This window comes from Bos javanicus, chromosome 23 (assembly GCF_032452875.1).
Source record: "Bos javanicus breed banteng chromosome 23, ARS-OSU_banteng_1.0, whole genome shotgun sequence".
Classification (NCBI taxonomy): domain Eukaryota; kingdom Metazoa; phylum Chordata; class Mammalia; order Artiodactyla; family Bovidae; genus Bos; species Bos javanicus.
The window spans coordinates 8,194,602-8,333,844 of record NC_083890.1 but is presented as its reverse complement, the minus strand read 5'-3'; the positions used below and the strand labels follow the sequence as shown (position 1 = coordinate 8,333,844).

The 139,243-nt window shown below is 57.2% G+C and overlaps 1 protein-coding gene across 3 annotated transcripts; it reads left to right on the top strand.

Moving 5' to 3' along the window:
• The first annotated feature begins 17,652 nt into the window (after positions 1 to 17,652).
• On the top strand, positions 17,653 to 132,295 carry GRM4 (glutamate metabotropic receptor 4). 3 transcript variants are annotated; one of them, XM_061397956.1, is made up of 12 exons: positions 17,653 to 17,782; positions 27,960 to 28,853; positions 68,731 to 68,947; positions 94,387 to 94,522; positions 97,403 to 97,557; positions 99,672 to 99,812; positions 113,811 to 114,011; positions 114,217 to 114,353; positions 117,628 to 118,563; positions 125,217 to 125,249; positions 125,328 to 125,463; positions 131,365 to 132,295. In XM_061397956.1, the coding sequence occupies exons 2-12, from the start codon at positions 28,335 to 28,337 to the stop codon at positions 131,412 to 131,414; spliced, it is 2,661 nt and encodes an 886-aa protein (XP_061253940.1). In that variant the 5' UTR covers positions 17,653 to 17,782; positions 27,960 to 28,334; the 3' UTR covers positions 131,415 to 132,295. The 3 variants fall into 3 exon arrangements, with proteins under 3 accessions (XP_061253940.1, XP_061253941.1, XP_061253939.1); XM_061397957.1 differs by lacking the exon at positions 125,217 to 125,249; XM_061397955.1 differs by having other exon boundaries at positions 17,655 to 17,782; positions 125,217 to 125,463.
• The last annotated feature ends 6,948 nt before the right edge of the window (positions 132,296 to 139,243 follow it).

Sequence of the window (139,243 nt, the reverse complement as noted above, 5' to 3'; positions counted from 1 at the left end):
AAGGGGTGGGCCCATCACTGGTGGGCTGGACCCGTGAGATTCTCTCCTGGGGTTTGGACCTTGTGTGGAAATTCACAGGGAGGTGAGATGGCTGGGGCTCGGCTTCCACAGCAAGTCCCTGAAGACGAGGGCTGCTGAAGCTCTGCTTCCTGTCTTGTCCTCCCTAAGACCTGGCTAGTATTTAGTGTTAGTCTCTCAGTTGTGCCCGATACTTTGAGACCTGGTTAGTCATCTGTGTTTTTTCCCAGTTCCATAAGCTGGGCATCTCAAGTAAATAAATCCTGCCTCTCTCTGTTTTCCAACGCCCCCACCCCTCCATGTGCACACTGAAAAGTTTAGAAAGCGGCAAGGTTGGAAGAACAGTGCAGTGGAATTCTTATTCCCTTCACTTAGGTTCACATATTTTGCCATTTTGTTCACATATATCCTCAAACTTTTTTCTTTTTCTTTTTGTCTGCATTGTGCAGCCTGTGGGATCTTAGTTCTCTGACAAGGGGTGGAACCTGTGCCCCCTGCAGTGGAAGTGTGGACCCCTAACCACTGGACCGCCAGGGAATCACCAAGCCCCATTTCTTGATTGGTGGAGTGTCTAGGAGTTTGGGGGAATATTTTAAAAATTAACACACAAGCACACAAGCGACTTCCCTGGTTCTTTTCCTCTAGGTCTCCCTGGTGGTCCAGTGTTAAGAATTTGCCTTCCAGCATTAGGGATGCAGGTTTGAATCCTGGTGAGGGGGCTAAGATCCCACATGCCACAGGGCAACTAAGTCTGAGCGCCACAATTACTGAGCCCAAGTGCTCTAAAGTCCATGGGTCAAAACTGGAGAGAAGTCTGCATGCCCGACTAAGACCTGGCATCAGTTCAGCTCAGTTCAGTCACTCAGTCGTCTCCGACTCTTTGCAACCCCATGAATCGTAGCACACCAGGCCTCCCTGTCCATCACCAACTCCCGGAGTTCACTCAGACTCATGTCCATCGAGTTGGTGATACCATCCAGCCATCTCATCCTCTGTCATCCCCTTCTCCTCCTGCCCCCAATCCCTCCCAGCATCAGAGTCTTTTCCAATGAGTCAACTCTTCGCATGAGGTGGCCAAAGTACTGGAGTTTCAGCGTCAGCATCAGTCCTTCCAACGAACACCCAGGACTGATCTCCTTTAGGATGGACTGGTTGCATCTCCTTGCAGTCCAAGGGACTCTCAAGAGTCTTCTCCAACACCACAGTTCAAAAGCATCAATTCTTCGGCGCTCAGCTTTCTTCACAGTCCAACTCTCACATCCATACATGACCATTGGAAAAACCACAGCCCTGACTAGACAGACCTTTGTGGGCAAAGTAATGTCTCTGTTTTTGAATATGCTATCTAGGTTGGTCATAACTTTCCTTCCAAGGAGTGAGCGTCTTTTAATTTCATGGCTACAGTCACCATCTGCAGTGATTTTGGAGTCCAAAACAATAAAGTCTGACACTGTTTCCACTGTTTCCCCATCTATTTCCCATGAAGTGATGGGACCAGATGCCATGATCTTCGTTTTCTGAATGTTGAGCTTTAAGCCAACTTTTTCACTCTCCTCTAACCCCATGGAGAAGAAATGCAAAACAGGAAAATGGCTGTCTGGAGAGGCTTACAAATAGCTGTGAAAAGAAGAGAAGTGAAAAGCAAAGGAGAAAAGAAAAGATAAAAGCATCTGAATGCAGAGTTCCAAAGAATAGCAAGGAGAGATAAGAAAGCCTTTCTCAGCAATTAGTGCAAAGAAATAGAGGAAAATGACAGAATGGGAAAGACTAGAGATCTCCTCAAGAAAATTAGAGATACCAAGGGAACATTTCATGCAAAGATGGGCTCGATAAAGGACAGAAATGGTATGGACCTAACAGAAGCAGAAGATATTAAGAAGAGGTGGCAAGAATACACAGAAGAACTGTACAAAAAAGATCTTCACGACCCAGATAATCACGATGGTGTGATCACTCACCTAGAGCCAGACATCCTGGAATGTGAAGCCAAGTGTGCCTTAGAAAGCATTACTACAAACAAAGCTAGTGGAGGTGATGGAATTCCAGTTGAGCTATTTCAAATCCTGAAAGATGATGCTGTGAAAGTGCTGCACTCAATATGCCAGCAAATTTGGAACACTCAGCAGTGGCCACAGGACTGGAAAAGGTCAGTTTTCATTCCAATTCCAAAGAAAGACCTGGCATAGCCAAATAAATAAAATAATTAGTTAAAAAACAAAACAAACAGAAAAAGCTAACACACAACCCCATAAATTCAACACTGACACAGTGTTGTTTTCGCTCAGTTGTGTCCAACTCTTTGTGACCCCGTGGACTGCAGCACGCCAGGCTTCCCTGTCCATCACCAACTCCTGGAGCCTGCTCAAACTCATGTCCATCAGGTTGGTGATGCCATCCAACCATCTCATCCTCTGTCATCACCTTCTCCTCCAACCTTCAGTCCTTCCCAGCATCAGGGTCTTTTCTAATGAGTCGGTTCTTTGCATCAGATGGTCACAGTATTGGAGCTTCGGCTTCAGCATCAGTCCTTCCAATGAATATTCAGGATTGATTTCCTTTACGATTGACACAGACACAATAATATTATCTAAAACACAGTCAACACTTAAACTTGTCCCAATGATGCCCTTGATACCTATTTAAACAAATCCAGGATTCAATCCAAGTTATACACTGCATTTAATCGTCATGATTCTTTAGCATCTTAGAGCAACCCCCCTGTATGTTGTCTTTCAGGACATTGCCATCTCTAATGCAGTCCAGTTGTCTTGCAGAATATCCTACAATTCATATTTGCCTGGTTGTGTCTGCATGATTTGATTCAACATTTTTGGCAAGAACACTACTGAGATGGCATTGTATACTTTCTGCAGCACACTCGGGCCACATATCGTTAAATCAAAAGACATATAAACTCTCCCCAGAAAACACGCCATTCATTGATTTATTAAAAGCTTTACTGCTCCTCTAGCAATAGAACAGGGTGCTCTAGAACTAAGAACTCTAATAAGTAGTCACCCAAACCTCTCATCATATCCACAAACGCCTATGATTGCTGGTCAAGGGAAACAGAAGATAGTTCAAAATGAATGAAAAAAATCAGACAATGTACAGTCAAAGAAAAAAAAAAAGGAAGATGAGAATCAAAACATTTCAGCTGATGGAGATTCTCCTCCAGAAGAACACCACCAGGCAGAGGAAACATGGAACACAGCACTCCAAACTGCACTAAATATCCTTGAACAAGCTTTTGTAGATATGAAAAAAACCACTGTAAATCAGAAATTCTAAGATATCATACAGAAATGGACCTAAAAAATGAGAAACGGGAAATGAGAGTTAGCAAAAATCAAGAAAGAAATGGAAGAAAAAGTCAACATCATCTCACAAGCAAAGATTAAATTGCAATGTACTCAACTGAAAATATCATGAGAGGCATTCACATCGTAAAAGGAATGAAAAAAATCCAAGAGAACAAAAAATCAATCTCAAAGTAAAAATGCATCAGAGAGAAAGAGATGGTTAGAGATAAGCAAAGAGGGACTTCGCTGGTGGTCCAGGGGCTAACACTCTGCACTCCCAATGCAGGGGGCCTAGGTTCAATCCCTGGTCAGAGAGCTAGATTCCAGGAGCCGCAACTAAAGGTCTTGCACGCTGCAGTGAAGAGCAAAGACCTCACGTGCTGCACCTTAGACCCAACACAACCACATAAGCAAACATTTTTTAAAAAGATAAGCAACGATGATCCAACATACCCATATTGGAGTGTCCAAAGACCAAGAGAACAAAACAATAGAAAAGAAGGGAGATCACACAAAAGCGTAACTGCCCCCGGAAAAGACTTTCTAGGAAAAACAGTATAAACAGGAAAGGGCCTATCAGGTGCTTAGAAAAACTGTCCTGGAACGGCCAACTCTGAAAAGTGAAGGGTGTCCTGGTCATGCTGATGGTGGGAGTGGGGCGGGGGGCCATGGTAGTGCTATTTACTCTCCCCGTTGTTCTGAATGGCTTTGGGAGGATGTGTGGAGAGATTTGGATTTTGGCAGCTGCCGTTATCTTGAGGCAGCCTGGAACCCAGCTTGGGTCCTCTTGATGACCTAGCAGAGACCACTGGGAAGTTACACATGAATTGTCAATTCGGTTCCTGTTACTTTAAAAAATTTTTTGCTTAAGTTGGCCAGTCATCTTGTTGCTTGCAACCAAAGGTTCCCAGCTGTAACATCATGTGTCCTGCCTTCTGGATGAGCTGGGTGGCAGAAATTAGCAGATGTGAGCTGGAGAGAAAGGTGAAGGAGCTTTGGAGCCCTCATTTCAACCCATTCAGAATTCTGTACACAGAATTTATTGACATTTTTGCTGCAGAAAAACTGACTCTCACAGAAGGAACACAGCCATGTTGTTAGTGTCCAGATAAAAGGGGGAACATACAAACCTGAGAGGCCTCTCACACTCCCCCTCTCACACTTGAGGGGGTCACTGCCCCCTCAAGGGCAGCCAATATTGACTTCTCTCAATACAGGTTACTCTGACCTGTTCTTATACTTTGCGTGAGTGGAATCACAGAGTCACCCAATATGTAAATTTGGTCTGGTTTCTTTTGCTCAGTATGACATCTCTGCATTTCACCCATGTTGTTGTGGATTTAGGATCCATTTTGGAGGTGGAACAGACAGGACTTGTGGATTCATTTGTCCAGTGCCCTTGGACAAAGCATATTACCCCTTTGAACTCAGTCCTCTCATCTGTAAAATGGGACCGAAATGCTAATTCACAGCTGTTAGTGCTTTGCTTTCCTCACTGAGCTCCTTCAAAGGGTCTAGAATAGAGCAAAGGTCCCAGGAGCCTTCTCCCTCCTCTTGTCTGAAAGAGTGTAGCTGGGATGTCGGTGGGAAGGTAAGTTGGTGGAGCCACTGTGGAAAATAGTCTCATGATTCCTCAGAAAACTAAAAATAGAGTTACCATATGATCCAGCAATCTCACTCCTGCACATATATCCAGACAAAACTATAATTCAAAAAGATACACGCACCCCTCTGTTTATAGCATCACTACTCACAATAGCCAAAACATGGAAACAACCGAAATGCCCACGGACAGGAGTGGATAAAGCAGATGTGGCACATATATGCAATGGAATGCGACTCAGCCATAAAGGAAGGAAATGGTGCCATTCGCAGCAACATGGATGCAACTAGAGACGACCATACCAAGTATGTCAGAAAAACAAATACCATGCGATACCACTTATATGTGGAATCTCAAATATGACACAGATGAACTTGTCTACAAGACAGACACAGAATCAGGGCACAGAGACAGACTGGTGGTTTCCGAGGGGGAGGGATTTGGGGGAGGGCTGGGGCGGGGGCGTGGGCTAGCAGATGTAAGCTTTATATACAGAATGGATAAACAGCAAGTCCTACTGTATAGCACAAGGAACTATCCAGTATCCTGTGATAAACCACAATGGAAAAGAATGTGTATATAAAAAGAATGTATGTATATGTGCGTGTGTGTCAGTGTGTATAACTGAATCACTTCATTGTACAGCAGTAATTAACACAGCATTGTAAATCAACTATACTTCAATTAAGAAAAAAGTCTAGCTGTGGCTGCCAGCACTGAGGCTTGGTGGAGTTCCAGTGGGCACTGCCCTCCCCCTCCCCCTCCCCCCACTGCATTTTCCAATTTGGATAAAGCTCTTTCCCTGGGTCCCATCTCTCCGCTCTGTCCTCAGTCCCCAGCCCGAGGGAGGACCCGGCTGTACTCTCAGTAAACATGCCGGCCCAGTACCTATGCCTGTTGGGGCTTTCAGTTAAGGAAGCCTCAGTTTGCACAGGCTTGTCTAGGGGGCTGGATGCTTGTTCAGCTCCAGGAGTCTCTGTGATGAGCAGGCGGTCTCTGGACCTCTCAGGGCTGTGGTGGGGGTGACAGGGCGACCCGGGACACAGCCCGCTGGCCCCGCGCCTGTCAGGCCGGCCCCGCGGGATCTGACGCAGCTGCCAGGTGCATCCCGGGGTGACCGCACCTGGCGGCCCCACAGATTCTAGTTTGACTAGTTTGAGGTGCTGACGCACATCGGGAGTTTTGAAAGCTCCCCAGGTGACTCTAATGCGCTATGAAGTTGGTGACCAGGGCCAGGCGCACAGTGGGAGCACAGAAATGTTGACCTGGTGAGAGAGGTCAGAGCTGGCTGGGAAGGCTGGAGGGGCGGCTTCAGCTGCAGGCGCCTCCTCGCTGCTGTACCGCCCTCACCCCCACCCGCTCCGCCCCACTCTGCCTTTCTTGAGCCCAGGAATCTAGGACAGCCCTAACCCGATGCCTTCCTGGCCCTCTGCACCTGGGGGGAGTGCCTCCCCCACCGCTCTCTGCCTTCAGCGCAGGTGAGCCCCGCCGCCGCAGGAATCCGAATCCGGGGAGGCAGTGGCCCAGCCAGGAGGGAGCCCCGAAATAGACCCTATCCCCCGCCGCCCCCGCTGCCTCCTCCTAGGATCTGCTCCAGTGAAAAACAGCCCTCTCAATCCGAGTGTTTATCCAGGTGTCGGAGCGGGGAGGGCTCTGAGTCCTGGGGCAGCGTAGACCCGGGACGGGTCCGGCTCAGACTCGCGGACCCTCCCGGGCCGGGCCGGCGTGCAGTGCGGGCGCTCGGGCACCCGGCGGCGCTGCTGGCCTGCGATGCGAGCCGCGTGGCGGCGGAGGTTCCGCGCGCGCTGGTTCGGAAGGAGGCCCCTCAAGACCCTTCGCGGGGAGGAGGCGTCGGGGCTCCTCATCCCGAGGAGGTCTGGGCAGGGTTGCTGGTGCTCTGGGCAGGGTTGCTGGTGTTCTGCCGGAGACTGCCGGGACAGAAACCCGGCCACCATCTCCATCTCCGCATTCTTTTTTTTTTTTTTTTTGGTCTCACATTTCCCACGTGCTTCCTGAGGACTGAACTTTGGGAGGACGGGCCCAGGGAGGTCAGGACCGTCAATCCATCTAACCAGTCGTTCGTCTCTGTGTCCCTCTAGCTGTCTACCCCCAGGCTCTAAACCAGCTTGTTGTTCAGTTGCTCAGTCGTGCCCGACTCTTTGCGACCCCATGCGCGGCAGCACGCCAGGCTTCCCTGTCTTTCACCATCTCCGGGAGTTTGCTCAAACTCATGTCCATTCAACCATCTCATCCTCTGTCGTCCCCCTTTCTTCCTGTCTTCAATCTTTCTCAGCATCAGGGTCTTTTCCAATGATTGGCTCTTCGCATTAGGTGGCCAAAGTATTGGAGCTTCAGCATAATTCCTTCCAATGAATATTCAGAGTTGATTTCCTTTAGGGTTGACTGGTTTGATCTCCTTGCAGTCCAAGGGATTCTCAAGAGTCTTCTCCAACACCACAGACTGAAGAAATGGGAGCTGTGTAGAAGACCGACACCCACCCTGCCCCAAGTCTGGGGAACTGCGTGTCCTGGAATTCTGGACCCGGGTGACAGTCAGCTGGGCCTTGAAGGTCAAGGAGGGGTTTCTGGGAGACAAGAGCACCTGATTCAGCCACAGAGCTGAGAAGGACCTTGGAGGACGTGTATGCAGCTCCTGGCTCCCTCCAGCCAGAGACCCTGAGTCCTCCAAGGTCCGCAGGGTCTCTGGCTGGAGGGAGCCAGGCCATCCACTGGGACCACCCTGGTGGGTCACCCTGGTGGGGGGTCTCCTCCTGATTGGTGAGGAAATGAGGCTGCAGAGGTCAAGGGGTCAACCGTGGCCCCTCTGGTGGTGAGTGTTCAGTTGGGGATGAATGCAGGCGTATTAGGCTCAAGTGGAGAAAGAACTGGACTTGAACCACAGAGCATATTGACCAGGTGTACAGGCTGGGGTCGGGCTTCCCAGGTGGTGTCAGTGGTGAAGAACTCTACTACCAATGCAGGAGACGCAAGAAATGCAGGTTGGATCCCTGGGTCGGGGAGATCCCCTGGGGGAGGACACGGCAACCCACTCCAGTATTCTTGCCTGGAGAATCCCATGGACAGAGGAGCCTGGAGGGCTATGGTCATAGGGTCCCAAAGAATTGGACATGACTGAAGGGAGTTAGCACGCACGCACACACGCACAGGCAGGTCAGCTCTGGTCCTGAACACCCAGACATAGCCTCCTGGGAACACAGGGGGCCTCTCCTGCTCCCAGCTTCCACTCTGTGCCCCGGAGGTTTCACCTGCTGTGCTCTCCTCCCTACTCACCTCCTGCTCTTGGAGGGGTCTGTCTGCCATCAGCTGTGGCCTCTGCAGTTGTGGGCCAAGTCTTTGCCCCTGGGAAGGCATTCAGGCTCTGCCAGCAGGTTGGGGACGTGGGGTGGGGTGGAGCCAGTGCTTCAGGAGCCCTGCTCCTCCTATGACTACCGTGCGCTGGGGTCAGAGAAGCCGTGGGCCGAGCGGCTGTGGGCTCGGAGCTGGGCCGTGCAGAACGGAGCCAGGGCTGGGGTCAGACTGAACGCTGAAGTGATGGTGCTGTGCAACCCTGGCCCATGGCTCCCCCTCTCTGGGCCTCAGTTCCTCATCTGTACCCTCAAGGGCTGGTACAGGTCTCTGAGGTAGGGAGGGCGGTGGGGAGGGGGCCCAGGGCGGGTGGAGTGGGGTGGGAGGCCTGGGTCCTCTGGGCAGGGTGGGGCCCATCCTCCACCTGGCCCTCTCCCACCTGCCTCCTGCTGGTCTCCCAATGTCTCCTGTTGTGGGGGGCCTCAGACCCCACTCCAGCGGGTTGGAGTTCTATTAATATTTCAGTTGGATGAATTAAAGATTCTCCCCTCCTCCTTCTGACATCCCAGGAGGGAATTAAAAGCACATCCAATCCAATCAAATGCCATTAAAATGCAGCCCACGGGGGTAGGAGATGGTGGGTGGGTGAGGGCTTTTCTTTCTTGGCACTGCTTTGTCCCCCTTGGGGGTCTAGGTGATGTTTGGTCTTCGTGGGTACAGGAGGCAAGGACAAGCTGAGGTGGAGGAAGGCGAGGGGTGGTCAACTGCTGCTGCCTTAGAGGAAGCAGAGCCCCCGAGTGTATGGCTCAGCTTTCCTGGATAAATGAGGTTGTGGGGATGGGCAAGGCAGTGACCTGACCATGACTCCCCCCTGCCATGCGGTATTTCTTCGTGGGGGGTGCTGCCGGCTGTGAGGATGAAAGCCTTGGAGACAGCAGGGGCTTGGGGATCTACCCTCTTTCAGGCGCCACTAACAAGAGGCAGGCCTGGGAGTCCTTTTAGCTTTATGTCCTGCCCGCTGTCTGACTCCACCTTAGGGAGAAAATGCTGGGGCTTCCTTACCCACTGTCCAGGGGGTCCCTGAGGAGGGCAGAGGCTGGGGTGTGTGTGTAGGGGGGTGATGGAGGGGCCTGCCAGGGATCCCCAGCCCTGCTGTCAGTCAGCCAGCTGGGCTTTGTGGCCTTTGCCCCAACCAAAGGACCTGGGGCCTGTTTGGAGGACAAGCTAAAGCTTTGATCATAGGGCTCCCTTAGATCTAAAAAGCTCTTCTCAGCCCCATCCTTTCCTTTGAGTGGCTTCAGAATCATGGTTTGTATTTGCTGGAGGAGGGAGCGGAGGCTCAGAGGACAGCGTCATGGGACACATGCCCTCTAGCACAGGTGCTGGGGACAGTGTTTGAGGCGGGGCTGCTCTGCAAGTGTGTGATGATCAAGGAGGTGCAGTGGGTGAGAGGGAAGGGATTGGGAGGATGTGGAGAAGGCAGGGCAGGGGGGCGGTGCAGCCAGAAGGAGAGGCGTCCCCATTCCAGGCTGTCTGCCCCCGCCACCCCGTTCCCTCCCCCGCCTCCTGCCAGGCCCGATGGGTGGCAGCCCCTCCTGCCCTGGCCCCGGCTGCTCTCCTGATGCCCAGAGCCCTGCCGTTGGCGGGAGGAGCAGGCCAGCCAAGAGGCCCAGGGCGGGGCGGGAGGGGCTTTTCAACGTTAATTGTATTTTGACATCGTGGCTGTGACATTCATCCTAATGACACTGGGCTCACAGCTGACAGCCCCCCGGAGGACGTGTGGAAGGAGAGGGATGATAAGTAGTTTTAAATTACAGCGTGGCAAAGAGGCCGGAAAATCCAGAGTCTTAAGAAAAAGGAGGCAGAGGGAGGAGGAGGAGACACTGAAAATCAAGGAGGAGGGAGCTTCCCCGGTGGTCCAGTGGCTGAGGCTCCACGCTCCCTAAGCAGGGGGTTTGGTCCCTGGTCAGGAAGCTAGATTTCGCATGCCACAGCCAAGAGTGAAGATCCTGCGTGCCACATCTAAGACCCGGCGTGGCCAAATAAATAAAAAAATAGATATTAAAACATCTAGGAGGAGGAAGCGTCCTTCTCTTTGGGGCAGGAATCAATCATTCATTTAACAAGTGAACATTTACTGGGCACCCACTTCATGCTTGGCACAGGCTCCGCCCGTGGAGGGTCAGGTGCCCAGTCAGGCTGTGTACCCCACTCCTCCACAACCTGGGTGCTCAGCCCTTCCAAAGCCTAATCCTCTTTCAGGGTCTAAGAGATGCTTCCTCTGGGGGCCCTGACCCCCAGGCTTCCCTTCCCTGGCACTGAAGATGTTGGGGTGGCCGCAGAGTGCCCCCTGTGCTTCCTCTTCCACGTCCCCTCTCTCTAGCAATCTGGGGCTGACTGTCCCCTCAATCCTTACCCACCTGTTCCAGCTTCTGCCAGGTCAGGTCCCCAGCGCTGGGGTTTAGTAGAACCGTGTTCAGGACCCGCTCTCTGCTCCCTCTGGTCTCTTTCCTCTTCCCATATGACGGGGGTGGGGGTGGTGGGTGGGAGGGTGTAGACAGAGCTGTGCTGCGGACCTTGGAGACTCTTTGGTCCAAATGGGATGATTCCAGGTGCATAGGCTTTGGGGGGCCGAGTGGTTTTGGAATTGAGAGAGATAATATGGCACAAATATGATGTAGTGTGCAACATCCCCGGGGGCCTGGGGGTAGGACCCCAAAAACAAATATGCTGGCCCAGGTTCCTGAGGTAAAAGAGACTTCTCCCACTGAGGGAGCAAGACAGGGACAATGACTCGATTTCACATCAGGTTTTGCAGCTAAATGAGTATGCCGAAAATTTATGGACAAACTGCTTTACAGAGCCTGTGGGATTTTGGAATTGTGGAAAGGTTTAGCTTTAGCCAGCTTATTAGTCCAAGTCAAAGACCCGAGAAAGTTCCAGGCGGTGTGGGAAGATTCCTGAGGTTGGAGCCATCCCAGCCTCCAAGGGGTGGTCACTCCTTGGCCTGTCCAAGAGCCCGGCCTGGAGGAATTTCCAGGTACCCATGCCCTTGAGACGTAGTATCTCTGTGGGGCAGAGGGGGAGGGCTGGGCTGGTCTGGGAGGCACAGCAGGGATGACTTACCCCAAGATGTTTGACCCAGGGCCTCACCTCTGACCCCAGCTGTCCTCAACCCCGCTGAGCCTGCAGGGTGACTCAGGATTCTCTGCAGAGCCTGGGGCTGGGCCTTTTCTTGTAGTCAGCTCTTCATCCCGCAAATGACCTGCCAGGGCACAGGGATTGTTTAAACAACCCACCCCCCACCCCAGCAGAGACATCTCCATGTCATGGCCTGGTTGAGGGGAAACCAAAATTGAAACCCATCAGACCCCATGCAAAGGAGAAAAGGAAAGATATAAGCATCTGAATGCAGAGTTCCAAAGAACAGCAGAGAGATAAGAAAGCCTTCCTCAGCGATCAATGCAAAGAAATAGAAGAAAACAACAGAATGGGAAAGACTAGAGATCTCTTCAAGAAAGTAAGAGATACCAAGGGAACATTTCATACAAAGATGGGCTCGATAAAGGAGAGAAATGGTATGGACCTAACAGAAGCAGAAGACATTAAGAAGAGGTGGCAAGAATACACAGAAGAACTGTACAAAAAAGATCTTCACGACCCAGATAATCACGATGGTGTGATCACTCACCTAGAACCAGACATCCTGGAATGTGAAGCCAAGTGTGCCTTAGAAAGCATCACTATGAACAAAGCTAGTGGAGGTGATGGAATTCCAGTTGAGTTATTTCAAATCCTGAAAGATGATGCTGTGAAAGTGCTACACTCAATATGCCAGCAAATTTGGAAAACTCAGCAGTGGCCACAGGACTGGAAAAGGTCAGTTTTCATTCCAATCCCAAAGAAAGGCAATGCCAAAGAATGCTCAAACTACCGCACAGTTGCACTCATCTCACACGCTAGTAAAGTAATGCTCAAAATTCTCCAAGCCAGGCTTCAGCAATACGTGAACTGTGAACTTTCAGATGTTCGAGCTGGTTTTAGAAAAGGCAGAGGAACCAGAGATCAAATTGCCAACAGCCGCTGGATCATTGAAAAACCAAGAGAGTTCCAGAAAAATATCTACTTCTGCTTTATTGACTATGCCAAAGCCTTTGACTGTGTGGATCACAATCAACTGTGGAAAATTCTGAAAGAGATGGGAATACCAGACCACCTGACCTGCCTCTTGAGAAACCTGTATGCAGGTCAGGAAGCAACAGTTAGAACTGGACATGGAACAACAGACTGGTTCCAAATAGGAAAAGGAGTACGTCAAGGCTGTATACTGTCATCTTGCTTATTTAACTTAAATGCAGAGTACATCATGAGAAACGCTGGGCTGGAAGAAGCACAAGCTGGAATCAAGATTGCCGGGAGAAATATCAATAACCTCAGATATGCAGATGACACCACCCTTATGCCAGAAAGTGAAGAGGAACTCAAAAGCCTCTTGAGGAAAGTGAAAGTGGAGAGTGAAAAAGTTGGCTTAAAGCTCAACATTCAGAAAACGAAGATCATGGCATCTGGTCCCATCACTTCATGGGAAATAGATGGGGAAACAGTGGAAACAGTGTCAGACTTTATTTTTTTGGGCTCCAAAATCACTGCAGATGGTGACTGTAGCCATGAAATTAAAAGATGCTCACTCCTTGGAAGGAAAGTTATGACCAACCTAGATAGCATATTCAAAAGCAGAGACATTACTTTGCCAACAAAGGTCCGTCTAGTCAAGGCTATGGTTTTTCCTGTGGTCATGTATGGATGTGAGAGTTGGACTGTGAAGAAAGCTGAGCGCCAAAGAATTGATGTTTTTGAACTGTGGTGTTGGAGAAGACTCTTGAGAGTCCCTTGGATAACTGCAAGGAGATCCAACCAGTCCATTGTGAAGGAGATCAGCCCTGGGATTTCTTTGGAAGGAATGATGCTAAAGCTGAAACTCCAGTACTTTGGCCACCTCATGCGAAGAGTTGACTCACTGGAAAAGACCCTGATGCTGGGAGGGATTGGGGGCAGGAGGAGAAGGGGACAACAGAGGATGAGATGGCTGGATGGCATCACCTACTCTGTGGACATGAGTTTGGGTGAACTCCAGGAGTTGGTGATGGACAGGGAGGCCTGGTGTGCTACGATTCATGGGGTTGCAAAGAGTCGGACATGACTGAGCGACTGAACTGAACTGATCTGAGACCCAGTGGGTGAGGCGGTGGCTCAGCCCACTCCACGTGGCGATCATTTCTCATGTGTTCCGGGCCTGCCAGTCTCTCCACAAGCCCCTGCACCCTCAAGCTCACTTTGATCTATTTCAACAAAATCTAAACTTCAGGATTTTCCAAGATAACTGTTGTCTTAAAATTTTTTTGGGGGGGACATTCTATACAGCATGTGGGAATCTTAGTTGCCTGATCAGGGATCAAATGTGCACTCCCTTCATTGACAGGCAGAATCTTAACCACCGATCACCGGGGAAGTCCCAAGATTCTTCTGAAATGGAGAGGTCGTAGGGCAGCTTGGCAAGTTTGAGTTGCCAACCCAGTGGGTGGGAAAAGGATGTCAAGGTGTTTTCCCTTGCTAGGGAGACCAGAGTGAGAGCAGGAAGAACAAGTCTGGTGTGGCAGAAGGGAGTGAGGTCAGACCTCGGGAAGAGCTTCCAGGTCACACCATGCAGAACTTAGTGTGATTGTTTCCTCTAGGACTACCTGCCCCTAGGGAGGCCTGTGTATGCAGGACTGGTGGATTAAAATGCCCCCCTCCCAACCGAGGACCCCACCAGTATCAGTCAGGTCAGCCTCCTTTAAAGGTTTCAGAATAAGACCCAACACCAAAACCCAGCATCTTAGAGAGACTGTAGCCCAGCGTGTCATGTCACTGATGGGGAAACCAATGCTCAGAGAGGTTGGGCAGCTCCCCCAGGTCATACAGCCTTAGCACTGAGAACGTGGCCTCCTGCCTTTAGCCCTGTGCCCCTCTCCCCGTCAGAGCACAGCTCTGAGGAGTGGGACGACTTGCTGAAGAGCAGTTTGGAATTCAGGTCCTCGTGGCTGGCCCAGGCCAGGGCCTTGCTACGCAATTCCTTGAGGTCACTTGTCCTCACCCTTCTCCAGGCTCTGTAGTTCCCTTTTCTACAGGAAAGGAGACCCCAGATGACATTCCTAGAGGTATGCATGAGGGTTTCTGCATGTGTGTCTGAGGGTCTGTGTGTGTGTGTGTCTGTGAATGTGTATCTGAATGTGTTACTTTGTCTGTGGCAGGGGTGTGTCTGTGTATGTGTGTATGTCTGTGTGTCTCTGTGTGTCTGTTGTTATAAGTCAAGTCAGCCATGAGTCAGCCTGAAGGAGGTGTGCCTGCTGGACCAGGCTGGGGGTCCCAGGTGAGGGCTGGGTGGCTGACCACACACAGTGAGGCTGGAGACCTGGAAGCCTGGGGTGGGCCAGGACGGCTGCCCAGAAGCACTGGGCCTCAGGCTGGGAAACTTCAAACTGGACGAGTCCACAAACTCAGCCATCTGCCAGCCAACAGTGTTTCTTTTTTTAACCCCTGAAAAATATAGCCTGCCCAGCCTTCTGCGACACAGCTGGTGGGGGGTTGGGGGTGGGATAATTATGACCAGAGTGCAGGCAACGCTGAGGGCCAGGGGGTGGGGAGAGCGACTGAGTTCCTTTGGTTCTCAATAAACCACGGCCCACTTATGTTCAGTTTCATTCATTCATTCATTCCACAAAAGGATATTGAGGACTATATTCTATGTTAACAATGGCAGTGGCTTCCATTTCTGGGCACCTAAATACAGGACCGGGTGCCCTGCATCTATTGTTTTATTCCTTCTTCGTGACGGCCTTGCCAGTAGGGCCTGGTGCTGGCCTCTGTGGACCTTGAAAGGAATCAGAAAAGACTCCCATCTTTTCAGCAGACTTAGGCTCAAGACAGGATATGTCGTGTGTCAAGCCCAAAGCAGGTTGAACTTGAACCTCCAGCACCCCTCCCTGGGTGCATGGCATGCCAGTGGTTCCGCTGTGAGGCCAGTGTCATGGTCCTTGGGCAGGTAGGAAACTGAGGGGCCCTGGGCAGGGGACCCAGCTATGCCTGGGGCTTGGCTGGAACCCATGTAGGCTGTTCCCACTCTCCTGGGGTGACTTGAGTTTTCCTCCAAGCCCAGAGCAGTGTACACTTGGCTGGGCAGAGCTGCTGGACAGCACAAGCTGTGGTGGCCTTAGCTCATCCATGCCTCTCTGAACTGTGTCGGGCTGAGGTGCACGTGGCCCTGGGTGCAGGCTTCAAGGGCAGGTTGCAGCGCTGCTCTCTGTGTATTTCTGGGACTGGGAATGAGGCGGGAGCTCGGTCAGTGCTGATTGCATTAAAAAAAAAAAAAAGGCATGAATGAGTCCATGATCTCGGCCCTTCCATCAGAGACTTCAGTCTAACTGGGTAAATGAGACATGTATTTGGGGCTATCACATGCGAGCTTTACAAAGACAGTTCATGCTTTGCCAACATGTATTTATTCACCAGACATTCACTGAGCTTTCGCTACGGGCCAGGCACAGTGCCAGGCCCTGGATGAACCGTGGTGAACAAGATGTGGTTCTGGCCGGGCGGTGTCTGGAATTCTGGAGGAGGGGGTGTCTGAGTGGGTCTTTGGGAAGACACAGGGTATTGGATGGGGAACAGGGAGGGAGAAAGGGCAGACTCGTAGGGCAGGGTCAGGCCCTGCTATTCCCAGGCCCTTCCAAACATTCCCCTGATCTAGAAGAAATCATCTGTGGAAATGAGGGGTGGGGTTGTGGGGGCACTGAGTCCCCCAGGCCTGGGCACACTGGAGCCCAGTGGCACTCTGCAGGTCAGCCGGGATGACTGATATGGGGGAGGGAGGAGGCTAGTCAGCTGCTCCCCCCTCTGCACTGCCCCCCACCCCCAGCTCCCTGGCACTGTGCTTAGCACCCTCCCTGGGACAAGGACAGTCACACACGTCACAGCTCTAATTGAAGACGCTTCTGCAGTCTGGGACGAGATGCTCTTGCAATCCTAAGAGGCTGTAAGGCTCCCTCCCGCTCTTCCTCCCCTGCCTGTCTCTAAGGCCAGCCTTCTCTGGGGGATTTTCTTGGGGGATTTTTCACAGCATCCCCCCACCTCCACCCGGGGGGGGGGGCGTAGGGTGGGGGGGGAGGAGAACCAAGGCTCCAGCTTCTCCCTGCCTGAGGGAGGCTCCCTCCTACCTGCTGGCCGGGCCACCTGTTACACTTTGCAGACCAATGCTGGACAGAGACCAGTGGGCTGTGGGCCATTGGGTGGGGGTTCTCCCAGGCTGGTGGAGATCTGGGGCGGGGCCGGCCTCAGTAGGAAGGCGCCCCTGAAGGCTGTGTGACCAGGGTCAGATGGAATCCCCGCCCCATCCCGTCCTGTGTCATTTGCTCAAACCAGGAGCAGTGAGGTGGGCGAATGAACATGCCACTTGGGGGCACATGCCACGTGTGTGGCGCAGATGCGTGAGAAGCTGGCCCAAGGTGGGGGTTCTCAGTGATGCTCCGGGAAGGTGGGAGTGCCGAGTAGTGTGACCCCATGGCATCACTGTGTTTGTGGTACTTCTCCGGGAGTGCTTCAGGAGGCTCTGTTCCTTGATCCTCGACCTTTAGGGTCAGGAGGGGTCCCTGCCAGCTCCTCCGGTCGAGGTACAGACATCCGCCCCCGGGAGGAGGCGGGAGAAGGGGGCTTCCAGGAGAGGGCGCCGGTGGGGCGTGGTGGGAGAGGGAGCAGAAGGCGGGGCGGGTGCGGAGGGGCGGCGGGGCGCGGGGTGAGCCCCAGCCTTGTAGCGGAGAGGTGCGGGGTCGGGGGTGGGCCCCAGGCAGCTCCCTCTTTAAAAGGCCTGCGGAAGCCGCGCGCTGGGCCCCACTGCCGCACAAACTTGGCGGGCCGGGCCCGCGCCTTCCCGAGCGCGGCCGCGGCCGTGGGCGCGGGGCTGAGCCGCCGCGGCTCCCTCGGCCCTCGTGGTCCCGGAGCCCGCCCCTCTCGCGTCTTCACTGCTCTCCGGTCTCCCGCTCCCTCTCTCGCTCGCTCGCTCTCCAGCGCGCTCTCTCGCTCGCTCTCCTTTTTCTCCTGCTGCCGTGCGGCTGCCGCGGCGCCGCCGGGCGCCCGCATCTCAGCCGGCGGCGCTCGCGGCTCGGCTCCCGCTCCACTGCCTTCCCAGCGCGGAGCCCTCGGCCGGACGCCGCTCCCGGAGCCGCTCCCACTCTCCCTCGCGCTCGGACGCCGAGCTCCGCGGCGGACGGAACCGAGCCTCCCGCCGCTCCCTAGCTCGCCGGCTCGCTCTCGGAGCAGCAGCCGCCCGCCGCGCGCTCGGAGGCAGCCCGGGCCGGGCGGCCGCCAGCTCCTTCCCGCTGCGTCCGGGACTCCGGGCGGCTCCTCGCCGGGATCGGTCCGCAGCGTCAGAGCCGCCCGCCGCGGCCCGGGCTCCGGCCACCGCGAGCCGCCAGCCTCCGGCCGCCGCCTCCCTGCGCCCCCGAGCGCTCGCCGGCGCGCGGTGAGTTGTGGCCCGCGGGTACGGGCGGAGGGGACGGCGCCCTCCGGCCTCGGGGGCGCGAGCTGCGGCGGGGACTCTGGGGTTCCGAGAGGTGGCCTCTGGCTGGCTCCCGCGCTCGGCGCTGCCCAGAGGAGGGCCGGTGGACCGGAGCTCTCGGGGCTGGAGGACATGGGACCCGGGGTAGAGGGTCTCTCCTCGGGGCTGGGACCGGGAGTGGGGCGGCGGGTCTTCTGCGGGTCCGGGGGAAAGTGTTCCTGTGCCTGGGGTTGTGTCGGGTTTCCCCGGCTGCGGGGTCGAGCCCGCGCTCAGGTGGGGACGGTGGCGTCAGTGCGCCCCCTCTGCGGAGAGGCAGGGCCGGCGGGGGCGCGGGCGGTTCTGTGTCCCGGTCCCCGCGGGTCTCTGGGCGGGAGGGCAGCGCCAGCCGTGCGAGCTCCTTCCCGCGGGCCGGCCCCGCGTCCCGCTCCCGTGGCGCCCCAGCGTCGCATTGGTCTCCGGCCGGCTCCGGCGCCCGCTGGCGCTCGGCGGAGGCGGGATGGGACGGCACCCCAGGGTCTGGGGTCTCCCCAGGGCCCTGGGACTTCGGGGTCAGGTGCTTCTCAGACACTCGGGACCGACCCTCTCTCGGACCCTGATGAACCTTTGCTTCTACGCGAACGCCCGGCGGGCAGCCGGCTGAGTTGTGTGTGTGTGTGTGGGGGGCGGTTTGGGGGGGGTCCCCTCCGGGGTCGGGCCGAGTGTGTATGTGTGTGTTGGGGGTTCCCCTCCGGGGTCGCGCCGAGTGTGTGTGTGTGTATGTGTTGGGGGTTCCCCTCCGGGGTCGGGCCGAGTGTGTGTGTGTGTGTGTTGGGGGGGTCCCCTCCGGGGTCGGGCTTCCCAGTCGCCCTGGAGCTGGAGGCGTCCCCTCCCTGAGCGGGGGCGGGGCTGGAGGTGGAGGCCCGACTGCGCGAAGCGCCCCCGCACCGGGGCGGTCTGAGGCTGTTTGTGCTGAAATGGGGCGGCAGTGGCGGCGCAGGGAGTCCTGAGGCCCAGCCTGGGAGCGCCCCTCCCCCAGGCCTCGAGCGACACCCCCGCCTTCAGACTTTCGGCCCTTGTTGGAGGAGGGTCCTTGTTTCTCCAGCCGCCACCGCCTCCCCACCCCCGCCCCCGTCCTGCTCACCCTCCTCGCCCTGGTGCGGGAGAAAGCTGCTCTGCGGGACTGCGCCGGGCTCGCCTAATGGGGTGCCCCGAGCCACGTGTCTCTTGGAGCTTTGGTGAGTCTGTCTGCTCCTCTGTCAGTCTGGCAGAAAGCCCGATGATGGTGGAGGGAGGATCGTGTGTGTTTGTGATCCTCATATTCCTCCCCACTCCATTCTGGGGTGAGGGTGGAGGCTGTGGGCTGCCGGTGGGGGGGCAGCTCTGTAAGAGTCTCCATATGGGGCACCCTGTCCCCACAGCCTCCCTTCGCTGGGCCAGCTCATGCTGGAAGTGAAGAATGTTCTAGTCCCCACTTCCCCTTCCCCAGGAGACTCCCTGGCCCCCACTTTCTCCCCGGCTCCGCTTGGGGTCCTGGGCCTCATGCACTGGATGGGTGCCTCTGCTCTGCGAAGGCTCAGAGCCTGAGGTGGTGGGAGAACTTCCATGAGAAGGTGAGGATTTGCAGGAGCTTTTCTAGGGCCTCTCCTGATGTTGCAGAGAAGTCCCACAGAACAGTCTGGAGGCCCCTGGGTGTGGTCACCCAGTGGTCAGGGCAGGGGTCTTATTTCCTCTCCTGGGCAGGCCCTGGGGCTAGTGGCAAGGAGGCTACAGTGGGGAGTAGGGATCGGAGTCCCTGCCCCTCCCTGGGGCCCACGGAGGACCACTTTCCAGAGGGCCTTCCCAGCACCTACAGTCCTGTCCTTGGGGCGGGTGGAACCTTTGGTGATGGTGCCTCTGAGCCTCTGCCCACCCACCTGTGAATTTGGTGACCGCGGTCTTCATCTCCCCCCAACTTCTGTCATTCTAGCCCTCAATCTCCCCTTAGCTGTCAACATCTTCACCCCTGTCAGGGACAAAAATATCAAAAAGTTCTTTTCTGAGGTCTGAATCACTTATAGGGCTCCCCTCCCAGGGGCATTTGGTTTCAAGAGTTGGAGAGGAGGAAGGCAGTGCTTAACCCAGTGGAGTGCTCTACTGGTGGTGGATTTCCAGGAGAGCAGTGAATGGGATATTTGGGGGGGCATGCAGTACATCCCGTAAAACAGGGCCTGAGCTGGCCGAGGGCGAGGAGGGCGCATGCCAGGGTTTGCACTAGCCTCTTGGCCTCTCCTTCCACCTGCCCCCTCCCCTTGCCTTCCTCTGTGTGGCTTCCTCCTCTCCAAGGCTGGGTGCCTCCCGGAGGCAGGCAGGCGGCTGAGGTCGGCAAGGGAGCCTTGGCAAGCAAGCCTGTGAGAGAGCAGTGTGCTGGCCGGGAGGGTCAGGGGGCAGCCCCCACCTGCTTCCTGAGGGGTCCTCTGCCCAGCTTCCTGCATGCTCAGACACACCCAAACCCGCCCTGCTGCAGGGGGACAGCTGGCACGAGATGGTGGGACCAGGACCAGCCTTTATAAAGACTTCTGAGCTTTATAATTACAGCCCCTAGACATATCCTCTCCCCCAGATCAGCGTGGAGCCGGCAGCCCCTAATTACCACCCGCCCCAAGACATCTGCCCACCCCGGCTGTCCTCCTCTGCTCAGCCTAGCACCCCATTTTCCAGTGGGCAGGCCCCACTGAGAGCCTGGGCAGCTGGGCCCGCCAGCCGCCGGCTGGAAGGTTATCTCACTCCTGCAGAGTGCGGCTGCCTGTGCCACCCGGAGGAGGCATGGGGGCGCTGGCATCTGGGCGCTGGCCCGGCTCGCTGGGGCTGGCAGAGCTGCCGACAGCCCAGGCTGACCTGAGGGAGGAGGCCGGGGGGGCTTCCCCCGGTGGGCAGTGGGCCCGAGCGGAGGGCACCAGCTTCTGGTGCCTCCTGCCTCTGCCCCCCTCCACCCCCCCAGCCTGGTGCTGGCTCCTGAAAAGAGCAGGGAGGGCTTGTGTCTCGGTCCACTCTGCCCTAGTTAGCAGGGGACTATCAAAAATTAATTTCGAGATCTCACTGCCTTTGGCCCTTGCCGGCATGCAGACTGCCTTGGCTCCTGGGCGCTCTAGTTCTTTCCCTGCTGTGCAGCTTCTGGCTTCCCTCAGTTCTCTGCCCAACCCCAGGCTGCAGCTCTGCCTTCCCAACGCACTTCCTTCTCCCTTCCAGGCCTGGAGTCAGGCTCTGGGCATCTGCCTCACACCCTCCCTTCTCTTTTCCTGCCGGAGCCTGGCTCCTGAAAGGGAGGCTTAGGAACTTAGGGACTTGCTCAGGGAAGGATGCAGCCTGCCCCCCCAGCCTCCAGCCCACAGGCCTGTCCAAGTTTTTGTTGGCTCCTTGGGAAAACCGAGCACCACAAGGATAGTGAAAATCACCCCTTAAATTAAAGTTCCTGTCGAAATGTTTTATTATCAGCCTCACCATTGAGCAATCTCATGGCAGCAGCGAGGCATAAATATATGTGTACACAAGTATATTAAATAAACTGGGGAATGTGGTGCATAATGACATTATCTGGACCCCATTCAATTAAGGCAGATATTATCTGTGGTAATTGGGAAATGCCAGCCTGTGATGACAGTTGGGCCGTTCTGGGCCGAGCCTGGCTGATGGGCAGGCTGCGGTGTCCCCCTGAGCCTCCCTCTTCTGGAGAAAGCCCCAGCCATCTGGGGGCTCTGATGACACTCCCAGAGAACTCAGCTGGCTGCTTGTCCCAGGCTGGGCCACCCGCATAGGGATCAGGAGGTTTGGGTCCTGCCCCATCCTCCACCTTCAACCCGCCCAGCCACCACCCTGTCCCTCAGGGGGGCAGAAACTAGCCTGTGGACCTGCGTCCTGGCTGGGCCGTGACTTCTAGTAAACATACCGCAGCGCTACAGGGTTATTTTTAGATTTGGATATAGAAGTAAAGGCTGGGGACTTGACCTGGATTCTGAAGTTTCTGGTGGGTGATCACTGCTCAGATGTCACAGCGCCTTCTTCATGCCCAACCTCAGGGTGGCTTAGGGTGGGGAGTCTTCCCCACAACCGTGGTTCTACCTGTGGCTGTGCGAGGCAGGAGGATTTGGACATGGACTCGCCAAGCTCGTGGGCCCCAGCTTCCCAGTGCAGTGCTGGGGTTCAGGAACGGGGACCGGAAGGAGGAGGAGAGAGAAAGAAACAGCATTAGTGGGAAGCCCTCAATAGCAACAGCTGCAAACAAAGACACTTGCCCCTTTGGGTGCTGGGCTAGAAAGCTGGGTGGTTCTGGCAAGAGGAGGTGGGGTGGGGTTGAGGTGGGAAGGAGAGGTCTGAGGGTTTGCATGGAGGTGGGGGCCGCTGCAGTAGGAGACACCGAGCAAGCAGGAGCTGGTGGCTAGCCCCTCTGCCCTGGGAGAGGGGGACAGTCAAGGCTGGGCATTTTCTGGGGCCTTCCCTGGTGGTTAAGACTCCGTATTTTTAAAGCAGGAGGTGCAGGTTTGCTTCCTGGTCAGGAAACTAAGATCCCACATGCTGTTGCAGCATGGCCAAAAATATTTTTTTAAAAAGGCTGGGCATTTTCTGGGCTGAACTGGTGGGCCCCAGTGCCAATGAGATATGCTTGCTTAGCCCTCCAACTGATGTGAACTGCTGTGGCCTGAGTGGGTGGCTGGCGTGGAGCCTGTGGTTTCTCTTGTCCTGAGTCCCTGGCTGCTGTGCTCAAAGTGGGCCCTGCTTTCTCTATCCATACTGTGGCCCACCAGGCCTTGCTTGGCTTTGTGCTTGGAGCCCCCCCCCCCCCCCCCGCCCCCGACCTCCTCTCCTGCTTCTCCGCCTTCCTACTGCTGTCCAGTCATCCTGACCTCCTTGCTGGTCCTTGAACAATGATTGCTAATTGTATGCTCACCTCAGGGCCTTTGCACTTGCTGGACTCTACCTGGGATGCTTTTCTCTCAGATACATGATTCATGCCCTTCCTGTTTTTAGTCTCTGTTCAAATGCCACCTCCTCTGAGAAGCCTTCCCTGACTATCGTTTCCTTCACAAAGCCCCTGCCCGGCCATTTCCTTTCTTCTCACCTGCCTTGTGTCTCTTCATAAGCCCTGGATCCCCATCTGTGTGTAGATGTATCTGTTGTCTCCCCTGCACCACCACTGGATGTGGGCTTAACAGGGCAGGTGTCTGTATCTGTTTTCACTCCCAGCATTTCCCCAGTGCTAAGAGCAGAGTCTGGCACACAGCGGGAGCTCAGTACACACTTGGTACACACTCGGATGGCATGTTGCATAACTGAAGGGTCAGGGATTATGTTTCACACCTGATCATATAAGCGAGTTGTAAGAATTCAGTGCAAGGTCTGAGTTCCACTCTGTGGACCTGGAATGCTGCTGCTGCCCCCCGCCCCCTGCCCTGGGTCCCCACTGGTGAGGGTGGCGCTACGCTGGCTTGGGGCAGGGACCTGCCTTTGGTTGTTGATGGAGAATTGCCTGTGTTCTGAGCCTGGAGCCAGGCCCTGGGGATGCAGAGATGAAGGTGATGCTGTCCATGTGGCCCCAGACGTGCTCCCAGGCTCACCAGTGTCAGATAACCACGTACAGAGAGAGGCTTTAGGGCATTAACCGTGGAGGAAAAGGGCCCCCGCCCCCACTGTGGCCTCCTTCTTGCTCTTAGAACATGGCTCAGCCTGGGCGAGTGCCTGCGAGCAGGGCTGCCCTTTCTATTCATCTAGAAATAGATTACCTGGGAGAGGAGGGTGGGAAGGGCCCAGGGATCATCCGTTCACGTCCCCACACCCGGGTGGGGGACACGAGGCGTGGTGCAGGCTGGGGCGCAGAGACATCAAGGTGAGGAGGACGTGGTCCCCCCAGATGTGGTCCATGTGGGGAGAGGGCTGTGCTGCTGGGGTTTGAGGAAGCTAGCAGAGCATCCCCTCTCCCAGGGACTCAAACAGGTGGAGGTTTGTTGCTGGTGCTGCTGGGGTAGAACGGACTTCTGATGACCTGCTCCCAGGGTCTAGGCCTTGCCCATTTGAGAGGAGACTGTCTAGCAAACCTCACCTCTGCCCAGCCATTGCAGCTCCCCAGGGGGACAGGAAAGAGGGGGGCCTCAGAAGTGGCCTGCAGTGCAGTGATTTCGGCCCGGACTCCCACGCAGGTGGGGCTGTGGGCGGTGGAGGAAGGAGGGGGGAGGCCTCAGGTTCTCTCTCATGGTTCCCTGTGGGGAGTGGAGCCCCAGCTCCTCCTTCCGTGGAAACGTGAGATGTGGGCCACAAGGCATCTAAACAGCTCAGGAGGTTCAATCCCGATCCTATTCACAGTCCCCCGAGTTCTCCAAGCACCTGGGCTGGGCCAGGCACTGCAGAGGTCAAAGTGAATCCAGCCCAGGCAGGTGCTGGAGGGAATTGGGGCAAGCAGAGAGGGAGGGGCCACCGCAGGTCCGGAGGCTCAGGAAGGTGGGGAGGGGGCGCTGGGGGCCCAGGGGAGCCTGCGGGACCCTCTCTGGGCCTGGCTCTCCTGGCTCTACCCTAGGGGCTGGTCTGCTGGCCTGCAGAGGAGCCGGAAGCCTGAGCGGGTGGGGAGGTGGGGAGGAGCGGGGAGGGAAGAAGATGCTCCCCACCCCTGGGAGCCAAGTGCGGGGTCCTTCCCTGTGTCGCTGTCCTTTATTTCATGTTTGAGAGAAGTCTGTTTCTTCTTTTGCTTTGGGAGAAGCAAAAGCAGCTCGGTGAAAACTAAATTGAAGTTTAGTAAATCGCAGCAGCTCTTCTGGTTGTCGGTTTGTGGTTTGTGGTTCTTTCTGGCCCAGGCCCTGGCTGGAGACGAAGGACTGAGGTTAGGCAGGAGAAAAGCCTGGAGTCCTGCTTGCTGAGGCCTGGAAGAGGTGGGGGTGGCCAGTTCCTCAGATGTCTGAGAGACCCTTGGGTTGTGGGGTGGCTGGGCTGGAGTGGGGTAGACTGCAACCATCTGCCGAGCACCCCCCCTCCCGCCCCTTTCACTGAAGAGAATGTTCTGGAAAAAGCCCACCGGCCAGTGAACTATTGCTTTACCCTGTGCCCCTCCTCCCTCCCTGCAGAATCTGGCAGGTGCCACAGAAGGAGGTGCTCCAGCGGCTGGGGAGTGGGGAGGGGGAGCGAGACTGAGCACCCGGTGGAGACTCACCTGGGGGTGGGCAGGCGCACCTGCGCAGTCCTGGTGAGTTCACCTGGGGAGGGACCCTTCCAGCTGTCCCAGAGCTGAGCTTTCCTGGCTGTTTTGGACCTGGTTGGGGGGTGGGCAGTGGTCTGAGGGCTCCCCCTTCCCCTGCAGAGGGAAGCGCCCATCCCTGGCGGGGGAGGGCGGATCAGGCTGGCTCCCGCCCCTCCCTGCCCTCCCCCAGCTTCTGTTCTGCTGGCTCCTTTCACTCACAGGTATTTTTACTTTTCCCTGGGTGCCTGTTATGCAGGATCAAAGCAAGCAGGGGAGGCTGACAGAGGCGGTGGTTTGCCCGGGTCTTGGAGGAGCTCAGAAAGGGCAGGCCTGGTGGGACTGGGGGCTGCAGAGGGCCCGCTGCAGGCGTCTGGGACCCAGTCGGTGGAGGGCGGCCTGGGGCCTCGATTCTCATCTCGCAAGTGCTTGCCTTTCTCCTCACTGAGACCTTCTTTCCACGTGCGCCTGCTTTCTCCTGCCTGCGGGGTGTGTGTATGTGTGTGTGTGTGTGTGTGTGTGTGTGTGTGTGTGTCTATTTGCTTATGTTTGGGCTCCGCTCAGCCCGGAGGTGCTCGGGTTTCAAGAAGAAGCTAGTGTTGATCCCTCATGAAGGATCTGGAAGCCTGAGAAGGCCCAACCGGCAGAAGCCGCTGTGTACTGGGTCTTGCAGCCTGAATCTGCCCTGCTGCAGCCTTGCTCACTGCCTGTCCCTATGCCCCAAATCCCTCTATTGAAATAAAAAAACCCACCCCTGACCTCCCAGGATGCCAGAGCTGGGCAGGGCCTGAGAGACCCTCTGGCAAGCCAGCGTGGTGGGGCGGTCAGGGCACTACACAAGCTCTGTGTTCCTGGGCTGTGTCACCACGTGAGGCTTGGTACCTCAGCTTCATCATCTGTGCAATGGGGCTAAAAATCCCACCTGGCTCATAGGGATGTGTTACCTGAGCCAATGTAGGCAGCGTGCCTGCCCGGTGCCTGGCGAACCGCGCTGTGTCGTCCTTCGCTGTTTTTTCTCCGTGGGGCACCGCTGGCATTTGGACAAGACCGTGCTTCATCATGGACTGTCCCGCCCACGTCCCTGCCTGGATGCAGGCTAGTAGCTGACTCCCTCCCTTCATGGTGATGACTGAAATGCCCCACAGGGCCAGGATGGCCTCCGGACTGTGTCTTATTCCAGCCCGTCCATTTTACAGATGTTAAAACTGAGGACTCCCTGGGGGACAAGCGTGGCCTCCAGCAGGGCAGCAGTAGGACTGCAGGGTGGGCTGGGACTCCTGCTCTTTCTTGTCTGAATTGCTTAGAACTGGCCTTGGCAGCCAGCACCCCACAGCACCCCTCACTCCCCAGAGCCACCTGGGAGAGGCCTCAGACAACTCTCACGGAGGTGTGAGTGCTCTTGAGGGGTCCGCATGGGTGTAGCTGCCCCTTGCCTGTATTTGACAGATCTTCAGCCCTCCCCAGAGCACTGACCCCCAGCCCTAGGTCACTGGGTCCTGGCTTCCCCAGGCGCTCTCGGCATGACCAGTGCTGGATTTGAGTCCTCACCCGCCTTGAGTGGGAAGTCACCTGGTCTCTCTGGGAGACTGCTTCACCTGCAGAAGGCTGCTGAGGAGAATTACAAGCCCTCCTCTTGGCCTCTGAGGAGCTAATGGAGGGGGCAGCATTTGGATGAGGGGCGAGGTATGAGGTGAGTGTCCAAAAGACGCTCACCGGAGAAGCCCAGGAGCCAAGGCTGGATCCTGGGGGGCGGGTCCCCATGCTTCCCTGCCCCTTCCAGAGCCCTGGAAGCCTCTGGTGGGGGGATGGTGGCTCTGAGACCCCCACTTGGTCTTCATGGAGGGGCCAGGTCTCCAGCGAAGCCTCCCAACCCAAACACAGGCTCTTTCACACGATTGGGGAGACCGAGGCACAGATCGGGCGAGCGGCTCCTGGTCTTCATTTGACAGATGCACAGGGAAGGGGGCCTTGAAGTCGTCCCCCCACCCCAACCCCGCCCTGACTCTGCTTTCAGCCTTTCTCCCCGGGGCCTCCCAAGTCGAGGGGAGGGAAGTTGCTGGCACTGAGGGAAGGCTGGGCCCTGGGAAGGAAGCCCTGGGGAAATTAGCCCAGATTAGCAATGAGAATGAGGAAGAGCTGGTGTTCTCTCCTCTCCCCTTGCAGATAAATATTTAATCACAACAACAATAATAATGATGGTCATCATAATAATGTGCACTAGCTCAGGCCAGAACCTGAGCCCCCTCTCAGAGGGAGGAAGTGGCAAAGAGAAATGGAGAGATAAAGACCCCTGGGGTGGGGTGGGGGGCCCAGCAAGTGAAAAGGAGCCTTCGCTGGGTTGACCCTCTGGTGGGGTAGCAGGGCAGCTGGGGTGGAAATGGAGGGTCCACCCTCCCCAACTCCACCAGCCCCAGCTTCTCTTGGCCTTCAGACTGAGCAGCTCCCAGCCTGACTTCTTCTGAGGCCGTTTTCTTTCCTCATCTCCAAGTCCTCAAGGAACCTGTGTGTCTGGTTCCAGAACTGGGGGCTGGGCATTGGGTTCCAGGCGGCGTTCGCCCCCTGTGTGACTTGGGCCAAGTGCTCTCCTGCTTTGGGCCTTGGTGTTCCTATCTCTGAAATGGGTTGTGTCCAGCGGGGCCGGTTTTTGCGCGCTTGCTCCTTCCTGTGGGTGCCTGTTGAGAGGAGACCCCTCTTCTTCCTAGGTCTCTGGAGGTTCCCTGGGGTGTGTTCTCTGAGACCTCTGGTCTGGTGGCAGTGGGCACCAGGAACCTTCAGACATAACCCAGTTTCTGCCTTAAGTTCTCTCATCTGCACCAAAGTTGAGCGGCAGCAGAGAGGAAGCCAAGTTCAGGAGGTCTGTGGCGTATTTGACCACAACCTCCAGCATCTCCTGCTACCAGGCTCCTGATGAAAGATGCGAATAGCTAATGTCTTCTTGGGCTTCTCTGATTCTCTCTCTCTCTTTCTTAGGTTGGTAAGAGGAGAGCTCTGGAGCTGTTTTCTCCTTGATGCCAAGATCTGCCCAGCTAGGAGCACTCTCCACCTTTCACGGTCATCCACTGAGAACAGGCCTGAGGGACGTGGGGACCAAGACCAGAGCTTTGCTGCACCCCAGCTACTCCCTGCTGTCTGAGTGCAGCCGGTTCCACAACTGAGCATCGCCGGGGGCTGAGGAGCACCAGCACAGTTCTGGCCATTGGCCGCCCTCAGCCACCCTGCTGCTGAAGCCGCCCTGGAGAGACTGGTGGGGGCTGCTGTGCCCATGCTCGTCCAGGCCGTGGGGCCTGGGGCCCGCCAAGGCTAGGAGCGAGGCCTGCCATTCATGGGTCTCTAGGGGTTTCCGAGATGCCTGGGAAGAGGGGCTGGGGCTGGTGGTGGGCCCAGCTGCCCCTTTGCCTGCTCCTCAGCCTTTCCGGGCCCTGGGTGCCTTCCTCCCTGGGGAAGCCCAAAGGCCACCCCCACATGAATTCCATCCGCATAGACGGGGACATCACTCTGGGAGGCCTGTTCCCTGTGCACGGCCGGGGCTCGGAGGGCAAGGCCTGTGGAGAACTCAAGAAGGAGAAGGGCATCCACCGGCTGGAGGCCATGCTGTTTGCTCTGGATCGCATCAACAATGACCCGGACCTGCTGCCCAACATCACGCTGGGCGCCCGCATTCTGGACACCTGCTCCAGGGACACCCATGCCCTGGAGCAGTCGCTGACCTTTGTGCAGGCGCTCATCGAGAAGGACGGCACGGAGGTCCGCTGTGGCAGTGGCGGCCCGCCCATCATCACCAAACCTGAGCGCGTGGTGGGTGTCATTGGTGCTTCCGGGAGTTCCGTCTCCATCATGGTGGCCAACATCCTTCGCCTCTTCAAGGTTAGTGCCTGCCCAGCTCCTTTCCCCTCTTCTCCTCCTGAATCCCTGGGAGAGAGTGTGTTGCCCCCCAGTACCCACAGTGGTGCGTGAGAATCTGGGGCTGACCTGCGTGTGGGCAGAGAGAAGGTCCCAGCTCGGTGGTGCTGACCGTGGTGCTGAAACAGCACCTGCTGCAGGCAGCCTTTTGATCAACTCTGCTCCTCTGCGGGGAATTCTGAACCAGGAGGGAAAGGAAGTGCTGCTGAACAACAGGAGGGAGGAGGAGACAGGCGGACAGAGATATAAAAAAACCCCAGACAGATGGATGGACAGAAATATAGGTAGATAGAAAGGTACACAGGTTAAAAGATAGACGTAGACTGGAAGTGTGAATGTTGGAGATTGCCAGGGAGAAAAAGCAAGACTTTTGTTTTGACATTGTTTTCCAATAATTGCAATTCCCAAGAAAGATCTGTTTTTTTTCCTCTGGGTAGTTGAGAAAGCCCCGTGTGGCCCTCCCGCTCCACCTCAGGATTATAGTTAGAAAATGTGTCCTGGTTTTTTGCATGAGGCATTAGCTCTCACCCACAGTGACTGGAGCTGTGGACGAGAAAGGCCTGGAGGAGCGGGTGCCCTGGGTCCCCAACGGAGCTTCCCCGGCTCATTCCTTTCCTTCTGCCCCTCTTCCTTGCACACCTTTCTACCTTCTGGAGTCCCTCCCTGCCCCCTCTCTACCGCCCCCCTTCCTCTCTTCCTGGGGCAGGAGCTGCTGATTTGCAATTCAATTGGAGCCAAGTGCTTCGCTAAGCTGCTAAAACAACTGAAAGCTACCGGGTGGAGAGAAAAACATTACAAGCATTTTACCAATAATTATATGCCCGCTCTTCTCCGGGAGCCTCCTCGTTTGCTGTGTGTGTGTGTGTGTGAGAGAGAGAGAGAGAGAGAGAGACAGAGAGACAGAGAGACAGAGAAAGAGAGGGAAAGAGGACAGGGTGAGGGGGGAGGAAGGGAGGCGCAAAGGGAGCCTTTGTGTCCCTCCTTCACCCTCATGTTAGATTCTTGGGCGCTGGAGTTGGCTCCTTGTCTCCTCAGAGTCTCCAGAGTTAGGGAGTGGACAGAGAGCCTTCTTGGCCTCATGCAGGGCGGGAAGTGCTGAGGCTGGAGCCCTCTCTCCTGGGCCTTTTCTGGAACCTGTTTGCCCAGTCCCATGATGCATTAGTACTTGGGGGCATTTCTGGGGAGGCTAGGGTAGAAGTGGGGTGAATGGTGTGAGTGTCCCGTGTTGGCTGTCCTGTCTAGTGGAGCGGGGTTGGAACTTTGCCACGGGCTGGTCGGGGCCACGGGTGCTGTGCAGCCCTTGACTTGGGGCCTTCTTCCTGGAGTGCTGGTTTTGCTTAATGATCTGGATGAAAGCACTATTTTAATTTTAAAAACAAATGCATCATGAAGGATGCAAAATCACGATGCAGAAGGAGACTTGAAGGAAACTTTGCCTTGGCAGTGGACAGTTTGAACAACCCCTGGGGAGCAGTGTTGCCTTGGTCATTCATTGGTGGGGTGGGGACTGGGAACCTGGTCCAGCCCCTCTGCCCAATCCTGTAGTGAGGAAGACAGACCCAGAGGGGAGAGGGAGCAGGGCTCAGTGGTCCCAGCCCTGGGCCTACTGAGGTTTGGGCCAGCTGAGTCATCGTTTCAGCCCGCCTGCCCCGGGGTTGGGAGGGGAGGTGACCTGGGCCAGCAGGTGTCATGGAGCAGAGGCCGCCTATCTGAGTGGGCACAACCCCCCCCCATGAGAAGGCCAGACCACAGGTGGGGCTGCTGCAGTGACTCTGGGTGTTTCAGAATGTGTTTTCTAAGGACTTCCCTGGTGGTCCAGTGGCTAAGACTCTGAGCTCCCTATGCAGGAGGCCCCAGTTCCATCCCTGGCCAGGGAACTAGATCCCATAGGCTACAACTAAGAGTTTACAAGTTAGAACTAAAGATTCTGCATGCTGCAAAGACGATGGAAGAGTCCGTGTGCCACAACCCAAACCTGGCGCAGCCAAAGGAAATAAAACAGATACAAATAAATATTAAAAAGCGTTTTGTAAAAATGTTAAGACAACATGATCAGGCCCTTGGGGCTAAGACCTCAGTGAGGGTCCCACCCCACTGTCTCCCAGAGGAGACCTAGTGCCCACTTTATAGGGAGGTGGGAGACGTCAAAGGAGCTGAGAGGTGTCACTGGAAAAAGGGTCTAAGAAGGGCTGCTGTCAGCATCAGGCCTTGAAGCGGGTTCTGGAGGCCCCCTGCGGGAGTGGGCTGCGACTTCTGAGCTGACCCCTCCTAGGATGGAAAGGTCTCTGGTGAGGAGGCCTGGGGCCAAAGGGCCTCACCTGCCAGGGGACCTCAGGTGTTCCTTCTCCCCAGACCATCCGGTCACATGTGAGTGTGACCGTGGCCTCCGTTTTGTCTGCACCTCCTGAGATCACAGGGAGATGAGCGGGTGGGAGTGGGAGTCAGGAGACCCCCAGGCTCACGGAGACTGAGATGGGACTGGGAGGGAGAGGCTTGGGGGAAGAAAGCGGGGAACAGAGGGGGCTCTTGGGAAAGGAAAGTGGGGGAGAGGTGGGGGGGATGGGAGAGAGCCAGAAGGAGACAGCTGGCTGTGGTCCAAAGTCCCTGGGTCCCTTTTAACAGTGTTAATGTTCCAGGCTGGCGACAAGAGGGCTCCTCAATAATTAAACTGATAGAAATGAGAGGCTGGGCGAGAAACTGAAAAGCCATTTACAGAGGCAGAAAGATTGAACTTTGGGGAGGGAGGTCAGGAGCAGAGCCTTGAGCAGGAGAGGGTGAGGGAGGGGCCTCTCGAGGCTGGGGAAGCTGCCATCTAGGGGTCTGTTTCAGAGGGCACCGCTGTGCCCAGCCCGCTCCACCAAGGCCATTAGTGGGGCCTGCTGGGAACTCCCCCAGAGGCTGTGCTTACAGCTCTCTCCTTCCCCCACGAGGTAGATTTCTGGTACACAGCTCAGAGAGGGTGATTTCCTGCTAGGAGAATGCTCATAGGGTTCCATCAAGGCCAGGGTAGGAACAAAACTCACACCTGCCAGAGCTTGGAGGGGCAACTTGCGTCCGACAGCAGTGGACACTGAGCCCCGATTGAAAGATGGGCCAGGGCTGGGGGTCAGGTCCCAGACTGCCTCTGCAGAGCCACAGGGCTGGACGTGGGTCTCGAACCTAGGCCTTCGTTCAGGATCAGAAGCCCTGACTTTGAGGTGCTGTGGGTCTGACAGCTTGTATTCTTTAGCCTTCTATTCCCACCCCCACTTTCATCTTCATTTTGGCTCCATTCTCCTAGGACAGGGAATATTGATGCAGGTAAGGAATACATTTTGGAGGAGAGCCTAACCCAGAGGAAGTGGCTTGTGTGGTATCATGTTGTGGGGACAGCCCAGGTTCTGAAAGCAGTCAGGTCTGGGTTTGAATCTCTGTGCCACCAGAGTTACCTCACCATGTCCACCACATCCAGTCACTGTATCAGTCATTTACACCATAGTATGAATGAGCCAATCCGCTCTTTTCCTGAAAGCAATATTTCTGGGAGGAGAAAGGTCATAGGAAGTGGCCTGGAAGAAAGCAGTTTTCGAATCCTTGACCCTGTAAGAGCTCAGAAGGATCCAGAAATAATCGCATTGAGTCCCTCATTTTTGAAGTGGAGAAATAAGCAACTGAGGCTTGAAGATGGGAATATGAGCTAGAATGGTGATTAGGAAATTGGACACTGGAGGGACTTCCCCGGGGTCCAGTGGCTAAGACTCTGCACCTCTCATGTGGGAGCCCAGGTTTGATCCCTGGTTGTGGCACTAGATCCCGAGTGCTGCAACTAAGACCCGGCATCGCCAAATTAAAAAAAAAAAAAAAAAGAATTTGGACACTGGGGCCAGACCACTTTGCCACCTTGGCAGATCGTTTAGCCTGTTTGTGCCTCAGTTTCCTCCTTTGTAAAATGGGGGTGACAGTGGTCTCCTCAGCCGGGTGTAGGAATTAAGGGTTAATGTCCAGAAAAGACTTGCCTGGTCGGTGCCTGGCACACAGTCAGCCCGCAGGAAATGTCACTGCACAGCTTGTAGCCGGACTTTAAGTCAGCATGAGGGACTCCGTCGATGTGGAAGAGGCTGGACTGGGTGGGCAGGGGACAGACGGTGACCTTTGCGGCTGATCCTGGAGAGGCCCCACCATCTGCCAGGCAGTGCAGTGTGGAGCCTGAGTGGCCAGCATAACTCGCAGATAATGAGGGTTTCTGCTGTCACCACAGCGGGGCCTGAGCACTAGGGATGGGCTGGAGTGGAGGGAGGGCAGGAAGGGGCCGCAGGAGGGAGGGCGGAGGGGATGCTAGCCAGCAGGCGGGTGCAGGTGCCCCGCTTCCTAGGAGAGGCTGGGCCAGGACCGCGGATGCAGGGCGTTGGCCCTCTGTGTGCCGCGCCAGCCTGCCTGCAAGGGCCTGCCCCTCCTGGGGAGGGAAGCGCTAGGAGGGTTTGGGGTGCTTGGGCGTCCCAGGCGGCGCAGTGGTAAAGGATCCGCTCGCCGACGCAGGAGACGTGGGTTCAGCCCCTGAGTTGGGAAGATCCCTTGGAGGAGGAAATGGCAACCCACTCCAGTGTTCTTGCCTGGAAAATCCCGCAGACCGAGGAGCCTGGTGGGCTACAGTGCATGGGGTCACGAAAGAGTCAGACACGACTGAGACCCAACATGAAAGTGTGTTAGAGAAAGCTGCCTGCCGGGTGCTTGGCTGACCAGCCCAGCCAAGGGGAGACGTGGCTCAGCTGATACCAACGCTCTGTTGAGGACGTGGCTTTTCTGTCTTCAAAATGTTTGCGTTGCGCAAGCAGGAGTGACTTTGGAGAGGGCCCGCCCCCTCCCCCGCGGCCTGCCTGTCTGCCGTGAAGACAGCTTCATCTTTCTAGGGCCCAGGCAGCAACCTTGATGGCGTTTTGACCTCCCTCTGTGTGCTGTCACACACGCTGCGGGCTCTCCTTTTGAACGTGTCCTGGGAACTCCCCGCCACGGGTGCTCTCTCACCTGGGCCCTGCTGAAGCCTCTCTCTCCTCTCCCTGCTTCCAAACAGGTCTTTCCACAGGCAAACCTTTGCTCAGTGGCCAGAATGATTTTCCTCAAGGTCAAATCCATCCAGCTCACCCCCCACTTAGACTTTTCCTTGGCTTTGTGTTGCTCTTTGATTAAAATGCAAACCTCCACACTGCTGGCCAGTCTGAGAGACCCTGTGATACCTGGTGCCCTGACCGCATGTTTCAGCCTCTCCTGGGTGCACTCTGCACCCGTCCCACTGCTTTATGTTGCTTGAAAACACCGGCTGTTTTCCCACCACAGGGCCTCTGCACCTGCTTTCCGCTCTACAGCGGGACATTGTAATGTCCTCCTCCTACTCTGATGCCGATCCTTCTTATTCAACCTAAAGTTTAAATGGACTGTCTTCAGAGGAACACCGCCCACCCCCCAGTTATTCTATCTTATTTTCACATCTTCCCCGTCATGACCTTCACCACAGTTTGTAGTTACGTCCGTGTTTCTTTGTTTCCCTGTTTTTCTTGGCTTCTCCTCCGGCCTGCTGCCTGTTTTTGTACGACCTGTGAGCAGAGAATGGTTTCCGTGTTTCAGATGGTTGGAAAAAAAAATAAAAGCAACAAGTCATGACACAGGAAAATTATGTGAAATTCAAATTTCAGTGTCCGTAAAGTTTTATGGACGCACAGCCGTGCCTGTTCATGTACGCGCTGTCTAGGACTGCTCTTGAGCTACACCCTTGGAACTGAGTAGATGAGACAGACGCCATCAGCTGAGCCCTGCTGGCCTGTAAGCAGCACCTGTAGGACCCCAGTGGAGGCCAGGCCCATGGGGGCCCTCGGGAAATCTTAGCTGAATGGACTCATGGAGAGCAGGGCTCCCCCAGGTCTCCCCAGACTTTGCGATGATGGCAGGGTGGCCTGGTCTGCAGAGCCTGCGTGAGCCTCTGGCTGTGGGGCTGAGTGTAGCTGAGCCCGTCTTGCTGTGGGCTCCAGTCACTGCCTGCTGTCGCTCCTGGTGCCCACCGCTGTGGTGAGCCCTGGGCCACCTAGATGTGTTTGTCTAGATGTGTTTAGGCACTAAGTCATGTTAGACTCTGCGACTCTGTGGACTGTAGCACACCAGGCTCCTCTGTCCATGGGATTCTCCAAGCAAGAATACTGGAGTGGGTTGCCATTTCCTTCTCCAGGGGATCTTTTTGACCTAGGGATCGAACCCAGGTCTCCTGCACTGCAGGCAGATTCTTTAACCACTGAGCAGCCAGGGACACTGCACAGCACACCTGGTTGTGTTTCGTTGTTATTGTTCAGTCACTCAGTCGTGTCCAGCTCTGCAACCCCATGGACTGCAGCACGCCAGGCCTCCCTGTCCTTCACCATCTCCCGGACCTTGCTCAAACTCATGTCTATTGAGCTGGTGATGCCATCCAACCATCCCATCCTCTGTCGTCCCAGTCTTTTCCAGCATCGGGGGCTTTTCCACCCTCCAAATACCTCCAGCTCCTCTATGGAGTCCCTTTCACTTAAGGTTTTGTTCCCTGTTAAAACGTACCTCCATGTCCTACTGTTGGCTTTTATTAGAGATTTGTCCCAAGAAGTCTCGCTCCGCAAATGTGTGAGGAGTGAATGAGGGGTTCTCCTGAAGAGGTTGTTGGGGTACAGTAATCCCAGCATTCACACAGCACACTTCCTGCGTCAGGGCCTGCCCCAGTCCTCACAGCACCTACCCAGGGTCGGCGTGTGGTGTTTATCCCCGTTTTACAGATGCAGGGCTGAGGCACAGAGAAGCTAAGCGGCTTCCCCAGGTCACCGGCTAGTCAGTGGGGAGCTCGGGGAGGAGCCCCGGCAGCTGCATCTTTGTACCACTTGTTACTTTTGCCCTTCTGCTACTCTGTTGTCCTTCCTCTTGGCTATCAGGTAGGCTTGGTGAGACCTGGCCCCATGCTCTCTGTGCGGCCCCTGCTGAGCCTCAGTTTATGCATCTGTAAAGGAGTGTGCAGGTCCTCATCTGGCAGCAGGGATAATGTGGGCAAAGCCTTTAGCAGGTGCTTAGATGGTGCTGGTGTTGCCAGAGCAGGTTGGATGACACTGAGGGGTGAAGGCGGGGGAAGTGTGGGAAGTGACCTGAGGGTCACTTGGTGAGGGTGACTGTCAAGGGCTGTTCCCCTGGGGGGAGGATCAGCCCTCCCTCTGCTGTTACAGACTCTCCTTCCCCCAAACCCTAGGTGTCTCTTTGTGGTGGAAATCTGGGGAGGGGGGCCTCAAGAGCCAGGGTCAGGCCCAGGCCTGAACCGAGCGGGGAGCTGGGTGAGGGGAGGGAAAATGCAGCCCGGGGCTCTATCCGGAAAGTCCCTCCCTGCGGGTGGGGCGCTGCAGTACAGGCTGCATTGCCCCGGCAGCTCTCAAGCCTGGCGGCTCATCATAGTCACCTGGGAACACTGGACTCCTGGGCCTCCAGCTGCTGAGGAGCCCTGGGGCCCGGTCTGCATCTGCAGACCTGTAGGGAGGCTCGGTAGGCCGCTGGACAGACCTCTGAGCCCTCCTCCGTGTCCAGTGTTCCTGTCCCATCTGGCTTCTCCAGGGAGCGCTCCTGCCCACCCTGCAGCCCTCTAGAGCCCGCTTCCTCCCTGGTGTACCCTTCGGTTGCAAGACCTGTCTGAATATGGGAAGTTTGGGGGTGGAAGCAGGACAGTTTCAGCCCTGGTCACTGGATCAGCAAACAGGCTTATTATGAGGGATAGAAAGGAGTGAGTGGAGGCTTTTCAGGGCATCTGGGTCAACTTGCTGGAGATGCGCTGGAAGGAGGTGAGTGACACTGTGGAGGGGCTGAACCTGGGGAAACTCAAGTTCATGACTTCCGGTTTCTGGCTCCCTGTCCCTGATCTGGACCTTGGTTGACCCATGTGGAAGAATCCATTCACTGCGGGCTTCCCTGGTGGTCCAGTGTCTCAGACTCCTTGCTCCCAACACAGGGAGTCTGTGTTTGATCCCTACCCAGGGATCCCATATGCCTAGATCCCATATGCCTCAACTAAAGATTCCTCATGCCACAGCTGGAAAATAAAAAGATCCTGCCTGCTGCAATGAAGAGTGAAGATCCTGAGTGCTGCAGCTAAGACCTGGCATGGCTAAATAAATAAATAATACATATTTAAGAAAAGAATCCATTCACTCATTCGTTCATTGATTCACTCACTGAATCTGTACTGAGCATCTCCTCCGGGCCTTGCTCTGCTGGCACGGTGGTCTCCATCTGGCTGCACGTTGGAATCAGCTGGGGAGTGTAAAATACCCAGGTATCCAAGCCTCATCGCAGGAATTCAGGTTTAAATGCTATGAGACGGGGCCTGGGCTCCCCAGCTGATACTAATGTGCAACCCAGGTGGAGAACCGCCATGCTAAGCAACTTTATCCACCAGGAAACGAAGCAGATGGGGGCCGGGCCCTTGAGGGTTTCCATGTTTGAAGGGAAGGCAGGCAGTGAACAGGTAAAATGCGTAAATGTGTAATTGTCAGAGGGGAGCAGGTCCCTGCAGGACAAAGCCAGGAAGTGGCTGGAGAGCCATGGCGGGTGGGAGTGCCCGTTGAGAGGGGATGGCTGGAGGTGAACTTTTTTTTCTTTAAACTTTTTATTTTGTATTGGGGTATGGCTGATTAACAATGTTGTGATAGTTTCAGATGAACAGCAAAGGGATTCAGCCGTTCTCCCCAAACCCTCCCTCCCATCCAAGCTGCCACATATCATTAAGCAGAGTTCCATGTGCAACAGTAGGTCCTTGTTAGTTATCCGTTTTAAGTATAGCAGTGTGGACATGAGGAGGTGGACTTTTTGAAGAGGGGACATTTGTGTATAAACGTGAGCGAAGAGGGTTGTCCTGGGCTATCTGGAGGGAGAGAGGCGCAGGGAACAGCACGTGCAAAGGCCCTGGGGAAGACTGTGCTTTGTTGACCCAGGAGCTCAAGCAGGAGGACCCAGCGAGCTGGGGGCAGGGAGGGGAGGACCAAGTGGGCTCTAAAACCCATGTCCTGTTCCTTCTGTCTACAAAGGGTATGGGGGGGGGGCACCAGGACTTTGGTGACCTTGGCAAGTCACTGGTTCTCTCAGGAGTTCAGTTCCCTCACCTATAAGACAGGAAGGTGCTTCCTGACCAGTCCCTGTGAAGCTGCAGAGGCGATGGGGAGGAGACATAAGGACGGAGCCCTCCATGTGGGAGGCTTGTGCTTCCCCTGGGCTCTTCCTTGCTGCCACTCACTGCCAAGCCCCCGCTATCTATTCCAACTCCTCCCCCTGCATTTCCCACCCGCCCTCTGCCCCTGCTCTCCCCACCCACCCCCTGCTGGCCTGAGGACAAACAGAGCTGGAGACTAGAGGGAGACAGGTGGGGATCCTCAGGGGAAGTGGCAGTCAGTGGTTAAAGCCTGTGCCCTGGGCCAGATGGCCTGGCTCATACTCCTGCCCTGCCATTCATTATGTGAGAGGCATCTCTTTGTGCCTCAGTTTCCTTGTCTATAAACTGGAGCCCTTGTTGCCCTCACCTCACAGGGCCTTGTGAGGGTTACATGAGGAATACACAGAAAGTGCTCAGGGCGGTACCTGGCATAGAGACTCTGGATACTAGCTGAGTCCCTGGTCATGAGGGTCGGCCCACAGCAATGGCCTTAGAGGCAGCCACACAGTGGGCCCCTCAGATCCTGGCCCCCAGATCACTCAGCCTCTCTGGACCTCACCATCCATCTGTAAGTTGGGCAGAGTCACTACCTTTCAGGGTGCAGATGTTGAGTGATAAGAACGGGCAGCTGAAAGCATGGTGAGCGCACAGTAGGGTCAATAGTTTTGTTCTCTTCTGCTGTCAGCATCCAAGGGGCCTTTGGCGGGGCTGTGGTCTGAGCCACGGCAGGGTCGGGGCTCTGTGGGGTGGAGGGGCAGGTCACTGGCTTTCGTCTGAGAAATGACTGGTGAGCGCACCCAGGTCTCCCTGTGAGATGGCCCTGGGGTCCTCCCGACTCTCACACTGTTAGGTGAGGGGGATGGTAGGGTGTCTCCAGCTCCTCCCTTGGGGGAGGGCTGAGGGTTCCCTTACCAGAAGCCTTCCACAGCTCAGGGGCCTGCGTCCTGGGCCTGGCTCTGCTGCTGACTCATTGTGTGACCTTAGGTGGTTGGCTGCCCTCTCTGTGAGCCAAGGGCATGTGATTAAGTGGGCTCCGACCCTGGTCCTTTACCTGGAGCCTTCCCTGCAGGAGCACTCAGCTCACTCCCCAGGGTCCAGGCTGCCACCCTGGGCCTTCCTGGATCGTGGGCCAGGTTTTCCAAAGACCACCTCTGTGACTATGCCTCGACCAGGCCCTCCTCCTCGAATGCTCTTCTTGAGGTCTGATGGGCAGAGTCTGATTCCTCCAAGCCCTGACTCAACATCCAAAGGCTTTCCTGACCCCCAAGGGCTGAAATCCTGGGGGTACACTGGGGGTCTCTTCTGTGGCACTTGTGGGTCTCCCCGAAGTTCACCAGCATGTCAAGGGCAGGATTAGGGTGGTTCTCTCTTGGTCATCCCCTCATCCCCAGTGCCTGGCCTGAAGAGAGACAAATCAGGGAGCCTGCCAGCCTTGGGACCAGGTGTTGGGGAACTGGCCCTGCCGGGGCAGGGGCGAGGCTCTCGGGGCTGGGGGTTGAATCCACCACACAGCCCCCTGCCCACCCTGGAAGGAGCTGTGTGCTTTTCAGTCCCCCCCCAATTTATTAAACTAGCATGTTTATGACTGAGAAAATGAAAAGAAGGCATATTCTACTTTATATTCCCATTGACCTTTAGCTTGCCCCTGGCTCAGAGGCCCTGGGCTGGGCGGGATGAAGAGATGCAGGCACAGCCTTCGGTTGCTGGGGGAGGGAGCGGGGACACCCTTGGTCTGAGGCCCTCTTTCTGTGCCTGGGTGCGGCTCTCTGCCTCATTGTGTCTGTCGTTCTGTTTTCCTCCATGTCCTCCTCCTCTCCCTCCGGGTCCCTTCTGGACTCTCTCTGGCTCTGCCTGGCTCTCTCACCAGGTGACCTGGGGCAGCCTCCTTCCAGAAGTGTGGTTCAGGCAGGAGCTGGAAGCGGCTGCCAAGCCCACCTGCTCCTGGCCACGCACCCCCCAGCCTTGCGCCCATCCTGGACGCCCACCCACCTCACGCCCGACCCATGCAGGCTCCCCTCCCTTGACCCAGGGCGCCCCCGACAGAGCTCCAGAAAGCCCCTTGGAAGTAGGCCTGGCCAGGGTCAGGGCTCCACTTTGCCGGCCTGCGGGTGACTAGGGCTGCCTCTGCGTCCTTCCCAGCGGAGACCAGGCCAGGCACACGCGTGTGGGCCTGCTTCCAAAGGGGAATATCCCGGTTCGGCCACAGACTGCTCGGTGACCTTCGGCAGGGCACATAACCTCTCTGAGCCTAGTTTCCAGCCTGTGCGATGAGTTGGAACGCTGTAGAGCGGCCAGCCAGAGAAGGCAATGGCAACCCACTCCAGTACTCTTGCCTGGAAAATCCCATGGATGGAGGAGCCTGGTAGGCTGCAGTCCATGGGGTCGCAAAGAGTCGGACACGACTGAGCGACTTCACTTTCACTTTCCTGCATTGGAGAAGGAAATTGCAACCCACTCCAGTGTTCTTGCCTGGAGAATCCCAGGGACGGGGGAGCCTGGTGGGCTGCCGTCTATGGGGTCGCACAGAGTCGGACACGACTGAAGCGACTTAGCAGCAGCAGCAGCAGCAGCAGAGCGGCCAGCACCGGGCCTTGTACCCAGAGGTGCTGCTGGAGGGACCGTAGCCCTGGTGGGGGTGCCCTGTGCGCATGCGTGAGGCGAGGCTGGCGGCTCTCCCTGCCCCTCCCCCTCTTTTCCCTCCTTTCCCCTCCCCTCCCCCTCCCCGCCTCCCTCCCTCCTCTCCTCTCCCGCCTCCCTCCCTCCTCTCCCCTCCCGCCTCCCTCCTCCCTGGGCCTCGACTTCTCCCTGCGGTGCCAAGAAGGGCCCCAGGATGCTCTGCTCAGCGCCGTCCCAGCGCCGGGGCAGTGATGGGGCCACAAGGCCAGGACCCAGGGAGATGTAAACCATCACAGCTGAGCTGTCTGGAGGGCCTGTGAGCCCCACCCCTGCCCGGAGCAGAGTAGGGAGGGCCCCCAACGGTCCTCCGTGCCTCCTGTCAGGGCTGCACAGTCAAGAGAGGCGACCTCCTCCTCTGTCCCCCCGGCCTGTGCCAGTAACGCTGGGCGGTAGGGGTGCCTGCGGTCAGTGCCTCCCCCCCACCTCCCGGGCTGAGTGGCGCCCCACAACCAGGGTCAGGTCCTGGAAGCTGCCGGAGTATCCAGGGTGGCTCCCCTCAGGGGGACAGGAAGATGGCAATGCTTAACCCTTAGAAGTGAATTCAAGGTGGGAGATTTGAGGTTTAGGCCTGGGTGGTGGGGCTCTGAGGGATGTGGCTTTCAGGGTTAGCTCAGTTCAGAGAAGAGACCAGTGGAAAGTGGGGTGCAGGGATGTGGGGTGCCCCCAGCTCGCACAAAGAGCCCCGTTTATTTCATTAAAGATGAATGGCATCCTTCATGTGGGTCTGACAGGAAGGAATTTCCCTCTCCCACCAGGCATCATATATTTTAATAATGTACTCTTTCAAGCATATGGGAAATTATAGAGAATAAAATAATGAACTGCCCCTGGCTTTGTCAAATATTGATATTTTACTCTAATTGTGTCAAAACTTTTCCTTTTAAGAAAGAAAACATTGCAAATGTAATCAGAGGTCCCCGCTTACGCCTCCTCCTACTCCTCTTCTTTCTCCTCAGAGATAGCCCCCAACCTTCTCCTGGATGAGTTGTTTTTAATTCCTTTAGTTCCTGTGCACTTGAAAAAAAATATATATACACGTGTGTGAGCTTAGTCACTCAGTCGTGTCCGACTTTTTGCGACCCACGGACTGTAGCCCACCAAGCTCCTCTGTCCATGGGGATTCTCCAGGCAAGAACACTGGAGTGGGTAGCCTTTCCCTTCTCCAGGGGATCTTCCCAACCCAGGGGTCAAACCCAGGTCTTCCACATTGTGGGCACATTGTGGATTCTTTACCATCTGAGCCACCAGGGCAGCCTAAGAATACTGGAGTGGGTACCCTAACCCTTCTGCAGCGGATCTTCCCACCCCAGGAATTGACCGTGGTCTCCTGCATTGCAGGCAGATTCTTTCCCAGTTGAGCTACCAGGGAAGCCCATATATATGCATGTATCTCTCCATAAATGATGCTTGGCTCTGTTTTGCATGCGGTAGGATGATGGATACAGGATCATACGTGTGTGTTCTAGGGGCGAGTACTGTCACACTGCTCGGGTTTGCCTGTTTTTAAACATGTTTGTTTATTTGGCTGTGTCGGGTCTCAGTTGTGTCACGCAGGGCCTTTTGTTGAGGCACACAGACCCTAGTTGTGGTTCACGGGCTCTAGGGCATGCAGGCTCAGTTGCCCCATGATATGTAGGATCTTAGTTATCTGACCAGGGATTGAACCTGCATCCCCTGCGTCGGAAGACAGATTCTTAACCACTGGACCACCAGGGGAGTCCCTCTGAGGTTTGCTTTGTTCTCCTTTGTCGTGTAGCTCTCCACTGTGACAGTGCCCAGCGTCCGTTCCTTGTGGTCACCTGGGCAAGTTCCCTGATGGTCTCTCTGTGTGACTGTCATTGCCAGTGTCTCCTTGTGCTCTGGGAGAGTTTCTTGTGGGTCTCGCCCAGGAGCGGAATTACAGACTCATGGGCAATATGCCTCTTTCACTCTTCCCAAGGCTACCACATTGCTCCCCACATTCTGTGCCAGGACACTGGTTTCCAAACCTGCCTCACCACTGGGATCCCCAGGGCCTGTTAACCCAGGTGTTGCCGGGGTGCCTGGGCCTGAGCCAGCCCTGTAAGGAGACTCTCAGGGTGTGGAGTCTTATTTTATCAGTCCCTGGGGGCTTCCTGGACCTGCTTTTAGAGCTGCCCCTCCTGGGTCTGCCGTGTTCTTACTGTGCGACTTTGGGCCAGTTGCTGGATCTCTCTGAGCTGGGGTACCCTCATGTATAAAACAGGGATGACGGTGATGGTGAGGAATCAGTCAGGCTGGCCCTCACCTGCTAGGGTGTAGCCTGTGGTGTCCAGGGTGGCTGCAGCCCGGCTGGGCTCTGGCTTCATCCGGAGGAGGAGTGTCCCCTCTGATGCCCCCTGTGAAGTCAAGCTTGGATTCTTTGTTTTGCTCAACAAGCATCAGGGCCCCTGCTTTGTGCAGACTGTGCCATGCTCTAGAAACACGAAGTCTGGGCAGAGAACCCTGAGCTTGGGCATTAAATGGGCAGTGATTCAATGACAGACACGAGTGCCGCTCTAATGGGGGCGGGCTAGGTGCCCTGAAGGTGGGTGAGAGGGGCCCCTTGACCCGCCTTGGGGGAGGGATCAGGGAAGACTTCCTGTAGGAGGACAACTAGCTGAGGCGCACCAGCCAGGAGACAATTAGCTAGGTTGGGGGCATGCTGGTGGGCAGGGGAGCGCATTCCAGGCAGAGGGATCTGTGTCCAGAAACTTGGTGGTGAGAGTAAGAGGTGGGTGGGGGAGCCCGGCGTGCCAGTGGGGGGTGGCAGTGCTGCCCACCTGGGCGCAGGGCTGGGGCAGACCAGGCACCTGCCTTCCCTGCAGGGGCTGCTCTTGACTGCGGGGTGGGGTGGGTGGGGTGGGGGGGCGGCCCTTGGTCACAGCTGGAAGGGGTTTATGGGAAGCTTGAAGTGTGAGGAAATGTTAAGTGCCTTCTAAGTACTTTGATTATTTTAAATTGCTTAAGTGGTTTCTAAGATGGTCCTAAGTACCCTGGTGACACAGACACAAAATCAGTTAGGAGAGCACACCACACTCACAGGGGGAGAGAGCCCCTCCCCTGCCTCCCCTCCCCCCTCCCCCCTCCCCCCTCCCCCGGGCCTGGACCCAGACCCCCTCCTCTCTCCTTCCAGCACCCGACCATGGGTCCCACACCCCTAGTGCTGGGCTCCCCTGACTTTGGGTCCTGGCCTCCTTCCCAGGCATCTCAGGTAGGGTGAGAGGGGTGGGGGGAGAGGGGGTGCGGTCCTGAGAGGGTCTCCTGTAATGATGCTTCTCTCTCCTGAATGAGCCTCCGTCTGGCTGCAGGGCACCTGGAGCACTCTTGGGGTGGCCTCCTGGTCAGCGAGGGCATCACTGTGTGAGTGCGTCCAGTCTCCTCTGGGGGCCCAAGCTGGACCCCAGCCCCCCTTGGGGGCCCATACCCTCCCTGTGTGCCTTCCAGAGAGCTTTCAGCCTGGGCGTGGCTGTCGTGTCAGCCTGTTCCGGGCACCATTCACCATCATGTGGGGTGTGTGTGCACGCGTGTTCCCCACCTCCATTTTCACGCACTCACAGCCCCCACTGGGTGAGCTCATGGCGTGTGGCTCCCAGGACTGCCTGCCTGCTTCCCGTCTCCTCAGGCCTGACCCTTGCTAGTTTCTGATCTTGTACTTATATAAAACAGCCTCGACGGGGGACTTCATGATCGGCCGCTTCACACATCTCTGTAGGGGGATTCCTACTAACGAGTGCTGGGCCAGAGGGCAAGTGTGTGTGTAACTTCTTGCACTCTTGTCAGCGAGGGGTGAGGGCTGGACTCGATGGTGCCCGGCGGCCAGGACCGTGGCCCCAGAGGTGGCCCTGTGCCCGGTTCTGACTTGGCATCCACGCAGCCTCGGGTAGCAGGTTGTGGGAGGCAGGGCCAAGCTGGACCCTGGCCCCCAGCTCAGGACCTGCCCAGAGGAGCCAGTGGGCTTGTGTGGCTGGGGTGGCGTGAGGTTTCTGAGCCTCCTCCTTGGCCATGTCTGTGCACGTCCAGTGGACCCTCTTTACCAGGAGACGTGGCGGGGAAGGCTGGGGTGCTGGGTGAGGGGAAGCAGGAGGTGGGAGGGCCCTACTTAATTGGAGTGGTTATCCTGGGACTGACAGGTGCGCAGGTACTCTCTGGGGGGGCGGGTGGAAAGGTGGATGTGGCAGGTGGAGCGTAGGAGGCAGAACCAGGTGTCCATGGGATACTGTGGGCGCCGGACACAGGGGTAGGGAGAGGTGCCCAGCTGGACTGCAGGACTGAGGCTGGGGACTGTGGCTTCACTTGATTCCTGCTCAGGATGAAAACCCCCAAAGCCCAGGAAATTCAGCTCTGGGATTGCAATCTAGTGTGGTGGCTGAGGGAGGGGGTGGGCAGGGGGCCAGGCTGGCAGGGAGGGGAGATGACCTCACTGGCACCATTTGCTGTGGACACGAGGGCTGCGTGGGGAAGGAGGCAGGAGCCCTGGCCTCCCAGAGTGGCATTGCTTTGGCAGCCTGTCTTGTCCACCTTGACTCCAGCGCCTGCCACTGCCTGTCTACTTCTCCTGGGTCCCTCCCCAATTCCCCCACCATATACAATCTGCTAGCCTCTGCTTCAGATGTTCCCTCAGCCCCTGAAGAATGCGCTGTCCATCTTTTCTTTACATTAAAAAAAAATCAGGTATAACTTATACACAGGAAAGTACAAACTTCAAGACACTACTTGATGAGCTTCTATAAATGTATTAATGCATACCTGTACGGCATCAAGATACAGAAAGATTCAGAACATTTTCAATTCTCTAGAACATTCCTCGGAGCCCCTCCCAGTCCATATCCCTCTCTCCCCAAGGCTAATTGATAGCCTGATTTCTAACAGCATAGGTTAATTTTGCTTGGTTTTGAGCTTCACGGAACCAGAATCATACAGTCGGGCTTTTGCTTGTGGCTTCTTTCACTCACGTTATCTGTGCGATTCCCCCACGTAGTTGGACATGTTGGTGATTTTCTCTTCTTCATTACTCTGTAGTATTCCACTGTGTTGGGACTATTGCAAACAATAGCTTGTTGTACAATAGTTCAGCATTCATTTACCCATCCTGCTGGATGTCTGGGCTGAAGCCAGTGTTTGGCTATTAGGAATAAAACTCTCCTGAATATTTGTGTATATGTCTTTTAGTGGACGTAAGTGTTTACTTATATTATATTTATAAATGTTGGTATATATGATTGCTGACTCTTTGGCTGCATGAATGATTAGATTTAGGAGGAACTGCCAAACATTTCCCCAAAGAAATGATACCTTCTGGCTACATTTTATTTTGCTTTGGAAATTCCACTTTTGCTTCGAAAGCCTGTCTCAAATGCCAGCTCTCCTGACATCCTGATGGATAACAGCACTGGTCACTTGGGTGTCAGCTCTGAAGATGCAGCTGTGTCCCTCTTCTTCTCTGTTCTATCTGTAGGGCCTGGAGCCTCATGGGTGCTTCGTAAAATGAATAGATGAATTTACATGCCTGGCCCCGGGTCTGGAGTTTCACATAGGTTATCTGATGTGAGTCACTGGCTGGGAAGTCGGTAGTCATGGCCCTGTTCTCCAGGTGAGGAAACTGAGGCTTGTCCGGAAAGCAGGGGAAGCCCGCAGCACTGTCTACCCCCCAAAGCCTCTGCTCATTCCACAGCTCTTGGCGGCATGTGTTTGGAATTTCTTGCTCTTTTTCAGCTCGCCCACTTTGATTTCACTCGGCCTCATATTCTAGTCCGGGGGTTGTTGAATTAAATCTCGTGGGTGACCCAGTTAGCTTGTGACCCAGCCAGCTCCTGAAGGATCTGTCAGCTTTTCCTCCATCCTGAGTCTGTGCCCTAGAATCAGGGCTTTCCAGGTTGGGATGGGGTGGGAAGGCCGAAGAAGCCCACCTGTATGAAATTAAAGCCCTTTTCTGGCATGGCCAAAATCCCTTTCCATCGGGTGTGACAATCCCAGAGACCACAGGCTGGCCACCGTCACTTGCATTTTCCAAGTGAGAAAACTGGAGCCCAGGCAGGTGATGTGACCTGTCTAGAGTTGTCACGGAGCCTGGGACGAGGGCCTTGGCCTTGAACTCTGGCCTTCCGGGCATGTGCTGTAGTGTTGTAGGGGTGGTCTGAGAGCTGATGGAGAATGGAAGTTAGGCTGAGAATCCAGCAAGGGTTGTCTCTGGGCTGCTTTGGGGAGCTGGAAAGGCTCTTTCAGGTCATTGATTTACTAAGTGCTCTTTTAGAGCCCAGAAAGCTCTGCTGGGTGTTTCAGGGGCAGATCCCCAGAGGAGCCTGGAGGCCACTGTCCGTGGTCCTGAAATTGGACTTGGCGGTTGGGGAGCAGAGGAGGGCGGTAGAGCTGGCCTTGAGGGCGCTGTGGTGTCCCAGGAGGTGTTATCCTGCCAATTTTGGTGGGAGCTGGGCATGTGGCTGGGCAGACGGTGCGGGTGCCTTGATATTTTAATTGAAGCCTGGAGACACAGTTGCTCTCTCTGCTGCGCTAACAATGTACAGAATAAATAATTCAGTGGTGGCTGTGTTGTGCCTGCTGTTCCCACCCACGGGGGTGGCCACACATGTGCCCAACATGCAAGCTGCCGGGTGAGCCAGGAGCTGCTATTATGGGCTGGTGGCTGGGCCAGAGGTGGCACGTTGCCATTCTAACAGAACTCTGGTCACCTCTCAACCTCTGAGAATCGGTATCCTCCCAGGCAGCTCCTGAGGAGAGGTGAGTGGAACGTGGGGCCAGCTGCTCCCATGTGCTGCAGTTAAGTGGCACTTAAAGGTCCGTTTGTCCTCAGAGCAGCCTGAAATGGCAGCAACCTGGAGGAAAAGCCCCTCTTAATGGGCATTCTCCCTGGGCTGTGTTTGAACGGGTTCCATTGGATTCAGCAAATATTTATGGAACTCTAAGTTTATGCAAGATACCGGAGCAGGTGGTGGGGATGGGAGAGAGTGCCAGTGAATAAATCTGGGTCCTTCCTGGATGGGGTGGTAGGACATGCATCTGATTTGTCACAACTCAAGTTGGAGGTGTGGGAGGGCTGTGGTGGAAGTGCAGGTGAGGGTGTGAGGGGGCTCAGAGGAGGGAGAGGTCAGTTCTGACAAGGCATGCATAGGTGGCTGCCTGGAGGAGGTGTCCTGCAGGCAGAGAGGGAGCCATGACGGTGCTCCAGTGGAAGGGACAAGTATGGTTGGAACTTCAGGTGTGTCTGGTATGGATGCAGCAGGGCTTGTGACCTGGGAGAGGGTCACTGGAGAGAGAGTTGGGAAGGATTAGGAGCCAAGGCCAAGAGTGTGGATTTGATCCAGGAGAATGGTGCCTTGGTCCGGTTTGGGGTTAATTGGGGTTAATATTCCTTTGGGTGTGGAATGGAGGGTTGGTTGCAAGTTAAGACCTGAGGCAGAGAGAGTGGTTAGGAGACCAATGGAACATTTCAGATTGGAGGTTATGGTGGCCTTAAATGTAGTGTTATTCGTTCACTCATTCATTCCTTCATTTGCCAATCGGTGGGTCATATGTTAGACTAGGTTAGGAATAGAGCAGGGAACAAAATCACATGCAATCCTTGCCCACATGGAGCTGGCCTTCTAGCAGGGGAGAAAGACAGTAAACACGCCATAACTCACGTGGCGACAGGTGCCGTGGAGGAAAACGGCAGAGGGCCAGAGGTTTCGAGAGTGACGGAGGAGGCGAAGGGCTAGTCTACGGTGGTCAGGGAAGGGGCTTTTGAATATAGACTGAGGCAAGTGAGGAAGGGAGCCAGGTGCCTGGCTGGTGTGGGGGTGAAGGGCACGGCCGGGGTCAGGGCCCCAAAGCTGGAGCAGCCCTGGTCCATCTGAGGAATGTGGAGACTGCTCGGAGAGGAGAGTGCTGCTGAGCTGGGTCCGCAGGAGCTCTAGGTCCCGGGACACAGAGTGACTGTCCACTCCAGGGGCACGAGCGGCCTTTGGAGAGTCTTAAGCAGAAAGTGACGGGATCAGATTTATGGTTTCACAGGCTGCTGTGTGTGGACTGAATGTGTCGCCATGTCCGAGGCAGGCACGGAGGAGTTTGTGTGCAATGGCCCTCCCTCCCTTTCTCCCCTTCTGCCAGGGACAACCAGCCCCCTGCCCCCTCCCCAGAAGGCCCCTGAGGGGGCTTCCCGGAGGCCTGGCAATTCTGCAGAGCCTTGTTCTTCCTGCCCCCTGACCCACACCCTTGGTCCCCAAACTTGAGCTGCCAAAGCTGGGACCCCCAGCCTGCCTCGATGGGCCTGGTCCAGGGCCCTCTCTGAGCCCCAGGCACCACGTGTTGAGTATCATGGCAAATGTCTCCCTCTCGGAGCTGGTGTGAGGTTTAAGTGGGAGAATGTCTGTGGAAGCTGTAGAGGGGAGGCCGTGATTATTATAGATATCAGAGCTGGAGGGCAGAGCAAACGAGAATGGTCCAGGGGGGGCCCAAGAGTAGTTATTTAGGAATCTGTGACTCCAGCCCTGGCTGGAACATACGTGGGTTCAAAGCCTGCAGGGAGGAGGTGTTTAGGGAAGCGGATGCTGGACAGACTGCTGAGGAGATGGAGGGTGCGGGGCGCACCCTGGCCCTGAGGGTGAGGCAGTGACCCCTGATGCCTGGGCCCTAAGCTGGGGACTTAGTCCCATCCCTGCAGGAGGTACTGTCTCAGTTTCCCCTGTACCCTGAGTGCCCTCCAGCCCCTCCCCACCAAGAGGTGGGAGCCAGGAGGGTGTTTCCTCTTACAGCCTGCTGTGGGCATCAGGAGGGGCGGAGTGGTCCCTGCAGTCAGGCCTGAGCTGACTGGTGACTGGGGGCTCCCCAGTTTCTCTGTGGGGTGGAAGATGGGGAGCGTGAGCAATGCCCCCGCCCCCCAAATGAAGACACTCCAATGCACACAGCAGGCTCCATCCCTCCCTGGGACGGTGGTTGGGTTAACTGTTGCTTGTATTTCTGGCCCCTGGAGGAGGGCATGGCAACCCACTCCAGGATCTTTGCCTGGAGAATCCCCACGGACAGAGGAGCCTGGCAGGCTACAGTCCATGGGGTTGCAAAGAGTTGGACATGACTGAGCGACTAAGTACCCAGCATGTGTTTTTGGTAGAGAGCTGGCAGTGAGGCCCAGACTGGGGGTGCGTTCATCGCGGGGCTGCTTCTGGGGAAAGCCATCCGATTGCTGTGGGGAGCTGCGGGCCTGCTGAGGTCCTCCACGCGCCGCTGATAGAGCTGTGAGCAGGGAGACACTGCCTCCCTGGGGCAGGGGCACGGGGAACTAAAAGAAAGGGCCCGTTTAATTTAATTCTGTGTTTTATTGCTCGTTGGATAAATAACCTTCATTAAGATGGAAGGTGGGGGATGGACCGGGAAGTTTGATTAATTTCGAGCTGGTTTCTCATTTGTTAATTTTCTCCCAGTTCAGCAGGATTATTAAAACAAATTATAGACACTGCTCTCTCCTCCCTGGGCTGGAGGGGAGCTTGGTTCACAGGGGGACCCCGCTCCCCTTTTCTACTACAGTTACTTAGATACAATTTGGGGTGAGGGACAAGGCCTTCTCCATCTCAAGGTCTCTGGACAAGGCCCTCGTTTCCTGTTGGGGGTCTTCATGTCCCTCAGTCTCATGGAAGAGCTGGATACGGAGGGAATGGCAGGGGGTGCTGGTTAGCCAGGGCACCCCACCTCCAGCAGGGCCTCTTGGGGTGAGGGGCAGACTTGCCAAGTCCAGCCGCCACCTCCACCCACGCTATTCAGGGTAGCAGGGCAGGTGGGCGAGCATGGTGGTTAGACACACAGCCTCTGGGCGCCCCCTGTGGTGCCCAGTCCCTTGGCCCCCGTCCACCCTCACTGACCCTGTTTAGGCCCATTAGCCCTCGCCCACCTTGAGCTCTGGCCCTGCAGACTGGATCTCCCGTTGGATGGATCGGCCCCAGAGAAACTGCCCCTTGCTGGGTGGTAACGGGCGACCGTGGTCAGCTCTTTCCTGCTCACTGTGGACAGCTGAGAATTCCAGCTGCTTGATGGGCAGCTGGGCAGGTGGTGATGTATCAGGGGATGTTATGAACATTCTTTTGTGCTCCCCAAAATGTACAGTAAATGCTGTCCCTGCTGCCCCTGACAGTACTGATTATATTGGAGTGTGTGTGTGTGTGTGTGTGGGCACACACATTCACGTTTATTTATCACCATGAGCCACTGTCAGCATGTGTGTGTTTGTGTGTCTGGGGTGTGTGTGTGTGTGACCCAGGGTGTGCCCGTGTGAGCTTGTGTTCCTGAACATGGGGCCGGGTGTGTCAGGGACCCTCAGGTAGACCGAGTGTGTGTGCCTGGCTCAGAGCATGCGGCGTGTCTCTAGGTGTATCTGTGGGTGACTCAGATGTATTGATACTTCTGTGCGTGTGTGTGTGTGCATGGCTGTGTACCTGGGTGTCTGTGGAGTGGCCTGGGGTGAGCGCCTCTGTGCGTGTGTGCGTGTGTGCGTGCGCCTCTCCGGGACGCCCTTGGCACATGCACGTGAGCGGGCGCTCCGGTCTGGGTGGACTGATGGAGCCTCCCCGGCCTGGCAGGCCTGCAGGCGTGCTCGTGTCTGTGTGTGGTCCCTCTTTCCCGGCCCTGCTCCCATCGGCTGATACTCTGCAGCATGAGGCTGAATTATCTGGAGTGTCCACCTTGCCCCCGCCACCCTGGGGGTGACTGTGGGGAGACCTGTCTCCGCCTACCTTCTTGTGGCCTGGGGACCACAGGAGTCCCCTGGAGAGAGGCTGCTCCCAGTTGGCTCCTGACCCTCCACTCCCTGAGTGCGCCCTGGAGGATCACCCAGCAGTCTCATGTCCAGGTCTGAGCTGGAGGAAGGCGCGGGTGCAGGAGAGCGGCCAGGCAGGGCAGATGGCCCTCCAGCCGGGGCCAGGGCAGGGGGCCAGCCTGACCTCTGACTCCTGAGCTGAGGAGCGGGCGAGATGCCTCTGTCCCTGTGACTCACAGGCGGTAGGGCTGCCAGTCCTGTGAGGCGCAGCTCACTTCAGATGCCTCCTCCAAGAGAGAGGAGTTATATTAAGATGGTGAGAAGGGCCGAGGGTCAGGGGACAGGAGTGGGTGGGGCTGATTCAGGTGAGCTGTTCCGTGACAGCTTGGCTGAGAAGGTGATGTTTGATCAGAGACGTGAATGAGTGAAGGGGTGCGCCCTGTGTGTGAGGGGGGCGGGAGCCAGCAGGATAGAGGGCAGAGCAGGTGCAAAGGCCCGGAGGCCAGACCACGGTGAGGCTCAGGGACTGTTCGGGGAGGTCAGTGTGGCCAGAGGGAAGCGAGTCGGGGCAGGGGGTCGGTAAGAGCTGAGGTCTGCGAGGCCGCAGGCGTAGGGAAGGTGCGTGGGGGACTCTCTGAATTCGGTGCCTGTGGCCGCTGGCCCCTGGGAAAGGCCTGGATGCACTGAGGCAAGATCCCTTGCCGGGCTCTGCTCCCAGCGGGACCTGCTGGGCCTGGCTTCCTGGGCAGTACTCTGGGGACTTCCCTGGTGGCCCAGTGGCTAACACCCCATGCTCCCAATGCAGGGGCCAGGGTTCGATCCTTGGTCGGGGAACTAGATCCTGTGTGTGTTAGCTGCTCAATCTTGTCCGACTCTTAGTGGCACCATGAACTGTAGCCCCACAGTAGCCCCTCTGTCCATGGAATTCTCCAGGTAAGAATTTTTGAGGGGGTTGCCATTTCCTGCTCCAGGGGATCTTCCCAACCCAGGGATCGAACCCAGGTCTCCTGCACTGCAGGCGGACTGTTTACCATCTGAGCCACCAGGCAAGCCCCAGATTCTAGATGCCAGAACTAGAGTTCACGTGCCGCAGTGAGGATCAAAGATCCCGCGCGCCCCAACTGAGGCCCAGCGCAGCCAAATAAATAGGTGAGTAAATCAATTTTAGTAAAAAGGAGGCAGACCTTTGCCGCCCCTCTGGCTTTTACAGAGATTCTGGGGCAGGGGCCCAGGTTGTGGACACGGTGGGAAGGACCCAGATTCACTCCGGGCTTCCCTCTGAGAGAAGTGTCAGCTCAGATCACCAGTTGCTGGAAACTGGACACATGGGCTGGGACAGGGGGAGCCTGTGGGCATGTCCTGCCTGTCTCCTCATGGTCTGGACAGGCCCCAGACGTGCTGGTGGCTCTCGCCGTGGGCTTGGAGGGAGGCTGGGCAGCAGGGTGGAAGGATTCCCGCCTCTGGCATCGGTAGACCTGGGTTTCCCTCAGTAGCTGAGGAATTGAGGCCAACGACCTCTCTCCCATCTGCAGGTCATTGCCTCTAAAATGCAGATAGTAATGTCCACCTGGAAGGGGTGTTGTCCGGAGTAAAGGAGCGAGCTTGAAAGGCACGGTCGCAGGTCAGAACCCAGAGCAGACCTGGGCTGAGCATGGTGGGCGGTTCTCCTGAGAGGCGCCCTCGGGATGGAGGAGAGGTTGGGAGGGAAGTGCTGGGGCCGGTGCCTCCGTGAGCTGGTCCCTTGCTGGTGGCCTGGGACCCGCCCCCTGGGGCTGCTGGGGCACAGCCGAGAGCAGGTCCTCAGTGCTGGGCAGGGCCCTGCGGTCCCCACCCTCTCCCAGTACCGGGCACTCTGGGAGCAGGAGGAATGTGATGGCTGGGTGGAATCAGACGTTTGCAGGTTTCTGCAGTAGACGGAGGGTCTGGGGAGAGAGCCTCCCGCCAAATCACACCTGTTGTCCTTGGGCCCGTCCAGGGTGAGGCCGCATTTCTGGACTGAGCATCACAAAGGCAGCGCAGTGGAGCTGAGGGTGTCGGAGGTGAATCAGTCTCTCCTCGTCTCCCCGGGGAGGTGGCAGAGCGCGGTGGCAGGGGGAGCTGGCGGCGACGGTTCAGATGCAGGTCTTCGGGCAAGGGATTCAACTCCTCTGGGCCTCAGTTTCCTCACCTGTACAGCAGGCTGAATGCTAGCACCCCGGGGGCAGGTGTCTGGTGAGGAACATGAGAGCTGAGACCAGAGCCGGGCGCACAGGAGGCACCCACTCAACGTTAGGTATTATTGTGATTGTTGTTTCACGGTTATTAGGTGAGGAACCTGGGGCCCAGGATGGAAGACGGGCTGGTTTGAGAATACATGGTGACTTAGTGACAGGCAGAACTCAGCCTCTTCCATCGGGCCAGCTTCCAGCACAGCAGAGGGTGCTGGCAATAGGGCTGAGAGTGGGGTGGCCTCCCCGCTGCCCTGGGCTGAGTCCCTGGCCCCTCCTCACCCTGCTGGGCCACTGGGGCAGCTGCAGAACCCCCAGAGCATGGGTACCTTGAGGAAACAGGCTTAGCCCAGAGGATAAGCAGGCAGCTGGCCCTGGACAACTTGGTTGCCTGGGTCCCAGCTTCGGACTCTTCCTCTGGTCTTGGCTGCACTCAGAGTTTAGGGGAGGGCTCACTGAGAGTTTGTCACAGGAGGGTAACGCTTGGAGCTGGAGGGCTTTTTGGGGAAGTTTGATGCATCTGTCTGTCTCCATGCACCCTCACCTCTCACCTGGACGAGGAAGCGTCCCTCTGCACTTGGTGGCGCCTGTCTGAGCCTTGGATCTGCTTTGGTGCAGCTGTGTCTCATTCTGTGCTCTCCCATCCTCTCTGTGTTTGCCTTTCCTCGAACCAGCCACAGGCTCCAGGCCACAGGACCTTTGCACCTGCCTCATCTTCCATCTGGGCTGTTTTTCCTTCTTCATCTGGGTATTGCCTACCTGTTCTTCGGGTGTCAACTCACGCCTCCTCCTCAGGGGGGGTGCCCTAAGCAGATTCAGGGCCTTATTCCAGGTTCTCACGGGCCGCAGACCTCTTCCCAGCACATCTCAGAGGCTGGATGTGTTGCTATGTGCATCCAGTTAGAGACCATCTCTCCCGCAGGACTCTGTTCCATGAGGACAGGGGCTGGTCTGCGTTTGCTCACTGTGGTCTCCCCGGTGTCCACCGTGGCACGGGGCAGAGTGAGTGCTCAGTAAGTATACTCTGAATGAATGCATGAAGGGACGAGAGGCCCGTATCACCTCCGTCCTTACCGGTCGGGGCCCAGGAGAGGTGGGGGTGGAGCTGGAGATGGGACTTCCCTAGAGGGGCCCCTGGGGTGGCATGGCCTCCTTCCTGAGGGTGCTGGTGAGAGATGAGTCAGCGCCAGGCACGCCCAGAGCCTGAGGACAGTGGCGGTGGGGGGCAGCAGAAATGGGGGAGGTCCTTGGAGGTAGGTGGCGCCCTGCAGGCTGGGTTCTCAGCAGCTGGCTCTGCCCCAGGGCCAGTGGGAGGCAGTGCTGGGTCTGGGCTGGGGACAGACAGCAGGGAGCAGGGAGAGGTGATGCTCTGTGAGTGGCCGCCGCTAGCCTGCCTGTGGTCTTGGCTGAATGGCCGCACTTGGCCAGCCCCTTCCCCACTCTGCCCATTACTCAGGCCCCCTTGCTCCATTGGGACCTCCTCCCTGCCAGCCTGGCAGTGGGCGGGCTGTGACATAAATTACTTGGAGCGATGACGCTGTGACTTTTATTGGCTCATGTGTTCAATAATGTTCACATGTCCCATTATATCATATTATATTAATACAGAGCCCTATATTCCACGCAGCGCAGCACATTAACCTGACTTGGTAGGACACTGGGCAGACTCTGTGGTTGATCGCTCCCCCTTGGCCACGCCCCCATCACTGCCCCCCAGATGAGTCCTTCCAGATGCTCCAGAGGCACCCTGTTCAGAGGTTGTCCCGGCCCTGCCCCCGACTCCCGCAGCTTGGAGAGGTGGCTCAGTGGGTGCTGTGGACCCGGCTTCTGGGTGTCACCCCCACATTATGGAGGCCCCGGCCTCTGCCCTTACCTTGCAAGCCCAGGGGGTCATTAAACCTCCATGGAACAGATGTGGAAGCTGAGACTCAGAGATGGGAGGTGTTGGGATCTAGAGATGTGATGAGGAAAGGCCCAGAGCAAGGACTCTTGGCTCCCTGTGCTGGCTGCTTCCCAGGGGGGTGGGCGATGTGGGCAGAGGGCAGGAGGCTGGCAACGGAAGCGGAGTGTGCGCCGGGGCGGGAGGACCCACGGGCCAGAGTCAGACAGACTCGAGTTCAGGTCGCGCTTTACCACTTGCTGTGTGATTTTCTTTCATTTTCGGCTGCTCTGGGTCTTCATTGCAGAAAGCGATTTCCTTGTTGCGGTACACAGGCTTTCTCTCATTGCAGAGCACGGGCTTAGTCGCCCCCTGGCATGTGCGATCTTAGTTCCCTGACCAGGGATTGGACCCTGTGTCCTCTGCATCGGAAGGCAGATTCTTAGCCACTGGCCTCCAGGAAAGTCCTCTTGCTGTGTGATTTTGTTTCTGTATTTTCTTGGGCTCCAGTGGTCTCATCTGAAAAACGGAGGTAACAATAGCCTTTGCTTCATGGGGTTGTGGTGTGCACATTAAATGAGAAAGTCCCCGTGGGGTGCTTGGCGTGGAATGGGTGCTCCTGAAATGGTAGTTCCTGGGTCCTTTAGGATTCCAGTCACACCTGTGCAGCCTCTGCCCGCTGCCACCCCGCCCGGCTTGCAGGACGCCCGGTCCTGGCCCAACTGTTCCAGGTGTCAGGTCCCTGCTGAGCCTCACTCTCAGCTGGGCCCCCCGGGGTACAGCAGCAGCTTGGGCTGGTCCTGAGCCCCCGGCCCTTGGACATGTGGGCATGGCCTGGTGCCCAGTGCTGCCCAGCACCCTGGCCCACAGGCAGCCTTGTGGCACAGAGAGAGCCCTGCTTGGCCATCCAGCGGGCCGGGGTGGGATGTGACCCTGGGCGCAGGCCTCAGCTCTGAGCCGCGGCCTCTCGTGTCAATCAGGGCGAAGGTTTCCTCTCTCCGGGCGTGGGGAGAGCCAACAGGAGTGTCTGTGTCAGTGCATCGTCTGACTCAGATGCGTAACAACAGCTCCTGGCAGCTTGGATATTTGTGTCTCTTTCCAGGCTTTCATACCTGTTCACTCATGTGAGCCCCACAATGAGGTTGACAGAGGCCAAGTTCTCACCACTGTGCCCACTTGACAGATGAGGAGACTGAGGCTCACAGGGGCGGTGACTGGCCTGTGGTCACGCAGTGAGGTAGTGGGTAGAGGGTGAGGTGGCCTGCTTCTCGCCTCTGGAAACCTGGGCCTTGGACCCTTCTAGGCGAAGGGGGTGTAGCTGCTGTGACCCCACAGGGCTCCCCCCTCAGGCCCCACCCCTCCTCCCCGGCCTCTGGGCTCCTCCATGCCTCCACCTCCCCCCACGTATGGCTTTTGACAAGGTTACGGAGTCAGCATGTAAGACCTGCAGAAATGAGTGTAATTTATTGATCTACATTTCGCTTATGAAATAGGACAAGTGCTGGTTTGAGGATCTTGTTTGCTCTCGCCCTTGTGCCGCCGGCTCCCCCGCCCGCCCCCCGGGCGCTCTTATCTGCGGTAATTCCTCGGAGCCTGCATCAGAACCCGCTTCTTTGTCAGCCCTGCAAGGCTCTCCACTCCACGCCCTCTATTATTCTCCAGTCCCCATGCCTTATCGGGGGGCCCCCCTTTCCTGGGCTCCTAAGAAAACATATAATGTTTAAAAGGGTGAGACAAGGGACTGAATAAAGCGCTTTCTGGGGAAATATTTGTTCAAAGGCCTGTTGCCTGCATCTGTCTGGTTCTTTCCTGGAAAACATAATTCAGAGCAGGCCTGGAAATTAATCCAAGTGTCCGCTTGCTTTCCTGATACGAGGCTGGGTGGGTCCCGAGGAGGGAGACATGCGGGTGGGGGATGGCCCCCCGCATGATTGCCTTCTCGGATATCAGCGTGAAATTAGGGGGACAGGGCACAGCAGGCCCCAGGAGAGGCCGGAGCTGAGCCCTGGGGTGGGAGGAGGGAGCCCTCAGCATCTGTGAGCCGGGAACTGCTGTGGAGTGGCCCCTTTCTGCAGAGCAGCGCCCTTCAGTTGCCCAGATGAGGCACCAGACCACGTGAGAGTCAGAACGTGGCTGCATCTCTGTGACCTTGGCAAGGCCCTGAGGCTCTGAGCCTCGGTTTCCTCACTCATCTAGGGTGCTCAGGGGTCTGCTGGGCCTGTCCTCAGCTTGGGGTGGAGGGAGTGAAGTATTCCCTGCATTCATTGGGCCCGATGCTGTGCCAGGCGTCCCAGGACACAGTAGGGAATAAAGAGAGGCCCCTGGATTCATGGAGCTGACTTTTTAGGGGGAGATGGATAATAACTGAAATAAGGGGTTTCCCTGGTGGTGCAGTGGCTAAGACTCCGTGCTCCCAATGCAGGGGACCTAGGTTCAATCCCTGGTCAGGGAACTAGCTTCCACATGCCACAGTGAAGATTGAAGATCCCCCATGCTGCAGCTAAGACCCACATGGCCAAATACATAAATAAAACACTTAAAAATAAATGAAGTAAGCAGTAAACATAGAGCATGTTAGAGAGTGCTCATCGTCTTGAGGGAATCCAAGCCGGGCTTCCCTGGTGGCTCAGATGGTAAAGAATCCGCCCGCAATGCAGGAGACCTGGGTTCACATCCCTGGCTTGGGAAGATCCCCTGGAGAAGGAAATGACAGCCCACTCCAGTTTTCTTGCCTGGAGAAGTCCTTGGACAGCGGAGCCTGGCAGGGTACCTGTAGTCTATGGAGTCACAAAGAGTCGAATGTGACTTTCACTTTCTCAAGCAGGCGAGGTAGAGATAGGGTACAGGGGAGGGAAAAGCCAGATTGGTGTTAAACGGGGGGTCTGAGAAGGTGATGTCTGCGTAGGCTTGAAGGGAAGGATGTGAACGAGTGGGCCACATGCCTATCTGGGGGGATTGCGGTCAGGTGGTGGGGACGGCCAGTGCAAAGGCTCTGAGGCAGAGTGTGCCTGGCCTGTTCAAGGGAAGAGCAAGGGGGCTGGTGTGGCTGCGGCTGTGTGAGCTGAGGCCGAGGCGGGAGGCCAGGACGGGGCTGGAGATGAAGTCGGAGATAATGTGTTGAAAATGCTTTGTTCAAATGCCAAGTGTTGCTGATCATTTTGACAGTGGGCTCTAGGCTTAGCTGTAAAGGGCATTTTATTAGCACCCGGCAGGGGCTCCCCGAAGAAGGCTGCTGTGTGAATTTCGCAGGAAGAGGGGAGGGCTGTGATGTCTTCTGTCTTCCAGCACCTTAAACATTTCAGTCCTTCTGGCTGCAAGATGATACGAGCTCTTTCCAAGCTATTTCCCTATTATGGCGCCTGCAGGAAAAAGAGATCCGTTGTGACTGTGGTGCCGTGCTGCAGGGCTGGGAGGGGTAGGGGCCTGGTGAGGGGCCCTGACCTGGCCAGTGGGGTCCTGGTGACAGTGGAGGGACCTATACATGCTGACTTGTCTGGGGTCTCAGGAAGGGGGGAGTCAGGGGCCATGAACCCACTCTTTGGTAGCCACGGGTGGGGTTGGTGATCCTAATTAAAAGCTTGGATCCAAAAGGCTTGATGAGGGAATTTCTAATTAAATAAATTTCATCTCATCTGGGAAACAGAGGTTTGCATATGATAAGCATGAAATTAATAATTACGTTTAGAAATTAGCTGTTGCACCAAGCCAAGCCATTTACACAACCCTCAGGGGCTGGCCCCGACCCCGGCCCGATCCTTTGTAATGGAGACGGATGGTCTGCCGGTCAGGAGCAGAGGCAGTGGCTGAGCAGAGGGGAAGCGGGGCTGGCCCTTCCCTCTGTGGCCGCCGGCCGTGCGGGAGTCCGCCTGGAGGCTGCCAGTGTCTCTGTCAGATCCTGTGTGTGAGCACACGTGTGTGTAGGCTCGCTTGTGAGGCGGGGAGGCTGAGCTTTCACCAGAGCCCATTTTACTCTCTGGAGTAAAATCCCTCTGGCTTTAAATCACGGCTGTGTGTCCTGGGCAAGCTCCTGGACCTTTCCGTACCCAGGTGTAGGGGAAATGAGCACCTCCTTCATATGGTTGTCGTAGGGTTAAAGGTGTTAGTCCAATAAGACCACTGGGCACAGTTCTTGGCACACAGTAAACACTCAATCAATGCTCATCCTCAGGAAGATGATGATTACGTGTGTGCGTGTGTGTGTGTGAATTTAATTCAGCTCAGCCCAAGCCAGCCTGTGACGGGTGTGAGCCTGACATATCCAGGCTTTTGAGGTGGAGAAAAATAGAGCTCCCCCCTTGCTCTCGGGGAGCTAGAGCTCGCGCCCCCGTGTCCATCAGCATCAGGAGGAGGCGCTGCAAGAGCACACGGCTCCCGCTTCTCTGTGGCTGTAAACTCGTAAACTGAATGTACTTGCCGTATTGTGTGTCCACGTGGCTTGGCTGGGTGCTCGTCCCACCTCCTCAGGGACCAGGCTGGCCCGGAACCAGTCACGGCAGCAGGGTGATGAGACGCCCTGACCCTGAGTTGATGCACTTCCTGCTCGCAGCTCAGGGGCCAGAACACGTCAGGTGGGGCATGAGGGGCGCGTCGTCAGATTTGCCAGTATCTGATGGGGAATGAGGGAGGGACGTGTCTCTAAGGACCAGCACCCACGTTGGCCACATGTGGGCTCACTGAGCATTGTCTCTCCCACTGGAATGTCAGCTCCGTGAAGGCAGGGGTTGGGCTCTGTGGGTTCGCCCCAGTGTTGAATATTCTGCAAAGTGCTTAGTAGGTGCTCAGGGAAGCACTGAGTCAGTTCCATTGCTCAGTCATGTCTGACTCTTTGCGACCCCATGGACTGCAGCATGCCAGGCCTCCCTGTGCATCACCAGCTCCCTGAGTTTACTCAAACTCATGTCCATTGAGTCAGTGATGCCATCCAGCCATCTCATCCTCTGTCGTCCCCTTCTCCTCCTGCCTTCAATCTCTCCCAGCATCAGCGTCTTTTCCACAGCCTTGTCTAACTCAATGAAACTATGAGCCATGCCAAGTAGGGCCACCCAAGATGGGCAGGTCATGGTGGAGAGTTCTGACAAATCGCAGTCCACTGGAGAAGGGAATGGCAAACCACCTCAGTATTTTTGCCTTGAGAACCCCATGAACAGTATGAAAAAGCACTGAGTAAGTGAATTCACAGTGGCATCAGCAGAGTTTCTGGGGCCGGGCTGGGCCCTCTGTGGGAGGGGAGGCTGGCGGCCACGGAGCCAGGTGAGGGGCCACACGGCATTGTGGGCAGATCTCACCGTCTGCCTGTTTTTTGGCTGTGCTCGTGTGGCCTAGTTCTCTGACCGGGGATTGAACCCTCATCCCCTGCACTGCAAGCCTGGAATCTTAACCACTGGACTGCCAGGGAAGCCCCAGATTTTACTGTCTTTTAGCATAGCACTTGCTGCCTTGGAGACTAACGCCTACTTCTCAGTCCAGGAGGGGACAGGCTGCCAGCCTGAGGGGCCTGTGTGACCCCGGCACAGGTCTGTGTCCAGGCCTGGGGTGGGGGCAGAGAGGGGGGCAGAAGGCCGATTCCGGGAGCCCCGGGGTGGTGAGCAGGTTGATGGATCGCCTTGGGGCACAGGGCAGCGGGCCCCCAGTGACCGGACACTCGGGGGTCTGGAGCCAGTGGCCGGGCTGTGTCCGCAGGGGAGTGAGGTCTGGTTAATGAGGGCGCCCTGAAGTGAGTGCCCAGGCTGGCCTGGCCTGGATTCCCTCAGGGTCTGTGGGGCAGTGGCTGGTGGCCCCCAGCTGGTCCAGTGGGTGGGTTGGGGGGTGGCGGAAGGTGGTCGTTTTCGGGGAAGGCCCGGGACAAGGCCCAGCGCGGGGGGCGGACCGTCCTTCCATCGGGGCCCACCCCAGCCCTTCTGCAGACCACCCAGACGCCAGCCCAGCCTCCCCCGAGAGGTTCCCCCACTTTCCAGGCTCTGGAAGCCTGCTTTCTCTGCTCTTGAACGCTGGGGCCCCTCTCAGAGACGGGTGGTCAGGACTGAAGGCAGGCGCTCCTCTGTGTACCCTGTGCACCCCTCTGCTGTACCCCAATTCCTCCCCCTAACCGCCCTCCCCAGGCACCTTGAGTGCCCCCTGCCTCCTCTCTCTGTGTGCCCCGTTTCTCCTCCCCAATCTGTTTGCACCCTTGGCCCACCCTGCCAGCCTCCACGCTCTCCTTGGGGTTCACAATCCCACTTTCCCCCCAGTGAATCCCCGTGGCCTCCGACCCAGCCGGGAGCTTCAGCCTGGCGGCATCTCACTCTGGGGAGCTCCTTTCTGGCTCCTCTGGCGGCTGGTGCTCTGAAGGTGGGTTATTTAAATCCATGTTCTCTGCACCTGGCCGAGAGGAGATGATGGCTGATCCGCAAGGGTGTGGGGGGCGCCCGCTGTGTGCCCAGCTCTCAGTGAGACGCTATCTGCCCCCCCAGGCTCCGGGGAGGTGGGGAGGCCAACAAGGGCATCTCTGCTCCTCCCGGTGCCAGCTCTGCAGCAAAGGCCTCGGGGAGGGTGCGCAGCTCAGCTGGTGAGGGAGGTCGGGGTGGAAGCCGGGCCCTGAGCCTTTGGAAGCTGGCCTTCCCTCTCGCCAGCTCTCTGAACCACACTTTCCTGCCTGAGCAGCTTTCATGTACCCAGAAGCCTGGCTGCCTTTTTGTCTGTGAAGGAAACAGCTGATGCTGAGAGCCGGGCAGTGGAGGCACCATGCAGCCAAGATCAGAAGGGCAGGGATCAGGTGGCCACCCCGGGCTCTGACCAGCCTCACGCAGGGTCTCCCACATCCCAAGTGAGAGGCGCTGCGGCCAGGCAGGTGGGGGTCCTGAGGTCGACCTGGGTCCTGGCCTGGACTGTGCTGGCGGCCAGAGGGGACTGCAGCCCCCAGCAGTGGCTGCCCAGCCTGGCTTGTGGGTGGAATGGAAAGAGGAGAGTCAGCTGGGAGGGTGGATAGGGCCCCAGGCCAGGAGCTGGGTATGGGGACTTCCTCGGTGGTCCGGTGGCTAAGACCTCAGAGAAGTCTTAGCGTTTGATGTGAGAGGCCCCGGTTCAGTCCTTGGGGAACTCAATGCCACACGCAGCATGGAGATCCCACACACCGTGACGAAGGCCCAGTGCAGCCAAATTAAAAAAAAAGAGCAGCTGGGTCTGCATCTTGTTTCTGTTCCTCCTGATGGCTCTGCTGCTCGTTGGGCGCTGTTTCCTCTTTGAGCCTCAGTTTCCTCACCTGGAAAATGGGCACAATGGTCCTAGTCTTGCTCCCGTCTAATAATTTCTAGCATTTGCCAAGGGCCCTGTGTGCCAGGCACCGTTTTCAGCCCTGTGTGTGTCCTCTGTGGTGCCATCCTCTCTGTTGTTATTTGGGCCACTTTTTAGGGGTAGGGAGGCTGCTTGCTTGTCTAAGGTGGCACAGCTGGGTGGCGGAGCCCTGGGCAGGTTGGCTCCAGAGAGAGAGGTCTGAGGCCAGGGTTAGGGAGGCAGAGGGAGGGGGAGGGGCGCTGACGCACATACACTCAGGGGAAGGGGGCTGGGGCTCCTGGCAGCTGGTCCTAGGTTCCCTGGTGACAGCTGTGGACATTCCACTGCGTGACTTGGGCTTCCCCAGGCCAGGGTGAGGCACTGACTGCTCTGAACAAAACGCTGGCCTTGACAGGGCCCCAGCCTTCAGAGGCCATGGGGTCTGGGTCCCTGGTGGACTCTGAGATGCTGGGCAGCCTGTTCACCCCTTCGTCCTCCTCGGGATGGGAGGGGGCTATGGCGGGGACCTACCACTTTCAGGGGGTCCTCAGGCTGTGCTGGTGTGGGAGCCAGTGGCTGTGTCTGAGCCTTTGGCACCTGGGTACCACTCACATCCCGGCCGGAGTTGCCATGCCCAGGTGGGTGTGTGGGGCTGCTGGCTGGGCCTGGGGCGAGTTCAGAAGAGACTCGGGTTCCAGCACACAGACACGCATGCCTGTGCCTGTTCCCTCACACATGCACGCAAGTGCACGCATGTCCCCTCTGCCTGAAAAGGCCCCCTTCACTTACGTGGTCCCTCCTTCACCACCTTGGGGTCCCGACTCAGTGTTGCCCTGCCAGAGGGGCATCCCCGGCCCTTCTCCCTCACACCCCCCGCGCCCTGCTTTCCTCTTCCTCCTGGCCCCCTAGCCCCGTCTACCTGCTCTGCCTCGTCTGCCCCCGTCCACACTGGGAGCCCCACGGGGCAGTGTTCACCACCCGCGCCTGCTTTCCGGGCTGGGCCCAGAAGGCTGTTGGTGTTCAGTGATTCGGTAGGAGGACTAAACTGATGCGTGTGCGGCATGCTCAGGGCATACGCTCCAGCACAGGCTCACACACGCACATGTCACACACACACACACACACACACACACACACACGTGTGCGCGCGCATGCTTGACATCCGTCTTTATTGTTTTCCAAGCCCGGAAGCAGCTCCTGTCTCCCCACGTGGCAGGGCCTCCTCGTCACTCCCAGAAGCCAGAGGGGGTGGGCGAGGGGGCCCTTATTCAAGTGCTGCCCCTGCAGCCCTTCAGCCCTTCTGCTCTTCCATACGGGTGAGACTTGGCTGGGTGCCAGCTGCAGACACACTGTGTGCCACTCCTGGTCGTCCCACCTGCCTCCTCCCCTTGCAGGGCGACCCCCAGATGCAGTGAGTGTTGGGTTTGGAGGTGCGATGAGCCCAGTTCCCTTGGCATCTCCCCAGTGACCTTGCCCAGCACAACGGGGGGAGCCTCAGAATACTTGCTGAATTGTTGGTCAGGCATCCTAACACTCAGGAGACTGTGCTCCGCGCCCCAGAGTAGCCCGAGTGCTCACAGGGCTCGGCGCTGTGTGAGGTCTGAGCGGGCTACCTGGAGGATGAGGGCTCCTGGGGGGCTGCCCGGAGGAGGTGACACAAGTGGGCCTTGATGCACTAGGAAGATTTGGATGTGGGGAGATGAGGTCATGGGCTTTGTGGGCAGAGGAAGACAGGCAGAGAGGAGGGAGAAACAGGTGGACAAATGGCCCCAGGGTAGGATGGCCGTAGTTGTCAGCTGCTGCTGAAACCTGGCTTCTGGCTGACTCTTGCCCCAGGAGGATGAGACATGAGGTTGTGCCGTCCCCAGTGCCTAGGACAGTGCTCAACACACAGTAGGTGCACAGGGTGTTAGGTGAGAGGAGGAGGGGGCCAGGGAGAGGGAAGCCTGGTGGTGGGGTGGGCGTGGCTGCCTTGAAGGAGAGGAATGTGCTCAGCGGGCACAGGGCAGGGCTCCCCAGGTGGTGCTAGAGGTAATGGAACCGCCTATCGGTGCAGGAGACTCGAGGAGGCATGATCCCTGCGCTAGGAAGATCCCCCAGAGAAGGACGTGGAAATCCACTCCAGCATGCCTGCCTGGGGAATCCCATGGACAGAGGAGCCTGGTGGGCTACAGTCCATGGGGTTGCAGAGTTGGATGCAACCGAAGCGACTTTGCACGCACCAGCTGCAGGGCGATGAGAGCTGAGGGGACGCCAGAAGCCCACTGGGCCAAGTTGTCACAGGCCCCTGCCCATGGGGGGCTCTTTGCCTTTGCCACCCAACTCCAGGCTGGGGTGGGGGTGAGAGGGAGAGGGCTTGGAGGGCCAGCCGGTCCCAGGAGGTCTCCCCACTAAGCACAGCAGTAACTCTGTGACAGAGAGAGAGAGTGCGAGCGAGAGAGAGCGCTAGGGGTCAGGGGGAGGCCCCTGGGACAGTCTAGGGGTGAGAAACAGTCAGAGAGGGCGCTGTCCCGAGGAAGGGCAAGGGGACAGACTACTGCCCTCATCAGCGCCGACCCTCGAGTGCTGACTGCCCGCCAGGCGCTGCCTGGGTTTCTCCCGTGAATTCCCACATGTGCCCCTCACAACCTCAGAAGAAAGGGATTGGAATTATTTCCATTTTGCAGCTGAGGAAACTGAGGTCCAGAGAGGTGACGTTACCTGCACCCAGGTTTCCCACATCTGGGATTTGAACCTGAGCACTTTAGCTCCCAAATTGCTGCTTGAACCCATCCTCCTGGGACCCTCAGGAGGGTCTGCAGCCGAGGGAGGGAGCCTGCGGGGGCGGCAGGAGGAGCTGGCAGAGGGGACCACGTGTAAGAGGATGCTTATCCCCCGCACCCTGGTGGGGATGCTGTCTCTACCCCATCTTCTCAGTGCAGGCTCACTGAGGAGGCTCACGGGCAGATCAGGGGCCCTTCCTGGGCTCCTGAAATCAGGGGCCCTGAGCCCTCCTGCAGGCTGGCACACACACCCTGCAGGGACCCCCACCCTTGGTCCTCTGCCCTTTATGGGAGGCCATGTGTGTGCAGGGACAGGGCCGGGGCTCCCTGGGGGAGGCTCCGAGTCCTGGCACCTGGACAGCCGCCTGCCTGCCCGCTGGCCTGGCCCAGGCCGAGTGCCCAGCCGGGGGGAGAGGGGAGGGGGTTGGAAGCGGGGCTGAGCCTCCTGCGAGCCGCTCTGGCCCTCCTCTGGGCAGGCGCTGTTGACTCCAGCCCCAGCCCCGTGTTGGGAGAAAACATCAAAAGCAGGAGACAAGCTGCTTCTAATTAGGAGGCAAGTGCGTTTCTGGGTGTGTGATCAGGGCCGGCAGAGGTGAGCTGGCGAACAAACAAAGCTCCGTCCTCTCTCGGGGACCTGCTGTGCTGGCCCTGCGTCTCTGCTGTCAGCTCCAGATTCAGGGCGCGTCTCTCCAGAGCGATGACCCTGGGGGTGACGTTTATTTTGTTCTGTTTTATTGTCCAAAAATGTTAAATGTGGCCATTTCAGACGCCCACAAAAGTACAGCGAGCAGGGCAGTGTGCCTCCATCACACCCGCGTCACCGGATAGCCGTCAGCTCTCGGCCAGCGTCATTTCTTCTTCCACGCGTCCTGCCTCAGTTCTTTTGAAGGAAATCCCAGGCTTCATCATATCACGTCATCCCTAAGTATTTTAGTAACATGCCCCTGAAACAGTGGGTCTCAACTGGGACAGTTCTGCCCCCAGGGGACATTTGGCAACGTCGCGAGACGTTTCTGGTTGTTACTGGGGGAGGACGAGCTACTGGCATCAGTGGGTAGGGGACAGGGGTGCTGCTCGACACCCTGTGGTGCATGGGGCAGCTCCCCAACAAAGCATCGCGGCCCGCTTCCCTGCACAAGCATTAATAGTGCTGAGGCCGGGAAACCGCGCTAAGAGCTAGGGACTCTTAAAAACCAACCAAGCAACCACAGCTCTAACGCCATCGTCAGACCTTAAAAATAACGATACTTTCTGAATTAATCATCAAGTGTCCAGCCAGAGTCCGCCTTGTAGGGGGTGCTGCGTTCATGCTAAGTGTTCTCTAGGGCCGCAAGGACTGGGCCAGTTTTCAGACTCTGCTGACTCAGGCAGGCAGAGGGACCCGTGTGCTCCAGACCATTCCAATGGGGTTTGCTTTCTAAACATGTGCTGTATTTGCACGGTTCCACACAGAAAATTGGAGTGGGAGATGGCAACCCATTTCAATACTCTTGCCTGGAAAATCCTGTGGACAGAGGAGCCTGGTGGGCTGCAGTCCACGGGGGTCACAAAGAGTCAGATACAACTGAGCGACCAACCAACAATAACATGGGAAAAATGCAGAGCGTGTAGGGTGGCGTGTCTCCTCCAACCCCGCCCCCGGCCCCTGCACTCTCCAGGGAGGCAGCGCTGTGCTGTGGAGTTTCAGGGCAATCTGAGGATGTTCCGCCGTGGAAGCTGGACCCCCACTGTCCCTGGGGATGGGCACCCCTAGGCAGAGGCCAGGTGGGCAAACCCATGTGCAGGGGGCTCCCCGAGTCCTCCTGTTCTGGAATATTTTCCCATCCCCAGTTGCCATGCAGACTACAGTTCTGGCCGTGAGGTTTTTCCAGCCAGGCTTGAGTCTTAATGATTCCCTCGGGGATCAGTCTTGGCCACGACATCTGCCCAGATCGGTATGCCCACCTTTTCACCCTGTCACTGTGGCCAGTTGAGAGCAGGGCAGAGGGGACACAGGATGGGTACCTGCTGGTGTGGACCAAGCCAGGGGGTGGACAGTGGCGGCCACTGGCAGGCCCTGGGAGCTGGGGGCAGGTGAGGACCCTGTGAGGAGGGCAGAGGGCAGAGAGCAGGGGTGGAGGGGGGCTCGGGAGAGTGCACGCAGCCCCTTCCAGTCCCTGTGGATGCTGGATGTCCACCGCGGAGGAAGGGCGGCTTCGGGCCTCCGGGTCCCACCTTTGCCTGGGGGGCCAGGTGGGAAGCCTGGGGGCAGGAAGGCGCCCTGTGACTGGGGGGAGCTGGGCGAGGACCATGAGGTCCGAGTCTGTGGGAGTGGCTGTGGCCCTGGGCTGGCCCTGCCCCCAGGGGCTCTGGGTCCCAGGCTGTGGAGAGAGGCCCCACTCCCTCTGGCCTCCCAGGAGTCCATCCTGGGTGGGGAGGGGGCAGGGGGAGCTGGAGCTGGGCTCTGTGCCCTCTGAGCTGGGCAGGAGGAAGGAGCCAGGGCCCAGAGGGAGCTGTGAGGACGTGGAAGGCTCCTGGGGGGCAGGGGCTGGACTGGAGAAGCCCTCGGGTCCCCGCTGCATCCCCGGGCCAATGCTCACCCAGCGGGGCTGCTCCCCAGCCGGGATCTCCCAGCTCTTTGTCAGCTGAGGCTCCCAGAGGCTCCCGGTGTGTGTGTGTGTGTGTGCACGCGTGTGTGTGCTATCCATGATGGCTCTGGGGTGTGTATGTGTGGGTGACGGAGGGCCCACCAGCCCCAGGACTTGGTTGAGGCGAATTGGAAGACTTTCTGGTGGAGGAGGGCTTGATGCGTATCAGCCACTCCCGTCTCACCCTGGTGCCAGCCTCACTCCTGCTGGGAGTTGGCGGGTATCTGGGGAGACGCAGGATCGGGGAGCTGAGCGAGAGGTGGGGGGCAGGCATCGGGACCCTGAGCAGAGCCGGGGCAGGGCTGACCAACAGCTGGCCCAGCTTTCAGCCTCGGTTTCCTCCTCTGTTGGGTGGGGCTGGGACCTGCTCATCCCACGTCAAGAGGGCTCCCCTGGGTCGAGAGGAGGCCATGCCTGCTGGAAGGGCCGGGATGGTCCCCAGGCGGGAGGCTGGTTGGGGTGTAGGGGCTGATGCTGGCCGGGCAGGGTAGGGTGCCAGCCGCCCCCATCAGCGGCCCCTCTCGCCCCCCAGATCCCCCAGATCAGCTACGCCTCCACAGCTCCCGACCTGAGTGACAACAGCCGCTACGACTTCTTCTCTCGGGTGGTCCCCTCGGACACGTACCAGGCCCAGGCCATGGTGGACATCGTGCGTGCCCTCAAGTGGAACTACGTGTCCACGCTGGCCTCGGAGGGCAGCTACGGCGAGAGCGGCGTGGAGGCCTTCATGCAGAAGTCCCGAGAGGATGGTGAGTTTGCCCGCGGGCTCCTGCTCAGGGCTGGGGCGGGGCTGTCCCCGCGGGGGCCGCTCCGGTTCCTGCCGTGTGCTGTCCTCCTGCCCCGGGGCCCCCTTCCTGGGCCTGAGCCTGTGGCCTCGTGGGCGGGCGGCTGGGTGGCTCCTGGAGGTGGGGGGTGGGCACGAATGGCTCCTGTGGACAGGGCCAGGCAGATGGAGGAACTGTCTGTATTCCGGGCACGGGACCCTGTTCTTGGGCAGAGAGGAGGGGAAGGAGATGGGTATGGAGGGGCCCTTGTTCATGGGGGTCTCAGGGACCCAGGAGCCAGGGCCATCCTGGGAGCAAGGGTTTGTTCGCAGGACTGAGAATTCAGACGACTCCTTACAACTGAGCTGTCTGCTCAGGTGAGAGGCAGGTGCCGCAGGTGGGGCTGTGTGGCCTCAGTGGGTGGCATCTGGGGGGAGGATGGGACAGTGGCTTGCCGTCCTCAGATCCTCCCCACTTACTGCCAGCCCCCCTTCCCCCACGGAACTCTCTGCCCTCCCAAATTGCTATCCTCAAAGTGATAAAGGTTTTAGTTATCAGCGAGTAATGAGGGGCTAAGACAGGGTTAGCTCCGGCAGGCCCACACTTGGACCTCTGAGCCGGCCTTTCCGATGGCCCTGCCGGGGAGGGCAGCCATGTGGGGCAGCGGTGGGGGGTGTGTCCAGGGCAGCAGACTGGCCCCTGGGTTGGGGGCTCCCGCTGGGTTGGCTGACTCACGGGAGTGGGCTAGAGGGATGGCTCCCTTCGTGTGTGGGGCGTGGAGGAAAGCAGGAAGGGCCCCCTCCCCTCCTGGTAGACACCCCTCACCCCCGCAGAGGGAGCCCCTCCGCCTCCTCTCCCAAGGCCCTGTCAGTAAATAGCTCGCTGTGGAGCCCTCGACCTTGGGGATGGCGTCTATATATTTATACCCGGATAACCCCAGGACTCTAATTGCTTCTCCTAAGGACCGCAGAGTGTCCAGAGGCGGGCGTCGGTAACACCCTGCGGGTATAATCCTGCTATAAATCTCGGATAAGCCCCTTTAATTGTACAGCCGAAGCCCGCGGGTGGTTGTAACCTGGCGGAGAGGGCGGCAGGGTGGTGGAAGTGGGGCAGGGCTGACGGATGGCTGTGGCTCCGGGCCCCCTGCGCCCCCACCCTCCGCTCCAGCAGCTGGGCTCCCACAGCAGGAAGCTGGGGTGGACAGAGCCCACTCCCACCTGCAGGCAGGCTGGGCAACATCAGACCCCAGTCCCCAGCCCCTCCCTCTGACGGCCCGCCAGTCCTTGGTTCCTTTGCTTAGACTTGGGCTCCTCTCCGCCCTGGCTCCATCCATCCTCCCCGGCAGGCTCCTCTCCTCCTTGATGGCTTAAATCCCTTCCCAAGCAAGCCCATGGGCTGTTTCAGCTGCAGCCTTGGTCAGATTTGGGGACAGAGGTGCTGGACAGGGGAGGGACAGAGGTCCAGAATCTTAGTGTCCAGAGGGACCGGGAAGACAACCCCTGGACTCACATGGCCCTCTATGCCCCTGCACATGCTGAGCCCCCATTTATACCCAGCGTCCTGAGTCATCCACCTACCTGGTAAAGTAGGTACCCCCATTGCACAGGGGAGAAAGCTGAGGCGCAGAGAGACAGAGACCACATAACTGGCGACAGGTCACAGGGCAAGTTGGAGGTGGAGAAAGGATGTGAACCCGGGAGAGCGGCTCAGGACTTAACAGGCTTTAACTGTGTCGTATTTTTGTCACTCTGTCTTCTGCCCATTTCCCAGCGGCATAAACTGAGCCCCGTGTGGACCAGCCCTGTGCAGGGGTGGGGTATGACAGTCACACACATGCATACACACACCTTCGGCCTGGAGGGACACGTGCTGTTGAAGGAGAGGCTTGGGATTGGGGTGAGGTCTGGGCATTGGGTTTTAGCTGAAGCTAAGGCTATTGTCTGAAGTTTCTGTGAGCATCTAATCAAGCGTTGAGTACTTTCTAGAAAATAGAAAGTCTGCTTAAGATTTTGTAAAGGACTTTTAGAAAAATAAGAGCTCAGGGCCACAGCTGCGCCTTCACAGTGCCCCCTGCCCCCTGCACTCCATCCCGTCACCAAAGATCTGGCTTCCCACCGGGCCGGACCTCGTGCGTCCACAGACCCCCGCAGCTCCAGTGGGTCTCTCTGCCTTGTCTGCCAAATGAAATTTGATTTGGAGAACTGTCTTTAGCGAATGAAAAGAAAAGGGGAGAAAAAGCCGCGCTTCAGCAGCCCAAATTGAAATCAGAATTGAGCGGGCAGCAGAAAGGGGCCGCTGTACCTTGTAGCCTAATCCCTGTGAGAGATTAAAGATGTCTCTGGCTGTATATTGTATTGATTTGTCCTCTGAAGTATAAATCATCTTTGAGTTGCTCAGAGGCGCGCCAGAGAGTGGAGTGGTGGGGCGGGCTGAGGGTGCTGGCTGGAGCTGGGCCAGCAAGCCCTGGGCGCCGACCGTGTGCTGGGCTCTGGGTCCTGCAGGGAGCATAATTATGCCCATTTCATAGATGAGAAAACTGAGGCCAGAGAGGGTAGGTGGCTTTGCCAAGACCACATAGCCAGAATATGGAGGAGCTGGGTTTGGAGCCAGCACCCAGCCCTGATGGGGCCTTTGGCAGAGGCCTTGGAGAAAGCCCCGATGCCACACTTCCTGGTCTCCATCGAAGTGCCCTCCTGCCCCAGTCACTGTCGTGAGGACTCTGCCCTGAGCCAGCCAGTGCCCTGTGGCAGGCACACTCATTGCACGGATCCTGGTGACAGCCTTGTGGGCCTGGTGTTTTGTCCTCTTCCGCAGGTGAGGACGCCAAGGCTCAGAGGGGTGAGGTGCTTGCCTAGGCTCATACAGCGAGTTGCTGGGGGCAACTTGGAGCCAGGCTGTCAGATCTGGTGCCCCCACCCCAGGCTATCTGCCTCCCCCACACGGCGGTAGCAGCGTGTGGTTAGGAGAGCAGCCGTAACAGGCAGACCTGGGCTCCACCTAGGCCACTCACTGGCCACAAGATCGGCAGCTCTTGGTTTTGATTTCCTCATCTGCAAAATGGGATAAAACCGGTTATCAGAATTAAATGTGCTCCTGGCCCGTGGAGATGGGCACTCAGGAGCTCACGTCGGAGGGTTATCATTAGGGGTCCTCCCTGGTGCTGGGCATTCCGGGGGAGGCCTGGGAGTGCTGGAAGGCCTGAGGGGGCCACGCTGGGCCCTGCGCGGGGCTGCAGGCCGTGTCCAGGGACAGGACGAGGGACAAGACCACGGGAGCCCAGCCAGCCTGTCCTGAAGGAGAGCTGGTCTGGTGGCGAGAGGGCAGCAGAACGAGCCCCGAGGCAGCCAGGGCAGGACGTATGTGTGTGTGTGTGTGTGGTACACTAAGTGATCTCTGGGCTTGTGCCCGGAGGGCCTGCCCTGATAGCAGGCCCTGTGTGAGGTGTGGGTGGGTGCCCCCTCTGTGTGCAGGGTGAAGCCCTTCTCGCTTCAGGGCTCCCCCCTCTCTGCCAGGTGGAGGCTGCCTGAGGGTGAGTTGAGTGGCAACAACCAGTCCTGGGATGAGGTATGCAGAGACCGTGTGAGTCACCCCTGGAGGGGGACGCAGGCTACAGGGGGTGGCGGGGGGGCCCCGCCCTCGGTGCCCCCCACCTCTGTCCCTGGTGCTCCAAGGCGGTGGGCTCTGGAGTGTAAACCTCTGTGCCCCCACAGCTTTTCTGTATCTGCAGGGGCCTGTGTGAGCCTGTTTACTTGTGCTGGTGCTCCATTTCACAGATGAGGACAACCGAGGCTCAGGAAAGTCGAGGAGCCTGTCTAAGGTCACGGGGAAGTTGAGTGTCAGAGCCCAGGGCTCCTGTGTGGGTGACAGGTGAGGGGGTGATCAGTAGGTGACATGTACAAAGCCCCACTGTGAACCAGACCCTGTTTTATGGGCTTCATAGCTCATTTATCTTTCAGGACAACTCCATTCTATGGAAGGCCATACTGAGGCTCAGAGAGGTTAAGTGACTCTCTTGAGGCTACACAGCTGGTGGGTAGCAGGAGGGGAATGAATCCAGCCTGGCCTCCCTGTCTCTGGTGCATGGGACAAGGGGGACACAGGTCAGCTCTCGGCAGGAGCCTCTCCATGGGGTCCCCTGGGGAGCCTGGTACTCCAGCGAGTGATTCCTGCTCCCTGGGCACATCTAGGCCTGTGCTCCTACAGTGGGAAGGAGATGGCTTTCCTGAGTGTGGCAGGAGGAGGCGTGGGGGCCTTAGGAGGATACCTTGTCCCTTGCATGGTGGAAAATTCTAAAGCCTCAGCTCCCTGCTGTGTCCCCGTGTCCCCCATTGGTATTCCGGAGACGCGGGTGCGTCAAGCTGTTACTGCTCTGACCTCCAGCTCCAGCTCCCCGGGCGGAGCGTCGGACCTGCATTTAGATGGCCCCTGTCCGCGCGGCTGGCTGGCAGGGCTGGCAGCTGGAGTCCCAGGGCTGGGGCACCTCTTCCCTCTGGCTCTGCGACATCTCTAGACTCAGCTTCTCAGGCTGTAAACAGAGGGTCTGAGGGGCTAAGGGAAGAGCTCGGCCACCTGGAAAGAGCTGTGCTGCCTGGGGGCTGGGGGGACCTGGTGCTGCTCATTTTTCTGGGAGAGTAGAGAGGAGGTTTGCCCCAGGGCACCCCCAAGATCCAGAACCCCCAAAGGGGAGGCCACTGGAAGTGCCTGCTCCTCTTTCTGCTGCCCACCACGCCACCACCGCCCCCCCCACCCCAGACCTTGTCTCCTTCCGCTCTACTTCCAGTCTCTGCTGCAGTCACAGCAGCCTCCTCCCGGCCCCTCTGACACTCCAGGCACAAGCTGGCCTCAGGGCCTTTGCACTGGCTGCTCCCTCGGCCCGGAAAGCTCTGTCCCCGGTGGTCGAGGTGTCCTCCTCCTCAGGGCACTTGGCTGCCTTCTCAGCTGCACGCTTCAGAGGGGCCTCTGTGTCCCAGCGTGTCCCCAGCTCAAAACTCTCTGTTCCCTCTTTCCTGCTCCAGTTTTGTTTTTTTCTTAAAGACTCGTTCTTTGTCTTCTTTCTTTCTTTCTTTCACTTGCCTGTGTTGGGTCTTAGTCCCGGCACGCGGGATCTTCACTGTGTCATGGGAGACCTTTAGTTGTGAAGCACGGACTCTGGTTTTGGCTCACGGGCTTAGTTGCCCTGCAGCATGTGGGATCCTGGTTCCCTGACCAGGGATTGAACCCACGTCCCCTGCATTGCAAGCCAGACTCTCAACCACTGGACCACCAGGGAAGTCCCCTGTTTTTCTTGATAGCACTTGACAAGTACACTTTTATTTGTTTATGGTCTGTGTCAGCAGAGCTTTTTTTTTTTTTTTGCCTGTTTTATTCTCTGGTGCCTCCCCAGCGTCTAGCACAGTCCCTGGCACAGCATTCACTTAGTAAATGTTGGTGGGATGGGTGATTGATCGTGAAATTCAGCCAGCTACTCCCTTCGTAAGCCCTTCTTCCTATCCAGGCCTGAAAGGTTGCTCTCCCAGTCCACAGAAAGGCAGATGGAGGCTGACAGAGCACAGGCTTCTGGGGTCAGGCTGCCCTGGGACCCTCTCCTCCCCTCTGCGCTCCAGCTACCCCCAACCCTATCCTGACCCACCGAGGACAGAAATCATTCCCACTGCAGCGCCTGCCTTGGGATGCTTCATCGTGGCCTGATGCCTTCCCCGGAGGACAGGAATAGGAAGACTCAGCCTTCCAGACCCTGCTCGAGTCTCCCCGCTGGCCTGGACTTCACGGATCTATTTCACATCCGCTGGGTACTCAGCCCCCGTGCAAGGAAAGGAGCGAGGCTGTGGGTCCTGCCAGCTCCCAGCGGGCGTGGGAAGAGCAGTGCCCAGTCAGACCTGGCACCGTGCCCTCCAGCAGGAGGGGCCGGGGAGACTCTGGTTGAATAAGTGAATGAAGGGATGTGATGATGTGTGTGTGGCGGTGAAGAGATAAATTCCAGGGCCACAGGGGTCTCGCACGCTTGGATAGGTGGGGAGGAAGGAGGGGGCGTGCCAGGTGGGGGAACAGCGTGAGCAGGGGCCTGGAGGAGGAGGGAGCAGGCAGATGGGACCCCAGTGAGGGGCCTGGCCTGGTCCTAGTGGCTGTGGAATGGGGACCCATGTGAGGCGGAGCTGAGCAGTTTCTTTCAGGCCAACCTTGCCTTTAATAATTTTTTTGGCCCTTGGAGTTGGTGTGTCCACTTGCCATGTCCAAATTCCTTAGGGCCCTGGGGAATCTTCTCTGCCCATCGTGGCGGCTCTGAGCCAAGGTTCCCTGCAGACTTGCTGACCCACACAGGCCTGTGATCTTCCCCTGGGATTGGCCTCCTGGGAACCCCAGTCACCCCTGCCCCAGTGCCTGCTGAATTTCTCCTACTTGGCTGGGCCCCTTGAGCCCGGGGAAGGGTAGGACCCCTCCCTCCTTGGCTGTGTGCGCCTTGCCCTCCCTCACACATGGCGGGGCCTCCGCAGATGTTTGTAGAATGAACAGAAGAGCAGCCCTGTGCTCTCAGGCAGGTCACTGCCCTTCCGGGGCCTCCGTCTCTCATCTGTGACAGGAGCGGCATGTCAGCTCACCTGCAGGGTTGGCTCTGACACCCGGCAGGCTGGGTTCCCCTAGTCCAAGGTCTCTGGCTCCAGGCATCCTTCTTGTAAGTAAAGGCTCATCATGGGGGCACTTTGGGCTTGGTCTTTTGGTTCATGGATTGGGGCCAATTGCACGGAGACAGAGCCTGGAGCGTGTGACCTTCTCACTATCAGTCAGGTGAAACGAGGTTGAGATTAGCCGAGGTTGGGGGGAGCCGGAGGCAGGGAGGGGTCCTGCCACTGGCTTTTTGGGTTGGTGTATATGATGTCTGGTAGCATCTTCCTGGGGGTAGAACTCAGCCTCGCCACCCAGGGACCTGCAGCTGGGGCCCAGCGTCCCCTGCCCACTGACCATGCATTTTCCAAGGATGTGGGAGTGGGGCGGGCCCTTCTTTGGAGCCAGTTCCCACCATTCTAGCTTATCAACCAGGTTGCCCCAAACCTGAGACCAGTTGTGTCTCCTGCCCGTCACCATACTGTGGCTGGAAGTTAAGTGGACTTGGCTTGGGCACCCTGCTCTGAGCCACGTGGGCTCCCATGTGCCATCTGTGTCTCCTGGCCTCCTGGGAGATTGGCAAGGTGCTGGCACCAGTGTGACTGCTGTATGATGGCCACGTCAGTCTCTGTCCTGCTATGAGGATAAACCCTGAGCTGCCTGGCTGCCGTGGGGACTTCGCCTGTCCGCTTTAATTTCTCTGCCCTCTGGCCTTTGGTGCGAGGCTGGCACCTCTTGATTTTGTGAGTCCTGTGGGTTGGGTGTCACCAAGCCACCTCTCCTCTCTCTCTCTGACTCATCTCTGATGTGTTTGCCCTGACTTATCACGACGGGGACATGCTCCCACCCGAGTTCGCCTCTAACCTTGATGGGATTGGCAGGAGGAAGGAGATAGTAGATGCCGAGCCCTTTTCGCTCCGACTTTGCACCCCTTCCCTCTTGGACAGTTCAGTTTATTCACTCAGTCGTGTCCAACTCTTTGCGACCCCATGGACTGCAGCACGCCAGGCCTCCCTGTCCCTTGACAGGAAGCAACTTTTTCTTTCACTGGCCTTTTCTGTGGAACATTTGAAGATTACTTCTGGGTCTAACGTTTCCCTTCGCTGGTTGCAGCCCCTTCGTGGCTTCGGCCTTCTTCATGCCATCTTCCCCAGATGGTGCGGTAGGGTGGGGGGCTTAAGAGCCACCATGAACCGTGCCACCTTGAGCAGTTACTTAGGGGCTCTGGGCCTCAATTTCCACCTCATTCAACAGGAAAGTTAACAGCACTTCCCTTCTGGCTCGCCATGAGCATTAAATGAGTTAATGTGCGTAAAGCGCCGGTGCCGTTGGGGCCTCGAACTGAGCACTGAGCACTGAGCTGCTGGAGTTGCCGCCGTTGCGATTATTCCCCGGAGTGGGGATTGCGGTGCGGGTCCAGGTTCGAGTCCTGGCCCTGCCTTTGGGTGGCTGTGTACGTCTCTGAGCCTCAGCTTCATCCCCTGTGAGGGTGATGCTGCAGAGGAGACCCCCAGTGTGGGCCTCCTCCACCTCTCTTGGTTTTTCCATCCTCACCACATGGGGGTCTGGGTATCACTGGGTTGGCCTCTGGCTTCCACTCTGCCTGTGTTCTTGGGCCCAGACCTGAGCCCACAGGGTAGCCACACACACAGCACCTGTTTCCTCAGCTCATTTGGCCTCTTTGGTTGTGTTACCTCTGAGCCTTTTGACAAGTGAATCTCTCAGCCTGGTTTGAACCCCACTGTCTTTGAGTTCATTTCCTGCCCTTGTTTCTTCCTCCTCCCTTTCTCTGAGCCTCTGCACTGGGAGCACACTGGGTTCTGTCCTCCCAGGCTCCCATGTTTAGGGATCCCTTCTGACATTTTCCCCTTTGTTAAAGAGCAGGTGGCAAAGGCGTTGACTTTTCCCTGCCCCCACCCAGAATTGATGCTTTTGAACTGTGGTGTTGGAGAAGACTCTTGAGAGTCCCTTGGACTGCAAGGAGATCCAACCAGTCCATTCTGAAGGAGATCAGCCCTGGGATTTCTTTGGAGGGAATGATGCTAAAGCTGAAACTCCAGTACTTTGGCCACCTCATGTGAAGAGTTGACTCATTGGAAAATACTGATGCGGGAGGGATTGGGGGCAGGAGGAAAAGGGGATGACAGAGGATGAGATGGCTGGATGGCATCTCTGACTTGATGGACGTGAGTGTGAGTGAACTCCGGGAGTTGGTGATGGACAGGGAGGCCTGGCGTGCTGCGATTCATGGGGTCGCAAAGAGTCAGACACGACTGAGTGACTGAACTGAACTCAACTGACCCAGTTTGGGCCTTGACTTCCAGAAAGCCCTCTTGACCTCCTTGCTGACTACTGAGGTTGAGCCTGTTTTCCTATCTGAGGTCCCAGTTAACTCCCAGCCCCCTACTCTGGGCTTCTTAGGGGTGTCATCAAAGCAAGCCCTAGCCCCCATTTCTCTGCAGCCCCGGGACACTGTGAGCTCATGGCTTCCTTCCCTCCTGTCCCAAGGCTCCTTCTTCAGGGGCTGCTGAGTGTCCCAGGAGGGCTCTGGTCTCAGTGTCACCCCCTACTCCTGTGTGACCTTAGACAAGTCACTGCCCCTCCCTGAGCTTTCCAGTTCTTTGTGAGACCAGGCAGGGGCTGCGCACCTTCTTCAGTGGGCACGTGCCTGTCGTGGACACACGGAGGGATGTCTGCAGCTACTTTTCCCCCTTGTTACCCTGTGTCATCCACCCCGCCCTCTTCCCAGAGCCTCTGAGCCCCAGGCTCTGCCTCTTGCGCCAGCCCCTCAGCCGGCACAGCCCGGCCTGTGTGAAGCCTGCTGGACCTCCTTGTGTTTTAATATGCAATTTTCCAGGGAGCATTTCATTAACTACTGCAGCTGCTGGGCCCTGGCCCCAGCCCCTACACAGGCGCCCTGAGAATTGTCCCTATTTTATTGAGGAAGTGGCTGAGGCCTAGGCTGCCTGCAGGCTGGCCTTCGCAGTGTGTCAGAGGCAGAGCTTTTACAGGTCTGTGTGACTCCAGAGCCCAAGGGAAGGAAGGAGGGAGGGGCCGTCCTTTCGATGATGTCTCATCCAGCTTCTCCCGGGAAGCACTGCTGGGTCAGTCAGATGGACGGACCTCAGAGGATGACCCCACCCCCTCAACACACACAGGCCAGAGGTTCTCTCAGGACCAGGGAAGGAGTGGGGCGGGGGGGCGGGAGCAGCTTCTGTGATGCGGAATGTGAATGTGACGGGAGTTACTGAGTCACATGTGGCTGTGGATGAGCCTGCGAGGGGCTCTGTCTAAAAGTGGGTGTCACAGGGCCTGGAGGTTGGGAGGAACGCATCCTCTTTTTAGTAATGGCTTCCCTCGGGCTCCCGGGGTTTTCGAGGACTCAGAAGAAGGGAGTCCAGGCCTCCAGATCATAGAGCCTGCTCTGCGGGGATGTGGCTGGCGAGGAGGGCAGTGGGGGCACTTCTTCAGCCCTTTCACCCCTCATTTCTATGCAGTAATTTATTCATTTGCTGGAAAGATATTTATTGAGACCCTACTGTGTGCTGGGCATTGAGCCAGGACATGGGGGGTACAGCAGTGGACTAAAGAGATGAGGATCCCTGATCTTGTGAGCTCACTTTTGGGGACAGGGATAGAGGCAACTTATTGTAAACAAGCAAAGGCTTCACCATATAATAGACTTTCAGATAAGAGCTGATGGGCATTGCCATAAAGAAGAAGAAAGCCGCATAAGTAGACAGAGAGGGCAGGAAGGGGAGACTGTCATGGGGTGGTCAAGGAAGGCTTTTCTGCAGAGGTGAACTTTGGGCAGAGCCCTAAATACAGTGAGGGAGTGAGCCACGCAGAGATGTGTGGGAAGAGTGACCCAGGGAGGGCTACTCACAAGTGCAAAGGCCCTGAGAGCCTTTCTGGTACTTGGAGGATAGCCAAGTGGCAAGAGCAGAGTGAGTGAGGGGCAGAGAAGTGGAAGAGGAGGGGAAGATCATGGGGGGCCTCCTGGCCTTTCTGAGGTGTTTGGCTTTTGATTTGAGTGAGATGGGAGCCATGGGAGGGCTGTGAACAGAGAAGAGATGTGGATGGGCTTGGGTTTACTAGGATTCCTCTGGCCATTGTGTAGGGAAGAGACTGTGGGCCTGAGGCAAGAAGGCCAGTGAGAAGGATACTGCTGTCCTCCAGGCGAGACGTGATGACCAAGAAGTGGCAGTGGTGAGAAGGGATAGGGAAGAGACTGTGGGCCTGAGGCAAGAAGGCCAGTGAGGAGGATACTGCTGTCCTCCAGGCGAGACGTGATGACCAAGAAGTGGCAGTGGTGAGAAGGGACAGGTCTAGGGTATGTTGTGAAGCATGAAGCACTAGCCCGCACGTCTTGCTCCCAGGTTGTGTGTGGGCAGAGGGGAGGAGAATGGCCCAGGTGCCCCTGGATTCAGCACCACGGACAGCGCCAGCACCAGACCCGGGGAAGCCCTGGTTGGCTCGGGTCCCCAAGAATGGCCAATCCCTGGATGCTGCTCGGAGTGTCATCTGTAAAGTGCTGGTCCCTTCCCCTCAGTTTTGTTATAAACTCCTCTTTTAGCCAAATATGTTTATTTCTGGGCATTGCTGTGAATCCTTTTTGTGATGAGGCAGATCTGAATGCAGTTATATAGCTGGGATGAGGTCTGGAAGCAGTTGTTTCCAAAAATCTTTGCATCTGGCCAAATTGTTCTTGTACAGGGTTGGGGGGTGGGGTGGGGGGTGCAGAAAGGTAACTGGGGGAAGGGGGAAGGGGAGCTTCCTTGAAGAGCGACTGGTAAGAGGAGAGCCTTGAAGAACCGTGGGCCTGTCCCAGAGGAGCAGCAGGGTACTCTGGGTAGGGGAGCTGAGTGACTCAACTTGGTTCTTCATGATGCCTTCCTTCTGAGAGTGAGGAGGGGGCTGCATTCCTGACAATAAGGTGGGTGGGCCGCCTCATGGCAGACAATGCTGACCCCCAGGCCTTCCATGGATTTGCCGTGGGTCTGGAGAAGCCACCATTCTTTGGCTCTAAGTTTCTCCATCTGTTAAATGGGGGTAATTGCATTCCTTACTGTGCTGGTTATTGTATGACAAAAATGGGTGGATTAGCCATCAGAAAGGCTAAGAAAGGGCTGGAGGGGTGAGGGGCTGCCTCTGTGGCCTCAGACCCCAAAGGTGAGCACTTGGCCTTTCCTGGTTGGCTGCTCCCCCACCCCTTGTGACCATCATCCTCGTTCTCCCTGACTCTCATGGTGTGTTACATCTGTGCCCTGTTTTGCTGTACACAGAGTGATCATATGGATATTCTATGCAAATTCTCATTTTTAATGAGCCAGAGGAAAGCTAACAACCATCTTGCAGACGTCTTGGGGCTCAAGGGAGGCCTTGGGATGGGGGAAGAAGCAGGACAAAGTGACAAGTGAGAGGAGAGAGGAGGGAGGGAGGGGGAAGGGGATAGAGTGGGTGGGCGGGACGCAGTAGGGGCCATGGGTGGGGTGAGGGGAGGGGAACAGGCTCTGTTTCCCATCTCTCAAAACTGCTCTGCCTGCCCTGTTTTAAGACGGGGAAACAGGCTCAGAGAGAGGTGGCAACTCGCCAGACACCCTAGAAACTGGGAGAGAGACACACACAAAGGCAGGGGAGAGGGAGTGGATGGGTTGGAGAAAGGGAGGCATGCGGGACCAGGCTCTGGCTTATGGGGCTCGGTTTCCTCCTCTGTATAATGGTCACAGCGCCTAAGTCGTGGGCTGACTGGGAGGGGCTAACGAGAGAACAGGTGCAGACATTGCATGACTGAACAGTGTTGCCAGAATGCGCGGGCCATGGACTCGTGTGTGTGAGGGGGAGGGGGCAGGGGACTGGGTGGGGAACCAGGGAAAGGAGGGCAGAGGGGCAGGAGCTGGAGACGGGGTACGAGGCCTTCTGCACATAGGCCAGCTCCTAGTTAGTCCGTTTGCTCATTTGTACATTCATTCATTTATTCTTCAGCAGCTGTGGTCTAATTCATAGACGGAAGTCAGCTTCCCAAGGGCAGGATTCTCATCTGTCCTATTCATGGCTGTCCCCACAGCATCCAGGGCAGCACCAGGCACTGGGAGGACCTTAGTAAATCATTGCTGAATCAGTGGATGCTCTGTGCTCAGCAGTGGGCCCAGCAGTGGGCCAGGAAGTGTGCCCGGCAGTGGCCACTCCCTGGAGGCATCTAGTCCAAAAATTTCCCTTCCCTGTGCTACATGCAGTACCTGAGTTATTGGGATGGTTACGGGCACCCAGCAGAGAAGGAGCCTGGGGACACCTATGAAGACTTCCTGGAGGAGGAGACCTGAGCTGAATCTTCAAGAACTGACAGGAGCTGACTTGAAGGAGTCTGGGAAGGGGAACTGGGCATAAAGCAGAGGGGACAGTCTGGTGTTGGGAACTGCAGGTCCTGTTGGAGGCAGGGAGCATGGAAGATGAGGCCACAGGGCTTCGGGACCCAAGGGAGGTGAGGTGAGAGCCAGTGAAGGTGGGAGGGAAGGGCATGCTGGGGTGGGATGGGCTTTGGTGGGGTGGTGGGTGATCCGGCTGGGCAGGCTGAGGTTGTCATGCTGGCCTGGGGCTCTGGTCTGGTCAGGTGGTGTCCACAGGAGTAAGGGATGGGGCACAGGGGATTCAAGCCTGAGAGATCAGCTGGCTGCTGCCTCAGGTGACGCTGGACCTGTCCCCGGGGCATGGAGGCAGCCTGGAGACGGGCCAGCATGGCATCTCTTTGACTGCCTTGAGCAGGTCACGAGCCTCTCTGGGCTCTGGTTTAGATTTTAGAAAGGACCTCTCAACTGTAGGCAGTCCCACCCTGGCCAGAGTGCCTGGGGTGCGTTTAAATGTCAGTGTAAATATCACAGTGGCTCAAGTCCCCTCTCATACTTAGTGCCCAGAGTCCCAGGATGTCCTTTTGTATTGCAACACGGGACCATCTCTTACTCTGAAAAATGTCTAGCCCCAAAGGCCTATTGAGAAAAATCAGTAGACTGTTGAGTCCTCTGCCCCAGCTCTGGTGTTCCACAGAGAGGGCAAGATCAGCCGAGCACCCATCCCTACATCCCCTCCCCAGGTGCCTTCCTGAGACCCCCTTTAGGGCTGCTCCCGGGATCCAGGCTTGGAGTCCCCTTTCCATCCCTCCCTGGTCCCTGTCTCCCCACTCCCAGATCTGGCCAAGCAAGCTCGCAGGCTATGGGGCTCCAAGCTTTTCCCCAACATCATCAGGAGAGCCTGGGACAGGTTTTGGGGAGGGTGGGGTGAGCACTTCTCCAGCTCAGGGTCACATCTGGGCCTCTGGCCCTGACCTTTGTCCATGAGCTCTTGCTAACCCGAGTCACAGGCAGCTCAGAGCCTAAGGAGAGCCTCCGATGGTCCACAGGGCTGGCTGGGGTCTGCTCTGTCCTCGCCACACCCCTCCACCATGGCCAGTCTCAGGGGCACACTCACACCCACTGTCTGTCCTTCTTCCCAGTCGAGGGGTCAGCAGCCCCGTTTTTTGGCTGAGGAAGCTGGAGCCTCACCCAGGGTACATCCAGAGCTGAGGCTGGGCTCAGCCCCCCATTCCTTCCACATCCTGCTGTTCTGCCATCAGAAGGGTCGGCTTGAAGAGCCCGAGTCAGGCTCCTGTTGGGGAGGGGGCGAGGGCTGGTGTGGGAAGGTCCAGGAGGACTTCATTACCCAGTGCCTGCTTGGGGCACCTTGGGAGGGCCTGCCGCCGGCGGGGAGACATACTTGGCCTGCCTGGGTAATTACATCTCAACATTTCATTTTGCTTGTCAGTTTCCACTTCCTGGGGATGTGGGCTCCTAAATATTTCATCCCAGTCTGCAGCCTCCTGTTGCTCTCCCGCCAAACCGCAGGCCCGGCTACCAGGCTGGAGCTGGCCAGAGGTCATCTTCTGCATGCCCCTGCCTCTCAACAGATGTCCCTACCACCAGCCCAGAGCCGGCTTCTCTTCCCAAGGGGCCTGGGGTGAAGAGGCCAGGCAGACAACATTGCCAGAAACTAGAGTTGGTTCAACCAACACTGAACACTTGCTGTGCTGGAAACCAGGGAGTAGGGAAAGACAAAAACACAGTCTGCCCTTGAAGGGGTTTATGGGCTGATGGAGAAAATGATCAAGTGTTACAAGAGCAAACGTTTATTGAGTAGCTGTGTGCTGGGCACTGTTACATATATTAATTGAGTTTTTCTTCATGCTTTACTATGAGGAGATGAAGCTGAGAGAGGTGAGTAACTTGTCCAGAGTCACAGCTAAGAAGCAGCAGAGCAGGATCCGAACTCAGGCAACCTGCCTCCAGCCCTCATGCCTTAAAGCGCAGGAGTTACTAAACCAGAAGCCTAGGCAGAGGATGGCAGTTCCAGGGGAGAGGGGTGTGGTGAGAGCCTGGGTGGGCGGCAGCACATCCCCACTGCGGGAGCATCTGGGGTGTTTCGTGGGGGAGAGGTGGAGAAGCGGAGCTCCGAGGCAGGGCTGGGCAGGTGCGAAAGCAGACGGGGGATTTTCCTGCAGGGGGACCAGCCAAGGCTCCAGGGTAGGGACATTCAAGTTGCCTCGGAGAAAGTGGTCTCGCTGTAGAGTGGGGAGTTGTGAGGCCAGGGAAGGGGCTGAAAAGCTGCTCTGTGACTTCACCCTCCAGGCGTATTGATGGAGCTGGGGGTCTTGTTCTGAAAGGGGTTTTTCAACAGAGGACTCTGAACTAGTGCTCAGCAGTGCTGGGTCTGAATGACTGCTGACCAGCCCAACTTGCGATGTGAAGCTTGGGCAGACTCCTTTCCCTCTCTGAACCAACTCTGAGAAGTCGGTGGGATTCCCTCAGCTGAGGAATACTGGGGAATTCCTCAGTATTAGGAACTCAGAATAGCTGGGGACTTCCCTGGTGATCCAGTGGCTACGACTCCATGCTCCCAAAGTAGGGGGCCCCGGGTTTGATCTCTGGTCGGGGAACTAGATCCTGCATGCCGCAACTGAAGACTTCAGTTCAGTTCAGTTCAGTCGCTCAGTCACGTCCGACTCTGTGACCCCATGAATCCCAGCACGCCAGGCCTCCCTGTCCATCACCAACTCCCGGAGTTCACCCAGACTCATGTCCATCGAGTCAGTGATGCCATCCAGCCATCTCATCCTCTGTTGTCCCCTTCTCCTCCTGCCCCCAATCCCTCCCAGCATCAGAGTCTTTTCCAATGAGTCAACTCTTCGCATGAGGTGGCCAAAGTATTGGAGTTTCAGCTTTAGCATCATTCCTTCCAAAGAACACGGCCAGATACATAAATATTAAAAAATTAATTATTATTGTATATAAAACAAGAAGAATGCCCAGGATGGCCACTGAGAGTAGAGGAAGGTGGGCCCTAGGGGGCTGGGTTGGGGCAGGGGTCTCCTAGCGGGTGGCCTGGAGCGGGCCGGGGCTGGAACCAGACACCTCCCGTGCCTTCCCCAACAGCCTCCCCCTCTACCTCCTGCCTCCAAACACCTTCGCTTCCTTCTCTCTCTCTCTCTCTTTTTTCTCCCAGCTTTTCTCGCTTCAAAGGTGTTTTGCCTAAATGGGTTTGTGTTAAGATATTAGGTCGATCACTCAGCAAATTTCCCTCTGCTCAGAGCTGCGCACCATGAATAATGCAGCTCTGAACAGCCCTTGCTGCCCAGCAGCCTCCCAGGGAGGGGGCGGCAGCGCTCAGCTCGAGGGCTCTGAGCCCCACAGCTGCCCTGGCTGGTCCCCCCGCAGCCTGCCTCTTCCCGGTCCCCAAAATATCCCCCCGGGGGCCGGGCTGTCCATGGGTGATCCCTTTAATCCTCACAACACCCCTGACACATCTGGAGGGTGGCGAGCATGCCGTCCCATTTTACAGATTCAGAGGTTCAGAGAGGTTCAGAGAGGCTGGGCGACTTGGCTCTCATCATCACTTAGGGGCCAGACGTGGGACGAGGGCCTGTCTGTGCCCAGCCTTGGCCCCCGTGTCACAACACGCTGGCTCTCTGATGGCGGTGACCCTGCACCCGCAGGTCCAGCCCGGGTCTCCCCAGGGGCAGGTGGGCGTGAGTGGACGGCCTGCTTGCAGAGGGAAGATGCGGGTTTCTCCCAGAGCCGGGCACTGAGGCGGCCGGGCGGGTAGTTGCTGGGTGACGGTTGCTGTCCCCCTCCCCCAGGGGCCACCCCAGCCCCTGCCAGCACCCCCAGCCAGGCCCCCGTGCACCGGTAGCAAAGGTGAGGTGTTGATGGTGCTAAGAGTTGGCTGGTGGCTCCAAGGAGGTGTGGGCAGCTAACCTGCGTGTCTGGGTCTGTGGCTGTGTGTAGGGTGTGACTTGCGGAGGTTGGGTGTGGTGAGTGTGGTTGTGTGAGGCGGTGTGGTTACTGTGTGAGCTTGTGTTGCTGTGATCTTGTGTGGGGTGGCAGTGATGTGTGGTTTGTGACTTTGTGAGGGTGTGTGTTACCACGTGTATGGGCGGGGTGGGGAGATGAACTGAGAGTGTTCGGGAAAGGAGGGATGTGTGTCCTGCCTTGGACAGTCCCTGGGCCTCTAGGCTCGTGCCGCGGATTCTGCCCAGCAGGTTCTGTCCCTGCAAACAGTGGTCAGTGTCGCCTGGTGTCTCTGGCCCCCAGAGCATCCTCACAGCCCTGGGTCCTGACGAGGTCCCTGGCCCTCGCCTTTGCAGCCCCACCCCCACTAGGACTCGCTCACTCCCCAGAGGCTTTGGCTCCCGGAGGCTGACCCAGGCTTTCACAAATACCATTTGACCCTCACTCTAGCCCCACCAGGTGGAGTTTTTTTAAGTCCTGCCCTATTTTACTGATGGTAAGCTTGATGCTCAGAGAGGCTAAGTAACTTGTCCGAAGTCACACAGCCAAGGTCTTCCCTGGTGGTCCAGTGGCTAAGAATCTGCCCTCCAGTGCAGGGGACACAGGTTCGATTCCTGGTTGGGAAACCAAGATCCCACATGCCTTGGGGCGACTATGCCCACACACCGCTACCACTGAGCCTGTGCACCGCAATAAAGACCCAGCACAGCTGAAAACAAGCAAACCCCAAAAGAGCAGTCACACAGCCAGGAAGCAGCGGAGCGGACTTCCCTTTTGTCTCGCAATGGCGGGGAAGAGGAAGCTGAGAGCAGGTGTGAGAGCCATGCTTTGTACGGACCTTTGGTGGGGAGCATCATGGGGACCCTGCAGGTGGGAAAGCGGGGTCATCGTCCCTTGGTACCTGGGTCTTCCTGGCTCCAGCCAAATCTCTCCTAGTGAGCCCACTGTGTCCCTTTGGGCTGGAGTTGCCCTGCCCTCCCCGGCCCTGTCTACTGGCCCAGCTGTCTTTCGTCCTGGGCCTTTGGAGCCCTGCCAGTTTGCACAGCTATCCTATACTTCTCCACTTGTTCTTCTGCACGTGCATTTCTTGAGCACTCATAACAAGGAATTTGCATCCAGGTGGAAAGGTAAATTCCCGGCAGAAGGCAGGACTGAGAGAGAGGTCCCAGTTTGCCTGACGCCCACGTGGGCTTGGAACTTGCCAGTGCATACTACAGGGCAGGCCCTGTGCCTGGATGACCTTTGCAGCCCAGAGCCTGGCACAACGTGGCTGCCCAGTGCCGGTAGACACGTAGACATCTGGGCACTCCGTGTGACCAGGTGGTGCTCAGAGGGGAGGTCACAGTGGGCTGCAGGGGTCAGGGAGGTTCCTAGAGGAAGTGGGCAGGTTTGAGCAGGTGGTCACTTCAGATTCCTGCAGCGCCTCCGCCCCCAGGCCGGTGCCAGCAGCTCCTGGCCTGCTGGCCCTCCCATCCCTGTAGTCGGGTGCTCAGTGGCCCATTCATCTGGCAAGCGTGGGTCATGGCCTGTCGCAAGCAAGCGCAGCGTGTGTGCTGGGCACCGTGAGGGCCGGAGCAGAGACAGACGGGGAGGAGGTAAGATGAGCGAGGGAGGCGGACTGAGGGGGCGGCCCCTGCAGAGGAAGGCCTGATGTGGTCAGATGGCGGGTTTTGTTGGGACCAGACCTGAGGGGGAGATGTGGGCCTTGCATGCCACTTGTACACATGCACACGTGTGCACTCACGTGCACACGCACATACACACACACACACTGTGAGAGGAAGGAGGCTGGAGTGGTGGTGGGGAGAAGGGCTGGCAGTGGGAGCAGAAAGGGGTGCTGGTCGTGAGCCAGGCTCACCCCCCGCCCCCCACCCCAGAGAGCCCTCGAGCCCTGGCTGGAGCCAGAGCCGCCCCTCGCTGCCTGCCCCCAGCCCCAGCCCCCCTGGAGAGCCACGGGTTAGGGGGCTTCTCCAGGGCCTGGACGTCTCCCCGACCTCAGATGCCCTTTCAGCCACAGCTCTGCTTCCTGGAATCTGCTGCACGGCTCCGTTTCCTTAGACCAGGGCTTCGTTCCTGGTTGAAAGCAAAAGCAACACGATGTTGGTCACTGATGCCTCTGAAGAGCTCCCTCTCCTGAGAGCAGGTGTAGGGAGGGGGTCTGACTTTGGAGAGGGCGGGGGAGAAGAGAGAAGGGGGGCTGGGGGGAAGAACTCCGTGTGCGTCTGTGTGTGTATGTCTGTGTGTGTGTGACTGTGTGACCCCATATAGTCCAGGGTCTCCCCCAGCCTCCCTCCTGCCTTTCCCCTTACCTCTCTCTCTGCCAGGAACCCAGGGAAGCTGAGGAGGGGACCCCCTCCTTGGGTTGTTTAACAACCCCCGTTTTCTCTGTGTTGTAATTTGCTGCCTTCACATTTTGCCTTAATGTAGATTTTTTCCACTTGGTTTCCTAGCGTTGGTCTCTCATTGTTTTTCTCCAATTTTAAATTTGAAAGGCCAGAAAAAGAAAGGGAGAGACAGAGAGAGAAGACGAGCCCAGTGTCCCTGGGCTCCTGTGCTGTTGGGCTGCAGGGAAGTTTCTCAACTCCCTGGAGGGGGTTTTTGCCCAGCCTAGTCTGGAGCCCAGAGCCCGTGGTGCTGTTTGGGATGAGGGAGCAGCCTGGCTTGTGGAATGGCACCCTCGGGTGCCAGAGCAGGAGGGCACAGGTGCTGAGTCCCCTGGGATCTGTGGGCATGGTACATGTCTCAGTCATCGAGCTGCCCACTGCCTATGGGCTGGCTGTTTAGCTGCTTCCTGGCAGGGGCGGGCCTCCTGGTGAGTGAGATAAGGAAGGAAGAGGGGGCGGTGAGAGGATTCCCAAGCCTGGAGGATGTGACGGACGGCGCTGCAGAGGCACAGGGGAGCCCGGGTCCTCAGCTGCCCCATACCTGGGTGAGCCTGGGCAGAAGCAGGCCACTCTGGGGGGAGGCCCCTTCTTTCTGCCTTCTCTGGGCCACCAGGGTTGTCCACAAGTTGGCGGGCCCTGAAGGCAGGGGGTCTGGGGGCTGCTTGGAGAGACTGGGGAGGACTTATTCAGATGGGTGAGTAGAGAGAGTCCCATCCCGTGGGGGCAGGGAGGTGCCCAGAAAAGAAGGGAGCTGAGCCTGGTGAGTCAGACAGTAATCAGACTGTGTAACCCACGTCCCCTGGGGCATTAGGAGCGCAGTGGGAGGTAGACACAACACAGATATATCAGCTGGACCCAAAGAATACCGGGAAAGGTCACCAGACCACAAATAGAAAGGGCACAGGGACCACAAAATACAACAGGAAACCCGTGTCAGGTTTCACTAGTGGAACTTCCACATCACGTTCAAGTCAGGGCAGGCGTGTGGAGCCTGGCGGAGGTGCAGGGTTCCAGCGCCAGGGGAGGGCTGGCCAGGAGAGAGCCTGTCCTCAGCGGGAGGCGGGATTTCAGAACCGGGAGGGCAGGCCGTGGGAGGGCGGCCCCATGTGCCTTCCCCGCAGCGTCCCGTGGAGGCCTCCGGCCCGGGAGTGGCCAGGTGGCCCCGTGTCGTGGATGAACAGAGGCTCGGGATGGCACGTGTGGGGACTAGGCTGCCTTCTCTGTCACTGTGTCTGCACGTCTGGTCTGCCTTGGGTCCTGAGGTGCACATTTACCAAGCATTTACATGTTGCCATATTGGCTTCTGATTATTTCCAAGAAATAAAACAGGGATCATGCCTGGAAGCCCTCCTATGGAGCCCTCAGTCTTGTTCCATCCCTGCCTCCCTTGAGGTGCCCACACCCTGCAGGGGCTGGGGTCCCTTCTTGTCTCAGTCATTCAGCAAGCATTTATGGAGAACTAGTGTGTGCCAGACACTGGGGAGATCGTAGTGTGTACAACGGAAAATCTCCTGCCCTCTTGGAGCTTTTGCTCATATCTATGCGTGTGTCCATATATAAGACATTGTACTATATGTGGCCTTTAATTTCCACATGAAAGGGACAGAGAGTGGTGCACCTTGCTTTATCAGTCAACTTTGCATTTTCAGGGTTTTGTCATGAGAGCTGTTTTATATATCTTAGCTACATAATATTCCAATCTTCCTTTGGAAAATATTTAGGTAGTTTCCATGTTTTCACTGTTTCAAACAGTGCTGCAGTGATCATCTTTGGGCGTATCTCCCTGCGCCCGTGTGCGAGTTTCTCTGGGAAGAATGTGGAAGGGGATGTGCTGGCTTGTAGGGTTCTAGACTCCCTGGCTCAGGCTGCCTTCAGTCTCCTCACTCCCTGAGTGCTTGGGCCGGGAGCTCTCCAAGGTCCTGACTGCTCCCTTGCGCTCAGAAGCTCCTGGCATGAGCTTGTGGCTTCCTGCCCCTGGCCCTGCGCAGAGGCACTGGCTGGGCAGACGGTGGAGCTTGCAGCTGGCACAGGGCAACTGGTGCCTGCCATGGGGCTGGGGCTGTGTGTGGGGTGAGGGGCTTGCCAAGGGTGACCCAGAAGGGCCTAAGTGGGCCATGGGGAGCACCAGACTCCTCCATACCCCTCTTTTTATGATCCTGTTCCTGGAGCCTGGGAGAGGTGAAGTGTTGCAGCCTCTGTGCAGAGATAGGACTTGGGCGCATTCCTTGCTGCTTGGATTTAATTTTATTACATTTGCTCTCAGTACAGACTCATGGATTCTTATTTTATCCAAGGAGAGAGACCATGGGACAAAGGAGTGGGGGTGCAAAAAATTGCCCCCACCATGGTAGAAGGGTTTGGAAAGGACTTCTCAGGGGTGTGCTAGCCATGGTCTCCACAGTGATGGGGCTTCAGAAGCAAGGGCTGGATACAGGAGGACTGATGTGGTTGGTGTAGGACTTGGGGTCTTCCCAGAAGTGGGGACGGGCTGCAGGGGGTGGGGCTAACAGAGACCCAGCGACTGGAGCCTTTCCTTCCTCTGCCCAAGGGAGGCTCTTGACACAGACCAGGATTACAGACCCACCAGCTGGCTGTGTGACCTCCATCAGGCTACTTAGCACCTCCGAGCCTCAGTTTCTGCATCTGTAAGATGGGGCCATTAGCACCTGCCCCAGACACTCAGTGAGTGCCAGGCATCCAGTGGGTGCTCAGTAAATGTGGGTCCCTCTTGCACCACTGCAGTCCTCTCTGGCTGTGGCAGGGGACAGGAGCACTGTGGAGCCAGATACTGTGCTACTTACTCCTGGAAGCTTGTGTCACCCTGGGAGAGCCTTGGTCCTGTGCTGCGGTCCCCTGAGCAGCCAAACTGACAAACAGGCAGTGACACCAAGGGGCCCAGAGGGTGCTTGGTTCCTCCTTGTGGGGCCAGTGACACCACTGGGTACTTACCCCAGGGCAGGCCCTGCGCCCAGACATGTGCATGGGTCCTAGGTGCCCCCTGGCCTTGGTGGCCGGTCGTGGCACTGGACTGGGTGAGAGGGTGGCCTCTGGAGGCAGCTGGCCCGCACTGAAACCCTGCTCTCTGCATGACTGTGTGACCTGGGGGAGCCACTCAGCCGCTCTGTGCCTCAGCGTCCTCATCTCTAAACTGGAACTGTGCTGGCCTTCCCTCGCAGCCCAGCGGCCAAGACTCTGCACTTCCAATGCAGGGGGTGCAGATTTGTTCCCTAGTTGGGAAAATAAGATCTCATAGACCACATGGTGTGGCCAAAAATAAGTAAATAAGCTGGAGTTGTGCTGATGATATTGACTTCAGATGGGTGAATCTATGCAAAATGTGCAGTGTAATATTCAAAGGCACTGGACACTATCAACATTCAGTGTTACTGAGCTCTATTTGAAACTTCCCAGACTCCCCTCAAGTCCCCCCGCTCTTGCAGTTGTAAGAACATTGCTTCCTGCTTAGACTCTCTCTCATCTTGAGTACCTTGTGACTTGCTGACCAGACTGTGGTCACCTGAATCTTCTTTCGAAGAAGAAGCTAAATGAAGCCTGCAACATGTACCGCGGGGTGGACCCTCTTAGGGGAGCATCACCCAGAAATGTGACTGAACCTAAGAGTCTCTGCCTCTTTGAGAACAATTGCTCCCACTCTCTGCCTCCCTCCCCTCTGCCCTCTGGCCCCCTCCTCCCTCCTGGAGCCAGGTGGCTCGTCCTAACCCCCTGTCCAGCCTCCTCCTCTTGTCCATCTGTCTCCCCAGATGGGGGGAGAAGTGTAGCGATTGGCCCACTTTCTAACTGGAAAGGAACCATATGGAGGATTTAGCTGGAAGCTGAGTGTCTGCCCGGCCGCTGTTAGGGCAGGGCCAGCGCTGGGGGCAGGAGACTGGCTCCCGTCGGTTCTCTTTGTGAGCTGGGACTGGGGGGTCCTGGTCCTGCCCCCAGACCCCACTCCCTCCCTACCCCAGGAGCCCCTCTAGCCATGCTCTTCTGTGCTTGGCACCTCTGTGGGCATCCTAGGACCTGAGGTTCTTGTTCTGCCTGGAAGGGGCAGAAAGTAAAGGAGGTGGGTGCTGGTCAGGGTGGGGCACAGAGGCTGTGGCTGTCTCACCTGCTACACAGAACCGGGGACCCATTTCCTGGTGATGCAAGAGTAAGCCTGTGTCACGCGGCTCCGGGCCTTGCAGGCGCCGGGCACAGAGCAGCCCCCTTCTTGAGTTGTTTCCTCAGCTCGCCTTGTTTCCTCAGCATGCCCTCTCCCCACCCCCAGCTACTCGGGCCTCCTGCCACTAAAACTCAGCCACTCAACTCAGGGCCACCACCCTTGGGCAGCCTTCCCTGGTTGCCACCTACCCCCCTGAGTAGAGGGCCCTCCCTGGGCGGAGCTGGGTGCTGGCCCCTCTTCCTCTGGGTAAAACAGGTGGGTGGTGTCTCCCCACACTGGGGACCCTTGCAGCCCATCCTTCTCACAGAGGTGCGTGGAGTCTGCTCAGAAGGCTCAGGTGACCCCGGCCTGGACTGAGAGGATGTACGGAGGCTCGGGGGTGCCCAAGGGTGGCAGCCAGGTGCCCGGCCAAGGTGGGTAGTTTGGCTGCGACCCAATAGGATTCTGTGTGAGATGGAGCTGGGCTGAGGCCCTTGAGTGGGACCCGGAGGAAGGCAATGGTCTCAGATAAAGGATCCGCCTTCATCAAGAATACTCCTCCAACCTTTTCCATCAACAGAGCCCTAACTCTGCCACCAGAGGTGCTGGACGTCCTATTCCCTGGGGGCCCCACTCTGTATCCCCGTGGGGCAAGGGACTGTGTGGCTTTGGGCAAATCACTTCTCTTTTCCAAGCCTCAGTTTCCTCATCTGTCAAATACAGTTGATACTAGAAATGGGTCCACAGGAGCGTTTGTAGCAGGAGATGAGGGGAGACTGAGATAACATGAATGCTGCCGGCACCCCGGCCAGCACTGGGGAGACACAGCTGAGGCCGGGGACTGCCCGGGTGAGGTGGAGAGTGCGTGCAGGGTTTCTGTGAGCCACGCAGCCTGGCTGTGAATCCCGGGGTGTGTTGACTGCATCCTGGTGGCGCCTGCAGGCTTGGGAGCTTCTTGTAGAGGAATGAGCTTGAGAGGTAGGCAGGCCTTGGGTCCCCTTCCCCAGGATCCAGCCAGGTGGGCAGAGGCCAGAGAGAAAGGAATGACAGAAGGCCCCTAAAGACCTTCTGATCCCAATCAGAGCTCCTCCAGCCCCTCCACCAAAGCAGTCCCTTAAGAATGGCCTTCCTGGGCTCTTCTAAGCTCCCTGCTGGGAATTTGGTCCTAAATAAGATGGAGGGAGACTGGGTGTCATCACACTCTGTTGGGTCAGGGAGCAAGCTGGAGAGCCTGCATACTGAGTGGCTAGTGAGTGCCCAGAGGGGAACTTAGGAATGCCCGCATATGGGCAGTAGCTGGGTTTGCAGCAGCACTGCCTGGGATGTGCAGGCACAAGTCAGCGACCCTGCACACTGCCCTTATGCAGGGGCCTGATGGTGAACGTGGGGCTCAGGGTCAAGGCCCTGGTAGGTGTGTGTGTGGATGTGGGTACCAGAGGCACTGATGGCCCAAGGGGGGCAATTTGTTCTCATTCTCAGATTTGCACCTCCAAAAAGTCTTATGAGGTAGTTACATCAAAAAAGAACCAATGTTTACTAAGCACTTACTGTGTGGCAGATATTACTATATATGCATGAACTCCCTTAGCTTTATAACAACCTTATGAAATAGGTGGTATTATTATCTTTACAGATGATGTATTTGAGACAACAGAGAAGTTCAGTAACTAACCTGAGATCACACAGCAGTAAGCAGCAGAACTGAGATTTGAACCCAGGCAGTCTAGCTTTAAGCCCGATACTATATTGCTTCTTGCTAGCAACCTATGTTATAAAGAGAGGCACAGAGAACTTAAGTGATATGTCCATGGTCACTCAGCTTGGTGGAGCCAAAATTTGTACTGCGGCTGTTCTGACTGCACAGCCCATGCCAGATCGGGACCTGGGAGCAAGTCTGGCCAGGGGACCGTGAGTAGCCCCCAGGAGTGTGAGTCTCAGGGGAAGACCCTGTCTGCCCCAGGCCGACCGCTGCCCTTCCTGCAGGGGGTGTGTGCATCGCCCAGTCCGTCAAGATACCTCGGGAGCCCAAGCCTGGGGAGTTCGACAAGATCATCCGGCGGCTCCTGGAGACGTCAAATGCCAGGGCGGTCATCATCTTCGCCAACGAGGATGACATCAGGTGAGGACAGGCAGCAGTGGGGCAGGACTGGGGAACCAGGGACCCCTGCTGGAGACCTTCCTGGGCAAGCCTGACCCACCCTGGGGTCCAGAGAGGTGGGGTGACCCAACGAGGCGGTGGTGGGGAGACCCCTCTGGCTGGGGCACAGGCTATGGCTCACGGACTCCCCTTCCTTTCCCCCTCCCGTTTCCTGCATCCATTCTACCAACACAGGATGGTTAGTGGGTCCTTTTACAGAGGGGCTAAGGCCATGGGCTTGGGGTGAGAGTCCCTGGGTGGGAATCCTGTTCTTCCTCCAATTAGCTGTGTGACCTCAGGCAAGTTTCTCAACCTCTCTGGGCTTCTTTTCTGCTTAAAAAAAATGGAGCTAATGAAGCCTGCTTGATAGTGTTGCTGGAGCACTGAATGCAGGAATGTGCATAAACGAAGGCGCAGAGGCTGGCAGGAGGTAGGGGTGGCTGTCTCTCAGCCCCTCCGTCCTCCCTTCAGCGAGCTCAGAGTAGTGGGAAGAGGCCTGGGCTGTGGTTCTAGTCCTGATCTGGGCACACACTCATGTGGGCAGTATCATCCCCTCCCTGGACCTCAGTGTCCACATTTGCAGAGTGGGGGCAGGTGGACTCCAGGTGCCAGAACCATGTGGTACAGACACCCTGGAGCAGTCCGCCTCCCTGCCCACCTGCCCCCGGGTCCTGAGTCACAGGTCAGAGTCTCAGGTGCCCTTAAAAGATGACCCCTGAGCACCCTTCCTAATGCACTTCCCTTCTTCCTGCTCTTTCTCTCCCTTCCACCTCTTTAAGACTGGATGTCATGGCCAAGAAGGGCTGGCCTCCTTGATTCCCTAGACTGAGGGGGAGACACAGCTCCTGCTGAGAATCTGGTCAGGAGTCACGCCTTGTGTTTGCAGAGGAGATGTGGTCTCCCCAGACCACCTCCCTCAGACAGCTGGCCCACCTGCCCACCTGCCCAGCCCAGCTAGCCCGGTCCACCCTGCCTCCGTGCGGCCCCCTCCCCATTACTAATCAGCATCCACGCTGGGTCCACTCTTCTTTCCAAAACTCTTTCCCACTTGGAAAGACCTCATCCTGGACTCCTGAGTTGCAGCAAAACAGATTCTCTCCCAGGAGATATTGCTGGGTGCCAGCAGGGATGGAGGGAATGTTCTGGAAGGTCATTAAGGCCTCCAAAGCCATAAACACCAGCTCTAATGGGTGTTTCTCAGGCAGCAAAGGCCCAGGGTGTGGGAGTCCTCAGGGTCCAACTGGCACCCCTGAGCTGCTCCCAGTCCCCACAAAGCTTTCAGGGTCCCTAAACTCTGGCCCTGGGTGTCCCTGTTGCCACAGGTAAGCTGGCACCTGGAGCAGGAGGAGCTCCTTCCGAGCTCTTCGCCTCCCTTCAGTCAGTCTCCACCCCCGCCCCCACTCCCATGTCAAAGCACAGCACTACTCGGGGCCCCCATCCCATCCAGGGACACACCCCACTCGCAGCCTCCTGAGTGGCTCTGACGGACCCACACGCGGGGAGGGGAGACGAGGGCGCCGGGCCAAGGGTCCCAGACAGGGGTCACCTAGGGGGGAGGGGGGAAGGGCCTTAGACTGACCCCCTGAGCATCTGGGCAGGGTATGTGGGGAGAGGGGCTCCTTGCTGGAAATCCACATGCATTTTCAGAAGCAAACAGAGGTAAAAATAAACCCAGGTGACTTTGCAGAGATGGAGCCTTGGGAGCTCTGGTCATCTCTGGCTGGCCGGATGCAGGCGGTGTTAATAGGGCTGCGGTGTGGGTTCTGAGAGCAGCCTCGCCTACAGTTAGGGGCCTCTGCGGGGGCTGCAGCAGCCTTGGTGAGGAGGGCAGGTGTGGGCCCTGGGGTGAGGAAACATGTTTCTCCCTGGCAGTCTGAGGCTTCCTGCCCCAGCTGGCCGCCTCCTGCACAGGTCCGGCAGAAGCCCCAAGCCCCGCCGTCTGTCCTGGCTTTGTCCGTGGGACGGGCTGGCCAGTTTCTAGTATGCTGGCTTCTCACTTGCTGTGTGATCTTGGGCAAGCTGCTTGCCTCCTCTCTGCTCCCGTCTATCCCCATGGGATGAGATACATGGCGGGGAATTCTGCCCAGTCCTTCCTGTTTTTCTCCTTCTAGAAGATGTCTCTGAGGGGCCACTAAGCATCCATTAGCACTGACTGAGCGCTGTTGTGGGCTGGACCCTGCACGGGGCTCCAGGGCCCCTGACTTGACTAGGACCACTGTCACTGTGGCCTGGGTGGCGGTGGGGAGCCCCTGGCTGCCCGCACCCTTTCATCCATCTGCGAGGGCAGTGGGGAGTGGTTCTTTGAAGCACCTGGACTTTTGGCACAGAAGGAGGTGGGGTGCAGAGGGGGACAGGTGTTGGTGTGTGTGTGTGTGACAGTGGATATAAATGTGACAAAGGGCCAGGGGGTGTGGGTCTGGGAGCCTCAGAGGACAGGGCTTAGACAGATGTGTTTCTGGGAACCTGAGTCAGACATGGTGCAGGTCCAACCAGAGGGAAACAGGCATGGTCTTGGCGGGGACAGAGGTAGCCCCAGGGGTAGGAATGGGTCTGGGAGACCACACTGGGCCAGAAGGCAGCTGTGGGCCCAGGGCACAGGCAGGTATAGGGGTGCAGTGTGGGTGAAGGGCAGCCGTGGGCCTGTAGGCAGGTGTGGATCAGGGCAGCAGGGACCCGGGGGCCTGGGAGTCCAGGCGTGGGTGCTGGGGTGGCTGTGGGCCCCGGACTCCTGTGGGTCAGGACGGAGGATCCAGGCAGAGGCTGCAAGGGGGTCAGGAATGAGCCCAGGGTAGGGCAGGTGTGGCCAGGGCAGGGAGCTTGTGGGCAGACACGGCTGGGCTGGGCTGGTGCGTGTCCCCACAGGCATGTGCTGGAGGCGGCACGGAAGGCCAACCAGACTGGCCACTTCTTCTGGATGGGCTCGGACAGCTGGGGCTCCAAGATCGCCCCTGTGCTGCACCTGGAGGAGGTGGCCGAGGGCGCCGTCACCATCCTCCCCAAGAGGATGTCTGTGCGAGGTAGGCCCGGCAGCCACAACGGCATGCCCATCACCCACCCCCTGCTCCATGCACCCCACTCTCAGCATCACCCTGACGGGTCCTTCTTATCATCCCCCCACACTGTCCCTCTCCAGCTCCTCGTCTTCCTGCACCCTCTCTTCTTCCTTGGCTCCCAGCTTCTTTGTGCTCGGGTTCTGGGCTGGGAGGCCTTCCTGGCCACACGTCCCAGTGGGGTTAGAAGCCACGCTCAGGGTCCTTCTTTCTCCTGTCTCAGATATTCATGGGTGTTGGGGGTGGTGGCAAGTACAGGAGGCTCATTTATCAAGACTTCTCCTTCACCCCCATATACTCTCATCCCTTCTCCCATCTGGGACAGAAGAAGTGAGACCCCTGCCCCACTGGGAGCATGTCCTCTACTAGAAGAGCCCTGGGAGCTGCCAGCAGGCTGCCAGGATGGGGCAGGGGCCTCCCTGCAGAGTCCTGCTGGGCCCTGGGTGGGCTGGGGGGGTGGGCCCTTACTCCTGGGACAGAACTCAGTCGCCCTGGGCAGGAACAGATTGCTCTGGCTGGAGCCTCGCTGTGAGTGAGGTGCGAAGTTCCTATTAAAGGCCCAGTTTGGCAAGGACCTCACTGTCCTCCCCACGGTGGCGGCAGGCTCCCAGGGACTCTTCCCCTGCTCTCACTGAGGTCAACAGACATCAGCATTGATGGAGTTGGGAAGCCTGCAGACATCCACCTCCACCAAACTTTCCAAGAGACCGAGGTCTGAGTAGGGGAGGGACATGACCATGTCCTCTATTCACCCCGAGGCAGAAGGAACACCGGTGCCAGGAGTTTCCACACTGCCCCTCTCAGCTTCAAGCCATAATAAACACAAAAAAACAAAAACTATGGCTGTTGGTACCCACAAATGCCAGGCCCCATACAGACATCTCATTTAGTCTTTCCAGCAACCCCACATTTAGTAAGTGAATACATTAAGGCTCAGAGAGGTTAAGTGACATTTGGTGGCAGTAAGTCACACATACTTGCTATTAAGTGGCAGAACTAGAATCTGAACCCAGGACTTGCCATACAAAGCCCTTTTCTCTCTGGGGCACCAGAGAAACCACGAAAGCAGTGGTTCTCAGCAGGGAGTGATTTTGATCCCCAGGGACGTTTGGCACTGTTTGGAGACATTTTTAGTTGTCATGATCAGGGAGTGGTGCTTCTAGTGGGTGGAGGCCAGGGATGCCGCTCAACATCCTGCCATGCCCAGGACAGCCTCCGCCCGCCATCGGCCCCCCACCGCCAGCAAAGAGTGAACTGGGCCAGGGTGAATAGTGTCAAGGTTGAGAAAGTCAGCGTTCCACCAGTACCAGCGCCTCCCTGACAGCTCCGACAGTCACTGAGCTTCCACTGGGCCCTGCCAGCAGCAGGAACTCGTTGCTGGGTGAACTTTTAGGCTTTCGGGTCTGTTCCCAGCAGCTCGGTCAACTGTGAATGTGACACGGAATGATCATGGGTCAGAAGGCAGGGGGAGGAGAGAAGGCCTTATTCACCCACCAGCCTGCCACCCTGGGTCCGGGTTTTCTGGGCTTAGAGCAGAGTTGATAAGTCCTCTGGAGCATTCGGAGAAGGAGGCTGCCTCAGTGAGCCATGGGGAAGTTCTGGACTGGAAGGAGGACGATTCAGGCCCCTGTCTTGATGTGTGACCTGGGCCAGTCCCTACACTCTCTGGTTCCCTCTCCTCTTCAGAACCAGAGAGCTCACGTACTCCCAGGACTGGGCGCCGACCCCCGCCCCACCAGCCTCTCTGCTCTCACTTCAGAACCTCCAGGTGGTTCCTTCTCCAGGAAGTCCCATATTAGCATATCGGTAGTTAAGAACCAGCGCAAACACCCTTATCCTGTACTTCTTCCATAAAGGCAGCCGTTGTTTGATGACACAGGCTCCCCCTGGAACTCAACCCAGCTCTTTTCACCAGGAAGGAAATGAAACGTCTCACGTTTCCCCCTGGGTCCTGGATCAGAGGGTGCGCTCTTCCTCCCCTCCTCATCCGCCCGCGCCTCGTCTAAGCGGCGGGAAGAGCGAAGGGCTGGGGGCGGGTGGAAAGAGGGGCGCCGGGTCCTGACATCCTGGTTCCCCGCCAGGCTTCGACCGCTACTTCTCCAGCCGCACGCTGGACAACAACCGGCGCAACATATGGTTTGCCGAGTTCTGGGAGGACAACTTCCACTGCAAGCTCAGCCGCCATGCGCTCAAGAAAGGCAGCCACGTCAAGAAGTGCACCAGTGAGCTCGCGCGGGGGGCGGGGCCGGGGGCGGGGCCGGGAGGCGCAGGGTTAGGAGGCGGGGACAGGGGCGGGGTCGGGAGGAGCCGGGTTAGGAGTGGGGGGCCTGGAGGGGCGGGGTCTGGAGCGGGGGCCAGGAGGGGCGGGGCCAGGACTGATTCGAAGTCCAGTGGGTGGGCTCTCTCAGGCCACCAGCCGTCGGTGACGCTGCTTACAGGGGAAGGGTCTCCTGGATCTGGGCAGAACTGCCCTCTGGCTGACCACCTTGAGCTTCATCCGGGCGTCCATATGGCGAGCCCACAGAACTGACTGACCCCAGCTGCCCCGTGCACCCTGCCACTCACTGGTCTGAGCGTCTCTAACTCCTTGAGGGTCCCGCAGTCACTCTACAGACATCAGTTTGACTCCCAGAGCTTGGCCCTTTTCTAAGCATCTTGGATGTAGCAGGGAATGAAAGCCAAAAAGCTCTTGGCGTTTTTATTCTAATCGGGAGACAGACAATAAACAAGATTAAAAAAGTAAACTGTAGACTATGTCAGAAGGAAAATGTGCAGTAGAAACAAAATAGATAAGAGTCTGGCTTCCCTGCAAGGCAGCGTTTCAGCAGAGCCCTGAAAGGGGCAGGGAGTGAGCCGTGGGAGGATGGGACGACGGGCCTCTCACAGATTGGAAACAGAGGCTCAGAGAAGGTAAGCAATGGGACCTGAGTTCCCACACATGGAAGGCAGTAGAGCAAGATGTGGACCCAGAACTGAGCTCTCAATCGTTGGCCCACTACTGTGGCTGCCTTGGCGTGTCCACATTAGATATGGTTGGATGTGGGTCCTTGTGAGTTCTTGGTCTGCGTAACTCTGCAGCAGGACCTGGTGTCAGGGACCTTGGGAGGGCTCTGGGTACCCCTCAACCTGAGCCAGCTGTGCCCTCTCGGGGCCTTGACTTTCTCATCTGAAAGCCAGCCCAGAGGGTGTCTGGGGATGCAGGTGAGAAGGCTGATGGGAGGCACTTCGTAAGATGGTGGCTCTCAAGCCTGGCTGTGCATCAGCATCACCTGGAGCTTTTAATATTCTCCCAGGTCAGAATGGCCATCATCAAAGATCTACAGACAGTAAAGGCTGGAGAGGCTGTGGAGAAAAGCGAACCCTCTTGCACTTCTGGTGGGAATGTAAACTGATATACCACTATGGAGAACAGTCGGAGAAGGCAATGGCACCCCACTCCAGTACTCTTGCCTGGAAAATCCCATGGGTGGAGGAGCCTGTTAGGCTGCAATCCATGGGGTCGCTAAGAGTCGGATACAACTGAGTGATTTCACTTTCACTTTTCACTTTCATGCATTGGAGAAGGAAATGGCAGCCCACTCCAGTGTTCTTGCCTGGAGAATCCCAGGGACGGGGGAGCCTGGTGGGCTGCCGTCTATGGGGTCATACAGAGTCGGAAACGACTGAAGTGACTTAGCATAGCATATGGAGAACAGTATGGAGATTCCTTAAAAAAAAGCTAGGAATAAAACTACTATGTGACCCAGCAGTCCCCCTACCGGGCATATACCCTGAGAAAACCACAACTCAAAAAGACACATATAGCCCAGTGTTCATTGCAGTGCTATTTACAATAATCAGAACATAGAAGCAACCTAGATGTCCATCAACAGATGAATGGATAAAGAAGTTATGGTTCATATATACAGTGGAATATTACTCAGCCATAAAAAGAACAAATTTGAGTCAGTTCTAGGGAGATGGATGAACCTAGAGCATGTTATACAGAGTAAAGTGAGTCAGAAAAACGAATATCATACATTAACACATATATGGAATATAGAAGAATGGTACTGATGAACCTATTTGTAGGGCAGGAATAGAGATGCAGACGTGGAGAAAGGACTTGTGGACACAGCAGGGGAAGGAGAGGGTGGGACGAATTGAGAGAGAAGCATTGAAACATACACATTATCATATGTGAAACAGACAGCTAGTGGCAATTTGTGTCTAACACAGGGAGCTCAACCCAGTGCTCTGTGACAATCTAGAGGGGTGGGGTGCAGGGTGGGAGGGACGTTCAAGAGCCAGGGGATGTATGTATACTTATGGCTGATTCACGTTGTATGGCAGAAAGCAACACGACATTGTAAAGCAATTATCCTCCAATTAAAAAAAAAAAACAACAGACCAGGGCCTCACCCCCAGACCCACAAAGCAGAACTTTGGGAGTGGATTGTTTTTCAAGCTCTCCCAGTGTGTATTTAGGGCTGGGAATATTGGGCAAGAGCAGCTTTGTTCACATCCAGTCACTTGGGGTTCTTTTCAAATGCTGATGCTTGGCTCCTAGCCCCAGACATTCTGATGGAATTGGTCCTGTGTGCCACCAGGGCATTGGGGTTTTTTAAAAGGTGCCCCAGGTGGTTTACTGTGCAGCCAAGTATGGGAACCACTGGCTTGGAAGGAGAGGTGGGTGATAGGAAGGGGAATGGTGTGCGCCCCAGGTGAGGGGAAGGCTTGAGCAAAGCAGGAGAGCCTGGAGTGAACTCTGGGTGGCCAGGAAGGACCGAAGGACAGCATGTTCCAGCTGACCTGGATCCTTCCTGCTGCCTCGGAAGCCCCAGCAGGGACTGGTGAGGGTCCTCGTATGGCCCCAGGCCAGGCACAGTGAACTCACCCATGTCTGGGTAACGTGAGGGGTGGGGGAGCTGTGGGGAAACGTTTGTGGAAGCTGAGACCACCCTGGACGAGGGGAGGCAGCCCTGTCTTCCCGTGGCCCCACCCAGGTTTGAGCTGAGCTGGTCCCTTGGAAGAACATCTTAGGCCAGGAGGGCCGGGGTGACACCCAAGGACTATAGGCTTGGGACTCGGCACCTGTTAGTGTGTCAGGGACTGGGTCTGACTCCGCTTCCTTCTGGCTCTGTGACCTGGGACAAGTAACCTGTCTGAGTCCCAGAGAGGGCAGGGAAGCCACCACCCCTCTCAACAGGTTGTTGGGAGGATAGGTGATGTGTTTGAAGGGTATGAAGAAGCTGGCTGAAAAATGATGGATATGGTAAGTGCTCGTAAAATGGTGATTTCTGGGGACTTCCCTGGCAGTCCAGTGGTTAGGACTCTGTGTTACCAATGCGGGGGGCGAGGATTTGGTCCCTGGTGTGGGAACTAAGACCCTCTATGCCTCAGGTGAAGCCAAAACAATAAATAGCCTACTTCCAAACTTTCTTTAAAAAAAATTGATGGTAGTTGTTGATAGAGAGGAAAGGGGAAAGGTGGAATTTAGATGCAATTGGGTAATTTAACAGTTCAAGTCTGTCGTAAGGATTCTGTTAGCTGTAGGATCCCCAGTGACGGAGGACAGCGTCATAATTGTTGCACCCATTTTACAGAAGAGGACACTGAGGTGACTGGTGAACACTGTGGTGCTAGAGAATGGGCAGAACTGGATTGGTACCCAGGCGGTTTGGCTCTCCTGCCTGCCTGTCCTACCGCCCTCCCATCCATGGTCTGAGCCCCTCTTCTTGCTGGCCCTCAGCCAGCCCTGTGTTCTCCACCTGCCTCACTCTCTCTCCCAAGCCTAGCTTCCCACTCAGCTCTCCCAGGATGCTGCTGTCCACACTGGTGGCGTTGGGTGGGTCCACTCTGGTCCCCTCGATGCTAACGGTTTGGCCTCTGCCTGTCAGTCCCACGGGCCCTGCTGTCCTGCCCACGATCTCACTGGGAGCTCCTGTGTTTCCCTGCCCTGTGCTCTGCCAAATCCACGCCTTCCTGCCCCAGGACGAGAACAGGCCTGGTGACCTTCTGAGAGGGCAGGAAGGACCATCTCATGCTGGGGTCTTACACTTGGGAAGATCTGATTCATCCTTCAGAATCTGAAGGTGTTAAATTGAATTCCCCTCCAGATTAGGATTTGACAGCCAGTTGTTCTTTGGGAGAGGACCCCAGGAAACTTTGGTTGCAGAGGTAAGGTGGCCATCAAGGGTGTAATACCAAGCAGGTCATCCCCGCGAACAGCTGGAGCTTTACTCCCCTGGGGTCTCTGGGGACAGAATGAAGCATGCCTGCCAGTCATCCCACTGGAGGTGTGAGGGAGCCGGGGTGTGTGTATACCAACTCTCATCAATCTTTTTTAAAAAATTGATCAATTTTAAATTGTTTCTTGGCTGCACCATGTGACTTGTGGGCTCTTAGTTCCCCAGCCAGGGATTGAACCTGGGCCCTGCCAAGTCCTAACCACTGGACCTGCCAAGGCATTCCCTCCTGCAATCATTTTAAAAAATTGATTATTTAATATTTTTTTGGCTCCACTGTGTGGCTTGTGGGATCTTAATACTCCAACCAGGGATTGAACCTGGGGCCCAGCAAAGACAGTGCTGAGTCCTGACCTGGCAGGGGAGCCCCTCCTGTCAGGCATTGCTGGCTCTCCCTGGAGGATGTTAATCCTTCAATGCCTTGTCCAAATGGCAAAGAGGGCTTCTGTGGCCAGAGAGCCTCAGAAGAGTAGCAGATACTGGCAGTCTTTTGGCAGATATTGGGCTGTGTGTTAGACGCTTAGTCGTGTCCGACTCCTTGCGACCCCATGGACTGTAGCCCGCCAGGCTCCTCTAGTCCATGGGGATTCTCCAGGCAAGAATACTGGAGTGGGTTGCTATTTCCTTCTCCAGGAGATTGGGCTGGTGTGTCTCAAAATGGCAAGGGGTCGTGGGCACCCGTTGTTTCTCAAATGCACAGCTGTGAGAGTCCCCCTTAGCGGGGTGTGAATCCTGGTGCTGCCACTTCCCTAGCTGTGTGACCTTGGGCAGGTCATCTCTTGAGGCCTCAGTTTCCTCATCTGTAAAATGGGAATCGTACTACCCACTCCCATCCCTTGATCTCCATCCTGAGCAGAGCTGCCTTGCTCACGGTTTCCTGGGGAAGGCGGGGGAAGTTGTCTGCAGGAAGCACAGGAAGGTGGCCGCCCCCCACCTGAGCGAGACAGGGGTCACTGAGCGGGCGTCTCGGCAGCTGTCAAGGCCTGTGGGAGGGCAGCGCCTGCTTCCCTCCTCTTCTCCTGGCCCCTCCCTGGGAGCCTGCAGAACAGGGTTTGGGGATTAAAGCTGTAAACAAGGCAGATGTGGCATCTGTCTTCTTGACAGCTCTGCCAGCCAGGTGATGGCTGAGCGGAGGAAGGTCTGGTTTATGAGGAGATAGGAGAATTTACTGCCTGCTGCTCCTAGGGGCTGGGAGCTGTGAGAGGGAGGGTGGCCCTGTGGCTGCTGGGGATGTGTGGGGAGATGCCAATCACCCAGCCTGTGTTAGCAGCAGTAACAATAGTAACAGCTGATATTTATATAGCGTGTATTACATGTCAATTTCTGCTCTGATATTTTGCATTTACTCTCCACAGCAACCCATTTTACAGATGAGGAAAGTTAAAGTGTAGCCGCTCAGTCGTGTCCGCCTCTGTGACCCCATGGACTATAGCCCGCCAGGGTCCTCTTCCATGGAATTCTCTAGGCAAGAATACTGGAGTGGATGCCATTCCCTTCTCCAGGGGATCTTTCCAATCCAGCTGTTGAACCTGGGCCTCCCACATCGCAGATAGATTCTTTACCACTTGAGCCACAGTGGAAGCAAAGGAAAACTGAGAGGCTAAAGATTTTCCCAAGATCATTCAGTAGTAAATAGCAAAGCTGGAATTTGAACCCTGGCCATCTGGCTCCAGGGATGTCCTGCCTCAGGCCAGCTGATGTCCATCCCCAGAGCCCTCCTGGCTATTGCAGCCTGGCTTTAACAGTTTTTTTCAACTCCACACTCCTAAGGGAACTGGGGAGAGGAAGGAAGACCCACATTTGGGATTACATACTATGCACCAGGCTGTGCCATGCATTAGGGGAGCTCACGTTTGCTCAAGCCATCAGCCATGTGGTGGCCAGAGAAGTCCTGAGCCCTTCCCCTCTGTGCTGTTGCTCACTTGTTCAACTAGCATTTTCTCAGGCTGGCTGTGTCCCCAGCCCTGTGCTGGGCTCTGGAGGGGAGCAGACCTGCCCCGTGGAGCTCCCCCTGCCGGTGGGAGACTGTGTGGCCTCGCGGATGGTGTACACGATGGTGAGGTCCCAGTGGTCAGAGCCGAGGGCCTCCGGAGACTTAATCCTGAGACAGGAGAAGACAGATCCAGGAGGCCTCCTCCTGGAGAGAAACTGAGAGTGCTGGGAGACCAGGGATGTGGCATTTTAAATCAGGAGGTCCAAAGTCCTCACTGAGAAAGTGACTGGGAAAGAACTTGCCAGGCAGAAAGTACAGCATGTGCAAAGGCCTTGAGGTAGGCTCAGGCCTGGCAGATTCAGGGAGCAGTGAGGAGGCCCACGTGGCTAAAACAGAGGGCAGTAGGTAGCAGCTGAGGTCTGAGGGGTAGGGTGGGCTGACACAGTGTGTGTGTGGGGCCTGGTTGGCCATTAGTAAGGTTTTAGTCATTATTAACACAGAATGAGACAAAGCCATGGCAGGGTTTGAAAAAGGATTAGCGTGATAAGGTTTATGTAATAATGGGCTCATTCTGGCTGCCTTCTGGAGCAGAGCCAGAGACGAGAGTTCGGGGCTGTAGACTGGGCTGGGAGGTGATGGGAACCTGGAGCAGGTGGTGGCCATGGAGATGGTGAGAAGTCTGATTCTTTATCAATTTTGCAGTGTGGCTTCAGAGTTTGTTAAAGGATTTGAGGTGAGAGAAAGATGACAGAAAATCAAGGAGGACTCTAGGGTTCTTGGCTGTACTTTGAGATGGGGGTGGGGGAGCATGGAGAGTCAGGCTGAGTCATGGGGAGATTCCTTGGAGAGGTGGGTGCAAAACCCAGGCTGAAGTTTGTCAGGAGGAAAACGGAGGAGAGAAATTGATGACGAGTAAGTGAGTAAGGGCCGCTCTTCTGAGAAGTTTTGTTGTAAACAGAGAGAGAGAGATGCTAGCTGGGGAAAAAGTGGGGTCAGGAGAGGGTTTTGTTTGTTTAAATGGGAGAAATTAGAGCATATTTGTATGTTGCCAGCAAAGATCAAGCAGAGGAAAATCTAGAAGCTGCTGGCAGGAGAGGGAGCATGGCTGGGTGAGGGGGGAGAAGGGACATCTACGTGAGGGGCTGGCTGTGACTGTGGCCCCCTCCCCAGAGAGCTCTTGGGCTGGGGGGGTGATGTTGGAGTCTCAGAACCAGTAAGGGGCAGAGAAGGGCCTTCCCTGGGAGCTGGCCTGTCCAGGTGCCAAGTATGGTCTCTGCTACACATGTTACTCTATTCTAATGGTCCCTGAAGCTACCCTCATTTCAGACAAGCCAACTAAAGCCCAGAGATACTATGCAACTTAGCCCATAAGAGGCTGTATTGGGGTGGGGAGGGGGACAGTGTTTCAAGCTGCTCCCATCTGGCCGGACATCCACATCCTGTTTCTCAAACTTGGGTCAGTGGACATCTGGGGATACATTCTTTGTTTTGTTTGTTTGCTTTTCAAAAGTCATTTCTTTGGTGGTGCCGGGTCTTACATGTGGTAGGCGAGGTCCTTTAGTTGCAGCACGTGGGATCCGGTTCCCTGACCCAGGATGGAACCTGGGTCCCCTCCACTGGGAGCTCAAAGTCTTAACCACTGGACCACCAGGGAAGACCCTGGGGATACATTCTTTGTTCTGTTTGTTTGCTTTTTAAAAAATCACTTATTTGGCGGTGCCAGGTCTTAGCTGTAGCACGTGGGGTCCTTTAGTTGCAGCATGTGGGTCTAGTTCCCTGACCCGGGATCGAACCTCCCTCCACTGGGAGCTTGGAGTCTTAACCACTGGACCACCAGGGAAGACCCTGGGGATACATTCTTGAGGTCAGACTCTCAGGGACCCAGGAGTTCCTTGACGATTCCTGAACTTTGCATTTTCATTCAATGGCCATCCAGAAGTGGTCTTTACTGATTGTGAAGACAGCTTCTCTGCTCCTGTGATTATTTGCAGTTGGAAATCAATGTCACCGCCAGGATTTCAGCTTCTGATGTGTTTTCACCCTGGCATCTTCCTGGGACAGAACCACCTTCCCTCAGAAGGGGACTGGGGCTGGCTCAAGGTCGGGGAGCCCTGGGCTGTACCACCCATGAGAGCCCAAAGGGGAGCACCTGAGAGGGAATCAGGAGCTCCCCCCTCCCCCTTCACCTCCCTGCCCCAAAGGTGCTGATCGTTAAAGGCCCGTGAGGCACTGGGGCTAGCTCAGGGTTCCCCGGGATGAGAGCTGACACAGAGCTGAGGCCAAGTTTGGGAGAACAGATGTGGGGTAGAGGGGACCAGGCTGAGTTGTTTAGAGGTCCCCTAACCAGAAAGTCCCTTTGACAGCAAGGAGATCAAACCAGTCAATCTTAAGGGAGATCAACCTTGAATATTCACTGGAAGGACTGACGCTAGAACTGAAATTCCAGTATTTTGGTCATCTGATCCCAACAGACAACTCATTGGTAAAACCCCTGATGCTGGGAAAGATTGAGGGCAGAAGGAGAGGAGGTTGTCGGGATGAGATGGCTGGACAGCATCACCGATGCAATGAATATGAACTTGGGCAAACTCTGGGAGATGGGGAGGGACAGGGAGGGCTCGCATGCTGCAGTCCATGGGGTTGCAAAGAGTTGGACACGATTGGGCGACTGAACAACAGCCACAACCAGGAAGGCAGGTGGCTTGATGGAGGTTGAAAAAGGGGAGGGGCTGGCAGACACGGTGGGCTGGGTGGGGCTGAAGAACAAGTGTGCTACCACAGACGAGGAGGGGAGCCTGCTATGTGACCTGGGGGTGCTGAGCAGGACATGGGGGCAGGACCTGGGGACCCTAAGAAAAGCCCGCCTGTTCCAGGGAGGTGGCTCAACCACAGGTGGAGTCAGGAAAGAGGGGGAGTGGCCAGAAAGGACAGGTGTCAGCTTGCTCCCCTACCCCTGTATCAGTGGACAAGCTGGCCTGGGCCCTGTCCGTGGGGTGGGCACCCCACGCTCATCTCGTGTGGGGGGCGGGGAGAGTCAGCATATGCCAGGCTGCATGCAGAGGGGCAGCCGGGCTGGGTGGAGGCCTCGGGCAGTGGGGAGTTGTCCCTTGGGGGAGTGTCAGGGAGGAGAGGAAAAGGGAAGCTTAGAGAACAGTAGGTACATGGTATGACGTTGTGTGTCTTATTGATACATCTGTGCCTCCTTGAATCCTATCAGCGGCCCCACAAAGTAAGCACGATTACCCTGGATTCTCATCTAGCGATGTAAGCGTTGCTTAACCCGGTCAGAGGGCTGGTCCAGAGCAGAGCCATGCACCAGCTCTCCTTAGGGGGATCCTGGGATCCTCCTATCCTGCTCCCTGGAAGTTTGCCTGACAGATGAAAACCGGTGTGGATGTTGGCCTGTCTGTACGTAAATGCCAGTGTATAGATCTGTGGATATGTGCAGTATGTCCACACACCTACGTTAATTACCCGTGTGGACTTGAACCTGGGGCTGCGGACCCTGAGGTGTCCCCCTAGCGGCCCCCCAGCACCACTTTGCCAGTGGGATGAACGCCCCGGGAGTAGCCTCCGGCCTTCAGCCGGCAGGGGTGGGGCTGTGTGTTCCCTCAGATGGGCCGCCCTGAGGCCTAGGCCCCGCTGTTCTCTGGAGCCCCCGTGGGCGAGCCTCACACCTGGCGTTTGTGCCTTCCCTTCACGCCCTCGTCTCACTTCCTTACCGCTGACTTGTGCTTTCAGCATCACCTCCAGATAAAATGCCTGTGCTCACATCCTTGTCAGGACCTGTTTGTGGGGCTTCTCCGCCAGCAGTGAATCTGAATAGCCACATGCGTGTAGAGGTGCTGTGCTAATCGTGTAGCTGTGTCTGTAGAGCATGTGTGTATGTGGCCACTTCTGTTCCCGTACGTTTGGCCGTGGATGTGTGTACAGAGATGTGTGTAAATGCAGGCACGTTTGTGTTGTGACTCTACGTGTGCAGATGTGGAAATGTGTGAGTGTATATGTGGTTGATTTGCCATACCTTTCTGTGAGGAAGTGTGTGTGTGTGTGTACACGTGAGCCTAGACCTCAGGAGGAATGTGGCTGGGTGGGGTGAGTTTTGAGGAGGTGAGAGGGGAGACCAGGAGGAGCTATGGTTATTTCAACCTTGAAAACTCATTTCAATTACAATTTACAACCTGCAGACAAAGGCTGCAGTCGCCGTAGTAACCGCAGCTGCGGGGGTTTTGACGCGGGGAAAATCCTTTCGCTGACGGTTCTGGGGCTGGCTGTCACCCGTGGCCGAGCCAAACGCCTCTCTGGCTCACTATGCCTCGGGACACAATTAGGACATCTTCAGACCGTCGCTGCTGCCGTTGCTGCCACGTGTCCGGAATTGATCTCCAGGAGCTCTCGGAAATCTGTGTCTTGCTTCCTCCCAGAACTGCGATTCCCACACCTTGGCCTGGGGGTCCCTCCACCCACCCCCCACAAGAGGGGTTCTCTGACCTTGGCTTCCCTCCACAGCCCCCTGCCTCCTCTAGCCCTGCAGACAGGGATGCTTGGCTCCTGCTTAGGCCTGGTCAGACGCCCCAGAGAAGGGGAAGGAGGCAAATCTGGATGGATGGAGGGAGAAGAAGGAGGGGACGGTTCAGGGTGGCAGACACTCTTTGGGAGCCAGAGAGATCTAGGTTCAAATCTCATCCACTCACTGGCCAGGCCAGTCCCCAGGTGTGTAGGAACACCTGCCGGTGGTCAGGATTCCCTCAAGCCTCGGTATTGCCCTCGACTACCTGTGAACCTCCTCCTCTATGAGGGCGGCTAGTCTGGCCTGCCTCTCAGAGGCTCAGGGCAAAGGAAGCATCGGCTATGCTGCAGGGTTATTTGCTGGAGTCAAGGGTGTACAGAGAGCCTCACTGGTTATGGGTGCAGCTTCCAACATTCAGGACAGCGCGTCTTGACCTTGTTTAACTTGTGTTTGTGACCCATGCCCCCTCCCCCAAAGGGAGCACACTTAGGGTCTGTCATTGTTGCTTCTTGTGGGGCTTAGGGGAGGAGCCTTGTGTGTGTGAGACGGAGTTTGTGTAGGGGGCAGACTCAAGGCCCGCCACTCCCTTACAAATAGAGACCCTTTGCAGGGCGCCTCACTGCCCTGTTATCTCATTTGTCATTGGGGGCAGACTTGAGACAAAAGTCAACCATGTGAAAGTGTGTTGGGGAATCTCCAGAAATCGACGGCTGGCCCTGTGGCAACTCTGGGGGTTGGGGGGTGGATCTCGAGGGGCTGTGCTCCAGGGCCGCTGACAGCCCACAGGACCCCGGAGCCAGGCAGAGGTGGGCCCCCCTGGTGAGGGGCTCCTGTGAGGTCATCTGCACTCCATGTGTGACCCCAGTGAGATCACGTGGTCCCGGACCTGCATGGCCCAAGGATGCATGCTTCAGCTGGACCGCTAAGGGGGACCCCTGGGAAGCCGGAAGCGGAGAGGCAGAGGGCAGCTCTGCCAGAGGGCAGCTCCGCCAGGGTGCCTTACCCGGCGTGTCCTTGGCCTGGGAAGAGCCCTGCCCCCTCTCTCTAGTGGCCGCAGCTGCCCCCTCCATCCCGGTTAATAATTCAGTCTCTCATCCGTATGAAATGAGGGTGTGATGGGAGCTCTGGGGACGTGGAATGGCGGAATGCAGACAGAGTACGGGACCCGGGGGCCGGAGGTGAGGGAAGGGCCCGCAGCTGGGGCTTTCCGCACAACCCTATCCCAGCCTCTTCTGTCACCCTCTGGGAGCAAGATTGTCCCTTGAGCTTCTCTCCTGGCTACTGGAACCTGTGATCAGAAGCCTTGAACAAGAGGGCAGGCTGCTGAGGCCGGCGAACCTACCTCTCCCGTCCATTCACCTGTTGTGCCGTGGCCGAGAGACAGCTTGGCCTGTTGGCACAGCTCTGCCTTCCCCGGAGCTCCGAGGCGGGCGGGGCTTAGACCCCTCTGTGCCCTCGTGTTTAACGTGCTTCTGCAGCACTTGGCAAGCACCGGGCCTCTCTACGACCTGTTGTAAACATAGACCCGTTTAGCCTCGTGGGGGCCCTATCCCGACCCTATGAGCTAAACACCATTGGCATCCTCATCTTGCAGTCTAGGAGACTGAAGCCCACCAGGTGAGGTGGCAGGTCCAAGGTCATAGCTAGATGATGTGTTCGAGCTGGGGTTCCTGCCCAGACAGTCTGGTGCGAATGCAGTGCAGTGGGTAGCCAAGGGCTCAGCCTTGAAGACCACCCTGTCTCCAGCCCCAAGGCCATGCTGCAGAAGCTGTGGCATGTCTGGAGCCAGCAGTTCCCCCAGAGCCAACCGGGAATCTGCCCCTAAACTGTCCAGTCTGGGTACTGGGGGCCTCTGATCTGTGACCCCGAGGTTAGGGTACTGGAGTCAGGTTCTGACCTTGGTCACAGTCTCTTGGTGGCCAACATAGGAAGAGGAGATGTGCCACCAGCTCCTTGGGAGCCCTGGGCAGCAGGGCTCAGTGACCATGAATTAGCTAAAAGTAGAAGAACTTAGGGGTAACCTGTGGATCCCTGAGGCCTCAACCTGGCTCCCACATGACACCCATTGAAGTCCCAGGCCCATGGCCCCTTGAGGTGCCACTCACCCTGCTGGCCGCTGGGGAATTACCTCTGTAAGATGTGGCCCTGGCCCTCTAGCAGGGAGGCATGGGTGTGTGTCTGTGTGTGTTTAAGGGTTAATTTGATCATCCTGGTGGTGACGGAAGAGGCTGCCAGGCAGGCTCTGTGCAGGGCTGTGGGCTTGGGAGGGGAAGCTGGGGTCCCTAGCAGTCTGCCCATCCTTCCCTTTCCTCTCCTCTGCCGTCCCCCGGTTCTCCACTCAGAGCTCCTGCCCCTCCCAATTCCCTGCCCTCCCCGCTGCAATCAGCCTCTTTAAGTCACTCAGGCATACAGGCGGGGGGCCGGAGCACCTGGTCAAATCCAGCTCTGTGTGGTCCTGGGAAGCTGGGGAGCTTTTCTGTGCCTCAGTGTTTTCATTTCTGTAGAAATGAATGGGGATCATTACCTCATAGCATTGCTGTGATTATCTGATGACTTCCATACATAAAGAGCTTAAAACAGCGCCTGACACAGAGTAGATGCTCCTTAGAAGTTAGCAGTCCGTATTCTCCATCATCATTATGACCCAGGCCTGGGGCTCCTCCTCCTCCAGAAAGCCTTACTGGCCTGCTCTAGCCCCGCAGCCTCTGGAGCCCAGCTTAGAAGCCCTCTCTTCTGAGCACTTAAGCACCATAATAATGTGGCTTGGTCAGCTTCTCTGTGCCACGGGTTTTCTGTAGCTCATCTCATATACAGCACTTCTGTGGGGCAAGATGATGATCTTTTTACTGACAAGACATCAAGACCTCAGGCAGCCAGAGAGTTTGTACAGGACCCAGAGCAGAGGGCTTGGGTGTGTCCCAAGGGAGTGAGGACGGGAGGCCTGGCGCCCTAGGGAGCCACTGCTGTTTGCAGGGAGGAGGCGGTGCGGTGTGTTCCCCATTTTGCAAAGCTCACTCACCCTGGCTAAGGAGGGGGGGTCACTGACAGGGGGAGAGGTGGGTGGGTTGGGTCACTGACAGGGGGAGAGGTGGGCAGCAATGATGGTGACTTCTCATGTCTGGGGCATCTGGAAGCCACTGAGGGCATCGGGTGTCCTGAAGCCTGAGGGACCTGCAGCCAGCCCCTCACCCTCTCTGGGCCTCAATTCCCCCCCACCCTGTACCCCGTGGTGGGGCAGCAGCCCCTGGCTGGTGGCCGCCCATGGCTGAGCTGCTGTAGGGCATCACTGCCCTCATCTACAGACGCAGTTTCTGCCCTGGTGACTTCCCAGCTCACACAGGGTCCAGCCGTACAGTCACGAGGGCAGTGGGCCCTCAGGACCATCCCCCAGGCACCCCCACGAGACCATCCCCTGGGATGATGAAGCTAGCCCTGGGCCCGGGTCCCGGAGACCCGGCTGTATCCCGGGGGGCCGCTGTGGTTCCCGCCGCGCATCTGTGAGCGCTCATGGGCCTCGTGGGCACTCCCATCCTGAACGTTTTCATTGCAGACCGGGAGCGCATCGGGCAGGACTCGGCGTATGAGCAGGAGGGGAAGGTGCAATTTGTGATCGACGCTGTGTACGCCATGGGCCATGCGCTGCACGCCATGCACCGAGACCTGTGTCCGGGACGCGTGGGGCTCTGCCCGCGCATGGACCCTGTGGACGGCACCCAGCTGCTCAAGTACATCCGCAATGTCAATTTCTCAGGTGGGGGCACCACCCAACCCTGGGGAAAGGGTCCCGGGGCTCCATGGGGTGGGAGTGGGGGAACCTCTTCGGATGCTTCCAGGGAGTAAAACCCCCCGAGATGTTCCACGCAGAGGTGTTGCTGCCCAGGGCTCACGCTCCTCTCTGTCTCTGGGCAAAGGCTCAGCAAAGAAATGGAGTGTGTGACCCCCATGCCCCCCCCCAGGCATTGCGGGGAACCCTGTGACTTTCAATGAGAATGGAGACGCACCTGGGCGCTACGACATCTACCAGTACCAGCTGCGGAATGGCTCTGCTGAGTACAAGGTCATCGGCTCCTGGACGGACCACCTGCACCTCCGGGTAAGTGCCCGGAGGAAGGGCAGGGCGGGGGGAGGAGAGGACACCCGGCCCCTGGAGGGGAGCCCTGACGCCTGGGTTTGGTGCTGCCGAGTTGGGGCTTCCTTCCGTCAGAGGGCCCTGAGCCCCCAAACTCCAGAACAGAAGAGCAGGGCAGCTGGGCTCCCGCCCTCCCTGCCCCTGTCCTTCCCCGTCGCCTGGGCCCTCCTGTGTGCTCCCCTCACAGGGCAAACCCTGCAGACAGATGAATTCACACTGGGGTGCGGGGGCTCAGAGTCTTGGGGGTGGGGGTGGGGATGGGGAGAAAGGTGAGGAGGGAGAGAGCTGTATCTGGACAGAGAAGGATGAGAGGAGCACAGTCGTGCAGTGGGGTTCTGCTGGCGGGTAGCTGTTTGAGAATGACTCCATCAGACTCCATGGGAAGGCCATCATCTTTCTCGGTGGCAGGAAGGGGCTTCTCCTGGGTCCCCAGCCATGCTGTTCCGGACTTGGGATCTCCCTCCTGCCCTCAATGTCCCTGGCTACAAATAATGCCATGTTTTGGGGATAAAAGGGACCTGTGGTTGGTGCCTCGAGGTGGTGCCTGTGGACTGACTGGTCCCCTCTCTGGGTGGAGGGTGAGCCGCACATGGGGTGGGCACAGCGTGACGTCCAGGTGGACCGTACAGGCTTGGCAGGCCCAGATCTGGGAGAGTCACGTCACGTCCCTGCCATCCGCTCCTGTAAGCATCTCTTTTGGCTGCAAGCCCTGGAGCTTTTCAGGGCACTCTCTGCCCATGATCTCATTTATCCCCAACAGTCTTCCAAATCAGAAGGAATATCTCGAAACCCAGCCCTAGGGAGGTTCCAAAGGCCACGCAGCGTGGCGGGGATAGAGCCCGTTCCTACAGTGATGCTCCTTGGGTTGCTGAGCAGAGACAGACGGACAGAACAGAGTGGGTGGGAGCAGTGTGGGCAGGGTGGGACCCCAGCCCAGATGGAGGCCTGTCTCGTTCAGATCCGGCGTAGTGGGGAGGGGCAGGGCCTCCATTCACTGGCAGTGGCAGGCAGCTCATCCTTATGGAGCACCCGCTGTGACGGCTCCTGTTCTCATCAACTTACCTAACTGTGGGGATGCCAGCCCTGTGGGGCGGGCACTGTTATCACCCCATTCTGCAGGTATGGTAAGTGAAGGCAGGCCTGGGGGGTGGGAGTGATTCCCGGGTCCCATCCCCAGGAATCCAAGCCCCTCCACCAGCATGGAACTGGGGGGAGGGAGGCGGCGATGCAGGACTGGTCCTCAACCGCCACAGCTTCCCCGTCCCTCCTGAGGGCTCTCGCTCCGGTGGCCAGACCTCACTGCTTCTTGGAGACTCCACCGCAATTCATTGGCCCCACCTTGGGCCAGCCCTGGGCTGGGGGCTGCAGACAGCAGGGAAGTAACTCAAAGGCCCTGTCCTCCTGGGGCTGATGCTCTGGAGAAGCAGACAGAACTCCCAAGTAGAAGCCGCCGTAAGTCACAGAGGGCTCTGGTGGCCTTGCATCTGCTGTCTTTGGATCAGGCGGGACAACAAAGACTCAGAGAGGCTGAGGTGTTTGCTCAAGGGCGCACAGCCAGCTAGCGACAGAACTGTGATCCCAACATTTGACCTCATTCACTGCTCTTTCCACTGGAGCCACAGTTTTCCGGAACACCCCCATCCCCCTGGATCCCTGGGTCCCCCTGCAGCATCACAGGTCTGGTGCCCAGAGATTGTCCTGCCCCCTTGTTCCTGCAGGATGGTAGTTGGCCCTGGTCACTGCTGTGCTTGTTGGCTTTTAGGGGATGGTCATGCCCAGAGCCACAAGGCGAATTTCCTCCTTGAGATTTTTGTCCCCATCTACCATGAAGCCATCTTTGGATTCTCCACCCTGCCTACTCCAACCCACCTCACTCACCCGTTTTCTCATCTCTAAAACCCTCCCTTCAGCCCCAAACCAACTGGCTATTCCTTCTCCTGGAGTGAGCTCCCAGGACAAAGGGCCTGCTATTCTCTAAGCGTGAAAGTGTTAGTCATTTAGTCATGTCTGACTCTGTGACCCTCTGGACTGTAGCCCACCAGGCTCCTCTGTCCATGGGATTCTCCAGGCAAGAATACTGGAGTGGGTTGCCGTGCCCTCTTCCAGGGGGTCTTCCCAACCCAGGGATTGAACCCAGGTCTCCTACATTGCAGATACTTTACCTTCTGAGCCACAGGGGAAGTCCCAAAGCCATTCTCTAAGCATGACCCTTCCAAAGAGCTGATGCTTGGAATATGGCTCCCAAGTGTGGCCAGGCTCCCTTTGCCCAGAGCCTGGAGCTCGTGGGGGCTCTCGCTTACTTTCCAGAACTTCGTGACACACTCAGTAGGGCATGCCAGCTTCTGTGTTCCTTTGCTCGCAGCAGTTGTGTCTTCAGAGGCATGTAACAGAATGCACTCATTCAAAGCAGGAGGCAAAGAAACACTCAGCCCTGGGCACACGTTGCAGGTTCTCTGATTGAACCTTTGTTCATTGTTCTCTGCTGAACCTGACTGCCTGTACCACACGGAGGCCCTGGGGGCTGAGCCACAGGGCAGTGTGTCTCCCCTTTGTGTGCGCGCACCAGTCACCTGTGGGGTTTGGTTAAAACTCAAATTCTGGGACTTCCCTGGTCCAGTGGTTAAGATTTCACTTTCCAACGCAGCGGATGAGGGTGCAGTCCCTGATCAGGGAGCTAAAATCCTTCATGCCTCATGGCTAAAAAAACCAGGACATGAAACAACAGAAGCAATTGTAACAAATTCAATAAAGACTTTACAAATGGTCCACATTAAAAAAAAAAATTAGAAGAAAAAAAAACAAAAACTCGGATTCTGAGTCAGTAGGCCTGGGGTGGCCAAACATTTACATTTCTAACCCGCTCCTGGGTGACGCTGATGCAGCCGGTCGGGGATCACCGTGAGTAGCGAGGCCTCACAGGGCTGGGAGTCCGGGCTGCGGGCTCTCCGCGCTCTGTCCTGTGACTCTCGGTTGTCACTGCTGGTCTCTGTATGACCCTTGGGGGTTTTGTATTGGAGCAGGATCCCCTGCTGGTCATCTAGGTCTAAATCGTGCCCGGGAGCTTATTTAAATGCAGCTGTTGGATTCGGTCGATCCTGGCAGGGCCAGCTGAGCAGCTGGATTTTGGCCATCTGACTGAGCAATTCAGACACGAGGTTCCAGGATGCCAGCTCAGGGGGCGGTCCAGGGCACTGGGCAGCGTGTCCTGAGGCCGGCTCCCCTGTGCTGTCGTTGACAGATAGAGCGGATGCTCTGGCCGGGGAGTGGCCAGCAGCTGCCCCGCTCCGTCTGCAGCCTGCCCTGCCAGCCGGGCGAGCGGAAGAAGACGGTGAAGGGCATGCCTTGCTGCTGGCACTGCGAGCCCTGCACGGGGTACCAGTACCAGGTGGACGGCTACACCTGCAAGGCCTGTCCCTACGACATGCGGCCCACGGAGAACCGCACGGGCTGCCGGCCCATCCCCATCATCAAGCTGGAGTGGGGCTCGCCCTGGGCCGTGCTGCCCCTCTTCCTGGCCGTGGCGGGCATCGCCGCCACGCTGTTCGTGGTGGTCACCTTCGTGCGCTACAACGACACACCCATCGTCAAGGCCTCGGGCCGCGAGCTGAGCTACGTGCTGCTGGCAGGCATCTTCCTGTGCTACGCCACCACCTTCCTCATGATCGCCGAGCCCGACCTGGGCACCTGCTCTCTGCGCCGGATCTTCCTGGGGCTCGGCATGAGCATCAGCTACGCGGCCCTGCTCACCAAGACCAACCGCATCTACCGCATCTTCGAGCAGGGCAAGCGGTCGGTCAGCGCCCCACGCTTCATCAGCCCCGCCTCGCAGCTGGCCATCACCTTCAGCCTCATCTCCCTGCAGCTGCTGGGCATCTGCGTGTGGTTCGTGGTGGACCCGTCGCACTCGGTGGTGGACTTCCAGGACCAGCGGACACTGGACCCCCGCTTCGCCAGGGGGGTGCTCAAGTGCGACATCTCGGACCTGTCGCTCATCTGCCTGCTGGGCTACAGCATGCTGCTGATGGTCACGTGCACCGTGTATGCCATCAAGACGCGCGGCGTGCCCGAGACCTTCAATGAGGCCAAGCCCATCGGCTTCACCATGTACACCACCTGCATCGTCTGGCTCGCCTTCATCCCCATCTTCTTCGGCACCTCGCAGTCGGCCGACAAGGTGAGTCGCGGGGGCAGGTAGGGGGGCGGGGGGCGAGCAGGGGGCAGCCTCCCAGGGCTGGCCGGCCCCTCCGGATGTGCCTGCCTTCCCCGGCTCAGTTTTCTCTCCAGCGTTTGCCTCTCTCTTGCCTCCCTCCCTTCTCTTCTCCCGTCCTCTCCCTTTTCTCTCTGTGCCCCCCACCCCATCTTGTCTCTGTCCTTCCTTCTCCTTCCCGCCCTCTCTCCACCCTCCACCTTCCCTGACTCTTCATCCCTGCCTCTCCCACCCCGTCCTTTCCTCCTCCCCATCTCATTCCCGTCTCCTTCTGTCGTCTCTGCCCTCCGGGATGCTGCGTGCTCTTCCATTCTTCATTTTCTTTTTTTTTTTCTGGCCGTGCTGCGTGACTTACGGGATTTTTAGTTCCCTGACCGGGGATTGAACCCAGGCCCTTGGCAGTGAGGGTGTGGAGTTCTGACCATTGTACGCTCAGGGGATTCACACTCTTTTTTAGGCTCTCCCTTTTCTCTTTCCCTGCTCAGCCCAGCTTCCTTTCTGTCCACTCCTCTCTTCTTCCCCCTCTCAGAGGCGGCCTCCTTGCTGCCCTCGAGGAGCCCCAGGGGTCCCCGGGGTGGGTGACGTATCAGGCACTGGCTCCCTCCCTTTCTAGCCCAAAGCTGCCCCAAAGCCTGGGATCGGATCAGGAGGCCTGGCAGCGTCAGCTCAGGGCCCTCGCTCTGCCTGCTGGAGCTGCTGAAGGGCTGCCGTCTGCTGGCTCCGCCAGGCTCTCAAGTCAGACACACACACCCCAAGGGCCCTGTGGACTCTGCCCACATCACAGCCCCAGTGCTGCCTGGGTTCTGGGGTTTTATCTTGGAGGACTGGGAGTCCCTGAAGTCAGAGGCCAGAGATGGGGCAGATCGGGGGGACCGAGGACCCTAGCTCCGTGTCTGACTGTGGGATCCTGGGCAAGCCAGCTGGCCTCCGCCTCAGCGTCTTCATTGTAGATTGGCCATAACCCCCCGTCTGCAGTCCTCACAGGTGTTGTAATAATCACTTGGCACAAGGAGGGTAGAAGCCACTTGCCCACTGTAAGGATGCTGGGGCTGGGAAGTCGGGGGGAGGGTGGGGACAAAGTTCAGGGTGGGGTGGTGGGGAGACGGCACAGCTGGCCTAGGAAACAGAGGCCCAAGGATGCTTGCTTTTCCTGGGAGTGAGAAGGGAGCCGCCGCAGGCTCTGAGCAGGAGGGCCTCAGTGGGGTGTAGGACCCCTCTGGGGTGAGCCCTGCAGGCGGTGAGCCCTTCGGAGGGTGAGCAGGGGAGCAGGGCGGCAGGGCGGAGGCGGTGTGATGGTGCTCGCAGGAGGTGAGGAGTGGGGGGTGCTGGCTGCATCCAGGGGCACGGGGGCTGGGATTCTGGTGGAGTGCGTGTGAGTGAGGAGCACAGAGGGGGTCCTCAGTTGACACCCCCCCACCCCCCCACCCCCCGTTGTTGGTGTGAACAGTGGGAAGGGAGGAGCCTCCACACGCGGGGGCAGGGTTGGGGAGGCAGCGGAGGAGCCTATGGGGCAGAGATGGGGATTCCTGCGGCAGGGCTGAGTTTAGGAGGCCGCTGAGACGGCCCGGCACAGCGGCACTGGACTGTGGTTGACTCAGCGGTTGGCTGTGTGAGTCTGGGGTTCAGGGGCGAGGGCCAGGCTCCACCTGCGTCCGGGGGAGTCACCATCCTGAGGACGGCGTTTAAAGGGCGAGCCTGTGTTTGAGCTCCGAGGGACACTAGGCCCCAGTGAGGCTGTGGTCAGAGCCGCTGCTTGTCATGTGCCAGGCGCTTGGCCTGGTGGTCGGCAGGGGCCACACAACGGGCCAGGGTACATTCACCATCTGTGTTTACAGATGAGGCAGAGGGAGCTGGAGCGACTTGTCTAAGGTCACCCAACTGGATGACGGATGACGGTGCTCTAGATCAGGAGCCACCCCCCCCTACCCCTGCAGCTCTGGGGCAGCTCAGGCCTGGCCCTCCCTCGGGATGTGCCCTGCTCTTTTCCAGCAACTCCTCGAAGGCAGGAGCCTCTGCCCTGCGTCCCTTGGGTCTGGCACAGGGACGCCTGTGGCCTTTCTTCTAACAGTGGCCCTGGGGTTTCTGGGGGGCTGGCGGTTCTGAGATGCAGACCCTGAGGCTGGCAATGAGCGCCCCGAGGCCCGGGACCAGGCCAAAGCCGCTGCCGCTGGGGAGCAGCTCGCATTGCGGGCCGGGTCTGGATCTCCCCTCCTGGGCCTTGCAGGAGGCCCCCCACTGTGGGCGGGTACAGGCAGAGGCCCCCGGGCTCCACAGCTCTCAGTGAGCCCATGGAGCCAGCAGGGGAGGCCGCCCACATCCCAGGAGGCTGGCAGCTTGAGAAATCACCCTCAACAACCCCAGGAGGCCACTTCCCTCACCTCCCTGGGGAGTAAGGCATGCAGCTGGGAGGCTGCCAGCAGGGTGGTCTGGGCCCCGACTCTGCCTTCCTGTAACTCCCCTGGCTGGCGGCCGACACACAGCTCCCTGCGTGTTCCTGTCCTCCTGGCCCCAGCCCCTCTACCACCCAGCCCTCTCTCAGCACCCCAGGCCACCCTACCTGCCTCTGATTTCTCCCTTTGTAGGAGGCGCCCCTCAGTACTGATTGTGAAGAGGAGCCTCTGAAATGATCTCCTCTGAGGCCCAGAGAGGGACAGGGACGTGCCCCGGGTCACACAGCAGGCTGGCCCACACCAACACGTGGCCGTGACACCCAGGTCTGCCCCGATGGAATCGCCGTGGGATTCGCCCCCTCCTCCTCTGGGCTTCTGCATGAGGCGAGAGTGGGGACATGAGTGCTGGAGTCCCTCCAGCTCAGAACACCAGGCTTCTTAGAGGCTCAGGCAACCTGGTTTTGGATCTGTGCTGTGTCACATCTGAGTTACAAATGGCCCCAGTGAAAGCTGCAGGCCCAGCTGCTGGATGCCAGGTGCGTGTGTGTGTGTATGTTTGTGTGTGTGTGTGTGCACGCACACATGTGTAGATGGGGTGGAGTGGAGTGAGGCTACTGTGGGGAGTTGTGTTATGGGTGTATGGGAATAGAAGTGTGTGTTATAGTGTGTGTGTACATGCACTTCTCTACCTGTAACACAGCTCCCCACAGTAGCCCCACTCCACTGTGCATCCTGCCTTTTTGCGCACACTGAGCAGTGGATGGCAGTGTGTGCGTGTGTGTGTGTGTGTGTACGCTTACAGGTTGAGTGGGGATGGGCAGGTGTATGTACCGAGGGTTCGTGGCTGTGTGAATGTGTCTGAGTGTCCAGATAAAGTGTGCGTGGTCAACGGTGTGTGTGCAGGTGTGTAGGTGCAGGTGTGTGTTTAGGTGTGTGTACAGATTATGTGAGTGCATTGTGTGTGTACACAGGTGTGTATCCAGGTACATGAAGGAGTGTGTGTGTGTGAGAGCCCAGGTGTATCTGAGTCAGGAATGTGTGGCTGTGAGTTCAGATGTGTGAGTGAATGCGGCGTCGTTCGGGGACATGGGTGTGGATCTGTGAGCATGTGTGTGTATCTAGTACTGTGCACACTCACAGATGCTTGGCCCCCCCATCCCCCAGGCTACTGGGGTCTCTCTGGTGAGCAGGCGGCCGGATTTCCAGGGCTCACCTCCACAGCCACGTGCCATCACCCTGAGCAGACTGGGGTGCGCTCTCTCCACCCAGTGGGATTACTGTTCCAGCAGGTCAAGGTGGGCCTCAGAGGCCAGCCAGGTTGTGGGGAAGTTCATTTGTGTGGTTCATAGATTCTGACGATCTCAGGACCCACCAGGTTCCAGAGTGGGAGGAACTCCTCAGAGCCTCCCACCAGGCTGAGGGCAAAACCAGGAAACTCGCCGTGCACCTCCACAGCGGCTCCTGTCCACGCCCTTTGCCCCAGCCCAGGTGACCTCTGTCCTCCCCCATCAAACCTGGCTCTGACAGCCTCATTCACTCGGGGGGGGGGGCCTGGGAGGCTGGTGCAGGGTTCCTTGCAGAGGACTGAGAGGAGCGAGGGCCTGACCAAAGTCGAAGAGGGGAGCAGGAAGGGGGGCAGCTTGGGCTGGGGGATGGGCGGAGGGGAGAGCAGGTGCCAGCACACCCTGGAAGCCTGCCTTGGAGACTTGCATCTGTGCCAGGCCCCAGCCCTGCAGCTAGAGGTTCAGAGGACCGCTGTTTCTCTGATAGGGTTAACATGCTACCACCTCCTGGTGACCATGTGTACCTTCACCTGGGGGGCTCCCGATCGGTGTTGGAGCCAGTGGTGGGGTGCCAACCCCACTTTTGTGCACAGGGCCGGCCACCTCCAGCCTGGGGACGGCTAAAGGAGCCCCCAGGAGAGGGACTCCAACAGATTGGGGGCAGTTTTGTTCAGGTTTGGTCTTTTTCTGCCCCTCCTTGTATTTTGTGTGCTGAAAGGCTCCTAGGCTGAAAACACTGAGGCCTGTATGCAGGGCTGGCTGCATAGTTCTCAGGGCCTGGTGCCAAATGAGAATGAACACCCCTTGTTCAAAAATTACTCAGAACTCAAGGCGTTAAACCGAGTGCTCACGCCCATGGAGCAAGCTCTGCCTGTGTTGGTGGAGGGGGCCCAGCATCCCTCAGTGGGTCAGGGCAGAGTGGAGTCTGGAACCCAGTCCCTGGACCCCGAAACAGGACTGTGTCAACTGCAGGCCTCACTCCGCCCAGAGAGGGGTCTTTGAGCCCTGTCCCATCAACCTCATTTTGGCCCAACCGTACCTCCCCCCATCACCAAGGTGGGGGCAAATGACCTAAGATGAATCTATCCTGGAAATACACCCAAGAATCCCCAATGTGAAAGAAGAGACACCCCTGCCCTCAGGGACCCCCAAATCTAATGACAGAGGCATGCCTTGTCCTCAGGGAACCCCCAGTCAATGGTGAAGACCGAGATGGCATGCCTGTTCTTGCTGAATCCAGACCTCCACTGTCTTCTCCAAGGGTCTGTTGTGATACTCTGGAGCCTGGACCCCTCCACCCCTTCCACCCTGGGGCCCCAATGCCATCTCAGGGGTGGGCGAGGTGGCTGGCACCCTCCACTGGCTAGTCATGACCTTTCCCATCCACATGCTGGGGGTAGTGCTGTGCCCGTGGGTGAGAGTGTGGGTTGTGTGTGAGGACAGAGGTGTGTGTGCTCACTGGGGAGCAGGCTCTTGTTTTCCTGGGTCTGTGACATTTTCTGAACGGTGGCCTCTCCACACTCCCAGCCTCCTCCTCGGGACCCCCTATAAGTTTCATGTGACCTCATAGTCTGTGCTTGGGTATCCTGGTGATTTGGGTGAGGTAGGTGCCATCATCCCATTGTGCTGATGAGAAAATTGAGGGCTGGAGAGGGAATGAGACTTCCCCAGTGTCACACAGCTCTCTCCTCTCAGACCCTCCAGCTTCTCCAGCCCCCTTCCAAAGGCAAGAACCCCGGGGAAGGGTGGCCGAGATGAAGGCCCTTCAGATTCAGGTCATGAGGTATTTATGGAGAGGGGCAGGGGATGGGGAGAATATGAGAACAGGAGGACCTGGCCCCTCCCTTCAGGAGACTTTCCAATGAGGCCAGGGCCCCTGTGACCTCAGGACTCAAGTCTAGACCCAGGTCCCCCACTGCTGGGCTGGGTGCAAGGAGTGAAGGCTGTCTTGGGGGGTTGGCTAGGATCTGGGAGTCAGGGAGAGCTTCCTGGAGGAGGTGGTACATTAACCAGGCCCCAGGGGAGGGATCCCAGGCTCAGAAACGGCAAATCTAGGAGGCAGAGAGCATTTTCTGCTTTCCCATACCCAGACCTGGGGGCCACAGCCTGGGCTTCCCCTGGCCCCACCCTGGCTGAGGAGGCCAGAGAGGCAGCTGAGACCTGGAGGCCCAGGAGGGAAGGAGGAGGTGGGGAGGGGATCCCAGGCTGGGGCAGTGGGAATTGTCGGGCCCTGCCTGGAAGGCCCCACTATTGAAGAATGGATTACCCGACACCCAGATTAATGGGCTTTCATTTTGCTAAACATCTGTCACTGTTAGTGCTGGCGAGTGAGCGTGAAATGAGCTTTGACTGGGCTGCCATCAGTGCATCACGACGGGTGCCATGGCTCCTGTGCCAGCTGCCTGCTCTGTACAGAGTGGCATGGGGGGGACAGTCACTGAATGGGGGTCCTGGCCACAGTGCTGTGCCATGGCCACCGGGAGCTACTACAAGGCACCTCCCGATGTTCACCTCACTCCCAGCCCTGTGCAGGGTGCTGCTTCAGGGGAGGGTCAGCTGTCCCCTGAGAGCCCCGCCCCTGGGCCTTTCCCAGATAGCACGTAACAGTGGTGAACACTTGTGTGCAACGACTACATACCAGATATTCTACATGCCTTTGCCATTTATTAAATCATTTCAAACTCACAACAACCCTATGAGGTAAGGACTAGAACTCTCATGCCCGAGGAAACTGAGGCCCAAAGGATGTGGCTTGTCCAAGATCACATAGTGACAGTGGTGGAGCCAGGCTGAATTCAGGCTCTATACCATGGCTCCCTTCCGCCAGAAACCAGCAAGACACAGGGCGGGGTCGCCAGCTGTGTCTGTCTGAGGGGTGGGCTTCGGACAGGGCCCCCGCGAGCCCGGGGCAGAGCGCGCTCTGACGCCGCCCCCGGCCCGCCCCCAGCTGTACATCCAGACGACGACGCTGACGGTCTCGGTGAGTCTGAGCGCCTCGGTGTCCCTGGGGATGCTCTACATGCCCAAGGTGTACATCATCCTCTTCCACCCGGAGCAGAACGTGCCCAAGCGCAAGCGCAGTCTCAAAGCCGTCGTCACCGCCGCCACCATGTCCAACAAGTTCACGCAGAAAGGCAGCTTCCGGCCCAACGGCGAGGCCAAGTCCGAGCTCTGCGAGAACCTGGAAGCCCCCGGTGAGTGCCCGGCCCCGCCCCTCTCCTCTGGACCAGCCCGGGCCCCGCCCCTCTCCTCTGGACCAGCCCGGGCCCCGCCCCTCTCCTCTGGACCAGCCCAAGCCCCGCCCCTCTCCTCTGGACCAGCCCGGGCCCCGCCCCTCTCCCTCTGGACAAGCCCAGGCCCCGCCCCTCTTCTCTGGACCAGCCCGGGCCCCGCCCTCTTCCTGGAGCAGGTCCCGGCTTCCCCGCTCCCAACCAAGTCTGGTCCAATGGGGTCACAGGGAGAGCCCTGAGGCCAAAGTGCGGGGTTCCCACCCAGAGGAGAGCCTTGAGGCAACAGTGGGCAACAGCCCACTCTGCCCCGCCCCGTCCTGGGAAGGGGACTCTTGCCTCTCCCTTCCAGGGAACTATGCCCACTTAGGAAGAGTCCGTGGGGGGCCTGGTTAGACAGGGTGACCTGAGACTCTGGCCCTTTCAGTCTCCCTGGGTAGGGGGGCGCTGTCTGGAAGCAGTTAAAATCCCTCAGCTTGACTTTGTCCAGCTGCCCCAAGGCAGGGTCCTGAGAGAGGGGGGACTCAGGACATTGGTCCTGGGATGGGTAAGTGAGGCCTAGGGTGGGGAGCAGGGCCTGCAGAGTGGTTGGTAGGGGGATGTCCAAGGAGAGAGAGGTAGGGCATGGGAGGGACAGGTTGGGTGACCATTTCTTGAACCCCGACTCTGGGCCACCCCTGCAGGAACCAGTTTTCATCTTCACAGCAACCTTGAAAGCAGTGGTTTTTAATTATTTGAGGCTACAGATGAGGAAGGGCTTCCCTGGGGGCTCAGATGGTAAAGAATTCGCCTATAATGCAGGAGACCCAGGTTTGATCCCTGGGTGGGGAAGATCCCCTGGAGAAGGAAATGGCAACCCACTCCAGTATTCTGGCCTGGGAAATCCCATGGAGAGAGGAGCCTGGAGGGCTACAGCCCATGGGATCACAAAAGAGCTGGACACAATCGAACAATTAAACAACAGATGAGAAAAGGAAGGCTCAGATAGGCGAGGGACTCCCCGGGGCCTCGTGGCAGCAGGTGATGTCCCACTGCCTCCAAGTAGAGACCGAGGCCTCTGGCCTGTGGGCTGGGACTGTACGGGCCTCGCTTCCGACTGCTCCTGGGTGGACAGGGTGCAGGGGAACTTGTGGTCCCACCGCAGACCTGGACTCCCTCCCTGGACCCCCTGTAAATGTCCGAATGGTTAAAATAGCAGCCCCTCCTGCCTCCCCGCTTTCTGGGAGTCTTGGGGGCCTTTTTTTGGAGGCGGCAGAGTGAAGAGCCCCTTTCCCAGGAGAGTTTCAGATCCGGTGGCCCCTCGGGTCAGTGCTCTGCTTCCTCCCTCTAGTCCTGGGGGAAAGGCCGCAAGTGGACATTGTTGGGAACACCAGGAGGGAGATTGGTGAGCACAGGCTCCAGAGAAGGGCCCCTTTGTCACCCACCAAGAGATCAGGAGAAACAGGAGACCTCCCTAGCAGGTGTTTGGGCTGGGATAGCCCCTCCCACAGGCTCCCCTCCCTGGGGCTCTGGCTGAAGCATCTTCCGTTATCAGTCATTCCCACCTGTAGAAAAAGTTATCAGCTGTAGAAAGGAGGAAAGTCCTTCCCCACATCCAAACAGGACTTTTCACTTCCCAGAGATCTCTCCCCTTTAAGTGGTCTTCACAGCTGTCCTGTGAGGCCTGGATTGGGCTGGATCCCCAGCTGAGGCCCAGGGAGGGTGAGTGATTCTCCTGAGGTCACAGAGCAAGGTCGTGACTAGCTGGCCATACTGTGTCTTTCTCTTGACTCTGACTCCATCCGGCCTCCCTGTCTCTCTGTGCAGAGCCAAGTACCTGGCTTCCAGCATGCCCCTCCTTTGCTCAACACCCCTGATAACTCTTGGCCACACCCTCCACCAAATGACATTTTATTCCCTATGGTCGTACTCTTCTTTCCAGGGCATCAACTTCCTTGTGCCTACACACAGCCTGGGGCTCCCTTCAGATGCCATGTGGACCCTCTGCCTGTGATGGGAAGGGGCAGTGTCCTCATGGGCCTTCCCACCTCTGGTCTTTCACGTCCACTCAGATGTGCAGAAACCCCCAGGGCAGCCCCTAACTAGGTCCTTCTGTCCTGAGCTGGGACCCCTCGCTGCTTCCCACCCCACACTCCTGACTTCCTTTTCCTCCTTCCCAGGGAGACTCACCCTTCTTGGGTCCCGTGCCCCCAGGCCCCGCTTTGCTCCAGGGCTCATGAGAGCAAGTGGGTATCAGCTCGCTCAGACCCCCGTGTCTAACAGGAGAGAGCACCCTGACCCCGGAGGGTGGCACGCATAGCGCTGTGACCGGCCAGAGGGAACCCCAGGGGTGGGACTGATGGCACCTCGTTGACACTGTTGCCTCTGCCTCTACTCAGACTGGCACCTGGGGACTGGGGACAAGGAGGGGTCCCTGTGCGGGCCTGGCAAGGGAGACTCAGCTTTCCCAGCCTCCTGCTTCCCGAGAGGGCAGGGTGAGAGCTGGTCCTCCCCACCGACCCCTGCACTGAGGACTGGAGGCCGGCTCCCTCGCCCCCACCTTCTCAGCTCGGGGACAACAGCGGCCATGGAGGCGCTGGGCGGGAGCCGGGTGATTAATTCTGGGAACAGCCAGATCGTGGGGGTGTGAGCCAGAGGAGTGGGGAGGTGTCATTCCGTGGAGCAGGGACATTTTTCACTCTGTCACTGGCAGGCCACGTATCTTTAAACAAACAACAGAATAAATAATTCAGGGGCCCGATTGCAGGCAGATTAGGTGAGAAAACATGGGGACGACAAATGGGGGCTGACAGCTTCTGCCACCACTGCCCAGCTAATTGTTAGCTGAGACAGCGACACTGAAAGCCAGCAGCCGGGCGTCATCAGTGAGGGATGGGCTTGGGTCCTTGGGCCACACCTCCTCCCCGCCCCCTCCACACAGCTGCCGCCCCTGGAGTGTCGCTGGCCCCATCCAGTCCTCATGGATATCTTAGCCCGGCCCCTTCACCTACCATTTTTCAGGGTTTAGGGAGTATTTCTATCTACCCGGTTTCTGAGAGCTGGTAAGGGCTTATGATCACCCCATTTTACAGATGAGGGAGTTGAGGTTCTGAGAGGTTCAATTTGTTAGAAAGTCTGCATGGCAGAGGCTGAGATCCCCTACACCAGTGAGGGCAGGGCTGGACCTCAAGTGGCCAGAGCTCTTCCTTTTGAGCCTCAGCTCCTGGGGGCTGTGGACGGAATCATTGCTCCCATTTTCCAGATGGTCAGACTCAGGCTCCGTTGAAGGACTCTGGGGCTGCTGGCTTATAGCGGAGGGCTGAAGGTGCTTCTGGGTCCTGAAACCCACGGATTGGGTTTTCTAGAGGAGGCAGCTCTGGTCTTGGAGGGAGAGGAGGGGCCCAGCTGTCCCTCCCCTCCCTGCTACTTTCTCTGTCCCCGCTGCTCTCCTTGCGCCCCCACCGCCCTCACTTCAGGCTCCCGGGCCCCTGCAGTCAGTGGCGATCTTGCTGCTGAGGTTTTCCTTCCCCTCTGAGCCAGGAGCTGCCGATGGGTTTACAGGTTTGGAAATTCAGTTTTATCAGTTCACCCAAGGGGTGATGGAGCCCTGGGGAATTGATGCTCAGTAGCCTGGCCCACGCACGTGAGAGTCACAGTCAGTGGCCGGCTCTTTTTCTGAGGTTGGGGGAGAGAGTGGGTGGGGATGTAGGGGCAGCTGAAGGGAAGGAACTCTCAGCAAAAAGGGCCGCTCTCCTCCTGCTGTAGGCCCGGAGACCTCGCAGGGCGGGGGAGGAACTGGCTGAGGTCACAGCTGTGCTCCTTGTCCACCCTCGGTCCTCCAGCCTCCCAGAGGGACGTAGGCTGTTTTAGAAATGAAGGTGGGTGTCCTTTACACACTGCGCAGTGCTGTGCTGGGTTCTTAATGCTGTCCTGGGTGTCGTGGACACCTTCCAGTAGCACCTGTCCAGGTGGCACCTAAAACCTGAAATTCCCTGCCCCTGCCCAGTGATCGTTAATCTTCTGCTTGGATATTTCCGTTGACAGGGACTAGTTCAGCTCATCTGCCTACCAAGGCCACTCTCAGCCCGGGCTAGGAGAGAGTTCTTCCTTTAGCCTCCCCACTGGTCCCCTGGTGTCCCCCCTGCTCACCCCATCCTGGCAACCTTGCTTCTTTCCACACCCAGGGGACCCTCTGAGAGGGTCGCTGCAGTTCCGGCTGTATGAGTGAGCTTCCGGTCACGCTGCTATGACAAAGAGGCCCCAGGACAGAGTGGTCAAATCAGATTTGTTTCTCTCTGATCTTGTAGTGCATGGCGGGTAGCAGCAGGGACCTGGGTTCCCTCTGTTTGTCTTTCCGTCGGGTCCTAGAGGGTTGTCCTTGTCCTCATGCCTGGGGCTACTCGACCTAGATGTCGCTTCTGGCCACAGGACGGAAAAGAGAGGAAGTAGGGAGGAAACAATCTATTTTTTTTCCCCCAAAGAATGAGCTTGATCATTTTATGATAACAAATAATTCTGCCAAATCTCAGTGGTTTAAAACAATAAAGGTCCATTTCCCACTCCTCGTGCATGGGAACAGTCTATTTTCATCAAATGTGTGGACGCTGCACACAGCCCTTGACACTTGTCATTAGCAGGAATGTGGTCACATGAGGCCACTCTGGGCTGCAAGGGAGTCTGGGAAATATGGTCCTTAATTTGGCAGTGAAAACTGGTAGACAGACGGCTGGGGGTGGTCAGGGTGCCGCCCACCATCCTGCCGTCTTCCACGTCACCTTCTCCAGGCAGAAGCCCCTGGCTGTGCCTGGTAGATGCTCCCCCCTGTTCTGAGCTGTTAGGGTCCTGACAGAGTCAAGGCAGTTTTATGACCGAGGGCACAGCGATGTCCCACATCCACTCTGCTCTCTTGGCAGAGAGAGCACAGGCAGCCTCCCCGACTTCCCCCGAGCTGTCTGCAGGTCATGGAGGGAGACCCTGAGCCCTGGCAGGACAGAAAAAAAACCAGGATTCGGGCTGGGCTCCTCACCCATCTGGCCTCAGCTCCTCAGTGTTCCAAGAGGGTGGTGCTTACCTGGCCTCTTCCTGAGGCTGCTGTGAGGTGTGAACTCCAGTGGGGTGGCAGTGCTGGCACTTGGGATGCCCGGGGTGGGGTGGGCGGCTGGCATGGTTCCCTGACCGTGGCTGCGGGGAGGGGAGACACCCAGAGAGGCAGCCCTGGCCCTGTGATGGGTGAGCGGAAGCCGGACTGATGCATGCAGATAAGAGGGGCTCAGGGCTGGGGTGAGACAGGACCCCTGGTGGGGGAGGGGGAGGGGTCCCAAGGACTTCCATCTCCCACCATCTCCCCGGTCGTGGGAGTAGGGCCGAGTTAGGCACACGCCCCAGTGCCCAGCCCCCTGAGGCCCCTCTCTGGTTCCCTTATCTCCTCTGTCTGCATTTCTGCTCATTCCCCCAAGGCGGTGTGTCTGTATATATTTACATGTGTGTTTCCCAAAGTGTGTGTTGCATGTCTGAAAAACTCTCCCCTGGTCATACTTGAAGACTGTATCATATCAGAAATAAACACGATCCTCTTAAAGCCTCGTGGGATCAGGAGGATGCAGGGACTCCGTGGGGTGGGGGCTGGGGGGCGATACTCACAGAGGAATGGCGTCAGCAGGGAGAGCTCCAAGGAGGGTCCGCCTAGGGGGACGAGGTGAAGACGGATGGGCCCGTCAGGCCGGCAGCCCAGGTGTGGGGGTGGGCGGGATGGGTCGGGGGGTGGGGTGGGGGGGGAAGTGCTCAGTGGGTGGGGTGGGTGCTGATGCCCCGGGCAGGGCCATGCCTGCGGAAGGGGCGTTGGATGAAGACAGCCCCTGACTCCTCGCTCCCCGGTCTCTCTCCTTCCAGCGCTGGCCACCAAACAGACCTACGTCACCTACACCAATCATGCCATCTAGCTCGGCCCCCGGAGCCGCCCAGGAGGAGGAGGAGGAGGACGGAGACCCTTGTGGATGGTGCGTCGGGCCAGGGCCACACCCAGGGGCCCAGCTGATGTCCTCACCGCCTGCGGGCTCCCGCGGACGTGGCTTGGTGCTGCTGACAGTGGGATCCCCGGCAGTCACTGCTGGGTGGCCTGGACAAGCCGGGCCGGGGCCAGGAGGAGGCTGGGGGGCTGGGAAGCCTCAGGCCACGAGCGCCTGCGTCCTGCGCCGGCCCCGCCCCGCCCCAAACCCCCGAGGCTCGGGCACTGGTTTCCCCCCTCGTCTCTGCCTGTCCTGTTGGTGACTCCCTCAGTCTCCATCCCAGTCTTGAGTTCTCTTCTCTCTCTGTATCACCTTTTCTCGCCGTGTGTCTCTGTCTGTGTGCCCTCTGCTTTTTCTGTATCTTCTCTCTTTCCGTCTCTGCCGTCTCCAGCTCTCTCCCGTCTCTTCTCCTGTGCTCCGCCCGTCTCTCATTTTTCTTTCATGTCCTCAGCCCCCTCCTCGCCTTCATTTCCCTCTCCCTGCCATCTCTTGCCGATTCACCAAATCCTACATGTCGCTAAAGAGAAAAAAAGGAGAAAAAAAAATCAAAACACAAAAAAGCCAAAACAAAAGCAAATCCCGAGTGTGTTGCCAAGTGCTGCGTCTTCTCCGTGGCCTCTGTGCGTGCCCGCGGCCCGCAGCCTTCCCGCCTGCCCCCCGCCGTCTGCCGCGTGTGCTGCCCGCCTGCCCGCCTGCCCCTCCCGCCGATGACACGGAGTTCAGTGCCTGGGTGTCTGGTGATGGTTATTGACGACAATGTGTAGCGCATGATTGTTTTTATACCAAGAACATTTCTAATAAAAATAAATACATGGTTTTGCACCCCGGCTCCACATCCACTGAGGGGCCTGCGGTCGGACCCCTGGCTCAGCCCGAAGCTGGAGGCCCTGCGGTTACAGGGAAGGAGGAACTGGGTGACAGGGACACAGGGCTGGAGGGCAGTGGAGACTGCTTCCTGGATTGGCCTCGGGTGGGGTCTTGGAGAGTCCCTGGGCAGGGAGGGGCCAACCATAACCTGATCCCCTCCTTCCCTCCCAGCCAGGAAACGCTCCTCTTGAGAGAGTGGGTACAGGGTTCCCAGCACCCAGAGCCCTCCCCTCCTGTGCGTCCTGTCTCCAGGTCACAGGTGCTGGGATGGTGGCTGTCCTGGAGATGAGTGTGTGGCACGTGGCCAGGTGGGCCAGGTGTGTGGCACAGGTGTATCTCTGTGTATGTGTGTGTCTCCCCCCAGCCCTGTGCGTCTGTCCATTTTGTGTGTGTGTGTGTGTGTGTGTGTGTGTGTGTGTGTACGCGCGCGCGCACTCCTATGCCTCCATAGGCAAGCTTATTTGTCTTGTGGGAGTGTCTGTCTGCTTAGGCTCCAGTGGGTGTGCGTCCACATCACACCCATGTCACGAGGACGCTGTCCTCTGCAAGTGGGAGTGTGTTCACAGCAGCTGGCATCCGTGGCAGGTTGGGAGGTGGGGAGCGAGCTGCTCAGGGGCTGGGCCCTGCCAGGGGTAAATTACAGAGCCAGCGACACAGCGAGGCCCCAGGCGGCAGCTGCCTGAGCCGCCCCTTCCTGCCCGCTCCCCCCGCCCCACTTCCTCTGATACCTGACAGAGCGCTGGAGGGGCCCGACTGGGGGCTGGCGGGGCCCAGGTGTGGAGCAGGTGTGGGTGTGTGTGAGAGGTGAGGTGGGCCGTTCAATCACGTGTCAGGCCCCTCTATCCGCCTGGGGGGCTACTCCTGGGGGCCAGGCTCGGGAGTCTGTTCTCCTGGGGGTCCGTGTGAGACTGTGTGTGTGTGTGCGGTGCCTACTATGTGCTCAATAAATATGTATGTAAGGGAGGGAGTGGGGAAGGAGCTCTCACACCCATCATCTTGCTTTTGCAGGGTGGTCCCTGAGGCTGCCATCCAGAATAGAGTCTACTCAGTGCCCAGTGTAGTGTAGGCAGGGGTGGAGTGAGGGAGCTGGATGTGAGGGGCAGGGGCAGCTCTCTGACTGCACCCCCTGCCTAGGCACCTTGTCCCCTCAGTGGTCCGGGTCCCTCTATGGTGATTGCTGGGCTGGGTCTGGACAGAGGGCCAAGGTGGGTGCTGCTAGGCACCTAGGTCCTCTCTGTCCCCCTAGCATTCAGGAGAGGGCAGTGGGGCCCAAGGGCAGTTCAAGGCCTCCTAGAGGGAGGAGGAGGCTGAGGGTCAGAGCCGGGTGAGCTCTGCATGGGCCTTAGGCTGGCCTGCCTGGGGCTCTAGAAATGCTGATGACCCAAAGAAACACGACAATGGGGGTGAGTGGGCTAAGTGGGGAAGCCTTGGGTGGGGTGTGCATTCCCAGCAGGGGTCTGGTGTACAGAGGAGAGGTGAGTAGGCTCTGTGTCCAGAGATGAGGAGGAAGGACCCACTCCCAGCAGGACTTTTGGAAGGCAAGCCTGCTGCAGCTCTGTGGGATGGTGGGCATCCCAGGGGCCCATCACGATGGAGGCCTAGGCCTGTGAGGCTGGGGCTGGCGTCCCCCAGGTGCTGCAGATGGGGCCGGCCCTGACACATGTGGTGGGGAGAACTTCCAGGGCCAGCTGGCTGCTCATCTTTGCTTTCCATCCCATATTATTAACTCCCAGGCTCAAGAGACACCCACGAAATGTGGACAGATATTTGTATCTTCAGAATTTTCTATTTCAATAAGATGGGGGGATTTGCAGTGTCCTTGACCCCCCGGAGACCTTTTCTCTGCTCTGTGCTCAGCCCTCCCCTAGGGCCTCAGCCTCTGAGAGGCTCTGGGGTGAGGTCAGAGGCAGCCCCTGCCCTGCCCAGGGCAAGATAACAAAATTACCTAGTGGAGGTTCTACCCCCACCAGAACTTTAGACCATGGAGATGGTGGATGGTCATTCAGAAGGACTCGATCTGAGGTCCCGTGGGTGGGGCTGGCACAGATCTGTTTTACAAGCTCCCCAGGGGATCAGGGACAGCTCAGTGGGCCAGGTAAATCAGTGTTCTGGCAGAAGAATCTTAACATCAGCATCTCTGAGAACTTGTTAGAAAATCAAATTATGGGGGACTTCCCTGGTAGTCCAGTGGCTAAGACTCTGTGCTCCCAATGCAGGGGGCATGGGTTTGATCCCTGGTCAGGGAACTAAGATCCTGCCTGCTGCATGGCATGGCCATGGGCAAAAAAAAAGGAGGAAATCAAATTATGGGTTTCTCCCCATCCCAGGCTGGCTGGACCAGAAGCTCTGGGGGTAGGGTCTTTAAGTCCATTTACAAGCCCTGTAGTTCAGTTCAGTGCAAGGTCAAGCTACCTAACACTAGCTGTATGTCAAAAGGCCAACATGTGGGACTGAAATATGTTTATGTGGGGCAGATGGAGGGTGGAGTTCAGACCTAGGGTCTCGGGAGTCTCAGGGAGTTCCTGGGCTGCTGGACTTTCAGTCCTAAAACCAAGAAAGTCTGGGAAAAACTAGACAAATCTGGTAAGAACACTTTGCTTTTTCATTCAACAGATAGTAAGTACCTACTGTGTACTGTGTGGGCTGCCCTGGTGGCTCAGACAGTAAAGAATCTGCCTGCAATGGGAGAGACCAGCGTTCGATCCCTGGGTTGGGAAGATCCCCTGGAGGAGAGCATGGCAACCCACTCCAGTATTCTTGCCTGGAGAATCCCATGAACAGAGGATCCTGGTAGGCTACAGTCCATAGGGCAGTAGTAAAGAGTCGGACACGACTGAGGCAACTGGGCATGCAGGCACTCATGCATGTACAAGCCAGGCCCCGGTATGCAGTAGTGAGCAAGCCAGGGTGGTACCAGCCCTTGGGGTTTCTGTAGTCAGGGTGGGGACAATGCCACTAAAAAGCTTTTTGAGGCTCAAAATGAAGACTAAGCTGCTAACTGTCCTGAACAGGAGTTCACTGGGCTCCCAGGCTAGCTGGGCACACGGGCCACCTCTGTGGAATTCCCAGGACCCTGAGGGCTAAGCTTCAGGAGCAGTATCCAAGCTTGGATCCCTTCCAGCTCAGATGGGCTGGTTCTGAGTTCCAATGTGCTAGGGTCTGTTTCTCCCATCCTGCCTTCTCAGTCCCTGGAAGCAGAGGTAGGGGGCCCAGAGAGTTGTCTCTTAGCCTCATTCCGGGAGCATGGAGCCACTTCAGCCTCCAGGCCCAGGGAAGGGTCCTTGGAAGCTCACAGGAGGATGCTTATCTTCTAGAGGGCTGTGGGACCCCTCCCCAGCCAGAGGTCAGACTATGCGCCCTTTTATTTAAAAAAAAAAAAAAAGATTTTTTTCTTTTTTTTTGATGTGGACCATTTTGGGGCTTCCTGGGTGGCTCAGAGGTAAAGAATCCACCTGCAGGATCCACAGGAGATATGGGTTCAATCCCTGAGTTAGGAAGATCCCCTGAAGGAGGGCATGAGAACCCACTCCAGTATTCTTGCCAAGAGAATCTCATGGACAGAGGAGCCTGGAGGACTGCAGTCCATGGGGTCATAAAGACTCGGACACGACTGAAGTGACTTAGCATGCATGGACCAATTAAGGCCAAAAAGTCTTTGGTCTTTGACCAACCTAGACAGCATATTAAAAAGCAAAGACATGTCTTTGCGGACAAAAGTCCATCTAGTCAAAGCTATGGTTTTTCCAGTGGTCATGTATGGATGTGAAAGTTAGACTACAAAGAAAGCTGAGCGCCAAAGAATTGATGCTTTTGAGCTGTGGTGTTGGAGAAGACTCTTGAGAGTCCCTTGGACTTAAAGGAGATCCAATCAGTCCATCCTAAAGGAAATCAGTCCTGAAAATTCATTGAAAGAACTGATGCTGAAGCTGAAACTCCAATACTTTGGCCACCTGATGTGAAGAGCTGACTCATTTGAAAAGACCCTGATGCTGGGAAAGATTGAAGGCAGGAGAAGGGGATGACAGAGGATGAGATGGTTGGATGGCATCACCAACTCAACGGACATGAGTTTGAGCAAGCTCTGGAAGTTGGTGATGCACAGGGAAGCCTGGCTTGCTGCAGTCCATGGGGTTGCAGAGTCAGATATGACTGAGTGACTGAACTGAACTGAATTGAATTTGTTACAATATTGATTGTGTTTTGGGGTGCCATGAGGCATGTGAGATCTTAGTTCCCTGACCAGGGATCAAACCTGCACCCCCTGCATCAGAAAGCAAAATCGTAACCACTGGACCACCAGGGAAGTCCTGTAGGGCCTTTTCTTTTTTGGGTGCCCTTGCCCCAGCCTGGGGTTTCCATCCAGACACTGAGCATTGAGGGGAGACTGAGGGGTTGTCCCTGGCATGAGAGCCCCACGCCCACCCCCTGTGCCTGCCCTGCCCTGCCCCGATGCCCCACAGGCCTTGGCCCTGGCACTCTGAGCTTCCCAGGGCTTAGACTTCTCTACAGACACCCCAGGGCTGAATGGTGCACGGTGCCAAAATCTCACTTCAGTTGGCAAAAGCAGCAATTAGCATCTAATGAGGCTTCTTGCTTTATTTTTAGGTAACCTCCAGGGCCCTGCCTGTGTAATTCAGCCGCCATTGCTTGGCAGATAATTAAAGCATGTCACCATAATTTGCCTTTTTTTTTTTTTTATAAAGCCCATAATTATGTTTTTATTGTGAGTGAGGGGGGAAAGAGGAGGGAAAGAAAACAAAGAGATGAGGTTGGGGCAGGAAATGGGACTTGGCTCCCTCGGTCAGGACCCTCTGCTCCATCAGCTGGACTAGGAGCCCTATCCTCAGGACAGGTACCCCAGGGGCCCCCTAACTTCATGGTCTGCCCTGACTACTCTGCCCAAGACTCCCTACTTGTTGGCTGCCCTGCACCTCTACTTCTGGAGTCTTCCTCTTTCAGGTTAGGTTTGGGGAAGGGGAGTTTCTGTTCTTCCAATTCTTTCCTTATAAAACCAGTCCCAGCATTCCAGAAAAACCAGAGGTTTCCAGTGGGCAGAAAGGGCATGGAGCTGAAACCAGAGTGACCCTGAGTTGATAATTTTGGGGGGGCTGCTCTGGGTCTTCATTGCTGCACATGTAGGCTCTTTCTGTGATCCGTCGTGTCTGACTCTTTGTGACCCCATGGACTGTAGCCCACCAGGCTCCTCTGTCCATGGAATTTTCCAGGCAAAAATACTGGAGTGGGCTGCCATTTCCTACTCCAGGGGATCTTCCCGATCCAGGGATTGAACCTACGTCTCTTGAGTCTCCTGCATTGGCAGGCGGATTCTTTACCACAGCGCCACCTGGGAAGTCCCTTAATTCCCTAACCAGGTATCAAACCTGTGTGTCCCTTGCATTGGAAAGCAGATTCTTAACCACTGGACCACCAGAGAAATCCCGAGTTGATGATTCTTGAGCTGTGCTCAGGCATCTGAGAGTTCATGATTCTATTCTCCTGCTACGTATGTTTGAAAATGTCCTTAATAAATCAACAAAACTCCTTCCCCAGAAAGGGGTCTGCCAGCCAAGCCGGGCACCTGGTGCTCGCTCAGGAACTTGTGACTTGGTGTTCTCTCTAGCTCTGAGCTCTTTATCTCCCATTTACTGCACTTTAGTCATTATTTTGCCTGTGAGTGGTGGTGGGGCGATCCTTTCTAGGAATCTGAAATCAGACTCTGGAGCCTGCAGGCCGTGCTGGGAACAGGCTGCTCAGGTTGTTTCAGGGGGGCCCCTGCCCCTAAACATCTTCCAGCATGTCATCTGTGCTACCTCAAAGTCTACCGCCAAAGCCTCAGGCTTCTGCGTCAAAGCACGTTCTCCCGAAACATGACAATGTTTGGTCATCATATAGGAGTCATGTTTCAAGACATCAGCTGCTCTGAAGGTGTGGAATGGGGACAGGTAGGTTTTGAAAGGACTTCCCAGATTACCCTCAGTCACGTAGCAAGCATTCCCCCCACTGCTTTATCTCGGACATCACCCTAACGTGCCTGTGGCCTGTTCCTTCTGTTCATCCTCCCGCCAGGTCAGCCCCACCAGGGCAGGGATTTTTTGTTAGCTTGATCACAAATCACAAATGTCACTTTAAGCTGAATCTAGAACAGTCCCCAGCACACAGCATATAATGAATATTGTTGAATGACTGGATTGGGGAGAGGGGGTTGGACCAGAGACCCAGAGGGACCTGGATAGCTGAATCGCCACCTCCACAGCCTCACCCCCTCCCCCAGCACTCAGTTCTATCACCGAGTCTCTGCCCAAAGTCCAATGGCTCCTTTCTTCGTTGCAGCTTCTCGAGGTCTTCCCTGGAGGCCCGAGGGGAGCATGGATGTAGCGTCTGGTCATTGGATAGGGGACAGCCCCTATCTGCCTCATTACCCGGCCCCCTCAACCCCAGGATGATAGACAGCTTGGATTTGGAACCAGGAGACCTGGGTTCTAAGTACAGGCTTGGCTGCTAACTCGATGTGTACCAATGGGCAAGTTGCTTTCCCTCTCTGGGCCCCAGTTTCTTCATTCATTAACAGAAGTATGGAAGTACTGAGCTCTGAGCCCCCAGAGCCTGGGTAGGCAGCCAGCATTCCAGCGGTACAGAAAGGGGAGGCAACTGCAAAGGAGAGGCTTTGGGGCTGGTTGCTATGGCAACTGCGCACCCACTAAGGGTGGGGGAGGGGCTTGAGTATGCAAATCAGGCCCTTGGTTGGCATCCCCAGCCCCTGCGGGCCTGTGTGTGATTGGAGAAAGAGGTTTTATTGGTGTTGTGGGGCAGTGGAAGGGGATGGAGAAACGATGGGGGTGGCTGGGGTGCCAGGGCCAGTCCTGGGTGGGCCTGCCAGACCCGCCCTCTGTCACGGG

What these genes read in the sequence shown, in the direction of transcription:
- GRM4 (XM_061397955.1), top strand. Translation starts at nt 28,335, where the DNA reads ATGCCTGGGAAGAGGGGCTGGGGCTGGTGGTGGGCCCAGCTGCCCCTT. An exon ending in CCACGTCAAGAAGTGCACCA is followed by an intron (nt 99,813 to 113,810) that starts GTGAGCTCGCGC and finishes TTTTCATTGCAG; the next exon opens with ACCGGGAGCGCATCGGGCAG. An exon ending in CCTCGCAGTCGGCCGACAAG is followed by an intron (nt 118,564 to 125,216) that starts GTGAGTCGCGGG and finishes GCCCGCCCCCAG; the next exon opens with CTGTACATCCAGACGACGAC.